Here is a 144,179-nt window from a genome sequence, read left to right as displayed (position 1 = left end):
TGGTGTATTTAGTTTTTTAACTCCTTCTTGAATTTACCTTGGCAAATAATGTTTTTCTAGGAAAATAATTTTACTGAGATTTTCAAACTTACCTGTGTGTTGTTCACTTTTTTTAATTTAAAATGTCTCTTCCAAGCTGTGGTTTTATTTCCCATTTCATTCCTGACTTAATACATATGCCTAATTTAGTGTAGAATGCTTTTTGTTTCAAGTGACAGAGAACCCAACTCAAATTCGCTTAAGCAAAAGTGGCAATTCATTGCTTTGCATTGCTAAAAATTCAGTTAGATCTCACTTCAGGCATGACTGAATACAGGGACTCAAAATATGTTACCCAAAAAATCAGTTTTTGCTTTTTCATATCCTCTGCCTCTGTTTTGACTAGTCACAAAAAGGTTCTTTCTTTATGTCACAATATGGCAGCCAGTATCTCCCAAGAAGAGATATTTCCAGCTTCAGATAAAGCAAGAGCTTTTGCTCCAGCGAATATCCTGAGTGGTTCTCTTGAGACTAGCGTCCGCCATGAGGCCATATAGTATCCAGTTACTAGAGGCAATGCTGACTGGCTTAGGGCTAAGTTGCCTGCTCTTTTTCGAGGGTTGGGTAGCAGCTCTCGAACTGATGTGGGGGTGGGGGGCAGGTAGCTCATTAAGAGAAAATCAGGACTAGTGCCAGGAGGAGATGTGAAGGAGGTAAATTACAAACAGCCAACATAGCATAGTCCCTCTGTGTGTTTTTCTTTATTTCTGATAAAACTGGATTGACAGTTTGTCTATATTATTAGTTTTTTCAAAGAATAAGTGCTTGGATTTACTTGAAAAACTTACATTTTTCAAAAACATGGATTTCTACCTTTACCCTAATAATCTCTTTTATCTGCTTTCTTTAGTTTTAATTTGTTGGTGTCTTACTAACTTCTTGACTTGAATGCCATAAGTTTCTTACTTGTTTACAGCGGGTTTTTTTTCTTTTTGAGGAAGATTAGCCCCGAGCTAACATCTGCTACCAATCTTCCTCCTTTTGCTGAGGAAGATTGGCCCTGAGCTAACATCTGTGCCCATCTTCCTCTATTTTATATGTGGGACGCCTGCCACAGCACGGCTTGATAAGCCGTGCTGTGTCCACACCAGAGATCCAAACCAGTGAACCCCAGGCCACCAAAGAGGAGTATGTGAACTTAACTGCCATGCCATCAGGCTGCCCCTATGTATTAATTTTAAGTTAAGGGAAAACCAATTGGGCAAAAACATGAAAATTGGTTTAGTGTACCTTTACAGAATGGATTCAGTTCTACATAAATCCGAGCATCTTATTTACTTTAACTCAGCTTCTTGCTGAACAATTTCTAATTATCATGTGACACAACAATACCAATGGAGTGAGATTTCATCATATTCAAGTAGAAGGATATCAGTTTCCCATGAAAGATACATAAGAAAGTGGCATCCTAAGGGAGTCATTTTGGAACCACTTTTAAGGTGATATTTGCAATCATGAATTGAGGGTCCTTTTGGCACAGCATGAGATAGGTTACAAAGTGAGACTAATTAGTGTAATAAACATATATAAAGTTTATTCCTTGAAATAAAGACAGACCACAATTAGTCTAATGCAAATTATTTATGTAGACATACATTAAGCTCTTTAATGCCCAATTTATAAACTAGCATTCTATACCACTATATCTCCCCCGTCTCTGTGATGGCACTGGTTTAACTTACATGTGCTAACCGCTCCCTTGCTACTCCTAAGAAAATAATAAATTGCTTAACATTAAGAGTAGCCACTCTTGGCTAGGATGAGACACAATGGAGTGAAGCAGTTCATATTTCTCTTACTTAGGCATTTAATTTAAGTAACAACAATGATGCCCTTTGTATCCAAGACAACATATTTTTTCATGGAAATCACAGCACAAAAGGCCTTATCGACATATGCTTTCTAAATAATCCTGACATATTTTTCACTGAATATTTTTGAGCATTTTCTTTAAATTACACTGCCAGACACCACCAGATCCTGTTGTATTTCTGTACCCCACAAACTGATATAAACGCATTTCAATCTCCTGAATAAAATGAAAGGAGTCTTACAGCAGTGTTTGTTAGATTATAGTCAAGAAGTAAGCCACTTGGGGCACAGCTGGCATTGCCTGTGAGTAAACAAGGAAGAGGCAAGATGAAAAACCTTTTCCTTCCCAACGCAGTCTGACTAGAGCACAACCAAGGTTAATTTACAAAACAGCGTGAGAGTTGACCCTGAGGATGCTCCAACGCATTAATCTGGTGTGTAAGTGGCAGACTGTGGAAGACCTCGCTCCGCGCCTCTTATAAAGCACTCTGCATAAACCAAACACGGGGGGAAATTTATAAATTATATTCAAATGCGACTTTCTGTGGAGCATATTGTTATGAACACAGCTGGTAGAGCCAGATTTCCTGGATTCAAATCCTGGGTCTGCCCGAAGTGGCTCTGTGACCTGGGGTGGTTGTTTCATCTCTCTATGCCTCAGTTTCCACGTTTGTAAGACTAAAATAACAATAGAACCTACTTCATAAGTTTATTAAGAAGATTGAACGAGTTAGTATATCTAAAGTCCTTGGAACAGGGTCTGCTTTAGAGTAAGTGCTACTGTTTTGCCTTTTATTTCTTTTTTTTAGTGAGGCTGCACACACGTGTCTTCCACCTTTGTCTAATGTTTTGGGACCCTGTACAGTTATAATATATAATGCCTGGATCTTTTAAGCATTGAAGCCTATGAACTTGGAAGGACATTCACATGCTGAATCAAAAAAACAGACAGATGTTAGGGTTTCTGTGACTTGGGCCACTCCCCAGCCTGTGGAGGAAAGTGACAGAGAGGAGAGCATCAGGGATTTGGTGGCTGAGGCCCCCAGTGGTTCAGATCTGCTCGGCCTTCTCTAGCCAGGAAAGCTGACCCCAAAAACACAGTAGTCGAAAGCACTGAGAATGCAGTAAGTCCTGAGGCACTTCTTGTTCCAAGTCAGAAGGCTCCAGTCGCTCTGCGGGACTCTCAGAACAATTACTATGAAACGCGGTCCTCTCCTGATTTCTCAGACCTCAGATCTCAGAACTCTGCTCCCTGATCCTCTCAGTACCTGTCCCTAACCCTGCTCTCTGGCTTCAGGGTAGCAGAACCAATCAGCCTAAGCCCGCTGTTTTCTTGCCCATAAAGTTTGACAATGTTTAGACCGGGCAACCCTCATAAGGCATGCAGCATAATCACAGACATGGAATTCTTCAGGCGAAATCCTGAGAGCAGGGAGGCTGTTAGTCTTCCGAAAACATACAGACAGAATGCATCAGAGAATGCACCTGCTCTCTCTAGACACTATTTCTCTGCCAAAAGCGATTGGCTATAAACAGCCTTTTAAAAATCATAGTTCAGGCTTAGCTTTCAGATTAGAGAGAGGCAAAGCAGAGGCCGAAGGGTTAAGATCTTAGCACAGTGCCCAACAAGTGACAAGTCTTCTATAAATGCTAGTTGTATTACTTGCTAGTTTGTCATCATTAAATGTTAGTTTATTGTCATCATTATTATTACTATGTCTGAAGAGATACAGTAGCCATTTATAAGGACAGAAAAACCTAACCAGAGAGAATTTTTCAAAAGCATCAGAGAAATCAAATCTCTTTAAGACTAGTATCAAAAAAAAAAGTTGGTACTTAAAGTGAATGGGACAACTACAGCAAGGTTGGACCACTTTGGATAAAAAGTAAAAATGTTCACTGCCCAGGCATTTCCTTAGACTCTCAGATGCGTCTCCACTTTCAGCCTCAATAATCGGCTTGCTCCTTGACTTGTGGGATTCATCCAGATGGCAGTCAACTCATGGTTCCAGACTCACTTGGCTTGGAATCTTGGCTCACACTTCCTGTCTTATTCCATTTGGACTTGTTAACAAGGATCCAGATTGTGTACTTCATGAATAGCTTTAAAGCACAAGACATCCTACCACTAGGAATTGTCCCCATCATTGCTTGTCTCAGCCCTAAGTGGGGTCCTTAGAATTCCCACCTTAAGAGATCAGACAAAGACGGCCCCAGGAAAAAAAGTGGCATCTTGGTACTGCTAGTGCCAGCAACCAACCAAGGATTACCAATATCTGGACAACTTATAAGGTTGAAAAATCTATATTTTCTCAACCAGAGACTGTGCTTTAGGAACAAAGGACTCGGTTTTCATTAATCCTCAGTAAAGAAGAATTAGATACTTGGATTAGAACCCCATTGTACAGTACCTACAATTGTTTATTTTGAGTTCAATCATCCTAAACCAATCTTTTTGTTTCTTTCAAAGGGTCCAAAAGAGTGAAGTCCATCAAACATGGATGCATAAGGTAGAGGAAAAGAGTGACACAGAATCCGTTACATGATGCTGCTGAGCAAGAATTTTCAGTTGATGAGAATTACATATTAAATATGAAGCCCTTCAGGAATCTGTTTCTTTCTATCAGTGCGGTCTACCTTGTTGATTTTTTTAACAAAATTGAGACCAGGATCATCTAAAAAGTAAAAATCATGACTTCTGACTATTCTCTTTACTGCAGTACTCATCCCCACCCCAATTTTTTTTTCTCATAATATCAATTATTTTCTTCATAGTTTTTAGGGTAGTTTGCAATTATTTTGTTTATTTGTTCTTAGTCATTGTTTCTTATACTTGGTAAAGTTGATTAGAGCAGAGAATTTGTTTTTCTTGTTCAGTGCTAAATTTTAGCTGCAAATACAGAGCCAAACACATAGGCGCTATGTTAATATTACTTAAATAAATTAACATGGCCCAATTTCTTCATGTTGCATTTACAGATGAGGAAATGAGATTTAGTGGAATTATGTGATATGTTGGAGGTCTTTTGTTCAATGGAAAAATCCAGAAGTGAGTCTGAGTCTGCTCACTCTTAGAAGGTGTTATTTTTCCTTTTACAAGTTTCCTCTTTTAGTATGCTAAAAAAAAAAAAATGGATTTTCAGCCTGAAGTGCAGGTTCGAATCACCTGGGGAGCTTTATAAAATCCCAATGCCTGGACCACGCTCCTCATCAATTACTCAGAATCAGTATGTTTGAAGGTCTCTAGGAGATTTCGAAGCACCCTAAGGTTGAGAACTTGTGTGTGTGTGTGTGCACGCGCGCGTGTGTACGCTCATGACCATTCTGTGTATGAGCACATGTGTGCACATGCAAGAATGCAAGCGCAAGCCCATAGTTTAAATTTCATTCAGGAGCCAATAAAGAAGCAAAGCCACATTTCGAGAAGGCTGATCTGGCAGCTGTATAGAATAGTTTGGGATAGTAGTCAGAAGACAGCAGAGTGACCTATTATTAATGCAGTTCTCTAGACAAGAGTAAAGAAAGACGTGAACTCAGGTGGTAACAGTGGGAATGTAACAGAGGCAATAGGGAATGTATATGAGACACGTTGCGGAAATAGCTCTACAGGATTTGGCAACTGATGAAACGTGAGTGCTACAGGGGAGAAAAACTTCAAAGAGCCTTGACAATTGTGCCTAGCCTGATTCCAGAAGTAATTTGTTACCCACATGTGGTAAATTAATACTTTGAGTGACAGTGTACCAATTTGCAAATTACTTCTTTCAGGGCATTAATGACTGAAGAACATAATCACCATGGCATTATTTTTATTGGCATTAGCATTAATAAATATTTCATGAGCAACCAAAAATTACAGTGCCTATACTTTAAAGAATAGGTATTACTCCAAAATATGAAATACAAACCTCAGGCTATCACCAGTGCCAAAAATTCTGTAAATATTTATAAATAAAATAATAATTCATTTGAGTAGAAGATTAATTGAGATGAGTTGCAATTATGCTTAATGTTAAGTAGTTTTGTTTATGTCGTTATAAATTGGAGGGCTTGAAGAAGTGAGCAGCGTGAATTCCCGCAACAATTTAACTGTAACATTGGGAGAATTTCATAACCTCTCTAGATCTCAGTTGCCTTATCTGTAAACTGAAGAAAATATTACTTTATCCACCTGACAGCAACAGTCTGAACCAGACTTTTTTCCCCTTACTATAGGTCTTCAAGTTTAAAAAAATATGGAAGATTATAGAGTATGGAAAGAGCACTGGAGGAGGAGTCCAATGTTTTGTGATCTAGTATTTTTATTTAAGATGATGCAAGAATTAGACAATCTCTAATTTTCTTTTGAGCTATAAAGTTCAAAATTCGATATCGTGGAATTTGATACGTTCAGGAGGATGAGTGTAGCACGATATCAAGGAAAACTAGCATACGGGATTTCTAGAAAGATGAGAAGACTGTGGCCTGGATCTGAGAAGAAAAGAGGAGTCACAGAATTGTTCTTGAGCCTTTCTTCACCCACTGATTGTGTGAAAGTGCCTGAGACAGATGATGACAATACTAGGCTTGCTATAATATTTAGTAAAAAATTTTTGATAGAAGTTATTTTGCTGCCATTTTCAAATTTAGAAAGACAGCCTTTTGTTTTACAGGAAAACTTAAGAGAATTTGCTAGAGAAGTCTTCTGCCCTATACAAATGCCAGGGATGCAATAAAGAAGGCACTTTATTTTGTGGCATTTTTGCAGATTCTTTTTCACCATGCCTATTTAGCCACGTAAGTAAAATAAATTAATGATTTAGTAGGATCAAGTTGATGAAGTGCAGCAATAAAGGCTGCCAGGTATAGGAATAATTCAGTCTTTTATTTTAAGCCACTCGAAAGCTATAACACCAGAGGGAAATAGTCACACCATCAGTAAGCCCACAGAAAATGCTTTCACACCATTGGGAAAGGCTCTGCCAGATTTCTCAAGAAATTATGAAGTGAACCAGAGAAAATAAGCCAAGCCATCAAATATCAACAAGACAGGTGTGAAGGGCTGATAAGCACCATTTCCCCGACACGTGACATTTAGACAAGAGGGCCAGAGGATTATATAAAATGCAAATATAAAATGATAAAATCTAGCATCCAGGACCACTGCTCTAATCAAGTTACTCTGAAGAAACAAAAAGTTAAAAATAGAATTCTTGAGATCATGATGATGAGTTCTGGTAAAAATTGCCAAAGTTACTTAACAGGAAAAGTAGAAAGAAGTGAAGTTACTCAGTTTGGAGGAAAGAAATAATTTAACAAATATTTACTGAACACCTACTATGTGTCAGACTTTGGGCTTGGGCATTTCAGCTACCTGGGGCTTACATTCTGGAAAAAGAAAAACAGACAGTTTAAAAATGTAGTAAGTTAGATGGTATGTTAGATGGGATATGAAATGGATAAAAAGAAGAAATAGATAAAGGTCTGAAGTTTTGGTTTTACTTAAAGGGGATGTAGACAGAATAGTCATTGTAAGAGTCACCGAGAAAGTAAAATACAAGCAAAGACTTAAAATCTGAGAGCATTAGCCAAGTGATAAGGAGGGAGATGCCTTCCAGGAGGAAGGAACAGCTAGAGCCAAAATCCTGAGATGTGAGCATGCGTGGCATATTGAGGAACAGCAAGGAACCTAGTGTGGCTATAGAAGCAAAAATAAGTGGGGAAGTTGTAGGCAACCAACAAGGTGAGAGAGCCAGTGGGTGTGAGTAGACCATGGAGTCAAGTGCAGCCTGGGGGACATCTTGGAAAGAACTTTGGCCTTTATTCAGGGTTTTAGGCAGAGAAGTGGCATTATTGGCACAGAGGAGTTAGAACTTCTGTGTTGAGAATAGACTGGGCATGTGGCAAGGTAGCCTATTAAGAGGCTATGGCAGTACAGAAAAAAGAACAGTATAGTGTTCATGAAGGTGAGCTCTGAGCTGATTACCTATAAAGGGAAAGAAAGAACTGTGTGGTATGTTACTACCTGCTTCCCCAGGTTGATTCATTAATTGTCTAAGTACAAAGAAAACATGGGTTTTGGAAGGGAGGAAAAGAATTCCCCAACCCTTGAGATTTTGCTCATTTCTCTTTAAATATCTCCCTCAGAAAGTCCATCCATTTTCTTAGTTTAAGTACATTTTTCTCCTCTGAATCCAAAGCCATATTGCTGGTTTCTTCCTCTGGCCTGAGCTCTAATCGCTTGCCTCCAGCCCTTCTGGTTCCCACTTGGTCATGTGCCCATTTCTCCAAATCAGTGTTTCCAAAAATTTATTTTGTCACAACCCAATTTAATTGTCTTAATCACAAGTCCATAAGTCTGTCTGTCGTTCTGAATTGAAACCAGAAGCCTCTCTGATTCACAGCTCTTTATCCTATAGGTTTAGGAAGTCTTTGAAAGATGTTCAAGATTCCTTCAAAATAAGTGTGTTCAAGATTCCTTCAAAATATCTCTTGTATAAATTGTTGCTTCTCTGTCCTACATCCATCACCTAAAACAAGTACACCTCATCCCTGAATTACTGTAATAGTTTCCCAAGAGTTACCGCATCCATCCTGTTTGACCCTACCTAAGATTCTCATAAGCACTACTTTAATTGATATGCAGAACACTTCACAGGTCTGCAACATATAGAAGAATCATTATATGTACAGATATTGCTAGAAAGAGCAAAAGAAAAAGTCAATAGTTCTGTATGAAAATTATTATTATGGTATATCAAAAATACAGTGACTGGAAAGACACACCAGGAAAAGTTAAGTTTTTTAAAATGAGATTTCATGTTGCCATAATCAAGTTGCAAAAGTTGTTTTCAGTGATATTAGTTGTCAATAGGGTGTTGGTAGGAGGACAAATGGGTACAACCTTTCTGTAAAACACCCTGAAAATATCTATTAAGAGCTTTTAAAAACTACCATTGGCAATATAATTAAAGTTCTATTCATTTTCTTAAAAAAGGGGAATTTAAAAAAAGGTTTATAAATATATTTTCAAAGAATTAGTTACAAAAACAAAGACGTCTTTCTTATATATCCCACCTTCTCTATCTTTATTGATCCTATTTCATAGAGGCCTTTGTCAAGACTCCTAAAATGTTCTTATAACTGGACTCTAGTCTTTTTCCCTTCTAATGCTTTCTCTGTGCTTGCCACTAAAATGAGCTTTCTAAAACATTGTTCTCGACGGTACTCTCTGCAATGATGGGAGGGTCTTATATCTGGACCATCCAATACAGTAGCAACTAGACACATGTGACTATGGGGCAGGTAAAATGTGACTGGTGCAACAGGAAATGAATTTTTAATCATATTTAATTTTTAATTGTTATGAGGTAGACATATCACCCATTTTATAGAGGAAGAAATTTAGGCTTAATTTAAGTAATTTACCCATTATTGTGTAACCGATAATTAGTGTGATGGCAAGAAGCATATGCAGGAGCAATGGATGAGATATGTATAAGGCAGCATGGATGGATACAAAAAACTTGATCTGAGTGGAAAAAAAGGATAATCCAATGTGGAATATCATTTACTAAAATTGAAAGCTATATGCAAAAAACCACTCGATGAGACACATTTAACAGAATATATGAACACACAAACACTACATTATGTATCTGTATATACATTGGTATTTATACATATATATTAAGAAGGTTGGGGCATGTGGAAGTGGGGAATGTAGCTGAAAGAAACTGAATGAATGAATGAACAAATCTAAAGAAGGCTCTTGTTTAAGCCAATTATAATATACCAGGACGCAGAGATAGGGATAGAAATAAAAACAGAGAAGAAAAAGAGAGAGAGGGACACAGAGAGAGAATAAAATGTGTTAGCTACGGCAAAAGTTTCCCTTTATATGGAGAAGCGCTGGAATTGGAATATGTTGATAAGAGCAATTGTGAATTGCCCTTTGAAGTTTTGAAATATAAATCTATCACACTTTGTACATTATTGAATGAAAACACTAGGTGCCAAAAGTTGAGATTTTAGCAACATCCCTATTATTACTCACAAATGCACTTATGATTTGCTAGGGAACTGAGAGACCATTAATTTTGTCGGTTTATGGCTTGCTCACTGTTTATTTCCCAGTTGTCTTAGTTGTCCACTACATGTTTACTTTTAAGCATTGCTTCTCTTACAGTGAACGTTTCTGAAAAGAAGAGTTGTTTAATTTGCTTGATGTATTCCTTCAACAAAATTATATCTACATCTATATCTATCTCCTACCATGTGCCAGAAACTATGCTAAGTTCTGTAATAAATGTAAAATACTCCTGATGATTATGAAGTACTCCCAAAGCCTGATTTTTTTTTACCATCAAAGCTTATCATGATCAGTATTAAATTTTGTCCTAATGTCTAGAACAATCAAATTTATGCTAGCACACGCAGATTGTTTTAATTATATAATCCCAGCCAATCATTCCAGGAAATAATATCAAAGAAAGATTAAACTGCAGCCCTGAATAGCAGAAAATGATTCTAGAAAGATCCTATGTGCAAGAAATTTGATCCCTATTAAATTATTCTTCAAGATGTTTGTCAGCATTTTACCTTTGTGTTCATCTGTGTATATCTTTCTCGGCAAAATGGCTAGCATAAGGAAAATATTTAAAAAGCGATATCTAGTCCAAAAGAACTCTACATTCTTTTTCTTTGTTGTTGTTGTTGACTGACTAAATATGGTTCTAATACTGAGTGGAATTTCCAAACATGACCCTGGGGCAAGACAGAAAGCAAAAGTCAACATATTTCCCAAGGTATTAAAACTATCAGAAGAAAGTTCTAGTATTTCCTTAAACACACACAATGCAAAATGAATCAAGATATGATGTCATGCTTTATTGAAGTATTTATTTTCATTACAATTTGCACAGTTCTTCAAGGTCAAAATGACATTGGTCTTGCTAGAAAATATGGGATTTGAGTTGCATAAATCATTCTCTACTGTTTAGAAAACAAACCATGAATTTTCATGAATTTGGGACACAACTCTAGGAACTAGATGGTATCAAAATTCAAAGATAAGTGACAGTATTTCTTTTTGAAAGCCTTCATTGGAAAAAAGTTTAACTTTTGTGGTTATGTTGGAAAAAAAATGCAAAGACCCGTACAGCCTATCCTTTCTTCTTTTAGAAGTTGTAGAGGCCTTTTTTTCAGCGGTGTGATTCCCTGACATCCCCCTACTCTGCCATTCTACTAAATTTCCTCTCACATCTTCTGTACAGCCCCCTCCCACATACACAGGACAGAAGTGGAACAAGTGGAGAAGAAAATGATGAGAGTAATGCCGAGGGAAGACAGCAGTGTGTTTAACATCACAAGATCAGAGAGAGCCCAGAAGCAGAACCTAGAAAAATCCTTTCACAGCATGCAATATAGAACAAAAATCCCCAGAAAACTCAAATACTACTATTATCATGTTTCAAAACAAGAAAGCTAAGAAAGGTGACAAAAGGACCCAAGAAAGGATAACACATACTTTCAGCCACCTATGTGTCAGGTGGAAAGTTTTCATCAGAACCCTTTAATTCTTCCCTTTGATGTATAAGCCCAATCAAGACAATATTATGTCCTTGAACCAAAATGAATTCTCTCCGATAGACTCTCACTCTGGGGGATAAACAAGGCTGTTACAGACATAAACTAGCTCCCTAGGTGGCCTTCTCTCACTCCAAGAAAGCTTTTGATTAAAATAAAAATGTATGTAGGAGCAAAGTTGAATAAAGGCATACAAAAAGTTTTATTCCATTTGGGAGAAATAAACATGAAAATGAGACCTCTTCAATACCTCTACAAGGGTAGACAGATGAATCAAACCAGACAGTAAGATAAAAACAGAAAGAACAACTTCCCTTCAACTGCCTCAAGATTTTTACTTTTAGGAGAAGAAACCATCAAGGGTTGAACTACCTCTATAATAATTCTTTTCTACAGTGTTGTCTAATTTGCTCAACAACAAGTATAAACATCTGCTCAATAGGCTTCGCTTAAAAAACTAAAAAGCAAACTAAAGTTAAAGGAAGCTTGTGACTTCTGACCTTATGGCTATCTATCTTGAGGCCACCTTAACAGAAGGAGAGATGAAGACTGATAGAAACAAGTGAAAGAAACCAAAAAGCAAGTGAGAAATGGAAGAACAATGGGGGGAAAAAGGGAGGAAGTTAAGACTGGATTTCAGCATTAAGGGAAAAGTTCTAATGGAGAGGAATTTCTTCTGGCTCATAAGCATGGAAAGCTACAATAAAAGTGGAATCTCTTCTGCCTAGCACAAATGGAAATATGGAAGCTCTAGTTATTGGGTAACACAAGAAAAAGCAATTATAATTATTGTAAATTTAATCACCTAAGAGAGTATTCTGTTGGATGTCGAACATAACAAAACTTTCTAAAGACAACACTCACAAGGTGGTTTCATAGGCACAACCACTAGAAGCACAACTCTTTCTCAGTCTTTGGAGCAGGTAAGAGAAATTTAGAATTGAGATTATTACTAGTGAACTCTCCGATTTATTTTCTCAAAGAGTTCGAGTATCTAAAGATGTCAGAGAATAGTGCCACGTCGTTAACTTCAAGTTCTCCACAAGCATATTTCTTTAAACACTCACAAACTCTTCAGGGATGAGAGAGGGTGAATCTGGTTAAGTTTGGCTGAATTTGGGTAGTTATTGTTTTCCTAGGAGAAAGAAAAGAAATGAAAACTGTACATGAACAAACATTTTTAAGCTACTACACAGAAGTTCCACCGGCAGATTTGATGCTTTGTAGAGCAAAAATCTTGTGATCTGACTTCACTGCAGAGAAGACATACAATAGGATGTTTGATTTTTTTCATTTTTAACTTATATTTCAAAATTTTCATTGCTAAAAATTATGACAATGTTGAAATGCTAAAATATAAATGAGGAAATTTTAAAATTAATTCATCTTTATCATCTTGTACTAAAATAAAAGTGAATATCAAGAAAACACAACAAACTGAACTCAAATTCTTCTACATTTGAAATTATTGGGCCAATTCCTCAAATCATGTCTAATCAGTTAGTATGAATTCTTAACTTGTCTTAATAATAGGGGACTGGTAAGACAAGAACAATTTACATCAATATTCATTATCCAAACTTGTTGAAACCAATGTGTTTCATTTTTCTTTTATCAAATATACTTATTTTTAAATCAGAACTGGTAATGATTAAAGACATTTATAAATTCACTAACAATTGGACTCTGTGTTTTTAAAAGTTATATATAACATATTTCATTGTTAAGAAAGTACAGAATATTTGAAGGAAGCATCAAAAACATGTATAATTATTGTGTTCATAAGTAAAGTATGTCTTAATGCATTTAAGCAATCTGAATGGTTTTAATCATATAATCTTAAAGATTCAGAATGAATGATTTGGGTTTTACATAGTAAAGAATATCAACATAAATGAATCAGCAGTTTAAACACAATTTTTAAAACATCTGCCCTTTAAACATTGTTAACATTTTTTTCTGGCATAATAAGTAGAGATTTTGGGAAATACAGATTACAAAAAGAACAAAATCATTAAAAATATCCTAACCACCCCAATTAGAAACAACAACTGTTAGTACCAGTATATTTTCCTGAGAGGGAGAGAGAAAATGAGAGTGAGTGAGAGAGAGAGAATAGCATTTTATAAAATTGAGGATTGGCTGTAAAATTTTTAAAAAGTATTATTCTATGGAAGATATTAAAACTTTCGCAGTTAGGCATTTAGTCTCGTAGTTATGTTTTTGTGTTTTTTGAGTCACTGTCATTTAATTTTTTGTGAATTCACATCAGTTACTCTTTTTCTTACTGATTTCTTCCGTTGCTTTTAAACCTAAAGCCACTAAAGATTTATATAAAAGATCTGACCTAATGAGCACCGTGCTTTGGAGCAACAATTCTGAAACATTTAGTTTCAGGATCACTTTTCTCTCTTAAAAATTACTGAGAACTCCAAAGAGCTTTTATTTATGTTGGTTATCTCTGTCAATAGTTCCTATATTAGAAATTAAAACCATGAAATTTCTAAAATCTATATTCATTCAAAAATAACAATAATAAACTCATCATATTCACACAAATAGCATGCTCTTGTGAAAAAGTACAATGTTTTCCAAGACAAAAATATTCAGGGAGAAAAGTTTCATCCCTTTATAGTTTTGCAAATCTCTTTCATGTCTGGTTTCATAGAGGAGAACTAGAGTCTAATATCCGTGTCTATGTTCAATTTGTTGCAATATGGTGCTTTGGATGAAATACAGGAAGAAAATCTAGCCTCACGTGGCTATGTTGATGGAAAAAGAAAGAATATTATAATAGCCTTTTCAAGTAATTATAGATATTCTTTTTTGATGACACAAAAAAATACAAGTAGTAGTTTCTTAAAGGTTAGTTGCAATGAGAAATCTGAAACATATAAATAAACTTTTTGTACTGTTACATTAAAATCCATTGGCCTACCTTGCACTTCGAATGGTCTTTTACTCATATATGGTTTTTTAACATCATTCATTGGTATTTGAAAAACTTGGTTCCCTGAGCTATACAGGTCTTCCCAATGTTGACACATTTCGTTATAAAATATTTTTAAAACCACATTCATTGCTATCTTGGCTGATTTCATAAAAAAAAAAAGATTTTGAATATTGGATACAAGTTTTCAAAAACTCTAATTTTTACTTGAAATCTCACTCTTATTGGCAACAAATATTGACAGTTGTATTCCTTGAAGTGACGCATGTACTTCATCCATTTTCAAGATAATGTCTGCCAGATACTCCAGTCTGGATAACCCTTGTTTGTCTATTAGTAATTCCTTCATGTAACAAACCGTGTACTGTGGAAGAACGTGGCCTGTTCAGCTCACAACTCAATCATACACAAGTGTTTTTCCTCAAGACAATCATTTTATGGCAGCATGCAGACGTGTTCTTCCAATTTTGTCAAACAGCATATTTAAAAGTCTTGTGCTTAATTGTTTAGATTAAACACTATTATTACTGCTTCATCCAAGATATTCTCGAGTGGCAACCTCACCTACTTTTCATTTATATGGGGGTTCATTCCAGACAAGCGCACTGCAGGCGGTGTCACCTCCTTGTTTACAGCATCAGCCTCCCAACTGTCTCCTTGCATCTACTCTGTTCTCAAAATGTAATCAGAATGATCCTTTTAAAATGTAAGTCATTCTTCCAAAGCATAGAGTATGGAAAAGGAGAAATAGTAAGTTTAAGTGGGGAAATGTGGCACATACTACCATAACCAGTGATCAAGGTTAATACCATCAATGAGGTCATGTGGACATCATATACCCTCTGATGTGACATGTCAGGATGGGAACTTGACCTCTGTGGTATTCTTTCCAAAAACCCATAACTTCAGTTGAAGTCGTGAACAAAACATCAGACAAACCCAGAATGGGGGACATCGTACAGGCTAACCTGGCTATTACTCCCCAAGACCATCAAGGTCATGAAAAATAAGGAAGGATGGAGAAACTGTCATAGACCAGGAGAGACTGGGGAGCCATGCCAACTCAAAGCAACGTGGTACGTTGGACTGGATCATAGACCAGACCAAGGATATTAATGGAGAAACTCATGAAATCCAAGTAAGTCTGGAATGTGGTTAACAGTAATAAACCAGTGCTAGTTATTCACTTTTGGACAAAGATTCCATGTAAGATGTTAACAATAGGGGAACCTGGGTGAGAAGTAAATGGGAATTCTCATTACTATCTCTGCAAACTTTTCAGGAAATCTAAAATTATTCCAAAATAAGAAGTTTGTTGGGGGGAAAAAACTTATGGCAGATCATTTTATTCATCTGATTAAAATTCTCCATTTACTACCCATCTCACTCAGAGTTAAAGCCAAAGTGCTTAACAGTCACTACATAATCTAACCACCCATGAACTTTCTAATGTCTTTTTCTGAATAGTTTTTCCCTAGCTTGCTTTGCTTCAGCCATGCAGGACTCTATGCTGTTTTTCTAATACATTAATCATGTGTCTGCCTCAGGGCCTTTGCACTGGCTTTTCCCTCTGCCAGGAACAGAATTCTCCCAAATAGCAGCAAGATTTATCCTCTGACTTCCTTCAGGTTTCTGCACAAATTTCACCCTAGTAAAGAGGTCATCTTTGACCATTCCATGTAAAATAATAACCACTTGTCCCACTCTGGTGCTCCTGATTTCATTTACTCTGCTTTATTTTTCTCCACATGCTATAACAGCACCAGCTGATATATATTTGTCAATGTGTTTCTTATATCTTCACCTGGAATATCATCTTTTTGAAAGTAGGGACTTTGTTTTGTTCACTGCTGTTCCTTAGTGTTTAGAACAGAACCCAGTACATAATCAGGTCTCAATAAATATTTTTGAATAATAAGTCAACAATGAAATGTTGATTGCCCTACTTCAAAACAAAAAATGTGATAATATATGTTTTTGTTTTGCCATATAGCTGCCAACAATTCTTTCTTGGGAAACTCTGTAACTTATTCTGACATTATGTCTTTGATTAATTTTATGTGTTAAAAGTCTTTTGGTGATATTAACCAGCAGAGTTTTTTCAAATGTCTTTTTTTAGCAAAACGAAATAGTCAAAAATCTTACGTTTGTTTTCAAAACTGTTTCTGGAAATTTTACTGGTCTAAGAAATCCAAAATAATTTTTAGACTTCTATAGACTACAAGGTTCTAGAGATTCAGGAAAAAATATACTAAATATCAGTGTGGGACTACATTTCCATGGACATCATCATTAGTTTAAATATTGCTAGCGTGAAATAGCAAAAAGAATTTTATATCTTATAATTCTCTCAAGAATGGTAAAAAAAAAACTGTCAATAAATCTTATCTTCTCAAGGGCATTATTTTTATCTATCTGTAGAACAGAAAAACAGGCTGAGAATAGATTCTAGGTCTTATTTCTAAAATTAAGATTCAGTTAAAGGATGTACTTTTGATGTTTAGCTCATTTTTTCCTCATATGAATATGTAGGTCTGCTGTTTTTAAATATATATTCTTTATTTTAATTCACATTGTCACTAGATAAGTGACAATCTAAGTAGAAAGTATACAATATTAGGGAAAAAAATGTCCTTCAAGTTCTGATTGCATTCTCCTTCACTAATTGTGCCTAACAATTTATTCAAACTTTGAAACCTTTTTTGAAAAATTATGTTTTATACCATTTATAAATAACAATAGAAAATTAAAGGCTATGATACTGTATTTTGAGTTACCGTATTTCTTAAAAGACAAATTATATTCTTTATATGTTTTTCAGAATTTTAAATGATAAAGAGCTTTCACTGGATTCTGGGGTGTATTCAAATATTATTACTTATTTTTTCACTTTTATTTGAGATCCACAGATGCTTATGATTGACATGAAAAAAAATAATGCTCAATTTTTGATATTGATAGAACTGAAACACTTAAAAACTAAGCATACTGACTCCCTTTCCCTCCTGCCCCCACTGTCCCCATCTCCCAGAAGGTTGGGTCTAGATTCTGGGTAATTGTGACTTGGTAGACCTGACAGTAATATTTTATACATGTCAAGTATGTAAGTGTTTAAAGTCATCAAATTATTAGGACACAGAAGAAAGTTCTGAGGTTGGAAATACAATTAAGAGAAGTTCTCCTCATAGAAGTGAAGAACTCCGTTGATTTAAACCTAGCTCAAAACTAATCCTAGACTTTAGGTTTTAATGTATAACCTTGTGAAAGACTTACATCATATGCATTTCCACAGTTCTGTGTAAATTAGTTTTTTTTTTAAAGATTGGCACCTGAGCTAACAACTGTTGCCAATCTTCTTTCTTTCTTTTTTTTTTTCTTTCTGCTTTTTCTCCCCCAATCCCCCCAGTACATAGTCATACATTTTAGTTGTGGGTCCTTCTAGTTGTCGCATGTGGGACGCCGCCTCAACGTGGCCTGATGAGCGGTGCCACGTCCACGCCCAGCGAAACCCTGGGCCGCTGCAGCAGAGCGCGCGAACTTAACCACTCGGCCATGGGGCCTGCCTCTAGCTTTTTTTTTAAATTGCAAGTTTGTACCATTTGACCACCTTCATCTATTTCGCCCACCCCCACTCCCTGCCTCTGGCAACCACCAATCTGTTCTCTGTATCTACGTGTTCAGGGTTTTGTTTTTGTTTCAGATTCCACATATAAATGATATCCTACAGTATTTATCTTTTTCTGTCTGACTTCTTTCACTTAGCATAATGCTCTCAAGGTCTATCTAGTTTGTTGCAAATGGCAGGATTTCTTTATTATGGCTGAATAACATTCCCCTGTGTGTGTATATATATATATATATATATATATATCCCACATTTTCTTTATCTGTTCATCTGTCAACAGACACTTTGGTTGTTTCCATGTCTTGGCTATGGTGAGTAGTGCTACAGTGAACATGGGGGTGAAGATAATCATTTCAAATTAGAATTTGCGTTTCCTTTGGATAAATACTCAGAAGTGGAACTGTTGGATCATATGGTAGTTCTAATTTTAATTTTCTAAGGAACCTCCACACTGTTTTCCATAGTGGCTGCACCAATTTACATTCCCACTAACACTTCACAAGGGTTCCCTTTTCTCCAAATCCTTGCCAACTCTTATAGCTTATCTTTTTGTTGAGAGCCATTTTAACAGATGTGAGGTGATATCTCATTGTGGTTTTGATTTGCGTTCCCCTGATGATTTGTGATGTTGAGCAATTTTCATGTACCTGTTGGCCATTTGTATGAACTCACTGGGAAAAGGTCTATTCAGATCCTCTGCCATTTTTTAATTGAATTATTTATTTTTTGCTATTGAGTTGTATAAATTAGCTTTTATTATGTTATGTTAACTTCCTGTCAAGGTAGCATGTTCAGTTCATCTTTTGAGGTCCTCCTTTGCTCCACATCACTATGTGTTTGGAGCAAAGACCTGATTGGACCTAAGACCTGATTCTGACAACGTGGGCCTAGGGGAGCCAGATGGAACAACTGAAAAATTCCTACACAGTAGAGAGGGAGGCCTGGGATTCAGAGAGAGAGAGGAAAAAGATGCATTCAAGAGGAAGATGCAGAATAAGCATTTAAAACACATCAGAAAAAATAGCATTAAGAAAGACAACCAACAAAATCAAAATTTAGAAAATGAATTCAACACCAAATAAAATAAAAATAATTGAACAACTTGACAATGACTTTAAAAGTTTGGTTCATTCCATAAATGACCCTGGGGAAATAATTAATTATTTGAAAAGGACTTTGTTCTACCTTAACTGTTAGTGATCGTTAATGGGAGAATGGTTAAATAATGTCAATACCTTGAAATTGTATGAACTCGTTTGTTGGGAGACAATCTTCCATGGCTCCTCTCACCTTTCTGGATGTCTTACAAGAACTTCTAATGAAAATCTTGGAAAATAGAGATAATATCTCTTTCTGGAGCACAGGCTATGTTTGTTTACTCTCTAGTATAACAAACATAATATCTTCCTCCAGGGGGAAAGTAAAGCAGTTTTGCTTAGTGCCAATTGAAAAAGATTTGGGTTCTCTAAGCTTGGGTCACCCAACTTTCTGCATATGCAGGCATTGCCTCTCCTTCTTTGTGTTACTCTATGGAAATTAGAGCTCAGGGAATTGGTATAATGCTGACACTGTGAATATTGCTATTGCTGTTAGTAAAACAGTTCTAACCCAGGAGTCTTATGTCTTTTGACAGCATTCACGACATTGTAGCAGTCTAGTGCTTTTAACTTGCAAAGAGAGTGAAATCTCAGACCCTTCACAGTTGTTGACCTTGTTAAAAGGTTGAAGTCAGTTCCTATGAAATGATGTGGAAAGATCTTGAGACATACTGCTAAGAAAAAAAAAACAAAACCAAGTCTCAAAACTATGTATGTCTGTGTGAATCTATGCATATGATTATATATGCACCCATATGTATATATGAATAAACACATACAATATACATAGGAAAAACTCATTTTTGAACCCAACATATAAGAATAAGTATGTAAATGTTTAAGGAAAGTTCTCTAAAGATGTAGAACACATAATAAAAAATGATTATTTATCTCATGGAAGAGAAGTGTGTTTGGGCATTTGGGTTGTAGGTGGGTGGGACAATGAATAGGGCACTGTAGAGGAAAGAGTTAAAAGACTTGGCTCCTGATCATTCAATCTCCTTAGGGGTGGGGAGCACCCCAGGGTGAAAGAAAATAAGGACAAGTGAATTGATCTAATCTCCTTGTCAACTGGACTTCCATGTAAATAGACTAATAATATTTGCTAGGAGAAAGAGACCTTAATCAACGAATTCTCTAAACAGGATGTCCCTGACCAAAGGATTACTATAGGAAATAAATCTAGGACCTATGGATTTATAAAGCATGACTCCTTGGAGAATGACTCATAAATTATAGAACTCTCCTGAGTAGAAAATGGAGATGTTTCGTAACTTAAGAGCTCCTGACTGTCAAGCAACTCTGTCAAACCTTATGCGAAGGCCTCATATATTATTCTGGGCCAGAGATAGCATGTCCAAAGTAGGAGGAAGGGCCTGGAGAGCTGTGTGGAAGTCCCAGACCTCTTTGTTTCCTCTGTGCCTCTTGACTGAGGATACACTTAAAATTATTTGCAAAGCTTGATGCTGGGTGAGGCATCTGATTTGTATGAATCTGCTTTGACAATCCAATACTTTCTTCCTCAACCTACTACTCCCCTGACCTTCTCGTTCCAACCATTGTGCTTTCATTTTTCTTGACGAAACCATCAAAAATTCAATGAACTCTTTTAAATATCCTTGTATATGTTTGCCTAATGAAAACTATCATTTGCTTCTTTTTGTAATTTCTTGTTGGATTCTACTACAAGTTTCTTCCTGGCATTTTCTACTTTTCTGGTAACTCATCATTTAATGAGCATTTATTTTTTTGTAGGTACTTTGCATGCATTTCCTATTTAATATTCACAACACCCCTGTGATCTAAGTGTTATTATCTCTACTTTATTTTATAGAGGAGTATCATGAGGCTCAAAGAATGCAATAGTCTGCTCAAATTCAAATAGAGCCTCAATCAAACTCTAAGAATTTGGAATTATGATTCCAAAGATTGGACACTTAACACCTCTTTCCCCATCTTCTCCTCTCTGACCCTTAAATGTTGTTTTCCAAAATTTCTTTTCTTACTCTCGCGTTCTTGCTCCAAATTTGAGTTTCTTAAACGTTTCTGGATCAAGAAGGACTTTGGGAGTTTGATGAAAGCTTTGAGCTTATTTCTCAAAGAAGTACACTTAGAAATAAATACAAGTATATTTCATACTTTCAATGGGTTTACTCTGAAATCTGGCCATGTCAAGAGGTAGCCTGTCTACATGTTTACTCTAGTGATCTCATCAAGTTGAGTAGCTTCAACTAGCACCTATTTGTGGTTACCTTGTATAGCAAACACATCTGGTGCCCTGACTCACATCCTCTAAGTTCCACCCCTCTTTTCAGCTGCAAATGGGGTGGATAGTTCCATGTGGCCTTCTACCTATTTCATGCTGACAAAATCTGGCATCAAGCTTTCTGCACCAGGGTTTCCAGCTCAGACCCTGTGGGAGCTCGGTTGGCCAGAGCAAGTACAGCTTGGAAGGGTGGGGTGTTAGCACCCTTGGGGCAATGTCAGCCAATGGAGTAAGAGTTTATAGATTAATGTCTCTTCCTCTTGTCCTTCAGGTGTTCGTTTCTGGGAAGCATTCTGTGCCCTTCTCAGCTGGTGCTGGCAGAATTGAGCCCCACTGCCCACAGTGACAACCTTAATGACACTTTTAAATTGGCTTTTCCTCCTCGCCTGTCTCCCTCTCCCTGATCCCTCAATCCTGCTCTCTGGATCACCTCCCAAATAAACTAAATACAAGCTCTTGCTTCAAACTGTGCTTTCAGGGCAACCCTATCCAAAGTAAAACAACTCTCAAATTTACTTTTCTAGTCCTGACCTCTTTTTTGAGATCCCATCCTGCAAGTCAAGCTGCCTGAGTATTTTAAATTCCACGTGTATGAGGCCCTCATTCTTGGCACATTCTCATGTCTTTTATCTTGGTTAGTGACATTATCATAAGGCAGTTCCTCAAGACAAAATCTTTGGTGTCATCCTGACTCTCCTTTTCTTAATTCTCATATCCTAAGTCTGCTTGTTCAACCATCAGTCTATCTCCTGGATGTCTCATTCCTCATTCTCTTAAGCCTCCCTGCCAACGCCTTGGTAGTCTTAGGTCCTAGAGAACCATTGGCCTCTCTATAACAACAGCTTCATATCTGCCTCACTTTCTCTCTACTCTCTCCCTCATTTCCGATTTCTCCACTCTATTTGCCTAAAAGACCTCTCTAAAACACAACCCTGAAATGTCCTTTTCTGCTTTCAATTACTGCACATGGAATAAAATCTGAATTACTTGGTATGGTGTAAAAAACCAATTCAGCCACAGCTCATATTCTCAGTCTCATTTTCCACCTTGTCCCTCCTGTACAAGTCACTTTTCAACTACGTTGAACATTCTCTGGTCTTGGGACACACACAGCTTCTTATATTCATAGATGCTATTCCTTCTGCTGGAACTGTCCTCCTGCCTCTCCCTAGTCTGCCTGGAAAACCTGAAATCATCTTTCAAGAACTGGCTTAAGTGATTTTTCCATCATAATTCTTGTTCCTCCCAAGCCTCAGTCTTTTGCGATCCCATACAATTTTCACATTGCTCTAAGTCTTCTCATGATGCATTTTCATAATTTGTGCATGTCGTTATTTCCATCAGTCTACCTAGTGCTCCAGAGATGCAGGAGCCAACTCTGATTTACCCTGTCTTCCCAGTGCCTAGAAGAAAGTGGCTACTTAAAATTGTGTGCCAAACTTAACTAAATGGTACTAAATGTCAAGAGCAAATTAGATATTGAAGAAAAGCACAGGGAAAAAGAGGATGGTGGACTTAGGAGAGGATATTTATAAACAGGCAATCTGGGAGAAGAAGTGAAGAGTGAGGCATGAAAACAGAGCTCAAATATAAAAGGAAATCCGGAAGTCATAAAAAGAAGAATGTCTGCAGATAGAATGCAAAGAGAAGAGAGATACAGATGTTACTGACAGATGTTTAGGTTCAGAGATATTGCTGTAGTTAAAAAAAAATCTTATAGGTTATTAGTACTAAATTTCTTAAGTATGCTGCTATTTATACAAACTGCTATATTCTCAGGATTAATTTAGTTTGATGTTTCAAATTATTCTTTAAATATTATTGTGCACATAAAGGCAACATGTACACAATAGTGTTAAGTGATTTCGATGATAATTTCTATTTTGAAAATTTTTTACAATTGGAATTTCCCTATTAAGAATCTTGATGCTCCAGTCTTGTATCTCAGAAAGAATGTTGAGCATCAGTTTCTGAGCATCTCATATTTTACCTGATCTAAAAGCCAGAGATGGAGCCCCATGAGCAGTGGTATCAGGCTGCCAAGAAGTCTCTGAAACTTTCGCAAATAAAAAAACTCGACATGCTTCATCATACAAGTAACTTCAGAGGAAATAGATTTGATTTATGGTATTAATTCTCCTTGCTAGACTAGAGCAGGCAAGTAGAAAAGATTTGAAAGGGTTTTTTTGTTTTAATATAGAAGATATGTTGGAGAGATACCAGACCTGTTGTGATGTCCGAACTTTCTGAATTCATATGAAAAAGGATTCCCTGTAGTTCTAATAAAAAGAATTTTTCCCTATGAGTGCAATGTTCTTTTTCGCTGTCCTGCAGTGAGATGAGAGTCTATTGTGCCACAACGTGATGTGCTATGACTCCTCTTTTTGATACGCTGCCAATGGTCTCTGTTAATATTTTCTTAGTACAGTATAAGTGTATTTATCTGTTCTCTCCCTATGCATGTCTTCTGTTTATCTGGGCTGTTTTGCCATGGGTTTCTCCTCTTAGAAGGAGACAACTAGGATTCTCATGCCTAGATTTGAGTCAGTTTTTGCTAGAGAAGTGTCAGTAAACCTTCTTCAAATCAGTTATTCTGAATAATCTTCCAGGATATATAGGTGGTTATATCAAATAAAGCTGGGTATGTGTGTATATATCTGTATATGAATACACCATAAAAAGTTCATTGTTTTCTGGGGTCTTCATATATTTAGATTTTATCTTTTTATACTTAGCTTACCTGAATATAATAGAAACTTGTATTTCTAGCTGAGTTGGAAGAAACCAGAAGATACAAAAGGGAAATTGGAAAATGATATCAACACAGTTTCTAGACTATGTGAATACCATTGATATGTTGCAAATATAAACTTAGAAAGAGTTTGTACGATTTTTATTATTCTCCCTTGATGAAGTTCAACATAGGTTATTAATATTTCTTCTGTCAGATTTTTTTATATATATATACCAGTTTCTCCCATTACCTTGTAAGAGTTCCTCGACCATAAACCATCCCTGCGAATTGATTCCACACTCCCTCAAATATGACTTTTCATAAGCCAAGTCCTTTAAAAATACAACATTTCATATATTTCTCAGACTACATGTCAAATCAGTATCATGCAAACATAATACTTTTACTACTTTCCTAGAGCACGGTGTTGAGAGGAAAAAATTTAATATATCTGTGCTATATCTACATAATGCAATGGTGCAAGATTGAAACTGCTTTTATCTGCCACCTTTCTCAAATGAAAGCGGCAGCTAAATTTTATGGTCGTTAAACTGTGAACCTTGCACACAATCTTGCGTGTGTGGATGTGGCCCTTTGGTGTTATTAAGGCAGTCGTCTTTATTCCGCATCTTAGACTTTAAAAGTTGCTATGGATATGAGAAGCCTATCATGTGGTCATGTCTACACCGTAAAATCTTTCCAAAGAGTGCAGCAAATTCTCGATAGAATTCATAGGCCTTTCAAGAAATCGGAGTAAAATTTTGCCTGGCATTTCCAAAGCAGGCTGTAGAGGAGGCTATGCTCTACCTTGGCTCCCAAAGACACTGGACGTGAGCTTGTCAATAGACCTTGAGAGGTTTTGGAACGATCTGCCAATTATTTGCATCTCCTACTGTCTACCTTGTAATAATCTTGTACTTCACACACGAGGAAAGTTAAATTCCACTATTTGAACCAACAATGGCTACAATTAGGTATTTTGAGGCAAATATGGCTTCTATTAGTTGAGTTTAGTTAAGTCTTTCAGAAAAGTTTACCATGAAGCAGGAAAAAGGGCTGCAGATAAACAATTTCCCATGCGAATCTGGTGAAATGGCTTAGAAAGAGATTATGTTTTAAATTTCCTTATGCTTGTATGTAAATTGAGTGTGCTGGAATCCTTGCTGTGATGCTGATAAACTTCTTGTGTCACTCACAGTCAACAATATCTTTTCGTTAGCTGTCCTGATTAAATGAGTGACATTGCCTATTGGCAAATCCCCCACAGAGTAACCTGAGCTCACATGTGCCTAGCCACAATACCAGTAATGACATGATTCTGAGGGGATTTGAAACCCTACCTCAACAAATTTATTTCTGTTTTTCAGCATATATTCAAAGCAATACTTTGGCATTGTAATGCGATTCTTGACAGGGCTAAGGTAAATTCATCATGCTAAACTGAAATGTTTCTGGCAGATGTCTACTCCGTAACAATCAAATTGTGTGTACTGTAATATATGACAACCACAGTGCTACTTCTAGTTGTAAAACTTACAAGCGTAATACTTTATTAATGCAAACTCAGAATGTAATTATGCAATGTATTATCCCACCATGTTTTTTCATTTAGAAAAGCTTTCTGAAGACCATCTGCCAACTTCCAAATAATGGGAATTTTTTAGTGACTATAGAAAGAACATAACTTTTTCACCACAAAGATATGCAGGCATTTTGATATTTTTCAAAATCATGTACTTGTTGAAATTTAAGAAAGCACAAAAGTAGCATGTTTTCTCTTATTAAATATTAACTTTGCTCCCCATGGAAATAGTCATTTGTCCCAGGCGGATGCTCTTCTTTAAGGAAGAAATGGTTAAAATGCCAACACTACGCATTGGAATAGTTGAAAAATAGATCTATTTGGGAGCTAGCCTCTGCCTAACTATCTGTACTGCCTATATACCTCAGTACAATTGATCATATTTGAGGTCAAAGAACCTAAAAAAATGTTTTGTTTAAAAGAAAATGTAATCCAAATGAATGGAAACCTGTTGACTTCATAATACGTGAAAAGCCTCAGTACGTGACTCCTTTTATTTGATGACATGCTCACTGAAAACACACTCAAGGAATCAGAAGATACAAACTTTTAAGAACCTGGCAAATTTAAGTTTACATATCATGGTTTGGATTCCTATTGGCTTGTTCCCCACACTTTCAACAATTAATATTTCCATGAACAGATAAGCAAAGCCTTCAGCTCATATTTCATGATTCGGTTGTCAGAGGCAAAGTGAACTTCTGCCTGAGGAGCTGCACTGTGACTCCTTCAGGGTACCAGGCTCTACCACTAGGGTTGAAGAGAACCCAAGTGGCTTCCTTTTGCCCCAGGGGCTCCTCTCCTCCCTTATTATTCTCACTAAGCCCTTATATTTTAAAGACCTCCTTAAAATTTCAATAGTATTTGCCATGTGAATTTAAATATTTACATTTTAACGTAATTATTTTTTAAGAAAACAGAATTTAATTCCATAATCCTTTTGCAATTTTTTGTGAAGAATAAAATAGTTCAAGCAGGTTTGAGGCATTTTATTAGAACTAAGGAAACATAATATGTGATGCACAGAACTTAAGACAAATTAGGCAACCTCTTGGGGCCAGTAAACACCCTTCCAGACTAACACAAAACTTGGAACATGCCCAATTGAAAATTTGAATCAGGTTGCGCAGAAAGACAAAGGCTGGCAAGAATATAACTTTGGAAGATTTATCCACCAATTTTAGAGCTGCTGGAGGCCAACCAGAGAGATTTGGGTTATATACAACTGAAGACTTATGATGGAACTGGACTTGCTCATTAAGCCAGTTAAAGAACGATTCATTTAACCAATCCGTTAGTAACCAGTAACCGGTTAGTGATCTGTCAATTTAGGTAGAAATGATCAAACCATTGTGTGTATAACCCAGTGGAAATTTCTCCTCTCTCTCAGTTATTACGCTCATAATTGACAACTGCTGTGTTCCTTAGTACTACATATCCAATTCTGCATATTGTTATTCATGCTAGATATACATATGCATATATACTCATTCATTCATTCATGTATTAATCCAACAAATATATAAATGAGCACCTCTTATATGCCATGCGCCCTGGAGAGTGGAGATCTTTTATCCGTGTCTCTCTGCTGCTGTCTTCCTCTCACTTCTTCCCCCACTCCCTGGCTTACATACATTAGCATCCTAGGGGACTGGAAGATTTCACTCCGGCATTTGTCTTAATAGTTCACCCACCTGGACACCATGTTTACCCCATTCCCATGATGGGATCCCTAAATGGAATTCTGATGAAGTTTCCTAATATTAGTGAAACTGCTTACAAGTACTTCCAGATTCATTATCTCACTTAATGAAAAGATGACAGTTGTGACCTGAAACATGAATGTACTTTAAAACTTCTATGAACTTGACTTTTATTTAACATTCATACAGTTGGTTTTGCATGCGAACACTGGGCACATTTAACATGTCCATTCACCTGGAACAGTCTTTCAATTCTCCTCTAGAAACGTGTTTAATTCAATTTCCCCTCCTCTATCTGTTGCTACAGCCAATGCCTTCGTTAAGGCCCTCAGCATCTTTTGTGTAAATGAATACATAATCTTTTAACTGACTACTCAAGTTTATTCTTAAGGCCCTCTAGTCCATCATTCACACTGCTGCACTAATAAAGTCATATCAAAATATAAATTTGATCTCACCATTTCCTTGATTAAATCCTCAGAAGGCTTCACATTGCCTCCAGGGCAGAGTTCAGAAGCCTTCAGCAAGGCATTCAAAATGTTGCCTTGTTGGACTCAGTTCTGCTTCTTCCCATCACCTGCTACCCTCTATCCTTTCCAACATTACTACACCTTCAGAATGCACAAATAAATATGTATTCTTTCTCCAAATCCCAGTTTGAATGTTACCTCTTCTGGGGAACCTTCCCGACTCTCCCAGGGAGCCTTAGACACTCTCACCTCTCTACTCACATAGCAATTATACCTGTCTCTATTTTAACTCTTTAATTCTGTCCAATTAATGTGCATTCTCACTCTTTCTCTAAACTGAGAACTCTCAATGGACACCTTTCTGTCGCTACTTCCAGCACAGTGCCTGGCACAAACAGTAAATGCTCCTTGACTAACTGGGTGAATATTTGAGGCATCAATTAAAATGTTGTCAGTTTACTAACTTAGGATTGAACTGGATGTCTAAAGCTTCATGGATCTACTTTAGCTTGGAACTATCTGGCTCTGAAGGCATATAGATGTCATATTTAAATCGTTTTATTATTATTGGTTACATTCATATGGAGTCTGCAGATACACCATTTCTAGAGGGATTAATTTCCAGGCTAACATTTCTATTGTTGGTCTGCTTATGTTGATAATGATGTTGAGTCATTTCAGGTTGTGGAGAACAAAGGAAAAGTTCATTGTCTCTAGGGATCCTAAAGCTTTGTGAACTCAATTGTAAACTTTGGATCACTCACAGTAGTGATAACCTCTTTCCTCCCCTCTCACACCCCTAGCTTTGTTATAGTGTCAAATGTTAGCATGGGAATGTGTGATCATTGAACCCCACATTAAGTAAATTCATAGAGTGCCTAGTGTAATTCTTGTGACATTAGATTTGATTAGCTGTCTCTGTTAAAGAGACAAACATCTAAGAGACCACTAGAATTTACATTATTTTGATAAATCTTAGGGACACACGATAACAAGACTGGTTTCAGACAACATGTGCATTTGCACACACACGAATTCACTCTTCCTCACTATCTCATTAGTCAGAGTCCTGGCGGGAAACAGATGGCTCACTGAAAGGGCTTAACTGAAGAACATTTAATAAAAGGGACTGTTTACAGAGAAACGATCAGTTGTAAGGTAACCAAAAAGGGAGTTTGAAGTGCCAGGAACTAGGAACAGTGGGAAATTACTTCCCCATGCCTGAAGCAGCAAGAGGAGGGAGCCATAGCTATGGGAGAGGGATCCCTGCATATGTAAGGAACACCTCATATGGAGGAACAGAGTTGTTAAAAATCACTGCCTGGCAGCAAGGGGGCCAGTGAGTCGGATAGGAATTAATACTTTGACCTCTCTTTTCTCCCACCTTTTGACTTCCCAGCAGTGCTTGCCGTCAGTCAAAGCCAACTGGAAATCAGAAAACAAGGGAGGCTGGCACAGAGTAGGCAGAGACAGAGAACAGATCTGGAGGGACAAATGGAGAATGACTAGCAAACAACCTTATGAAAAACATCTAACTCCTGACTCCTCATCCATCTAGGAAAAAAAGCCCCATTATTGATAAACAGGCACAGGACAGTGAGATATTGTGGGCTGATTGACTTTTGAGCCAATGAGTGGAATGAGGGATAAGTAGCACAGTAGCTATGATTTTCAGCCTCCCTTGGAGCCCACACCAGGATACCAACTCAAGGTCGGAAAGACGCAAGACAAGAAACAAGGCAGGCAAGAATTCAGATCCCCATGTCCTCACTCCACCTTCAAGCAGAGCAGCTGTGACTGAATCTACTTATTATATTGACTTATATGTAAGATTTCTTAAGAAATATACCATTCTAATGGAAAGATCCATGAACATAAATCAGGCTTCCTAGGTCTATTAGGAAGTGTGTTATTTTAGGAAGTCAATGTAAGCAATCTGTCCCAGTTTTTTCATCTGTAAAATGGAAGTAAAAATGTACATCCTAGATGAATCATAGCATTTTGAAGATCAAATGAGAAAATGGATATGCTTTCCTTTTGAAAAGTTACACAAGCTCTACAAATGTCAGGCCTTATCACTTTTGGATACTATCTTATAAAGCTGGTCCCTGAGTATATGCTTGCCAATCATCACATCCTTTCTTTTTGGCTATCTTTCCTCTACACATGGAGCACTTCACTCAACTCCAACTTAAACATCACACACAAAGAAGAGATAAGCAGTAAGAAAGTCCAAATGTATTGGCAATACCACTGCATGTTAAAAAGAAAGAACTAGATTCACATTCAACTTCGTTTTCGTGGTGCATAACTCCCCTTTCCATAGGTCCTATTAACTTCAAAGGGAGCTCCGTGCATGTAAATGATTATATTTATTGGATGCGCCAACTCCTTCTTATCCTCCGGGCACAATTAGAAATATCATAGAAAAATGAATGTCAGAGACTTGGATCCATATTTGATATTCTATGGGAAATTTCCCATAGTTACAGATGTTAAAAATCCTGCCTGATGGTCCAGTTATGAATTTGTAGTATTTCTTCTATCATCCTTGGAATTATTTTTTCTCTTAATTTTAGAATATTCTTTTTTGCATTAAAAGAAAAATACTCTCTTCAGGTCCAGATAACCTAGTGATAAAATCTTGGCTTGTTGTACAACTTGGTAGGGTAATAAAAATTTAGACTTCATAGCTCTCTGTTTCAAGAAACTGTTAGTGCTTCCCAGAGATTATATCATTAATACTTACAGCAATCTTGTTCCTACTTCAAGTTCACTCTGGGAACTGCTGGTAGAGTCAATGTCTAGGAACTAAATTCTTGGATGCCCAGTTTAATATTATAGCCACTAAACCACGCTGTAATTTCAGTGTGCATTCTTCAGGCCATTATCAATATTCTTGTTACAGTTGCTATAAACTCAGGTTTTTTCCAGTTATTCACCATAATCAATGAAAACAGATGGTAGGTGTATGGAGAGCTGCACTTTTCACACTGATTTATTGTTTGTTCTCTTTAAATTCAGTTGTCTCATGGTTCTTGGACAAAGTGTCTCTGGAACTAATTCTGACAAACAACTTAATGTCCTCACCCCGTCTTATCAGTGACTATAAGGACCTTGCATGTGTTAGACATGGCTCCTCAGCAATATCATATATATTATACGTCCAAGAGGGCAGGTTAACTCTTTAACTGTACATGTTTTTAAAGTCACAAAAAAGGAGAAAAATGGAAGAAGCCCCTCAAATTAAATATTTAGAACTATGATGAAAGAGAAAATGTATACTATTAAATGATGAAAATCTTTAGAGGAAATGTATTCACATGTGATGGGTGGTTTGAAAGATACAAAGATTATTTAAATAATATTTTGATAAGCAATATGACTTACAAAAGATTTCTTCTAACTATAACTAGTCTTATAGACAAACAAATAAAACCATATTCACAAAGTCATTTGGATCCACTTCAAATTATCTGTAAGAAATAAGTAAGCAAAGACAGTCTAATTTTAGTAAATATTTACAGCACAAAACAATGCAAAGTATATATAACAATCAAATTTCTAGTGAAAATGTGTGTAAGTGGGTTTATTTTGAAAGGAAAAGTCCTACTCCCAGTGTCATAACCAATTAAATTCTCCAGGTAATGACCTAATTTGCATAGTGAGCGGAACCCACAAGTGGGAATTTTAATGGGCACACCACCTGAGTACGGTAATTGAGAGTGACACAACTTGAACTAGTTTTGTGCTTACCCCACTGAAAATTCTACTCATATTATTTTTAATGTCAAGCTACAAGTCAAATTTCAAGATGATGGATTTGTTCTTTTTTAAGCACCGAGTTTGAATAAAAGAAATGCTTTAATTCTGTTATGCATTGCATATCTTTGCTTTAACTAATCTGTAGTTCTGATTCTCATCATTGCTTCATTTTCTTCAGTGATTGGAATTTAATTTTATTCATTAATTTGTGAATAATTAGATAAAAAAAATAATGTCCTCAGCAGCCAAATTGCTTTTGGATTGCTATTTAATGTACTTTTACCAGAATATGTAATAGTTAAGCTGGCATAATAGTTTACTAAAAGGTAATTGTGTAAATATGCCCAATTATTCTTTCTGATGATCTAACAAAATCTAATATAAAATATATTCATGGGTATTTCCCTCCTCCTTCTCCTCAATACCAATAAAACGCAGTTCCTGCAGAGCTGATCAGAGATGCCTTGTCATCTGAAGGTGTTACTTTTAAAAGATATCCTCCTTATCTCCCAGGCACTATTCATGTCCTTGAAAGAATTGTGCATTCTGATTGAGGGGTCATATGACGTCCACGTTAAATTATATAATAAAGGTGCTTTAAGACTCTAAGAGTCAGACGCACATGACGAACCGTGCTTTCTACGTTTTGAGATGACATTTTAAAACTTCTTTTGTTTCACCCTAAGATTGCTTGAGATCCTAACTATTTGTAGGTGTTTGACACCACTCCGCCACGTCTGTAATTGGCATAGCATCCAGCAGACAGGCTCTGTACATCTTTACACTGCAACCTACCAAGTTAAGAAATGTATTGGTTCAATATAAAACAGCAGGCTGTTTTTAGACATAGTTACTAGTGCACAAGCTTTAATATGGCTTGGCTTCATCCTATAATGAGATCTTTTGGTTCCCTGCTCAACAGGCTTTTATTCCTTTGCAAAAGGCTATGAACTATGTCAAGTGGATCAGCTGCTTTTGTACACCCTCTTTCTTGGCTTTGGAACGTAATTCCTTTGCTTCTACCGCTTTATGCATCAGACGGAATTTAAGAACCTTTTCAATTTTTCAAGCTAAACTTAGAATTTGTTTGAATTTGCTTTTTACTATTTTCCTAATAATTACATTCGCAACTGAACCTCACACAAAGGCTTGCCTGGAAGGGAACACTTAATTGCAGGGCTCTGCTTTGTCTTTAACACATCTAGCTATACCCCATGTTGGTAATGTGTCAAAGGATGGTTCTCTGAAGTGATTTCTTCACGGTCACCTCACAACTAAATTCAAGATTCTCGGTTAGCGAGCACGAAGGTGAGGGATCGAGGACATAAATAACGAACAAACAAACAATGGGACTCAAACTAGTAGCCCCAGTTCAGATGGAAGGCAGGAAACTACTCATGTTGACGTTTGGCAGCTTAGGAGCTGTAGTTTGTAGCCTCACTGGAAAATGTCACCCTATTGTCCCAGTTTGGTGAAGAATGGGGTGGAGCAGATTTCTGCTTGCCTAGAGATCTTACTTCCAGGTAGGGCCTGGCTGTGGTTTTGCTTATAATCTTTTGCTTATAATCCTTTTCACCTCCAGATTGCCTATTGACTTCATTAAAATTTGGTCATTTATATTGATAGGATATTTTCATTCACAGTCCTTTACAGCAGAGGGAGCAGCCATTGTTCTCTGGGAATTTTGCAATGTGAAAATATATGGTGGCTATAGTCACCACTGAGAGTTTTTGCAAAAATCATGTGGGGGATACATTAGGGCTGAATTATAATGTTTCTACAACCCCTTCCACTTTAACTAAAATCTCTAAAAGTAATCTTAAATAAGCAAGTAAATATTAGTAGCCTCACTGCTGGAACTAACAGTTTTCTCATGGGAGGTGCCAAACTTCTTCCCTAGGTTGAATTACCTGAGGCTTGTAGGACTCCCTTGATGGGCCTAGAGAAAACCAATCGCTGTAAATTGATTGGTTATAAGGGGACATGGAGATGAGGGGTTAAAGGGACTCCCTTGTGGTATAAATTCTTGATTAAAAAATATAAATTAGCCCATTTAAGACAAACATGGTATGCTTTACTACATGAGTATAAAGGAAAAACAAAAATGGATATTGTAGCATTTCATGAAATTTTATCTTGCCCGTCAGATTAGATGTACTAAACCTACAGGCCTACAAATCACAAGGAATTGGGAAGGGCAGAAAGGTCTTGAATAATTTGAAAAATCATCTTATTAATAAACTTATTCATTAGGTGGTTGGGTCAATCTAAGCATTTAAACTGGAATTCAAGAATGCAAGCCACAGAGACTCTGGACTTGAGTCTTATTTATGTTAGGCAGTGACTTTGACGTTTATAACATTAGAATCTATGGCACTGGTAGACTAGGTATGGATGAAGAATGGAAAGTTATTACATAAGGTTGCCTTGGTTACTCCTTGAACTGTTCAGAGAAGCACTGACTACGTCAGGTGAGGAAAATGGATATAGTCGATAGACTGTAAGAGTACAAAAGTAAAATTATTATATTCCTAAATAAAAACCCTTCTCTTAAATCAAGTGATTTTTTTGTTATTGTTAAATACCAATTGTAAAACATCTCCTACTACTTAAAAACTGTGCCACTAAGAAGCTTAGACGAAAATACTTCTGATTTATTTTTGGGTGAACTTCATTAAATCTAATATCATAGGTCTTTAGTGTTTAATCTCAACATATATACTAAAAAAATTACCTTAGTTTTCACAAGTTGAGAGATAATTGCGAAGTAAATAAATAGAAACAACTTACTAAAAAAGAAGTACAAAGCTTGCATTTTGACCTATTGTGAATTTTTTAAAGAACACTATGTTTTGAAATCATATATCGCCTATGATTTGCAGTATAAACTGATGTGAATCTTACATAGTTCACCTCTAGCCATGAGTGATTTAAATAAAGCAACTACGAAATCTTCAGAAGGGGATGTAACAAGACAAAGAAAAGCCTTAGTTTTAAATTATAGTTGAATTTGTTCAAATGACAACTAATATATCAATTAGATAGAAAATATGCTAAAGCACAACAGAGAAGTCATTTTTTTATTTCAAAATAATGTATTCAGGATAATACAGGTCCAGTTTAAAAATATTTAAGATTAAGTTTCCACATTTAAAAAGAGACCAAATCTCTAACTGTAAACTATAGCAGTCGTGATGGCCATATAATTGAACAAAACATTTTACCTATAGAAATCCTAAAATACACTAAACTATTTTCACATTTACCTACTTTTGTTTTTTTCGTTTACTTTTTAAATCATACAAGGTACTTTATGGAATGACTGTGGCGTAGACAATACAGAAAAAGTACTATGACTATAAATATGAAAACAAAGTTCTGCTATCGAATAATGTTCTCTGTTACAGAGCAACATTATTTTGAATGTGCTAATATTTTCATCGCAAATAGTAGCGGAATATATTTAAATATTAGACCAGCCATTTGGTTGAAAAATTTTTCAGGATAAAACATGACATATTTTAATGATTCCAGGTCATTAGAAGGCTTTATATGTCAATACACAGATGACACTCTTACATCCTAATATATACGCATAAGTTAACTTAGGGTATATGTAAATATTCAGATTCTGGTTACTATGAAATACTACAAAGATGTTCTTATATTTGATGTAACAAATGAAAGACACTCTTTAGACAAGGAAGAGAAAGACAGTTGTTTACTAGAATTCTATTTAACCCCGACAATTTAAAGGTGTGTGTGTGTGTGTGTGTGTGTGTATATAAATAGCACTAAACGGGGAGTCAAGAATTTGCTAACTTCTTTTTAAAGCCCTTTAACTAATGACATAAGTAGAAACCAGGTTTCATCTTAAAGGAAAAATCATAGGTGACATTCCCATGCTTTAAGTTTAAAACCTCTTGAAAGGCTGGGTTTGCTAAAAGCTTTCTAAAAATATGCATTTGTTTTTACTATCAATTTGATATTCAACCGAAGAACTGAAAATAACTTTTAATCCAAAAGTATACTTTCAAAATTTCTACAAGGAGTTACATTAAATCAGACCAAAGTACAATTCTGGGGAGATCAAACTTAGTAGGAGAGGACATAGAAAATTTATTCCTCCTTTCATCTGTGCCACACAGTGTCGAGGTGTCAACAACTATGTACACAGTCTTCTAATTGACTTGTTTCTTTACACTTAAGGATCTTTATAACCTCCCATATTGACTTAATTTAACGTAAAATTGCAATAGTAAAATTTGGTCACAGCAGTGGATGTCAAGATGCCCACTACTTTGGAGAGAATAATTTGCATCTAAGATTAACTGTGCTTATAAAATATAACATTGGTTAAGAAACAAACCAAAACAAACAACATCTTCTCCCCCCCCCCCGCCCCCCGAAAAAGACTTAAAGCTCTCAAAAAACCAGAGAAAGCATATGAATAAATCAAAATCAGAATACTGGGATTTTAACATAAAAATCTTCTAATTTAAATGCAATTTGTCAAAAGTATTCCACATTCTTTACAAAATATAGCTATTTTAATGAGGCATTATGTTTTTATCAAAGACTTTATTAGCATTTAAATTATGTGTAAGAAAATGCATACTTTTATAGTTAAAAAAAGCTGTATTCCTGCAACTAAAGAAAATACATACTTAAGGCGTTTTTCTTTTAATTGCTTAAGGGCACACACAGTTCAGGCGGTCCACCTAAAACTTGGTCCTTAATCTAATTCACTCAAGCAGCAATGAATCACTCATCCTAAGAGGACTCTTCAAATACACATTCTCCTTGAAGCCTTCTGAATATTCCAGTAGACATTAGCTATTCTTTTCTGTGCATTCCTATAGCCTTTTGAGTTTCTCGTTCTTGAACAAGTGGACACAGTGGAGAAGGGAGCATGGAGACCAACACTGGTGCCCAACTGCTGTGTGAGTTTGTTTCTCAAAGTTTACTTCAGAGTGAAGAATGCTTACTTTGAACCATTAATAGATAAACATCAAACATAAATTGTCTGGTTTAAATACCCACTGAGAAATAATATATTTTGAGCAAGGGGCTCTTGAGAATGGTTAAAAGAAACAGAAATACATATGAAAGGGAGGAGACATTTAGCATTGTTTTTTTTGGTCAAAATGTCCCTCAGTCATTGTAACCTATTAAGAAGTTTAAAAGTAGTTAAAATTTCACATATTAAACCATGTAGATTTGGTTAGAGGAAAAAAAGCTTTCAGGGATTACTTAAAAGAATGAGTTGACAGTGCAAATACTAGGTTACTTCAGGAGAATCTTACCATGTGCTTTTCTTCCCCCTTAAAAGAAAAAGTTTTAAACACTCTCCAGTTTTAACACAAAAGATAAATATTTATGAAGGAAAACAAATTCCACAGCATTCCATACAGATTTCCAAACAGTCTGATGATTCACAACAGGCATCCATGATGCCACAGTCCATGTCACAAGGGCAGTTACAGTCATCCCCCATTTCATCTCCGCAGCAACAGCAGCAGGCTTCTGAGGTGCAGATGCCACAGGAAGCTTGTCCCAGGACAATATTGCAGAGGGTCAGGAATTCACAGAACAAGCAGGCCAGGATGCAGTGGACACAGCAGTCTTCATTTTCAGTTGGGAAGAGACCGCAGAGTGAGAAGAAGGAGGAACAGAAAATATATAAATCATCAATAGACTAATAAGAATTGATCAAAATAATTAAGTAACCCAGAACCCAATGACATGTAGTCCTAAAAGTCTTTTGTGCGCTGGAAGCTTAAAAAGAAACTTAAGTCAAATTCTACATGAGTGATCTTCAGAAGTAGATACTGCATTTGGAAAAAAAAAAGATTGCAGTTGTGTATTCATGTGTGTGTGCATGTGGGTTAGATTATTACTCTCATACACTGTGTAATGGTCCCTGGTCCTAGGTTCCACTTTTCTATGCCTCTTATCCATCTTCCCTATATCCTATTTTTCTCTATTACATAGGCTAAAATAATTCCATGACATTAAAGTCCTTCAAAAACAGAAATTTGCTTCAACTGTTCCACCAACCTGTTCTAAAATTGGGGAAAAAAAATTAAATCTGATATATTCAGTATATTATTGAATAACTGATTCAATAGTTAAATTGGAATCAACATGTTTACTTTCCAATAAAATTGACTCAGTTTCATGGTCTCAGATTTTTTTTTGATTTCACAGAATTAAAGAAAAGCAATGAGACTCTCTGGCTGGATCGAACCATTGTTTCTGGAATAGTTCTTCTGCCTATTTTTAACAGGAGATTTGTACCTTAGCAAATATGAATAATGACACAGTAATGTTGCTTTCCCACTGCCTGTGTGGCAAAGTACTTTACTTTTCTATTATTTTCTGACACATCTTTAATGATGCTTCTCTAAAAAACAATGTTCACCAAACTTCATGAACTGACATAAAACCATGAGAGATCAGACAGATTACAATCTAATAAATTTAGTAAGCCATATTCTAACCTTCTTTCCTTTAGAATTTTGGGGCAAGTGAGAGGAACAATTGAAGAAAATTTCTATTTCTGGAGGACTTTAACACGTGTAATAAAATATTTAAGACCAATGTTATACCTGTCCAATTTCAGAAATATTTGTGGGTTTTCACCAGGATTATTTCTGGGTTGTTTTTTGTTTGTTTTGTATTTTGTACAATGCAGGTTTTAATGCGGGGTTCTACTTCCAATAACAGCAACAATATAGAACGATCCCCACCACCATCCCACTGTCACATGCCCTTTGTGTTTCTGTATTTCGCTTTAAAACTGAGTGCCTTTGATGGAGTTTCAGCAGACTGTGTGACTATCCCATCATAAACTCCCCAACTCCTTGAACATCCTCCTGTTTTTTGGTAGTCTCTAAATTTGTAGACAGTCTCTAACTTGGTAAAAGGGGAAAATGTGGAAATACAAGGTTGTACTCTACATGCCAGATGGCAAAAAGGAGGGAGGGTCAGAAAAGAACTCAAAAGGGAAACTCCAGAGTTGCTTGTAGAATTATAGACTAAAAGAACACACCAATCGTTCCCTCCATTCTTCTCAGCGCCAAGCCCACTCTCACATACAATGGTCTTTGGAGCAAATGGAAAAACATCATGGAGTTATAAGAGTCTGCAGGTTTCTCTCCATCTTCCCCTAACGTTTTTAGTAGTATCTAACCATATTAGGAGAACACTGAAATCAACTACATGAATCCAAGTCTATAGCCATCGAAAGTTCTGGGTTTCTAGAGAGTGTCTGTCTCTCTTCTACACTCTTTCTATAAATGTTTAGCCTACTATCTCTCTTATATGTCTCTGTTCAGTTGAGCTTTTCTAGCATTATATTATCATCAGGATTTGTAAAATATTTCAAATGATATAAAGAATTAGCTTTATTATTATTAAGAAAATAGTGATTTATTGGCAGAAAGCCAGTTCTATTCAATATGCCTCCAAACACAAAGTCATATTAACTGATTCTAACACTTCTGACTCTAACTTCTGCTGTGGAATGCTTACATTTCAAGACCGAGAGGGGGAATCTACAAAAATTCACTTGACACTGAAGAAACTTTAACTGGATATTCTTAAAAGCCTAAGAATAGTTATTGAGCATTAGGTTCTTTATGTACTAATCATAAGATACATCATACATAGAACTATATGTAATGGATCTATCAATTTTAAAGGGGAAAGGATGGTTGTCCCACCCAGCCTTAGAAATAGAGGGTTATAATATCTTTGAAGTCTCCTATGGTTCCTTCCTAAGTACATCTTCCTCTCCCAAGATATAATTACTGTCTTGAATGTTGAGTGGATCTTTCCCTTGCTTGTACCTTTTACAACAGTGAATGTGTAAACATTCCTACATAATCTCTCAAAAAGGAAACAAAACCACATGAATTCCTGTGAGCAGCATTTTTTGCTCAACAGTATGTGTTTCGGATTTACCATTGGTGATTCATGTAGCTATGGTTCACTTATTTTCCAGGTGTATAGTATTCCATTGATTGGATAGATATATAATTTATTTATCTATCCTATTTATGAATATTTTGGTCATTTGCAGCATTTCTGATATTCCAAACATTACTGTCTGAAACAGTTTTGTGCAGGTCTTCTACAGCACACATGTTAAATAACTAGCAGTAGAATTGTTGAGCCATAGGACATGCATGTTTAATCTTATTAGGTAATACCAAATTTGTTTCCAAAGTGACTGCTTCAAAATTTAATCCACTGAGTATGAGAATGCTCATTGCTCCACTCCTCACCAAGCTTTGAAACTGTCATGCTTTCATGTATGCTAAGTAGTTGAGTGTGAAATGGCATCTCATGGTATTTTCACTTTGCATTTACTTGTTTACTAATAAGTTTAGACATCTTTTAAAGTTTGCTGGCCATTCACGTTTCCTCTTCTTTGAAACAGATGTTTAGGGTGTTCAGGCTTTTCCCTCACTTTTCTATTGAGTTACCTCTTTTACTCTTATTGATTTGTAGAAGTTCTTCATATATTCAAGATACCAGTCCTTCATTAAATATGATTGTCTTCTTTCAGTATGTGGCTTTTCTTAGTTAAAGTGATGAGAGAGAGATGAGTTCATTTTTAGACCTCAAGAGTTTGGAGTGATGAAGACACCTCCAAATCAAGTCTTGTAGTTAGCTGGAGATAGGGGAGTACGTGGCTGAGCAAGTGCAGAGGCAGACAGACAAGTGTGGCAAATCAGTCAGTGAAACGAAGAAGAGGAGGCATTAACAAGATTTGGTAGCAGAATGAAATAAAAAGTCTTGCATTCAAAACAAGGGAGTCTGGCCATGCGCACATATAGAAAAGAAGAAGAAACTAGCAAGTAATCAGGAGGGGGAGACTGAACGTGATTGATGTGAAATCAACAGCCTTCAGGACGAAGAGGGACACGAGTGGCATTCTAAACTAAACAACTCATTTCTGCTCATAGGATATATTCATTTGAGAATGAAAATCTCTTCCAGATCTTAGACAATAGCGACAGTTGTCCTACAGAAATTAGAAGCCCTGGGCCAGCACAGTGGCGTGGTGATTAAGTTTGCACACTCCACTTCGGTGACCTGGGGTTCACTGGTTCAGATCCCAGGCACAGACCTACGCACTGCTTATCAAGCCACACTGTGGCAGGCATCCCACATAAAAAGTAAAGGAAGATGAGCACAGATGTTAGCTCAGAGCCAATCTTCCTCAGCAAAAAGAGAAGGATAGGTGGCGGATGTTAGCTCAGGATGTTAGCTAATCTTCCCCCCACCAAAAAAAAAAAAAGAAAGAAACTAGAAGCCCTAAGCCAGGAATAGAATCTCTCCAAACTCCTGCTTTTAGCCAACAAGATCAACAAATTAATTTGTCGTATTTTCAGTAAACAAAGAAAAAGAAAATAAAAAAAGATTCTTAGCTCTACATAGATCAAACACTCCTTTTCTATCCTGTCTTCTATAATATAACTGATTTCTATAATAGGTGTGAATGGTTGTTTTACATAGAATGGGAAGCCTAGTGTTAACACAGGAAAAATATTTATTTGCTGTTTTCAGAATTAAGAAATGTATTATCTTAGGAGAGGAGATGTTTGTATCATTCTTCTATTTTTTAAAAAACTATTTATTTGAAAAACTAATGTTGCACTAACTTCTGTTTTATGCTTTTTACAAATATTAATTCATTTAATTCTGATTATATTCCTAAGAAGTACCAGTATTATCCTCATTTTACCAATACAGAGACAGACAGAGAAAATTTAGGAAATTTGCCCAAAGTCATGGAGGCAGTAAGTAGTTGGCCTGGGGTCAGAACCCATGTGCACCCCTCCACAGTCCATGCTCTAATCCACATGCTATGCTGCCACTGCAGGAGTGGGCCACTTCTAACACTTGGTTCATCTGCCTTGGGGGAAGATCATTTATAAATCCACAGCTTTCTGCTGATTTGTCCTGCTGATCTGTTTTTAGCCTTGATTCACTTTCTTTTTCCTTTCAAAAGATGATTCTGAATTTCAGTTTTAATGAAGAGTTGATAGTAAATGTTAACCTTCAACAAGTAAGAGCAAAGTTTATGAGTTGGGGAACTGATAAACTACCAGTCACACTGTTGAAATAGACATAAGAGGGTAGGCAACCAAGAGAGTGACGATGTCTCAATCAAAGAAACAAATCTGTAAATTTACAGCATAAAAGGTAAAGTCCATAGTCACACGAAGAAGAGCAATGTAGAGATGACATGGGAACTCCAGTGGTAAAATGTACGGTAATGACAGAGGTCTCAAAAGAATAAGCTCTTTATGTAAATATTAAAACTTACAAAAAACAGACATCCTCTTAAAACATAGGTCCTACATAATTTACTACAAAAGCACTTTTGGCTACTGTGAAAAAAAAAATTTATTAACAGGCACCTGAAGAAGCCATAAACCAAAATGCATTTTAGAGATTAAAGTGATATTAAACAAGATGTATTTACAGAGACATCTATCAGAAACACATTCATTTTCTATACTTTGTAAGTAGAGAAATACTCAGATATGACAACAACAAAAAAGAAACAAAAAAATGGATTTCTAAATTCTATCAAATCAACTTAATAATCTGATTTTTTTTTGGTAAGGAAGATTCACTCTGAGCTAACATCTGTTGCCAATCTTCCTCTTTTTTTTTTCCTTGAGGAAAATCAGCTCTAAGCTAACATCTGTGCCAATCTTCCTCTATTTTGCATGTGGGTCACCGCCACAACATGGCTTGACAAGTGGTGTAGGTCTGCACCCAAGATCTGAACCTGGGAACCCAGGCTGCCAAAGCAGAGTGCTTTGGACTTAACCACTACACCATGAGGCCAGCCCCCAATAATCTGATTTTTATTTCTTGCCATAAACATTTTTCTTTAAGTTGTGTTCGAGAAAGAGTAGTTTCTTTGTGAGTTGCGGTAATGCAAAGGTTAAACTAAGAAGAAATAGCTGTTATAGTTTCTACCACTGCCACTCCCACCACTCCTAGGGGAATCAAGAATCATAAAAGGCAGGAATGTGTTGGTTTTATTTGAAGCAAAGAGAGGATTATAAGAATTATCAAACTAAGAGGACTTACAAGAGAAAGAAACTTTAAAAAGGAGGAGTCCTCTGCATCCATGTAGTTCACTGCCAGAAATAATTCTTTTTCCCCCTGTTCTTGAGGTTTTCAGTTTTTACGGTTTTATTCAGTCATATTTGCAGTTATTGCCAAAAGCGTTTAACCTTTGAGAAGCCAACTAGGTTCTGGGAAGGATGCCTGTCCCAAACTGGGCCAAGCAAGAATTGCACAATTCGGTATACTACTGAGAGCAGAACTCAGCACTAGACTGACAGCTACTGCAAATTTCGGAAAACAAAGGAACACACCAGCAGCCAAGTAGCTAAAAAGGCATAAAAAGAAATTTTTAGCACAATGTTTGATTTAAAAAAAAAAAGTTATGAATTACTGCGGACACAAACCCAAACAAAATCTCCGAGTCCTATAAAGGTCATCAGTGTTGAACCCCTGCAGCTGGCAGACCTGGCAAGTGTCTAGCTTCCCAATACCATGAAGGTAACAAGTGACACCTACTTCAACTGCATCTTAGATGACTGGGCAAAATATATCTGTGACTGATCAAAGGGGCTTCATTCTGTTTAAGATGAGACAAGGTTCACTTTTATAAGAACGCATTAGTTTAATAATGAAACTATCCCATATTGACGTGCCCAATCAGATGGCCAAAAACACGAGGAAAATATGAGGAAAGCAGTTTGTTAGTAAAAGAGCCATCAGAAAACTATTTGCAGAGTAAACTCAGCTCTCTTCTAAATAAGTCTCATTTTTCTTTAGCTTCCTCTTTTAAAATGTGGTATGACAGGTGCTCTGAATTTCTTGGAACAAAGACACCAAACAGCGGAGTACAGAGAAGGGCAAAGAGCGGTGAATTCTGAGAATAACCCACAACCCATTTTTGAACGAATGCGGATTTATCTGTGTTTTATCTTGACTAATCTCTAATAACATTTCCCATGACTTAAAATGCTTGAAAATACTTTCTTAATCAGGTCCCCATCACATAAACTGTATACTGTGAAACAGAGGTTCATTATTTTTAACAGGCCAACAGCATGCCAAAAAGCAACTGCAGATTAGCAGGTGAGCAGTCAGTTATATGTAATTAGTAATTTAGGAAATTGCATTGAGATCAAACGTGACTCTATAACTTTGCAACCAAACCTACAGAGAACCCACAGGTGTCCCCAGGTGTTTAGCTGCTAAGGCATACATCTGCCCGGCAGGGGTGCAATGAACCCCTCACGCAGAGCAAGCCTCATTGGGTGGAGGCATTCCTCTTCCCAGATATTGCTTTCCTGTGACTGTTGTTTCTCAATACTAAATCAAAAGGCAGGCTAGAAGAAGTGGGTTTTGGTAATCCTGAATTGCAGCCAGAATGGCTAAGTTACTGTCTGGCCTCTGTGAAAAAGCCAGCTGTGAGGGACGAGACACAGACATCTCCAGGGAGCTGTGCTCCTCAAGTGTTTGTGGGGGCAGGAAATATCTACTAATACAGCACGGTAGCTCAGCTCCAAGTAGTTCCATGTCTCCAAGCCAGAGGACGCACAGCATTCTGGCCTACAGCCCTAGAATGACCTGCTGCCTGCATAAATTGGCCTGAAGTGCGCCTCCTACACAGAACTCTCTGGCACACTGCTGTCCCCGCGAGGCCATGCCTCTTAGCCAGAACATAGTCAACATTTTCCTAGTGGGGAAGAAAGCGAGTTAGGTCAGGAGGTAAGAGAAAGTGAAGAGCTGCATTTTCCACTGCAGCACAGAGACCACACTTACAGAAACTGAACAATAATCTTCACTATTATCGTTCCTCTCAACCAACCCCAAAGAACCCTGGAAAAAAACAGCACCGTTCTCTGACACCCCACGAAGGGACTCCTCAGTAATTTTCCCACCACGTGTCCAAATTCTGGAATCCATCCTCCTTCTATGGGAGGTACATTCAGTAAGCAGATAGCATAGATTTTTGCTTCTCTTATTCATTTATCCTGCTGCCTCATCTGTGGTTGATTCATTAAATATTCCAAACTCTCAGAGAGATTTGATCCAGTAATTGTTGGTCATTACTTAACTGGAGCACTGATCCAAGCAGTTCTTTCTAAAGAGTTGCATTTTACAGAGTCTAGGAAGATAACATATGTACCAGGACAGCTTTTGTTTCCCAGGAGCTTTACACAGGAACCTTAAGAGGAGTAAAAGCTCAGTTAGTAGAGGTGTTTATTTAAAACACTTTACATGTAAAGTTAGTATGTGGGCAGACAGGAGGTGAAAGAAAAGCTAAAAAGTACTGATGGTGTAAATATTTACATTAGTTTATGGAATCTCTACAACATATTAAGATCACAAATTTGGTCGCTGGTAATAACAGTAGTGTCTTCACAGGCTTATGGTGAAGATTAATAAAGACAATGCATACAAAGTGCTCAATAAAGGATTTATCAGCTAAGTACTTACTAAATATTATTATTGTGATAGCAACAAAGTTGATAAGCAATATTCATTCTAGAGAGGCTCACCTCTCTACCTACGGATCTTCAATTTACTCTGATCACCACAACAAAATAGGGCCATTCTATTTTAACCTAAGGAAATTTATAAAAGCCTCTGTTCATAGTTTAAATACTTGAAAAAAAGAGAACCAAGGAGGCAATTCTGAGAGACAGAGACTGCAAAAGAATGGCACATAAATCTGTCTGGAAAGAATTAGTAAATCTTGTGTTTGGCTACAGCAGAAGATTTAGAAATAATATTTTTCCATATTTAAATTATTATCCATCTATTTTCTCAGGAAGCTAGAAAGCAAAAACAGTAAAACTATACTTAATTTACATGTATTTAATGCTGACTTTATTCAGTTGACCAGTTGAAATATCTCTAATCCAAAAAGTTTAATTAACAAAGTTGAACATAACTTTTGGATAACAAAATCTACTTTAGATCTTAGAAGCATTTTCCTAGAAAGAATCAATGACTAACAACCTGCTAAAGTTGGTCACAATACCATCTACGGCTAGGACAAAATATAAGACAGTAAATCCTCTAGTTTTAATGAAAACATTAAATATATAAACATATTTATTTATATATGTTTATATATGTTATATATAATATAAACATATTTATATATGTTTAACATTTTTAACAACTGTATTTATTTCACAATTCATAATTCAGCTTCACCTCTTCTTATCTGGGCTTGTTTAAATATTGTACAGGGTATATTATGAAAAGAAATCAGTTTTTTTAAAAGACATATAGTACCCAGGTATTGGGGTGATCCTGCCGAGTGTGATGATGATGATGGTAAAATGACACCCTTGACATAGCAGATGTTTTTTATTTATTGATATTTATTGAGGTGTAATTGACATTTAACATTATATTAGTTTCAGGTGTACAACATAATGATTTGATATTTGTACATACTTGAAAGGATCACCACAATATGTCTAGTTAATATCTGTCGCCATATCTAGTTAGAAAATCTTTTTCTTATGATGAGAACTTTCAAGATCTGTTCCCTTAGAAATTTTCAAATATGTAATACAGTATTATTAACTATGGTCATCATGCTGTACATTACATCCCCATGCCTTATTTATTTTATACCTGGAAATCTGTACTTTTTGACCAATCTTGCCCCCCCCACCCCCTGCTTCTGACCACCAGCAATCTATGAGCTCATAGTTTTGTCTTTTGTTTTAGATGCTACATGTAAGTGAGATCATACAGAATTTGTCTGTCTTTGTCTGACTTATTTCACTTAGCACAATGCCCTCAAGGTACATCCGTGTTGTTACAAATGGCAAATTTCTTCCTTTTTATGGCTAAATAATATTCAATTGTATGTATGTATGTATGTATACATGTATGTGTGTGTATATATACACCTATATATTTCACATCTTCTTTATCCATTCATCCATTGATGGACACTTAGGTTATTTCCATATCTTGGCTATTTAAATCATGCTGCAATGAACGTGAGGATGCATATCTTTCCAAGTTAATGTTTTTGTTTCCTTCAGATAAATACCAAGAAGTGGAATTGCTGGATCTTATGGCAGTTCTATTTTTAATTTTTTGAAGAACCTCTAAACTGTTTTCCATAGTGGCTATACCAATTTACATTCCCACCAACACTGCACAAGGGTTCTCTTTTCTCCACCTCGTCAACACTTGTTATTTCTTGTCTTTTTGATAACAGTCATTCTACTAGGTGTGAGGTGATATCTCACTGTGGTTTTGATTCACATTTCTCTGATGACTAGTGATTTTGAGAACCTTTTCATGGACCTGTTGGTAATCCATGTCTTCTTTGGAAAAATATCTACTCAGATTCTCTGCCCAATTTTTAACTGGATTATTTGGTTTTTTGCTACCGAGTTGTATGAGTTCTTTATATATGTTGGATTTTAATACCCTATCAGATACATGATTTACAAATATTTTCTCCCATTCAGTAGGTCATCTTTTGATTTTTATCTATGGTTTCCTTTGCTATGCAGAAGCTTTTTAGTTTGATGTAGGTCAGCTTGTTTATTTTTGCTTTTGTTGCCTTTGAATTTGGTGTCAAATCAAAAAAGTCATCACCAAGACAGATGACAAAGAGCTTACCCCCTATACTTTCTTGTAGGCGGTTTATGGTTTTAGGTCTTACACCCAATTCCTTAATCCACTTTGAGTTAATTTTTGTGTATGGTGTAAGATACAGATCTGGTTTCATTCTTTTGCATGTAGCTGTCCAGTTTTCCTAATACCATTTATTGAAGAGACTCTCTTTTCTCAGTTGTATATTCTTGGTTCCTTTGAAGTAAATTAATTGGCCATATATAGGTGGGTTTATTTCTGGGCACAGAATTCTGTCCATTGATCAATGTGTTTTTCTGCCAGTACCATACGGTTTTGATTACTATAGCTTTGTAATGTAGTTTGAAATCAGAGTGTGTGATGCCTCCAGCTTTGTTCTTCCTTCTCACAATTACTTTGGCTATTCAGAGTCTTTTGTGGTTCCATACAAATTTTAGGATTGTATGCTCTATTTCTGTGAAAAATGCCAGTGGAATTTTCAAAGGGAGTGCATTGAATCTGTAGATTGCTTTGGGTACTGTGGAAATTTTAACAAGACTTTTCTAATCCATGAGCACAGAACATCTTCCCATTCATTTGTACCATTTTAAATTTCTTTCATCAATGACATAGTTTTCAGTGTACAGGTCTCTCACCTCCTTGGTTCAATTTATTCCTAGATCTTTTCGATGCAACTGTAAATGGGATTGTTTTCTTAATTTCTCTTTCTGATAGTTTGTTATCAGTGCATAGAAATGCAACAGATTTTTTAATATTGATTTTGGATCCTGCAACTTTACTGACTTTGTTAATTAGATCTAACAGGTTTTTGGAGGAGACTTTAGAATTTCCTATACATAATATCATGTCATCTGCAAATAGTGACAGTTTTATTTCTTCTTTTCAAATTGGATGCTTTATATTTCTTTTTCTTGCCTAACTGCTCTGACTAGGACTTCCAATACTATGTTGAATAAAAGTGGCAAGAGCAGGCATCCTTGTTTTGTTCTTGATCTTAGAGGAAAAGCTTTCAACTTTTTACCATTGAGTATGATGTTAGCTGTGGATTTGTCATATACGGCCTTTATTTTGTTGAGGTATATTCCCTCTCCACACATGTTCCTGGGAGTTTTTTCATAAATGGATGTTGAATTTTGTCAAATGCTTTTTCTGCATCTATCTATTGAGATGATCATATGATTTTTATCCTTCACTTTCTTGATGTGATGTATCACATTAATTAATTTGTGGTGGTTGAATCATCCTTGCATCCCTAGAATAAATCCCACTTGATCATGGAGTATGATCCTTTAAATGTATTGTCGAATTCGATTTGCTAATATTTTGTTAAGAATTTTTGAATCTATGTTCATCAGGGATATTGGCCTGTAAATTTCTTTTCTTGTGGCACTCTTGCTGGTTTTTGATATCACAGTAACACTGACCTCATAAAATGAGTTAGGAAGTGTTCCCTCCTCCTTGATATTTTGGAAAAGTTTGAGAAGCACTGGTGTTAATTCTTTATTAAAATTTGGTAGAATTCATCAGCAAAGCCATCTAATCTTGCCTTTTGTTTGTTGGGAGGTTTTTGGTTACTGATTCAATCTCCTTACCACTAATTTGTCTCTTCAAATTTTCCATTTCTTCCTGATTCAATCTTGGTAGGTTGTATGTTTCCAGGACTTTATCCATTTCTTCTAGGCTTTCAAACTTGTTGGCGTATAATTGTCCATAGTACTCTCTTATGATCCTTTTGTATTTCTGTGATATCAGCTGTAGTGTCTCCTCTTTCATTTCTGATTTTGAGTCCTCTTCTCTTTTTTGGGTGAGTCTAGCTAAAGGTTTGTCAATTTTATTTATCTTTTCAAAGAACCAGCTCTTAGTTTCATTGATCTTTCTATTGTCTTTTAATCTCTATTTCATTCATTTCTGCTTAATCTTTGTTATTTCTTTCCTTCTATTATCTTCGGGCTACATTTATTCTCTTTCTAGTTCCTTGAGGTATAAAGTTAGGTTGTTTATTTGAGGGTTTTTCTTTCTTGATGTAGGCATTTATTGCCATGAACTTCCTTCAGAGAACTACTTTTGGTGTATCCCATGTTTTATCATGTTGTATTTCCATTTTCATTTGTCTCAAGGTGATTTTTGATTTCTTCTTTGCCCCATAGGCCGTTGAGTAGCATGTTGTTTAATCTTCAGATATTTGTGAATTTTCCAGTTTTCTTCTTGTAATTGATTTCTAGTTTCATACCATTGTGGTTGGAAAAGATGCTTGATAAGATTTCAATTTTCTTAAATTTATTAAGACTTGTTTTGTAGACTAACATATGATCTATCATGGAGAATGTTCTGCGTACACTTGAGAAGAATGTGTCTTTTGCTGCTTTAGGATGGAATGTTCTGTGTATATCTGTTAAGTCCATCTGTCTAACATGTTGCTTCAGGTTCATATCTCCTTCTTGATTTTCTATCTGGATGATCTAGCCATTGATAAAAGTGGGGTATTAAAGTCTCCTGCTATTATTGTATTGTTATTTATTTCTCCCTTTAGGTCTGTTAATATTTTACTTTATATATTTAGGTGCCTCTATGTTGAGTAAATAAATAATTACAAATGTTACACCCTCTTGTTGGATTGACCCCTCTATCATTATGTATTCACTTTCTTTGTCTCTTCTCACAGTCTTTGTTCTAAACTCTATTTTGTCTGATATAAGTATAGGTACTCCAACTTTCTTTTGTTTTCTATTTGCATGGGATATCTTTTTCCATCCCTTCAGTCTGGGTGTCTCTTTACATCTGAACTCTGTTGTAGGCAGCACATAGATGGGTCTTATTTTTTTAATCCATTCAAGTACTTTATGTCTTTTAATTGGAGAATTTAGTCCATTTACATTTAAAGTAATTATTAATAGGTATGTACTTATTGCTGCTTTGTTAACTGTTTTCTGGCTATTTTCTAGTTCCTCTGTTCCTTTCTTCTTCTCTTGTTCTCTTCCTTTGTGACTTGATGATTTTCAGTAATGGTATGCTTAGATTCCTCTCTCTTTAGCTTTTGTGTATTGACTATAGGTTTTTCTTTGTGGTTAGCCTGAGGCTTACTAACAACTCATTCATCATAGTCTATTTTAAGTTGATAACAACCTGAGTGGGAACTTTTTATGTTTTTGATGTCATGTCACATCTTTTTATCTTGTGTATCCCTTAACTACTTATTGTAGTTATGGTTATTTTTACTACTTTTATCTTTTAACCTCCATAACAGCTTTATAAGTGATTAATCCACCATGTTCACATTAGATCATTATGAATTTTACTGTATATTTACCTTTACCAGTGAGACTCATACTTTTCTATGTTTTCCTGTTACTAATTAGCACGCTTTTGTTTCAGCTTAAAGAAGTCCTTTAATTTTTTTGTAAGGCTGGCTTAGTGGTAATAAACTCCTTTAGCTTTTGCTTGTCTAGAAAACTCTTTCTCTCTCCTGCAAATCTGAATGACAGCTTTGCCAGATAGAGTATTCTTGATTGGACGTGTTTTTCTTTCAGCACTTTGAATATATCATGCCACTCCCTTCTAGCCTGCAAAGTTTCTGCTGAAAAATCTGCTGATAATCTTACAGCAGTTCCCTTGTACATAACAAATTGTTTTTCTCTTGCTGCTTTTAAGATTCTCTCGTCTTTATAATTAAAATGTCAAAAGTAATGTGTCTTGGTCTGGGTATCTTTCGGGTCATCTTCTTTGGAATTCTCTGGGCTTCCTGCATCTAGATATCCATTTCTTTTCCCAGGTTAGGGAAGTTTTCAACCATTATTTCTTCAAATATGTTTTCTGTCCCTTTCTCTCTCTTCTTCTTCTGCAACTCTTAATTGTGACTGTTGGTCCACTTGACGTCCCATAAGTTCCTCAAGCTATATTCACTTTTTTTTTCATTCTTTTTTCTTTCTGCTGCTCTGATTGGGTGAGTTCCACTACCTTGTCTTTAAGCTCACTGATCCTTTCTTTTACTTCATGTAGTCTGCTGGTAAATCCCTGTATGGTCATGCATTGCTTAACAACAGGGATATGTTCTGAGAAATGTGTTTTTAGATGAATTCATCATTGTGCAAACATCATAGAGTGCACTTACACAAACCTAGATGGTATAGCTTACTACACACCTAGGCTATATGGTACTAATCTCATGGGACCACCGTTGCATATGTGATCCATCATTGACTAAAATATCATTATGTGGCACATGACTGTAGTGTATTTTAAATTTCAGTTTTATTTTCTTCAGCTCTGTGACTTCAATTTGGTGCTTTCTTATATTTCTATCACTTTGTTGAAGTTCTCACTGTGTTCATCCATTCTTCTCCCAAGTTCAGTTTTTGACCATCTTTATGACCATGATTTTGAACTCTTTATCAGGTAAATCATTCATCTCTGTTTAATTAAACATTTTATCTTAGGTTTTACTTTCCTCTTTCTTTCGGAACTATTCCTGTTTCTTCATTTTCCTTGACTCTCTGTGTTGGTTTCTATGTATTAGATAAAATATCCATCTCTCCCAGTCTTGAAGGAGTGGCCTAGTGTAGGAAATGAACCTTCTTGTTCAACCCTGCCCTTACTCTTGGTTGTCTCTCAAACCACTGATTGTTCAAGCAGCCTAATTCATTTTTAGTGGCTCCCAATAGTTGAGGGTGTGCCAAGACCTGTCACCGTCCCAAAGGAGAGGATCTCAGACAGCACGTAGATTCAGACTGATTAAAATTTGCCTCTTTCACATAAAGTCTGGGTGCCTCTTAACTGGCTACCTTTGCGTTGGCCCTTGTAGTGGGTGAGTCCAAGAGAATGACTCCTTTAGGAGTCATTTCTTGGTTTGCTATAACCTGTGGGTCCTGTGGATACAAGCTCCATTGGTTTTCAAAACTAGATGTTTTGGGAGCTCATCTCTCAGATTCAGGTCCAAAATACTGTGGTGCCAGATGTGGGTTTCAAACCCTTTGCTCCTCAGGGAGAAGCCCCAGGTTTTGAGTTCCCTTCTGATTGTGGATCATCAGGCCAGGGGTGGAGTTTATAGCAAGACTGTGTCTCAGCCTCTCCTACCCACTTTGACATGGGTTTCTTCTCAATTGCCTGATATGCAGGATTTGCTCAGCTAGTTTTTACGTTTTTTTCAGAAGAAATTGTTCCATATATAGCTGAAGATTCAGTGTGTCCATGGGAGGAAGTGAGTTCAGGATCCTCCAACATCGCCTTCTTGCACCAAAACTCCCCACATCAGATGCTTTTAGCCACTGATATTTGCCTATTATAGAACCCCACAGGGTTGGCCAGGATACCTGAGACATGAGGTCCTCATGATAGTGTGGGAGTAAACAAACACACTAAGAGGGAGTTGACAGTATTCACAGGGCTGGGATCAGACACAACTCTCCAGGCACTTGAGTGTTCTTTAGCAAGAGTCCAAAGGGCACCTCTGCACTTCACAGGGCTGAGAGGCTCCAGCAGTGACTGTTCCTGGAGGCCCCTGTAGAGGCAGGGGCAGCATCCCCAGCAGGAGGTACAGGCCTCACACAGGCAGGATAAGCTTTGCCTTGAGAAAGCCCGGGAAGCAGTCTTTAGCCATGACAGAAGAGCCAGGCCCCAACCAAAGAGGCACAGTAGTCCGACAGACACTCCAGGCAGGATGAAGAAGTACAAGCCCAGTGAAACATTACAGCAAAAGGAGACACCAAAGCACATTCCAAAACCGCACACAGGAGGTAAATCCTGTTATTTATGGAATTAATTTGTGAATCAGCGACCGCATTGTTACTCTTTCCACATCCCTCCCTCTCCACCCATGTTATCTATTAATACCATTGATTTTTTTTAAGCCTTAGATGAAAAGGACAGCATGACATTGAAATTATAAGGTAGAAGTACCTCCACTGTAATTTAGTGTACAAACAATTCCAGAGCCAAGAAAATCTAGGAACATATTGTTTGCAAGTATTCCAAAACTGACAAAAGCAGAAAAACCTGGTTTTCTCATCCAATAAACATTTTGTAGTCTCACTCTATTACTTTAAATTGTGGGAAAGAAGATAAAAATAAAAGCCCTCTTTCTTAGCTGCCTCCCAAGCCGCTGCCCTTCCTCAGGCCACCCCCCAACTGAGGTTTTCCTGAGTCACAGCTCATTCCCTACTATGGCAACTCAGGCAGGCAATAGCCAGAACTACCCAAAGAAATGCCTTCAATGTCTGTGTCGTTGGTGCTGGTTGCTATTTATGTTTGGTTTCAGTGGGGCTTCTAGCAAGAGGGAAATAAGATTCCTGGGGGCAAAAAAACCAAAATAATTTATCATCACCCTGCCATCTTCATGAATGGCACAGAATCCAAGTATTATCCTATTTATTAGGATGTGGAAAACTAAAAGCTAATTAGCTAAGTGACCTTGAACAAATCATTTCACTCAGGGTCCATATGCATATATAATGACGGAGAAAATGATCTCCAAATCCTTTTCAAGCACTAAGTTTCTATGATGATATAATCTACTGTTATCTACAAACAGCAGATTTTGAAGTCTAGCTCATGGTCTTTTCTTGGTCTTCAACAGAGTCAGTACTTGGTTTAACACAATATTCTAACCACAATGGAAAGTTAGTTAACGCTGAATACAAGTTGACTCCAAGGGGGCTAAGCCTCAGGAGCAGATGTGTCACATGGTATGTGTTAGGTGAAGAGAAAGCATAGGTGGTTTCAGGCAGTAGAGAGGCTATACAAAGGGACAGGGGTAATAATACAATAGTTTTAGAGATGCAAGTGGCTCAATATTGTTGGGGCAGGGAAAACCATGTGGAAAGCCCTTAATTGTTCATTTCCGATATGAAGAGGCAGGGACAGCATCAGTGATAATAATATGCTATCAGTGGGATCAGGCAGGATGACACTGAGGAACTTAAAGAAGGTAGGATTAGCAGGAGTTGATAAGACACTCGATGAGGCAGTGACAGGAAGAGAAGAGTCAAGTGTGACTCCCTGGTTTCTTTCTGGAGCCATTTACCAAGGAAGAAATACAGGAAGAGAAATAGTGTGGTTTAAAATATTTTGAATATAAGACATGGTAAGCCTGAGGGAACCCAAATGGAGATGTCCAAGAGATGGCTAAAGACACTGGTCTGGAGCTTAAGGGAGATTTAGATCCTGGCTACGGCGTTAGAGGTAGCTGAAACTCTTCGAGTGACTAAAATTATCAAGTTGCCCAGGGAGAACGTACTGAGCAAAAAGAGAAGAGATGGAGGGGGACAACAGCATCTAAGGAAACGACTGAGGAAGAGGGGTCAGCAGAGGAAGCTGAGGACTTAACAAGGGAGTAGAAACCTCCAGGAAAGGGAGGCGCCGTGGAAGCAAGAGAGAAAAATATTTCAAGGAGATTGTGTCAAACACTCTATTTAGCCAGAGAAATTTCAGTGATGTGATAGGGATGGAAATGAGTAGCAGTGAGATGAGAAGTGTTTGAAGGATGAAGAAGTAGAGAGGGCAAACGCAGATATCCTTTCAAGAAATCTGCGAAGGGCAAGAGAAACCGGAGGAAAAACCACAACATGATGCAAAATTGAGGAAGAGATATGTACAAACACACACACACAACAGAAACACTGTCAGATAGGAAAGACTTGCATATGTTTACTGTTCTCTGGAAGAAGTCAAAACAGAATATGGAAAGCGCTACGCAGTGGAGTGAGTGGATGCTAGGATCTGTAGTAACAGGACGCTGCTGCAACAGGAAGGGAGACATCTTTTCCTTTGAAAGGGGAGGTGAAAACAGGTTCAGAATTAGGTAAGTTTGTAGGAGGGGCCTGACGGGGAGAGACCCTGAGGAAATGCTGGGTGGCATCTTCTCCCTACAGAGAACGAGGGAAAGTTTTGGAGAGCTTCGTTTCAAAAGAGTAGCAACAAGATGAGATAGCCACTGGAAAATGGGAGAGGGCAGGTCTGCTTGTCTGCGCAGTTCACTGCTGTATCCTGGTACCCAAGAATGCCTGCCACAAGGCAAGCTCGATAATGATTTGTTGAATGGATTAGAGACACACAGAAGACTTCCTGAGGGATTCTGAGAATACACTTGAGAATCGTGACCTCAAATGGGTAGTGATAGCAATTTTTATGGACATCAAGGTTTCCTGAGTAGTGCTCAGCCCCTTGGTGTAGACAGAAGTTGAAAGGACAGACAATCTAGATTTTTGATTCTCAAAGGTAGGTATGCCAGAATTGAAGGAGATTCATCAAAAGATCCAAATCTGGATAAGGAAGAAAATGCATGGGAGGACAGATATAGATACATAAATTTATATCTATATTGTCAGATATCATGATCAATTGGTGTTCAAGAGGCAACATGTTCACACTGTATATTTTTTAAAAGTAACAGAAAAATAATCAAAGGCATTAAATTAAAAAATAAGATGGGACTGATCTACAGAAACTGGTACACAGGCCTGGGCACATGGCAGACCCTTAATAAATATTCGCTGACTTATGAAATTCATTTTGTACAGCCTGAGGCAAAGATTACTTTTGGTTTTAAATTTTTCTGTCACTCCATAGTACACATTTTCTAGGAGATACCTACCATAGATGTTGAAAAGTTTTTTCTAAAATAACTACTCTTCTATCATTCCAAGATACAATTTCTGCATTCCTCCCTGAGTATAATTATTATTAGGAAAAAAATAAACTTCAACTTCTAGTGTCAACTTTAAATTATGTTATGTTATGGCAATATTATTCCCCATGAGGTCCAGTTCCTCCAGTTTGATTTCCCAAGAGAAGTCAGAGTAGAAAGTTAAGCAGATTTAATATGTCTTTGGAAAACTAGTATATTAATCCATTTTGCTCTTTTCTTTCAATTATCTTTACACTTCCCCCAAACTCCTGGATTTCTCAATCTTCTAAGAGACAACTGCTATTTATTTGTATGAATATTTTTCCCCTTCAAAATAGGGAATATGATTAATCTCCCTGAGCAAACTGTTTTTATAATTATTCAGTTTTATTCTTCTAATTGCCTCCCACATCTACTTGGGAGGATGTCTCCCATCATCTATTTTCCCTTCGGTTAAGTGTACAAGAAATAGGGAAGCCAGCACAGATTATCAGGGCCTTGTGCTGGGACCAGGGCCTGAGGCCACACTATGTTGCATATCAATTAAAATCCCTTTCAAAGCTTTGCCTGAGAGCCCTGAAACAAATTTTTCACCAGGTTGTTGACGCTGATTGTTTCCTCCCATACTTATTTACAGAGAGTTAAATTAAGATTACCCAAATTGTGGCATGTAAAACCACGAAGTTAATTTTCTCCGGGCCTCTGTGTCCTGTTACTGCTGAAGATGCCTTGGTAAAAGTATGTCATTAAAATGCAAACCTGAAAACAACAGTCACTTAGAAATTTACTATTTAATATAGTTCTTCTAAGGTAGAAATTTGGATGCGTCCTTTATTCTTATTTCAATTTAATATGTGCTTAAAAAAGCTATTTAAAAAAACTTGTGTTCTCTGCATTGTGAAAACTGCACACAGAAATGTAAGTTTAAAAACAAGTATGTTACTAAAGAAATTCTTGTTACTACAGAGAATGCCAAGGATGCAAAGAGGGCTGGAGCAGGGATTCTTGTTTTTTTGTGTGGCGTGGACATAATATTTTTAAATGTGTAAAATAAAGCACAAATGATTTCGAAGTAAATCAATTATGTTGAAACAGTCATAATATTAAAAGTTGAGGTAGAATAAATACGTGCTTCTTCAACACATTAATAATAAGATGTAGTGGTGATCAGATAACTACTATAATTTTAAAGTTGTGATTTTAAAGTTTATAATCTTAAAGTTTAATTTCACTTAAAGTTTAAAAGGTAGTGAAACTAAATTGATTTTTTTTTTTGTCGAAGTCATGGGCCCCTCCCAAAGCTGAAAGCTCTGGAGCTAGAGACTCATAAGTGAATCTTTCAAATAGGTTTCTGTGTATTCAATTTAATATTCTATATAAAAAAATTTTCACCTTGCAAGAGTTTTTCAGAAACATGGCAACTTTATAGCATGAGCTCCCCTCTATCCTATTTTATATTGTACTAGTTGAGAGTTATACAAATTAATTATAAAAGGCTCTCAAAACTATAATAGTTTAACACTGCATGTAAGAATTAAAATTTGCAAAAAAAGTTCTAAGAAAGCTAGTATTTCTACATTACTTCAACTAGGTTTAGGAGTCAGGCAGGGTCATTTGAGAATATAATTTTTAAAAAACCAAATAGGAAGAAACTATGTATTCTGAAAGAAAAGAAATCAAGTCAAATACCAAGAGAATCTAATTTAATCAAGAAAAAAAATCATTGTTAAAAAAAGTCTTAGGTCTTAGAGAATTTGGGAGCTATTTCTTTTAAGCTATGTACTCATACTCATAAATATACAAGCTAAGAAAAAACCACCTGAAAAGAGTACTAAACCATTATTATTGAAAATGTCATGAATCACTGCCATTTTCGTTCCTCTAAATTTCAATAAATTGTTACATGAAATCATGCAAAATTTCTAACTGAAATGAGTCTTGAAATGAGGAGGGAGAGAAAGTAAGAAAAAAGAGAGAAATGAGAGGAGAGAGGAAAGAGATGAGGGAGAGAGGGGGAGAGAGAGGGAGACAGACAGATGGACAGAGATCCAGATGGGGTACTTTGGAGTAATAACCAAAATGAGACAACCAAAACTCTGGGCTTGGCAGGCCAAATCTTCAAAGACGGAAGCTTCTCTGACTACTGCAAAAACAGACATAGTCCCAGACATGAAGGGCATCCTTTTGTCCCAGTTCTTTCAGAATCTTCTTTTTTAAAAACTCCATATTCAAAGTTAATTCCTACCCTCCAATATTAAAATTCTCTATTCTCAAACATCTTAGTGTCAGTTTAGCCAGCAAAACAACAGATCTTTTGCGTATATAGTGATAGTCATAGAAGCACACAAAGGAAGGAATTGAAATAATGTAGTGATAAAACTGGGGAAAAACAGGACATTTATGAAGTTACCAAAAAAACAATAAAAAATACAAAATATAGCATTATCAAAATGGTTTTGACAAAGACTAACGAACATGAATATAATCCAGTTAGTCTTAAAATTTTGAATTTTCTCTTTCCTCCAGATTGTCAGTGGGCAGAGCACATGGCATTTGGACTTGAATTAATGTATGGATTACACATCAATATTTTCTTCAGTTTATCAACTGATTTAAATATTTTTATTCTTCTAACAAAATGGAACTAATTTTTTAAAAGGTAAAACCCTTTAGCTAAAATGGTAACATTTAGGCAAAAGTGAAATATAAAATCTAAAGAAAATGTTTTTATTTATTGTGAGCATGTGAGAAAGTTTTACTGTAAATGGTCTCTCAAATATTTGAAGAAAAAATTATATTTAATGAACAATACTGATACTGTTTTCCTTGTGTATACACTCCATAAACTACAAGAGACTCATGAGTCATCAGCCAGTTTTTGTTAGAAGATTCAAAACATCCTGCATCTCTTCCCAAAAACTTCCTCCTTTGAGAATTGGAGTATTATGTAGTGTCTAGTGCTATTACTGTAACTCTGAAATAATTTTTTGAAATCCTTCTAAAATGAGTGGAAACTTTTAGCATATTTAACATCATTTCAAATGATAAAATATTTTCTTAAAGGAAAGGTTTCCAAAACTACCAATCTACTATATAAATCTACTATGCCAAATCTTACGAGTCATTTGAAGATCTTCAGTTAAAAGTATAGAAAGTGCCCCATATGTGTAAGGCACTGTACTAAAGCAGGCACTATAAAAGATAATCTCAAAGTGTGGATGCTTTCTTCTTATGATGTAAAATCTGAGAGGGATGAGAAGATACAGACACAGATATCAATAACTATAACATAGGGCACTTTGTAATGGATCTCCTCCTCTCTTGCCTACTCAAGGACATCCTTCTCTTGCATCATCAATGTCTCCCCTCCACTAGCTCATTACCAATGACACTCGACCAATATATCCCATTTCTAAAAACATTCTCCTTTAGCTCTTTTATTATTCTCCTTTAGGAAAACTCCTTGAACAGAGCAGCCAAAACCTGCAATCTTCAGTTTTTCTCTTTTTGTTCTGTCTAGAACCCACTTCACTCAGACTTTTTTCCCCATCAGAATTCTGAATGTATGAAGGTCACCAATGACCTTTACAGGACAATGCCAATGGTCTCCTCTTTTTCATCTTATGGGACTACTCAGTTGCATTTGACACATGATCACTCCCTCCATCTTGAAAAACCTTTTTCATTTGGTTTCCAAGCTGCCCCTCTTTATTGGTTCTTTCTTCATCTCTGGTCATTCATCGTCATTTTTTTCAGGGTTCCTTTTCATTTTCTGACCTCTACATATTGGAGTGGTCCAAGGCTCAATTCTTGGAACATTTAAATTTACCTGCTTCCTGGGCAGTAGTTCTTAACCCTACATGCATAGAATCATGTGGGGAGCTTCTAAAGGATGCTGATGGCTTAGACCCACTCCATTCCAAATGAATTAGAATCTCTAGGGGCAAAGCCCAGAGTGGTAATTTACTTTCTACTCCCTTTGCTCAGATGCTCTTACTCCAAATACCCTGGTGCCAGTGTTGAGAACTCAAGTCCTAGGTGATCCCATCCACTGAACATTCTGTACCTTGATGACTCACAAACTGTTATCATCTCAGGCTTCAGACCTTTCCTCTGAACTCCAGACTCCTCTATCCAAGCACCTATCTCACATTACCACTTGGATAGATAATGGGCATGTCGAATCCAACATATCTAAAATCGAACTCTTGATCGTCCCCCAAGAACCAAATGCTGTTCTTCCCACAGTCTTCCCATCTCCATTAATGGCAACTTCATACTTTCAACTGTTCAGGCCAAAAACTTTACAGTCATCCTTAATCCCTACCTTTCTCTCACACTGAAATCTCATCCTTCAGTAAATCTTACTCTGCCTTCAAAATACATCCATATGCAATATGTCACCACTGCCACCCTGATCCAACCCAGTCATCTCCCATCTGAATTACTCCAAGAGTTGAACAGTAGGCCTCCCTTCTTTGGCCCTGTGTACCTATAGTCTACCCTCAGCACAAAAGGCAGGTGATCCTTAAAAACGGTAAGTCAGATCATGTCAGTCATCTGCTCAAAACCTATCACTGGCTTCCCAGCTCACTCAGATCAAAATAAAAGCCCTTACAAAGGCTCTTCAGACTCCCTATCGTCTGCTACCTGCTTCACTGTTCAGTTCTTAGAGACATTTGATTTTAGAATAAAACATCTGAAGGTATCCAATCTCTTTGGTTACTTCCAGGAATAACACAAGAGGTAACAGGATTTTGTTATCATCTTTCTGAAACACTTGAGGAAAATAATCATAAGTTTTATTAAATCTCAAAGAAGACTATGAACCAAAAATGATCAGAATCATTGTGTAAGAGACTATCACAATCAAAATTCCAATTTATTATAGGTTAAGTTTTAACCTTTTCAAGCCTTTGCTTGTGATAGTAACTCAGTGAAGAGTAAGCCACATTAAATTTACTCTAAATACATTTTAAAATTAACCTATTGTCTTCTAATATTCTGGATTATGCAGTGGATTATTATTATTATTATGGATTATGAGTATTATTCCTTACTCAAATTTCCTGTACTTTTCTTCTAACTCTTTAAAACTGCTTGTTTACTTGATTTGTTTTATTTTCTTGCTTACCCTATACTATGTGTAAAAGCTATGATTAAATTCAATTAGGGGCCTTATTAATCTAAAGTATAAGAAGCTATCAACCATCATCAACTTGCAGTCCAAAACACAAAAGTCAGATATTTGGAACTCAGAATCAGAAACACCCAGCCTATCAATGCCTTCCATTCAAATGCAATTAATGCTCCTGGAATGAGGCAGGACTGGGGACTTGAGATAGGCTTTTAAATCATTTTAAAGGTTACATTTCCTCATAACAAGTCATTCCACAGAAGTTACTCCGAAGGCTTCTAAGATTAATCAACCATACAACCCATATAGAGTGGAGCCATCTAGGTTAACAATTCAGTAAATGTTTCTCTGGTTACTCAGTTCTCTTGCTTTGATAATGAATATGCACTCACATAATTCACTGTATTGAACTCCCTATCTAAATTCTAAAGAAACTATATGAAGGTATCATTATTACCTCCTTAGGTGTTTAATCTTTCCCTCCCTCCTGGATCCTTTCCATTCAAATGTAAACACACTCAAATCTTTCCCATCTTAAAGCAAAACAACACAAAACAAACGAAACAATCTCCCTGGACCCACACTTCCACCAGGATTTTGGTCTTTCTAGAACTATTGTCATTAATGTTTTTCCTCACATTCCACAATCCACATCATTCTGGCTTCTCCACGGAAAGGGTTCTTAATTAAGTCACCAAATGACATCCACATTGTCAAATCCAACAGAACTATGTCAGCACTCATCCTACTGAAGCCGTCAACAATAGCTGGTGCAACCCTGGTGCAGTCCCTGTCCTCTTTGTAAAACATTCTTTCCCTGGCCTCTACAACACCACCCTCTCCAGTTTGTTTCTTCTTTCACCTTTCTGTTTCCTCTCAGCCAAATAACCTTCCTCTTCTCTTTGTCCTCTGACCTCTCCTGTATGCTATCTTATCAGTGCCATGGCCTCACTCTGACTTACTCTATCTGACATCACCTCTGGAGAAAAGTCTGAACTTTTCATGGCATTGTCTCTCAAGTGCGCAAGCTAAACCCACACTCCCATCCCACCAAAATGGCTGGTTTCCAATGATCCCTGAGTCACTCAATTCTCAGCCATTTGAGCTTTTCTTCTAAATCGCTACTTAAAACTCATCCAGATTCATGGTTTCAAATATCCCCTCTAAGAGAACAAATATAAATTATTATGCTTGGTTCTAACTTCTTCTCTCAAGCTCCAGTTGCGTATTTCCAAATGCTCTTGGATTGTGTATCATCATTTGAAATTGATCAGATCTAAAACTCAACTCATGATCAGCCTCAAACTACACTCAGCTATTCGTCATGATTTCCTAGTTGCTATGCATTTTCCCAACTAATTGAACTAGAAAATTAATGACAGTCTTGCTTAGGATCCATGTCTCACTGCTGTTCCAGTTCTATTCAGCTTTAGCCCTGGGCCAAGACCCCGCACTCAATCCTGAAACCATAAAGAAAACCTTCAGATTCTCCACTGCCCAACCTGGGCACAACTCTTGGGATGGAAAACAAATTTTCATCCTAGAGGGGCCTGGCTGCTGTAACTCCCTTTTGCTGTTTGAGCTAATAAAAAAAACCGCCTAAACTTTTTATCATTATATAAAGAAAAAATTAAAACCTTGGTGTATTAATAGGTCATGAGATTTATTCAATTCTTTCCATTTAGCCTATGATTCTGAGGCTGGATTTCTAAATGGTCTCTTCACTCCAACACCTCACACCCCAAAGCTTTCTGGCCAATCTATCTGTATCTCCATTGTTTTATTTCCTCCCCACCCAACTCCTGAGTGAGAATTTAAATTCTTAGAGCAATGGCCTAAGACAGCTTGTCTACAAAACAAAAAAACCAAAGGTGGAGTCCATACATAGCTGATAGCATCTATCTCTTCTTTAACATAGCCTGCCAAGCTGTCGGCTGTTATAAAAGAAGCGCTCTGAGATTTGAGGCATATTTTGAGGTGTCTCTATGGTTCAAATGTTAAATTATACATATTTCAGAACCTTGTAAAATCTTTTCTTTGCTCCTCATCAAATGGATGGGTATGAGAATAATTTACTATAGATCATAAATTATATAGATAACCTATTTTCCTAAACTCTGTAGGAAGTGTATTTAAATATTTACTTTTGGCTCTAAAGTAATACTTACCACTTATAAATACTTCAGATAGATAATCGTTTTAATTTTTTAAGAACAGCTAATTAAATATTTCAAGTAAATAAAAAGCAATGATTTATATGTGCAGAATGATTTATACTTTGACACAGTCAGTTTGATCTTGCCTGCTCTCCTCTGCACACACATCCACACACACTCCTCTTTGTATTACTGCTGTTCCATTTAGTTTTTTGGCTGAGCAGTAAAATTTATTAAAATCCTGTTTTCCAATGGACTGGCAAATATGGCATTGGAAAGCAGAATTCTAAACCTCTCTCCCACACAATTATTCTGACATGGAATGAAAGGCACTCTGCCTGAGAAAACAGAACAAAACAAAACAAAACATTATCCAAGCAAATTAAGCATTTTGAGGAATGCAGTGACATATCTTGCCAAAGTCACAGAAAATTTGTTTCTGGAAGCTCAGATTACAGCACTGTGGTCATATCATAAAATATTATTATTACCCTTCTATTAAAATACTAATACTTCTACGATTGCAGGCAAAACTGAGGAGTTTCTCATGGTGAAAAAGTGAATAAGGTTGTACAATACTACTAAAACTAAGAATGAACTATTCAATTTCAATTTTACCTTTCTAATTTTTTTTCTGGTTTTAGGATTTCGGAATGTGTAGTTGACTGAAAACCATACGGAATAATGAGAAAACTCGATGGGGTTGGGAGGCAGGAGTTCCGAGTTCCAATTCTGCCTCAGCTAAGTTTCTTTTTGCCTTTCTCTCAGCTCAAATATTTGCACTCCCTTCTATCTCTCCACATTCTCTCCCTTGAGGATTTCAACCATTCCTGAGGTTTCAACCACAACGTTCACAAATGTGAAAGAATAAGCATCTACATTCTACAGTTCATATTCCTTACTTGCTTCAACATTCACTGAACACTTCATATGGGCTGGCACTGGGCTGTGTGCTGGAAATTAAAAGATGAATAAGACAGTCTTTGCCTTCAATGAGATTACATTTTGGTGCAGGAAGACAGACAAAATGACACAGAAACTTCAGTATCATTTTGTATGCGGAGGCTACTGTGGGGACCCAAAAGAGGGGCAATTAGCCCAAAATTGGGGCATCAGGAGATGATGCCTCAGTTAAGTTCTAAAAAAAAAAATGTGCAGAGGTCAAAGAGGCGAAGAAAGTTATAGGAACATTCCAGGCTGAGGGGAGAGCAGAAGCAAAGGCATTCAGCTGTGTCACTTAACCACGTATTCAGGGACCTCTAAGCATTGCAGTGACGCAGTTTCAAGTGCAGAGTTAGGTGGGGGTTTGCAGATGATGAGGTGAGAAGGGAAGCGGTGAGGTCAAGAAAAGATATTTTTGCCGTTTTACAAGTGATTCTTGAGGAAGGAGGGGGCGGGACATATCCAAATCACCTAGTGGGCTTTTCAAAGTGTCCTGTTCAATTGCACTACATGCCCTTTAAGGCTGTGTGCCCCACCCAGACTGTCTCCCACGGGGTCATGGCTGTACTTCTCCTACCAATGGTATGATGCCCCGCCTCTACGGTATGTTGTGAAAAACTGCTACACTGAGAAGGCAAGGGGAAGTACACTGAAAAGGGGAGGAAGAGGAGTCTAAAAAGGGTCAGGAATGTTGACTTCCTGGAGCAGGCAGTGTGTGGATGGAGACCTGAAAGATAAGGTGAGGTTACAAAGTTGAGAGTGGAGGGAGGCATTCAAGGGGCCTTATGAATTAATCTGTTCTGTTCAGAGAACCACCAACGGTTGTTGTGCTCCTTAATAATGATGATGATAATAGTAGCTGACACTTAGCAAATGCTTCATCTGGGCAGGCTGTGCTCTAACTCAACTAAATGCAGTATCAACTCAACTGTTCTTCACAACAATCCTATGAAGTAGGTACTAATAATATCTCCATTTTATAGATAAGACACTGAGGCACAAAGAGGTTAAGTAACCTACGCCAAAGACACATCAACGATCGGTGGTAAAGCCCATATTTGCACCCAAGCAAACTAGTTTCAGAGTCTGTGTTCTAACCACTAGGGTATACTGCCTCTGTGTGATTAAAAATGAATGATCTGGGGCTGGCCCAGTGGCATAGTGGTTAAGTTCACGCACTCCACTTCAGTGGCCCGGGGTTCACTGGTTCAGAGCCCAGGCGCAGACACAGCACCGCTTATCAAGCCATGCTGTGGCTGGCATCCCACATATAAAATAGAGGAAGATGACCACAGATGTTAGGTCAGGGCCAATCTTCCTCAGCAAAAAGAGGAGGATTGGCAGTGGATGTTAGCTCAGGGCTAACCTTCCTCAAAAAAAAAAAAATAATGAGACTGATCCTAGGTACTCTACATACACAATGCTCCTGACTCTCTTGATCAGCATTTATGTTCAATGAGCTGCTGGCACTGGATATGCATTTCTCTATAAATACAAAATCTATAATATCAATATGAAGTACAAATTAACCATCAAATATTCCTAAAAAGTATAGAATGTCTTCTAAAAATATCTTTGTTGAAACAATTTTTACAAAAATATAAAGTAGCAACTGGCACACCTAAAATGTGTTAGAATTTACCATTCCTATGATAAGTGTCTCAGAGTCTAATGAAAACCCTTGGCAATTTGAATATTATATGATACTAAATTATACTATAATTATTTCAAAGGTCAAGAATCTTAAACATTTAGTCTTAAAACTCTCCACCAGGGTAATGCAATCAGAAAATTAAAGTATGTATGAAAATATTTAATTATACAAAACAAGTAGAAATCTACTAATTTAATGCCTTTAAATAAAATGTACAATATTTTCCCACATGGGTATTTTTTTTCCTCTGATATATAAAAGGAACTTTTTAAAAGGACATTTTTTAAATGAATATGAGCACACATTTTATTTTCCAGTGCCAGCTTCAAGGAAGAGTAGGGTAAAGTAGTTTGGAATAAAACGTTTTATCACTTATTAACTCATGGGAAACTCTATGAAGCTATTGTACTAGGCAATGCTGTAAATTAAAAAAGGAAAAAAAATTAACTCAGACCCAGCCCAGACTCTACAGTAATTTATAGTCTAGTAGGGAAGGAAAACGAACACAGGGCATAGGCGTGAAAATTGTTTTTAAAATTTTAGTATCAAGGGCTGCAAGAAGGCAAATACATACTAATAAAAAGATCCCTGCCTGACCTACAGCTGTAACACCATCAACATCCAATGTGATGCTGGAATGGCCGGTAAATTATCTTTTTCTCAGAGGACTTTGATAAGGCAAAATATTATAGTGGTTAGGAGCATAGACTGTGGAGCCAGAATGTCTGGATTTGAATCTCAGTTCTATCATGTACCAACTGACTTTGGTGGGTTCATGCAACCTCTCTGTGCCTCAGTTTCCTCATTTATTATTAGATAAGTACATACAGTTCATAGAATTACAGAGCTGTTGGGAGGATTACATGAGTTCATGTGAGTAAAGCATGTGGAGACAGGACCTGGTACATAGAATGAATTCACGTAACTAACTACACGAATGAAAACAGCTTAAAAAGAGAATCGGAGGGAGTACGTGTATTTGTACTCAGGCCTTACATACCCCACAGTTAAAAACATATTAAAAGATGTCACCAAACCACTGACTCAATTATGTGGATGGGTCAATCCTTACCTCTGTACAAGCAATGGGCCCACATCTTAGCAGTATTTTCCAAACTTGGACAGCAAAGAAGCTCTTAGTGCTCTTAAGGAAACACGACGAAACAGTTAAATATTTAATTCCATCATGTGAACCAGAAAACTGCCCCTCTAGTTGTCATATTATTTATGCAGAATACGAAAATCATAACCATAAGCACCATCTATCCAGAAAAGACAAACATTGTCCCACTGGGTCTGGTTAGCTGTTTTTGAAGTGAAAGTTTCAGTGAATATTATTTTACTACTCATTTGCTCATTTTGCTGCAAGAAGAATAAGGATAGATAATGAAGACTTAAGAAAAATGTGAAACAAAAAGAAAAACATATAACTGAGAAAAGTCTAGCTATTAAATGCCCCCATTGTTATTGCTTTTTAAAAATAATTTCTATCCATTTTTATTAGTGTCACAAACCAAGCCTGTTCAAGACCTACTGCTCTGAAATATAGGCCTTCTGAAGTCCAGCCGCTAATCCTGTTCATCCAAACCATTTCTGCTTTTGCCCCATTCTACTCAGCAGGTTTCAGATTTCTCCTCAACCAAGGATCCTATGTTCCGTAGGACAAGAGACCTGTCCTGAGAGTGAAGCAGCTTTGCTGTAAAAAAATCATCACAGAATCTTGGAACAGAACCTAACTGTGAAAATTTCTAATCCAAACCATTTTATAGAAAAAGCAGCCCCAGAGAAACCCAAGTCCCCCAGCTAGCTAGTGGCAGAGCCGAGAAGCTTCCCCTTTTAATTTGCCATCGACCAGTTCTCTGTTTGTTTGTTTCTTTAACTACAGCACATTGACAGAGAATAAATCTAACTTCAAAATTCAAAGTCAGCAGAAATAACAAAATTTTAGGGCACAACCTTAAATAGCAGCAAAAAGCATGAAGACATCTAACCTTGAGACTACCTGAACTAGGACAATGGAACTTTCATCCAGATTCAACTAATCGCAGTAAAATGAACCTACGATTAGCTAAATTCTACAGCCTAACAGCAAAGTCATGGAGAGGACATTGGACAATATATTTAGTCATCTTCATTTGTGTTTCATACTCCTCATGCTCCCAACCCAAACTGGAACCGATTTTCTGATAAGATCAGGTTTACAGGGGACTTCCCTTATCCAGACCTTTGTGGTGGGCCATAAGTGTGAGTGTGTATGCGAGAGGGGGAGATGAAGAAGAAAGGGAAAAGGGAGGAGGAGGGGTAGAGAAAGAGGGAGAATAGAACGATATTTCATTTATACACTATTGATTTTCCTTTTTCTTCATATGTTACTCATGAAGCTGTACTCTTGCATTAGAAATAAATTTAGACATGATATTAAAAATAGGCAAATAATAAAAATTTTACAAAAATTCCATAAGCTATTTCAAGTTGGATTGATATACAAATGTTACCATTCTTTAAAATAAGTAAATATCAAACAGAAAATAAGAGGTTAGGGGCATAATAAGTAAATTCAAATGTATAAAACAAGTAGATTTCAATTGCACTCAATTATTTCACCCAATCACCTAGAAGTGAAGATCCTCTAAAGAAAATTGCATTGCCTTCCCAACTCCTTGGAGAGCCAGTTTAGTTAACAGCCTACCTATGCTTCAGAGATGACCATGCAGCTTACATGTCAAACTCATTTTAAAGTGTCAATCATGTCCCTTTCAATCTAATTAGTTTGGAAAGTAGTGTCACTGACCTGGAACTATGTAGACCATTTATTATCATATCATTTGATCAACCTAACACTCTACCTCAGTTGAGTTGGAGACACCTGTAGCCAAAATGTAATATCCTTGCTCCCACTCATTACTGGTAACTCTCAATACAATTTCCTATTTACAACTCAATTTATCACTATGAATAAGCATGGCCAACTTCACAGAGGCGCCCACAGAATTTCCCTTATTTAAGATTTCATGGCAATTAAAATAGAAAAGTAAAGGGAATAGGAGAAAAAATATATATCGGATAGACTATTTGAGGTTTTTGATGCACTAGAACTGCTAAAGGGGGAAGGAGGAAAAGCAGAGGAATGTAGGAATGCTGGAAGAATTCTGAGGCCTTAAATATAGGGGCAGACTATTCGTTTTTTAACATAACACAGCAAACCATTTTTATAAAAGGAGTCTGTAGGTTATAAACCACTGTCATCACATGGGTTTGTAATAGAGAAAAACTTCCTCAGGTTCATAGTATTAAACCTGACTTTAACCTAGTCAAGGGCAGGACGAGCCCGAATTGAAGAGGTAATAACCCATTCCTGAGAGGAGGTAAAGGCCAGACTACAGTGAGCTTGCAGCGGGCCGGGGTGGGAGAGGGGCAAGGTGGTGGCAGCAGTGGTGTCTGGAAGATGCCGATCAGTTAATCAACAACCATCTGACCCACTCCCTGGCAAGAGCATGAGAATTACCAAATCTTTCTCTGGTTTTAGTTTTGCATATTTAAGAACTAATTTGCAAGACAAAAGTACAAGCAGGTAATCTTATCACTGAATCACAGAATAACATATTGAATCAGGGACAGAAAAAACACTCAAATTCATAAGCCACTACAATGTTGTATTCATATTTTTAAATGTGGTATTAAAAAAAGTATAGGCCAGCCATGATGGCCTAGTGGTGAAAGTTCAGCATGTTCCACTTCAGTAGCCCCAGTGTGGTTCCCGGGCACAGAAGCACACTACTCGTCTGTCAGTAGCCATGCTGTGGCAGCAGCTCATATAAAAAAGAAAAAAAGAGGAAGACTCGCAATAGATGTTAGCTCAGGGTGAATCTTCCCCAGCAAAAAACAAAAGGAGTATAGCAGCTATATTTAAAATAATGACTATTCACTCTAGAAGACAATAATCTAAGAGCAGAATGTCTGCTGCCAATGCTTCTTTTCCTAGCCGGTCCTTTTCTTTGGGGAAGTTAAGTTGCATGTTACTAAAATTACTGTTTGTCTGAAGGATAAGCAAGATTCTTCATTTATTTTTGCTTGATCAAATAATTATTTGTGAATCTGATTATACATCTCGTCAAGTAAAACATATGTATATCTCGAACTTACCTTCAGGTGAAGAGCCTGTCTTTTGGGAAAAGACAGCATTTACTTTACTCTTTTTACTGATATCGCTGTTTACAGACAAGCTGGACTGAATTTTTCTATGCATTTTTTGAGAAACAGGCGCTGAAAGTCTTCGATTATCTGCAGACCCGTGTTTGGCCCCGTGGTGAATTCCATTTCCATTGCTCAGACTTGTGTGGCCGTTCTTTATCTTGCCTATTTCCTCCTCACCCAGTTCCTGTGCTGAAGTTTGAAGCTGAGGCAAGCGCTGAGGTTGGGCTAAGCATAAAAACAGGAAAAGTTTATCTGGTTAAAAAGATTAATATTTGAAAATAATCAAAATTCATTCAGTAACAGACTTTACCCAAGATCCTAAAAATGAAGAGGAAAAAAAGGGAAAATATTAATAAACATGGACATAACAATAAACATAATATACAACATAACAAACCGTCAATAACAAACAAACATAGAGAAAGCATAATTACTACAAGGGAAAGTGGGAGTGGGGTTATCAAGGGTGACTTTACACGACATATAAAAAGACCAGAAAAAAGTATTTTGTTTTAAAAAAAATTTAAGTTGGAAATCTGAGAAAGTAATTCAACAGTCACTCAACAGCAAATATTGTTTTCTGTGTATCAGGTCCTCTTTTGGACTCTAAAGACACAGCAGTATTATCTCAACATCCCTGATAATGATAGACTACTCAATTATCTTTTGAGATACAAGAAGAACAATGAATTCAGGTATCAAAGCCAGACAATAGAAATACAGTTGTTTTTCTTTTTAATTCTATCTTAAATCTTGGAGAAGAAAATCTTTTCAATATTTATACTTTAATTTGATTTTAAAGTAAACCATTCATGGAAAGAGGAATAGAAGAGAATTTCCTTAATCTAATAAAACACATCTACCAAAATGTAGTGTCAACACTTTAGAAGTGTTCCCATTTAGGTCAGGACCAAGAAAAGAAGGCCCACCTTTACCCCTCTTATGCAACATTATGCTGGAGGTCCTGGTGAAAGCAATAAACACAAAAAGGAAATAACAACTCTGAGTCCTGAGAAGGAAGAAACAAAATTTTTGAGCTGTGAACATAATTTGAATGTTCTAGGGGAAATCTAAGAGACTATAAATTCTGAAAAACTAAGAATTTAGCAACATTGATACAGAATCTACCATATTAAAATCAACAAAGTTATATATGCTAACAGTAGCCAATTAGCAAATATACAAGAAAAACTCTCTCTTCACAATAAGAAAAAAAGAAAAACAAGCCAACAGACAAAAACCCTATAAGTATCTAGGAATTAAGCTAGGAAAAAATGGGCAGATTTTACAGCAAAAATTACAAAATGTTACTGAAGGACACAAAAGAAAACCCTAATAAATGGAAAGAAAATATGTTAATTTTTCCCCAATTTCTTTAATATAATTCCCATGAAATTTCCAACAGGCTTGTTTATGGAACTTGATAAGCTGATCCAAAAATTTTTAAAGAAGAGTAATCAAGAATCACTAAGTAAATTTCAAGGACTTGATTTACTAGACGTATAAAGTCTTATTAAAAAACTGCAGTAACTAAGGCAGTATGCTGTTGGTCCAGGTAGAGACATATAAACCAACGGAACAACAGAGAGTGTTCCAAATATGCATGTGTATACACAGCTAAGTGCATGTATATCTCACACAAATAAACTCCAGATGTATTAAATGTCTATATATAAAAAGCAAAACTTTTTAGCTTAAAGAAAAATACACGACTGTTTTAAGAGCACAACACTAAGGAAGGCCAAACTAATTTGATTTTTTGGACAACGAATCGAAACACAAGCAGAGTGACTAGTCACCATCTATGCTGCCCAGCATTTCTGATCACCCTCACAGATTCTGGGAAGTTTCTCTAGCCCATCCCTAGACTCCTCTGCGGCCAGGGGGCAAGTATGTGACCTAAGTTCTACCAAGCAGAAGTGACCAACACACGACCGCAGCCACACCAGGGTGGCGGAGCCTCTCAGCATAGACAGTGGAGAGGCATCTGTTGGTCTTGGCAGTGGGGTGCAGTGTCTGTTGTCCGCTTCCTAGCAGACCAGCGGCCAACGGTGCAGCAGTGGGACTTTCATTAGAGAAGCCCATTTCAACGAACGGGCATGATTCTTGGCCGTGTAACTCTTGGGAGAGTCTATGTGCTGCTCATAAATTTATTTCTATTTAAACTAGCCAAAATAGATTCTAATTTTTGCAGCTAAAGACTCTGACCTCCTCCAAAAAGTTATGTTTATACTGGTTAAGTAACAAGATTATCATTAAAATCACCATTTACCTTGATTGTGCAGCTCCTAAGCAAAACTATCAATCATAGCATTTCAGCAAAAACAGCAGCAACAACAAAAATCATTCATTGTCAAAATTTTACTATTTTATAATTTCCTGGTATTTCAAAATGTAAAGCTGTTATAACTAGTCTTTTCCATTTATGAACATGAACACTTATGAAATGTAAATTAAATCTAAGGACTAAGAACTCTTCAACTTAGAAAAAGTATTGCCTGCAAAGCAGTAACAGTTATCCCTGGCACTGATGACGTGTAGAAGGGGCTGATTACTTGTGATCCAGCTATGACTTGGTATATATTTTTGACAAAGATGACAGTTTATATTAAAGTCTTTAGCACACATTGTTTACTTCCGTTCTTGTTCATATATCCTACGTCTCTTGAAGAAAAACATCTTAATATATCAAAATATTCTACTCATGAATGCGACATTTCAAGAAAAAAAGACAGATTCATTTTTTTACTTAACAAACAAAAGCATTCTTTCACACCAAGTCTATTAACATTCACACCTGATTTATGAAACTAATGTACGAACTCCTCCTATAGTTTTTCAGTTCTTTAGTAATAAACAAAGGAGAATAATTGTCTAAAAATTAAATATTTGGGAATACCACAAAGTAATGATTGTAAAATGTATCAAAATATTTTTTCTTCTAACTTTTGATGAAAAGAAAAAAAGAACAAAAGGTTACTTCTCTATGTAGCAGCTACATGTGCCCTTCTCATTACTAAAATCGACAATCAGGCATCTGCAAAGGAGATCTATTTCTTATGAGTGCAATCATTTGATCTAGAGATTAATTTGCTGCTCCTGAAACTTCTTCTATCAACTAGAATGACATCCTAATGACTGCTATTGAATATAAAGCTAGTTATGCATATGTATTTAAAGGGATGCCAAAGAAGACATTTAACCTAATTTTGTGTTCTTTTCAGAGCACTTTCCAGTAATCTCACCAAATAAATGGAATGTTTTAGGCCACTTTTTCTCTGAAAAGAATAATTCAAGCAATCTGAGAGCTTGGTTAAGCCAAAATGTGACTGACCAATGCTGGAGTGACTTCTTATCAATCAAAATGTGCTGTCATATTCAATAATCCAAAAGAAATTTAAAATTACTATGTAATAGCCAAACATTCTCAATAAATAAAAATAAAGGTGGTAAAAGACAACTGTGTCTTGCCACCAGATTTTAAAACTGACAGATCTGACCTTTTTCTACCATCAAAATTGACTATTTGCAAATTACTGGGTATGGCTGGAGTGATATTCAAACATATCCTTAATGATTTATCTACATTTCAATCTGCACAATAATATCTATTTCTGTTGGCAGATAAATGATAGTACATTCATTTTTGTTTCACTGTCACCTACTTATTTTTATTATAGTTTGTATTATAGTCAGTAACCAAGTATTAGTTCTTCAGTCCAGTTTTATTAACATTAAAAGTATTTCTTAGTTTTATGATTTTATCAGATGCATGCAGTATATAAGTCAAATCAAACTTGATAAACTCTAAATATATTAGTTATCTCAATAGACATTTATTTTAACTTTATCAATAATTTTTCATGGGTGTGACTTGAATCTTTCATTGTAAAATTGCAACTAAAAACAAGCTGCAACCATGACTTTTCTCAAATAAAGAACAAAAAGTCTAACCGATTAAACCATAACTACTTGGCTTTAAACAGATTTATTTTTATTTTCCTTATTGTGTAAAAGTTGTATACGGCTTTAAAAAAAAAAACAAAAACGCTACTATGAGAACGACACAATGCTTCTTAAAACACAAGTGATGTCTAGGGACCCTCGCTCTCTCTTTAATGATCCACTGCTCTCATTCAGCTGTCTTTCTTTTTTCAAATCTTTACATATGTGACAGCTCTCAAAAGTAGACCATAGACCATCTGGCATTTTCAGAGGTGTAACTTGTGCAAATTCAGCTCTATTGGGAGCACACTGCTATCTTCTGCCTGCGTTATAAAGGGACAATAGAATGTAGAACTTATGAGTTGTTTTGAATTATTCATTTTTTTGCCTGTATATTCAAGAAATTTTACAAACTCTGCATTTTGTACTACATAATCACATGCGTTAAAGGTACAAAGAAACTTTTTGACACCTCTTTTCTACAGAAAGCTGGCATTTTGTTTGATATGTGAACATTCAGCATCTGTTATATCATTCTAAACAGGATGGGTGCTTTTACAAAAGACCCCATTTTAAACTTACTCTATATGAGCAAAAAAATGTATTCTTGATATTCAGTAACGAATGCAATGCACATCAAAATTTCAAATACCAGTTACATGAACGTTCAGCATCTTCAATCCTGGATAGCATTGGTCACCGCTTACCATATGTGTAAAGAATTTTTTTTAAATCATTGCTCACACAAAGCAGCATGATTGTAATTTTAATATCCATGATGAATAGTTACAAATGTCTTAAGAAATACTGTGCTTTCTAGGTTCAAATGTTTTCAATCAGGAAGGAAACCGATAGAATTAGATCTAGTGATTTTCAATAAGAATAATAAATATGGGAGTAATGAGTCAATAGAATGAACTTCTTTTGATAAATTTTTTTTAAAAAGCTGGGTGATATCGTAGCTAGTAATAACTACACTTCAAACTGCAGCTGCTGGAGTAGCAACATAAAGCAACATTTTGCTATAGCATATAATCTATTAGCATGTGCAAATCATCTTCAGTCCCTGGTCTCTTTACACAAGTCAGATTTAATAAAATTACAAAAGAATTCTCATGCCATTTAGTCAGTTTGTATGGTTGTATGGTTGCTGTACACAGACAAAAAATCAAATTTAAATGCTTAGGATTTAAAATTGTCAGTAACAAAATGATCGAAATAGGATACGGAAGGGGTAAAATGACTTGATGTGAATAAAACAAAATTCCTCTTTCCAGGGGTAGTTACAAAGCTTTTACTGGGCGCGCTGTGGTATGTTACTCCATGGTTACTATGAGACAAAAACACACACAAACAAAATAGATTTTATTTACATATACATATATATATAACAAAATAGTGTCTTATTATATACACATAAAACGCATCTATATACAATAACAGCTTTAAAAGTTACTTCAATCTGTACTAATATGATAAAACTATATTGCTTTATTGTTATAATGTAAATTTAGGCTAAAATCAACTAAAATAAATGTGCTAATGGCCAACTCTGTTCATCAGTTTGATGCAAACCTTTCTGAGTGTGCAGACCCTGGACAGACCATGAATCCTAACACTTACACAGTCTGGAAGCTCCTAGCATTTTCTACTTGTTTCCTTACTTCTCCTCCAAGCGTCTTCTGAAATTTTCTATTTACCTCTTGAGCTTCTGACTTCTTTCATCATATATTGTATTTTCCATCTTCATTTTATTTAATGTACATATTAACATAGTGAAATATATTTTGGAATTTTCTGGAACATTGGTCAATCTGAGAATCCTAATCAAATTCTGTGACTACATGACCAGAAACTCACAGGATGGAGGAGACTGTCTGATGATGATATCATACCTAATAGCATTTTTAACAGCAATTAAGTTTTAATTATTGTACACAAATCACCATGAGGCAGGGGTGGGAGGTACTTCTTCCCAAAACAAAAGGTTACAACTTTAGAAGTTGTTTGGAGAACCAATCATTTTTTGCATTTCATAAAGAACATTAGAAAGTATTTAAACATATTTAAGTAGAGCCTGGAAGAGGGAGACTGCTGGCTTTTTCCCAAATCCATTCTCTCCATTATCTGTGTGCTTGGCTAACCCATTTCCCAGCTTTCCTTGCAGTTTGGTTCAGCCATGTATCCATGTTTGCTATGAAGAAATGAGAGCAGAAACTGTTTCTGCCACTTCTAGGCCTAGGCTTTAAGACTTGGTTGTGTCCTCTCTACACATTCTTTCTTGCATTGGCAGCCACTCAGCTTTGACCACAGCTAAGGGAATATCTTAAGGGATGCTAGAGAAACCAAACAGAAGGAATCTGCATGGTAGCAGGGAGGAGAGCCTCTCATTGCTCTGGAATGCTCATCTCATACTGTTACATAGAAATAAACTTTTTTAATTTAGCCATGGGATTAATGCTGGGACTCGTTATAAAACATTAATAGCTTCGATCAAGGCATATTAACAACTATGTATGGTATATATACACATAATACACAGTAAACCGCCCCAACCCAAATGACCCAAAAGATACCACATTTCACTAGAAAAAAAGAAACAATATATTTGCAGCAGTAGAAAGACCACTGCCAAATCCACAGCCCGTGGTGGATCTTAGAAAGCAGCAGCCCAGCTTTACAATGTAGGAGCTGATTATTACTGAGGGATAATATTGCATCATGCAGTTTTGTAGGAAAAGTATCCCAGCCTGACTGTGCCATTTGAAGACAGTTACATAACTCCATCACATTTCGATCCTGACTGTGGCTAGGAGGAAATCAGGGTGATCAACCATCCCGGTTTGCTCAGGACTGAGGGCTGTGCTTGGACACAGAACTTTTAGTTTTAAAACCATGACAGTCCCAGACAAAGTGGGATGAGTTGGTCACCTTCTATTAGCAGCTACTTGTGCATAACTGCTTTGCTTTCCTCAAACAAGATACTGGAAACCGCAGACGGTGGGAAGCTCATAGGCTTGGAACAAGACTGACTAGGGTTTGAATTCCAGAGTCAGTATTTCCCGGTTCTATGAGCTTGAGAAAGTTGCATCATCTCCCTGGGCATTTGGACCTTCACTGGCAAAATGAGAGAAAATGACAGATCCTCAGGGGTATAGGGAGGTTTAACGTCCCAGTTCCATACCATTGTTCTTCCCTTTTCTTACTCTCCCCTACCTAATTTTCCTCCATTTCTTTCTGATTTACTATTTGGCCTTGATTTTTCATTCTGTGTTAGTGGGGGTTTTTCTATAAGTCAATCCAAAACCTTTTTGTAAGTAAACAGGTTTTAAATAAACATGCAAATATTAGTTTTTGTTTTTCAGAAAAATTATGACTTGCTAGAAAAATAAATTCAAAACTAAGGATTATTGAGGAAAGCAACTGGCATTTTCTTTTAAGATTTGCATGTATTACTGAGTGCCCTCAGACAGTAAACCAGCGAATGACAAAAATCTTTATTCTAGCCCCTCCAAGTGTAGCTTTTCTCTAATGCTTGCTTTTATCCTCAAAGGAATGACAAATTTGGCCTTTCTTTACGCCAGTATTATACATCATAGTTTCTAGTTAACTTATCGGGATAATATGAGCTCACCACTCATTCATTTGAGAACAGAATGTTTTCGGTTTAAGTGAGCAGGTTTCACTATGGATTGCTGTCTACAAGCTTTATTTCTATATTAAAAGATTGTATTGTCCTCCATATCATCCCATAGCGAAGATGGGATCTTTTTTTGCTGTGGTTTCCCTTTGTTCTCTGACTCAGTAGGCATTTCCCTCATTTGATTTAACTGATAAAGTGACCTCTGCTTATAATTATTTATAACTGTATAACAAGTACATCTAAATGAATGTATATGTACTTAAATTTTACAGAAAATAAATAGCCTAGACAATCTTTTTTGTATGATAGAAAACATATTAATTCAATAAAAAGCAGGAAGGTACAATCTTCTGAAAACCTATTTTACATACGGAAATTTTTAGAATATGGTAACTTTACAGGGAATAACGGCTTCATGTTCTTTTGAAGAATCACTCCTGAGTTTTCTACTGGACAATAACAGGCATATTCAGGACAAATACATCTGAGTTTTTTTAAAGATATAAAAGGCATTTCTCTTATTTTTTGAAGAATCAATTAGTGGGCAGGCAAATGTTTAAAAAGTCGTACTGTTATGGCATTACGTTTCAACAAATAGAAACTCTCCTCAGAATTCTCAAAACAATAGCAAGGCAGGAAGTCCCAGGGAGCTACTACTCATACGTCAATCTTCATACCATCAGTTAAACATTGCCTTGACCCTGCTGGTGTTTCATCATAAGATTTACAGAAAAAGATGAAAAATAATCATGTTTTTGTTTTATAAGTAATCATTTAAGGACCTGATTGTCTATCACAACAGGATAGGACATATTCAAGTATTATTTTTTTAAATAACACATCAGAAATACTTTACTTAACCAAGTTCGGCATCTACAGACGTTAAGCAACATATACCACAGTAAAATTAGGGTGGGTAACAGCTAAGAAAAGCATACACCGAAAACATCTGAAACTTCAGAATTCACCCAGAAACTTCACACACTCATTACAACTTTCAAGGACCACAAAGCAAATCAGAAGACCTCCCATTGAGAAGCAGGCTGTACTCTTAGGTTTCAACTTAATATACACGTTGACACACTTGGATAGATGCAGAACTGCCGTCTGATATAGGTCCCTGACCAGCCCCACCTTTCAGTCCCTTTAGCCCTCCTCCAGGTGGGGAGGGCTCTCTGGTAAGACAAAGATATGAGTCAAAAAACTTGAAACCAAGAACTCTGATCTAATATGAAAACCTGCATCAGGAGTAGGCTGTTGAAATGTGAAACTAGCCAAGCAAATGCAAGAATGGGGAAATGAGGATCACTCCATCCTAGGCTAGAAAATACAGTCAATATGAAACCGTAACGAAGTAGTTAGTTAAAATAAGCAGTCATCGGTTGATGAGAAGCAGACCGTGTGCACACTAAGGCTGCAGCTTTAGGATACTCTGCAGAAAACGACTCATATACTGGTATATTAGATTTCTTATGGCTTTCAGTAGCTGCTACAATAAAACAACAAACTCCATTCTGACTGGCCAAGGTAAAAGCAAACTGGAAAAAACAGGCAGCGTTATTAAAGAAAAGTGTTTTAACCTGCAAGCAACACAGCCATGGCAACAACATGCAGATAAATTTGCTATTGTGTAAGTCTGAAAAGGTGTTCCTCTCTGTACAGACAAATCTCAAAAACCTTCCTTGCTTGAGTGCAAGTCCTGGTGAGCACAGCAAGGGCTCAATTTCAACCCCCTCGGGCTTTTGTGCGATTCACAACCAGAAGCAACAGCCCTGGTAGTCAACGTTGTGGGACCACTAAATTTCAGATAGTCGTAGATGTTGGCTGAATTTCAGCAGCCAGATTATTTGTTACTGTCTAAATTTAGTGTGCTGATTAGGTAAATGTGGAATGCTACTAAACGGAATAGCAGATAGTAGGGAGGAGCAAGGACTGTGGAAGCCCAAAACTCCAGGCTCTCTCAAGTGCCTCTCCCACTCAGTACCCATCAGTAGTTCATTTAACTCATTCATAAGGGAGACAGCCAGGGGAAGGAGCAGCCCCAGGTCAGGATTCACCACCCACAGAAGTAGAGCTAGGACAGGAAGCCATTAAATGGGAGACTGAAGGAGACAGGGAGCCAGACCTCAAAAACGTAAGAGGCAAGGCAAGGGTCGAGTCAAAGATTATTATTTGACACAACTTTTGGTGCCAGTTACCAGAAAATGAAGTCCTCCATCACTACCTCCAAAAGATGTTGATAAGCAACTAACAAAGATGTTGAAGAAAGTATGTTACTTGAAAAGTCCCTAGCCTAGCAAATAAAGGTTTGTGACTATTTCACCCTAAGGCAATCTCTGAATCTAAATCCTTGTTATCAACTGCAAAGGCTCCAGCAAGAGAACCCCCCCAACCCCCAAAGCTCTTCTCAGAGATGGCCTTGAAGGACACTCAACAAGGGAAAACTTCTCAGCAGATGATCCTAGGGTAAGCACATCCACTGGCCACAGGACCCAGGCCAAGGTCAGGGAGGAAACTCAATAAAGAGATGCTTATGATAGTCCCTGGCCACATCATCTTCTGTACTAACCCTAACCAGGGAGACATGGAAAATCCCTAGACCAGTACCGCACTTGAGAGTCTCATTGCAGGTACCCTACACTTCCTTCGCCATTATAGAATCAGATATGTTTTAAGCCATAAGTTGCAAGATCATCAGGAGCTATATCCAAATTTGATCAAGATCAGATTTCTGAATCATTTCAGAGGGGGAACAAACATCTTCCCAAGGTCTGTGGAACAACGACCACATGACAATGGCTCTAGATGCATCATCTGGATGTGATTTTGATTTGTCATTAAGGAGAGGCGCAGTACATATATGTTTGTTCAAAGGATAATTGGGTCTCACTAGGTAGGGAGATTTGAAATTATACGTATGGGAAAAAAGTATGTGTGTGTACACACATAGATAAATGTATGCTAGTCAGCCAAAGACTGAACCATAGCAGATACCTACTCTTGGTGCCTCCAATATCACTCCCTTTCTTCTGGTGTCAGTATAGATATTAATAAGAGGAGAACCTCAACTTACTAATGAGAACCCTTCAAAAAATAAAGTACTTTTAGTTACATACATTTTGTACACAAAGCTTAATGACATTGGGCACTTGACTTGCCTTCGATTATATAGCAAATGCCTTAAGGACAAGATTCCATCGTTGTCTTAGAGTTCCATCAACCTTATCAGGCACATACCTGCTGACAAAGAGCCTTGTACAATGTTCAGCACCCAGTGGACACCCAGTGAAAATTAACTGGTGGTGATGAATTATACTAGCTTTTAAGCTGTCACTTGATCCCAGTACATAACAACCTTCCTGAATAAATCAAGCAACAGTTTGGTATTCAATACCACTATAAACTTCATCCTTCACCTTCATGAGTCTAGGGAATTGCTGTAAAAGCATAATATGAGGATGGTGGAGTTATAGCAAGGATTCAAGAAATTCTCTCTGTTATAACAAGGGAATTAAAGATTCAGTTATAGATATCATACCAAGTGTAGGGAAATGCATCAAAAATACTAGTTAAGTGACCTTTTTGAAAATAGCATAAGAAAAGTCAGTACCAAATTATCTATCTAAAAGTTTTTTTCCTCCTCCCTGTAATAAACATAAATTCAACTTAATGTACAAAACTGGTATCTCCTTGAGGTTAGAGCAGCGGAAATGCAAATGAAGTTAGAAGATTTGGAATTAGATAAAGGAAACTATGAATTGCTAACTGAACATTTAAAAAGTAAATTTATTTCCACTAGCTTATACAAGGTAAATCAGAAGAAAAGTAAATTTTGTTACTATGAATTCCCCAGAGCTTTAATATAGCTCATTACCTTCAAAGTTCATTTGTAAGTATTTATTATTAGGATAGCTTTTCATTATTCAATAAATTCCTAAGATATGGCCCAAGACCAAGAAACCTTTGTGCTTTAGTTCTAATAAGAGTTCCCATTATAGACAATGCTCTCTGACATAATTTGAAAATTCAAGACTTCAAGCAAAGCTCTCAGAAATGACTCTAAGACTGGGATGGTGTGAACGATCATGTCCGACTCCTATCGGAGATCCTGGAGCGTTTCCTCCATGAGAGCTAATGAACAAGCTGCTTCTGCCACATAACTAACAATAAAACTCAGAAAAATGGTGCGATAAAGTTTTCCAAACCTGTAGAGGTAAAGTCAGATACACGAATTTTAAGTTCCTTTTCATACATAAACAATAGATTTTAGCTTAAATATAATAAAAAGATTTCAAAATGTAAAAGAATAAGCAAAAAATAACCCTATTTTCTCATTATTCTCATCTTGTCTTCTCCTAAGATGAAATCTCTCCCTCTGCCCCGGGGCCGCTTCAAACTTTTGGAAGCTGATTTGGGGAATGTGAATTTTAGATTCTTGTCTTCATCAATGTATCAAGACGATTTTAACCTCTGTGGGAATAAAATGTTACCCAAACATAAGCACCAGGAAATGGCTAGACAGAGAAAACAAACTCATTAACCACATTTAAAGATTAACAAGAGTGAGACCATTTATACCAACATTTCTTCCTCTAAATTTTGTCATTAAAACCCACTAAATCCATCAAGGTACCTTTGGCTGCAAACTAACTTAAACAAGTTATTATAAAATATTTGTTGAGTATATACCAGTATAGTGCCAGCCACTGTTCTAGGCATAAGGAATATTACAGTGAACAAAATTTACAAACACCTTGCTCCCACAGATGTTTACAGATATTTATTATCATGCATAACAAGAAATCCAAAGATAGGGCAGCTGTAGTATTAATAATATCACAGGTTCTATATTTTCACTGCCATCCTCAGCATGTCAACCTTCCCATCTGACTGTTCCCCTCATAGTTATAAGACCTTCCAATACTGCTCTAGACAGTACATCCACAGATGATGACACTGCTTGAAAAGTGAGGGTGCTCTTTCTGTCTCTTTAAGAATATTAAAAAGCCCTCTCCCAGAAACCGTCCAGGAGACATCCTGCACATCTCATTGATCAGCACTGGGTCACATGCTGACCCCAAAGCTCCCTTCTCTCTGTCCCCAGAGCAAAATTTGTTTAAAGGTCTGCCCTCTCCATTAACCTATATGCTTCTCTATGGCAAGAAACACGTCATTCATTCACGCATACAGTCACTCTACGAGCATTCACTAAGTGCTGCACTCAAGTGCCCAGCACCTCTGACAACCTGCTCCAGCACCTAGAACAGTGGTTGCTTAGAAATATGAATGAGGACACAATAATTTTCACTCTACAGTCCCCAATTTCAATCATTTAAATAAAACCTTGAAAAGTACATATTGCTTACCTAGAAAAGGAGAAAAGGAAAATCAGCACAACTGCCTCCTCCTGAACCTCCTGAGCAAATCTGGTTCCCTCCCTTGGCCCAGATGATCTCTGGAGCCTGTGGCAAGTATCTTCATCCTCCAAACCCCCACAACTATCCCCCAAACACCATGTTATTTATAAGGCCACTTCCTGTTTGTAATTCAAATGAATTGGAAAAAATGAGAATGTCAAGTTTATCACCACCATAGGCCTCATATTAAATTCATCAACATTTACAAAAATGTTGCTGTTTTCCAACAGTAGACAAAACCCATAAATAATAACTGAAGCTAGTAAAACAAAAAATGAGTTTATAACAGATCTTAGCACTTGAAGACAGAGTGGGAAGAAGAGCCCATTGTGAATAAAATCATGTTTTCGTTATGTGATATGCATTCTTTTAGAAATATTTATTGAACATCTACTACGTATCAGACACACTGCTAAGACTAGTTAAATAGAAATGAATAAAAAGACATTAAGTATGTAAATAAATGAGCAGAACATACAATTTGAAATTATGGGAAATGCTTAAAGGAAAAGTACTACTATCAGACAGAATAACAAGGGAAACTGTTTGAGTTTGGATAGCTATGATGGCATTTCAACAGAGACCTGAAGGGGAAGGGGCCTCACAAAGAGAAGGAGTAACAGGGGTCCAGGCCAGGCTAACAACACAGGCCGGGCCCTGAAGCAGAACAAATGTGCTGAACTAATGGAGGGCAGCGTAGCTAGAAAATACTCACACAGTCCTTTGGACCATAAAGGTATTGCCTAATTCAAATTATAAGTATTAACATATATATTTAAAAAAACACAGAATCTGCTTCCATAAACAATTCCTGGCAATATTCTTCCAGATATTGTGCTTCATGACTATATAAGCCATTACTATAATAAGTTATTCACTTATAAGACCACCCTGTGTAACTGAGCAGAAGCTGGCTTAAATACTTGCTATGAATCCAAGACACTCCCAGTAAAAGTGTTCTTAGGAAGTTACATAAAGCGGCCATCAACTGTATATAAATATAAAATACAACCACAATTGGAATATTAGGAAACATTTATAGAAATTTTATCCTTTAATTACTTCTAAGGATAAACATATATCCATTTCTCTGAAATGTAAAAATCTATTTATACTGAAATTGGGTGAAAATTGTTCTGAGGCTAGAGAACAGCATGAATTATTTGATATTCTTTCATGGTAAAACGAATGGTTGTGAGAGAATCTTTATACCATTCTTAGGAATCTGCTCAGATTTTAGAAATGAGACTATCACTCTGATTTGTATTTATCTTCATATTTTCTTGCAATTTCCTAAATCAGATTCCTTCCCTCAACTAAAACACAATTCTCTAGCAGTAGCTCTCAACCTTTTTCCAACTCCACAGGGTTTATTTAAGCAACACACACCTTTTAGTAATATTTTGTGTTGTTTCAAAAAACATATTCCTTGGGTTCAGTCTGGTGGCACAGCGGTTAAGTTTGCACATTTTGCTTTGGCGGCCGAGGGTTTGCTGGTTCAGATCCCAGGAGTGGACCTATGCACGCCTTAGATGGCCATGCTGTGGCAGGCATCCCACACATAAAATAGAGGAAGATGGGCATGCATGTTAGCTCAGGGCCAATCTTCCTCAGCAAAAAGAGGAGGATTGGCGTCAGATGTTAGTGCAGGGGTAATCCTCCTCCCCCACCCAAAAAATACTCCTTCTGGGGTTCTTATTTCTCTTGCCTTGTGCACTCCACTGGAGAATCATAATTCTAATACTGGAACCACAGCTGGGTAGAATGCTCACCAAGAGCAATTTGTATCATGAAGGCAGACTCTTCGGGGAGAATAAAACGGGCAATTCAACAGTGAATTGAATAAGTTTACGTACCCGGGGTCTTAAAAACTCCTATTCATTTCTAGTAGTTATTTCCTATTAATATAGCCTTTCAAATCCCACATTGTGGGTTACAAATTGCAAGTGTTAACGATATATTCTTGTCGATAAAGACCATTTCCAAAAATGATAGCCCTGCTTCTGCCACTAACTACCTGGGTATCCTTGGACAAACTGTTTACCTCTTTCTGCTTCAGTTTGCAAACTGAAAAAACACACAGAGGTTGAACACACTGATCTCTAAGGCATCCTCCCTAGCTCTAATATTACAAGAGGATAGGTCCTTGATTCATTGTCAACATGTAGAAAAACAGTGTATATATGACATAATATCTAGAAAACAATCTGGAAAGAATCAATGTAAGGACCCACTTCGTTTGGGCTTTCTAATTTAGAATCTAAGCCATCTAGATAATATCTATTAACATAATTATTAAAATTTCCTTCTTTTTCTAAAGAAAGAAGTATGAGAAGGTGGAAGGTGTGACACCTTAAATAGAACATTCACTGGGAGCAAGATTAACCTGAAGGAGCGACAGTAGTGACTGAGCGTTTTTGTGTCCACCTACAGCCAACAATGATTAATTTAACAAGGTTCACAGACCCTCTGCTCTTAGCCAGGTGTCAGATGCTCACGGCTGCTACTAGTGACAATGGCAAGCAACAGGAGACAAGATTAAATCTCTTCCACTTTTTTTTCAAAATTGGAAAACTAGTGAACAAAAGGCAATAGGAAAATAAATATTTTCTCTATCTGGTTTGTGATATTTGGCTCATGCCCATCAGTGCTTAAGGGGAAAGGAGGTAGGAACTGCATCTGTGTCTCGTCACAGTCAATTTTCACCGAGCACCCTGTAGTCGGCATGCCACTAGCTCCTGTGCTTCGCTATGCCTGGTGCCCAGAGTCTGACGCTTCTCTGGTTTCCATTCTCCAGAGCATCATTCTCCTGTGTCTTGAGGGTCGGAGCGGGAGAAACAGGGCTGCTCAATTTCAAGGGATGGAGGAGACCGAATGGTCTCAGTCTTCCGTCCTCAGACTTTCAACCTGCATTCTTCTTCTCCAGTCCTGGGGTCATGCCAGCTTCCAAAAGCCCTGGTGCCTCCAAATCTTGAGCCTTTTGGGGCAGTACCATAATGTGTCCTGTTCACTCAGGTTCTGGCTTGTCAGTGCTGCAAAGTCAGTTATCATTTCTCCACCTACTTTCCATCTTTCAGAAAATTCTTAACATCTCTGATTCAATGTTGTTTCCGTGTCTGTTCTCTCTCTCCTTAAATTTATGTCTTTTAAAAATTATTACTAATTTACTATCACTTAAGTAGAATTTCCAAAAAGAATGGAATATAAAAGTTCAATTTGCCATGCAAAAAAAAAGGTCTGATTTTTTTTACAAACAAACAAAAACTTGAGAAAATGTGGCAAAATGTTAACACTTGTTAAATCTGAGTGGTTGGTACATTAGTGTTTGTAATATTCTTTTGTATATTTTTCTATCTGAAATATTTCATTATATTTAAAATTAATTTTAAAATAAAGAAGAGTCTAGTTAGTACAGTGGCTCATTTCCTCACATTTTTGTAGGAAACTCTGTTGATGTGTTCTGAGGGTTTTTTTAGGATCATATAAAAGGCCATGACATGTGTACTTGACTCCTCCCTGTAAATCCCGGATAACCAGGGAGGGAATCCAGAGGTTCACACTCCACTTTTCTCTCTCAGTTCTCTGCACAGTGTCTCCTGATCAGCTTGAATATACGATTAAGGAAGAGGTTCCAGTCTTTCCAAAGCCTGAGTCAAATTGGTCTTGTACTTCTTCCTTTAACCCAGGTCCCAGTTATTCTCAGCATTATGTATAACTAATATCCATCTAATATCCAATAATTAACAAGATTATTTCCATTTAGATTTTCATGTTTGACCCTTCACCAACCTCGTGAGGGAGTGAGGGAAGGGATTACTTCCATCTGTATGCTAAAGTTGCAGAAGTTGAAGCTGAAAGACAAAAGTTTCTTGCCCAGTGCCCCACAGCTAATGAGCTGTAGGCAGATTAGAATCCAAATCATAGGACTTCACACCTTACCTTCTCTGCATACACGTAGCCTTTCTCTAAGCGCCGGTGTTACATGCTGACCCATTCCTATGTCTGACCAGGAGCCTCGCTCCTGTCAAAAATGGAGCTGGCAGACAAGTCAGTCAAGCTTTTGGCCATTATTCCATTTTCATTTTTCTTCCAAGTGCTTTATTTTTTTAATCTATTTAGAATATGAGAGTCAAGCTAATTGGCTTGCCACATATGTACCTTTCCTTGCTTTAAAAAAGCACCATGCTATGTGTGTACCTGTCGTCAGTGACATCTCCAGTTCTTCCAAAGTCTTCATACATAATCATTAAGAGTATGCAAGATTTCAGCAGTCAGTTCACAAGGCATACTAGGGCGGATTGGCTCCGGCCCGACTGACTGGGAACTCTCTAAGTTGAAGCAGCCCTTACGAAGACTTATAAAAATTAAGTTATCTGAATGAAGAAACTTCTTTATGACATTTTCCAAGGGACTGAGTTTTAATATTGTATGCCACAAAAACATCATGCGGAGACCTTGAGGGTGGACACACACATACTAATGAGCCTCTCTTACAAATAGACCATCCACAAATATTTTCACATTTGTATTAATATACAAAGAAGTGAAAACAACACTGTACCTGCAATTAAAAAGGAAAAGAAGAAAAGCATCCCAAAATGATTTAACGTCATCCTTGCCCCCCAAGAAAAGCTATTCCAGGACTATAAACTACTCATTTTTTTCAATTCCTTGTAATTTAGTGTTTCATACACTAAAATGGACACTAAAATCTGTCATTATTACTGACCAGGCTGTAATCGCACCTACTCAGCCTGCCAGAGCTGCAGATTCTGACTCTGCGAGCCTAGCTATCCAATTTTGTTGTTTGGGTCCAAGAAGTAGTGGTTAGTCTTTTGTTTGTTTGTTTTTAGTAGGAAAAAAAAATTTAAATGCAGAAAATGAGCACTCCCACACATTTGTGCTTTTTACACATTAAATATGTACTCTGAACTGTACCATTAAATATTTTTACTTTAACATTGTCGATGTCATCAGGAAAACAAACTAAATTGAAGACTTCTTCCCAGTGAGTGTTATAATAAACCCCTTATTTTACGTAGGTTTAATGGGAACAAGGAACTGATCACGAACCCAACGTTTCTCAAAATAAGCAAACATGAGAAAGATGATGAGCAAGGAGCGATGAATCCTTGGCAAAGGAGTGGGCCTCATTTCTCAGGACGAAAACTTGAACATATTTAAGATAACCGTGATAACCTGCACCAATTTCAGCATAGAAACTTCAAAGAGCTGTGCAAAAGATGAGAAAATGTAATATTTTGTTTGTGTGTCTCAAAAACTCAGGAGTAGTTGGGGACCTGTGCTTGCCTAGGGTCTTACACTGCATATACTGTGTATATTGTGGCCTAATTAGCTTCCATGATAAAACTGAAAGCTTTGAAAGAACTCTGTAAAGCTGAGAATGATTACAGACATTCTACTGTGCAAGGAACAGTTTAGTTTGGAATATTTATTCCTGGTAGCAGAACCGTTCCTTCCATAGAGGCAGTTTCTTCACTTTTACTTAATAAAATCAATTTATTCCAAACTCTGTTCCTCCCTTCCTCCCTCAGAATATATTTATTTCACAATTCTAAGTCTTCTTACTCTGCGAGCGCCGATTTTTCTGGAGTAAGTCCATTATTCAGTGTTTCGTAAAAGAGTAACTCTTAATAACTAAATGACCAAGCCCTTTTAAATGGTTGGATATTGTGACACTGATTATTCTTATACAAGAAAATGATCACTATTGGTTTATTGGCTACAAACAATGGTGCCAGAAGTTGTATAGAACTAATGTTTTCCAAACAGGCCTATAAATATTTGCTATTATTCTTCTTTTTAGCAGCTAGTCCTAAATGAGCAAACTACTGTTACACAATAAGAATGGTTTAAAACTGCCCCTAATAAATCTTCTCAGTCTTATGCTATACTTCCATACCATTGAAAGAAATAGCTGATATTGCACAAAGTTTTGAAATACACTGTTCTCCAAAGTATATGCTTCATCAGCAATTTATTTTAACATCCACATCTCCCACTCAAAGGGAATTGAAACTAATTATGTACTGTCCCAAATGCCTAGATACCACTGATACCATATGAATTCATATATTATTCAAAAAGCTGATCTTTTTTTTTTTCACTTATTAATATGACTCTTAGGTAAACTGTATCTCTATTATAAGAGACTTTGCTTTACTCCAAGAACAAACTCTAGCTATAATAGTTAGGGAGATATTCTTTCTAATATATCTACAAACACTTGATTGGAAGGCTGCTTATTCCAGAAATTTTTAACTGAAAAAGACAGCTTACTTCAATTTGGGACAGAATGTCAAAAGAAGATGAAAGAAGCAAGCATTTGTAATTCTTCAGAAAAACAGGCGAAAGGGTTTTCATCCTAAAATTTGACTCATATATAACATAAATTTTGATTTTTGATTTAATAAATCAAGATTCCTAAGATAATTGAATAATTTCGTATAGCTACATCGTCTTATATTTTAAAACTTTTTATTGTGCAATCCAACTTCATTGTGCCATTTAACGAGGCTACGAGAACAAATTATAATAGTTCTTTTCCAATATTATAAAATTTAGATTAAAGCGCTGCCCAGTGAAACTAAAAGTAAGAAACATTTTGAATAATGTAAACATCTCTCGAGAAAACAGCTTCTCGAAAAGGCTAAGGGATAAAACAAGAAGCCAGCACGCAGGCTCTCCCAAACAGGGAGTTGCATCTGTCTGTTCCTATAGTTCAACAATCACAACTAAAGAAACTACTTTTCAAAAAAAAGGGTCTTTAAATATTTGAATAAAAAACTAGTTTTCAGCTTATTTGTTCTAGTGAAATATATTCGATTGAAAACTGTATTGGTTCCAAGTCTGAGCTGTACCTCAGAATTAACTAGGGAGCTTTTAATAATTAAGCTTGCCTAGACCCCGCCCCCAAATGATTCTGAGTTCACTGATCTAGGGTGGGGCTGGACATCTGTATGTTTTTAAGCTAATGTGAAGAGTTGAGAACCCCATTGCTTTGCACAAAGGGATACGACTATACAATGATATTCCTTCCCCCGTATCTTCAGCTTCAGTTATTAAGATTTCTTCTTGCTGAAGAAAGAAAATGTATATCTTCACACCACAAAAAGAACAGCAGATGCCAAGATTCTCTGCCTATCTCTTGGAATGAGACCAAGTTCTCATGGAGGCAATGAGTGATAGTTCTGAAAACTAAAGAAGCCTTTTTTCTATGATGTCAAGTATCTATTAAGACCAGGAATTGTCTCGAATTTATCACAACAAAGATGAAATTCTAAAGGTGTATAGTTTATTGCAATTTTCCCACCTCTTTTAGGCCCAACACAAAGGCAATATGCAGTCATATCATTAATAGGGTAGAACAGCAATAATTTTCAACTAGGGTAATGGTTTAGAATTTTGGGCTTGGAATAAGGATATAATTTGGGAAACTGCCACCTCCTCTGTGATTTTAATGCAATCTCTAGGGGACCATAAACACCACCAAGTCTCTACTCTTCCCTCTAGTCCACTCCTCATTTGAGAATAACTGCTAGATAGCCAATCATGAGATCAGTTGTGTAGCCCTAGGCAAGCCACTTGACTTTTCTGAGTTCAGTCTCATCTATAGATAAGAATACTTATCCCACCTGCCTGATAAAGTTGCAGATAGGCCAAGTTAGATCAATATGAAAAATTTCATTAACTGTAAAAAGCTCTAAGTAATAACATTGTTAATATTACTAATAAAAAGCATCCTTTGATATGCATGAACTGTAGACTGAGAAAATTAGCTCCTTAGGAGAAGCAAAGATAGTCAATCCACATTTTAAGACAAATTACTACAGCTTAACCAATTCAAAGCTGTCAGTCTCCTACAGAGAAGCTAAATGTAGTCAAAAGGTACAGATTTTCATTTATTCAACAATTAACATATAAGTATTGGGAACAAACTCTGCACATGGCCCTGGGCTATATGCTGTGAGAGGTACAAAGCTGCATGAGATGTCAATCCTGCCTTTAAGGAGCCTTCAGTTCGGTGATGGGGAAGAGGGCCATCAACACACACAATACAATTTTGAAATTAATAAGTCCTTTAGGAGAGAGGAATATACACACTGAGTCCAGATGAGGGGGAAATCACAGAAGGCTTTGCTTGTACGGCTGGAGATGTGGGGAGACAGGTAACATGAGTGAAGCTTGGGAGAAGGAAAATACTGGACATGTAGAGGGAAGATAAGGAATATATTTTGGTTATGGCAAAAGTTCACGAAAAAAAGTTGTGGAAAAAGAGCCAAATGTATTTTATTCCACAGTCAATCATCCAAAATAGTTACTGAAAGTTTACTGAGGTCCTGGAATGATGCTAATTGCTAGGGATGCAACTTAAAGCCAGCAGACATTAGACATGTGATAGCAAAAATAAATTACAAATTGTGACAATGGCTAGAAAGGAAAGGGTGCTGTGAGAACCAGAGAAACCCATTTTAGATTGAGAGCTCTGGGAACACTTCTCAGGAAGTCACAATCAAGCCTGGAGGAAGGCCTGGTATGCAAACGCACAGAAACAGAAAGGAACTCAGGGCATCTGAGAGACTGAAGGGAAGCTGAGTAGCTACAGAGGCAGAAAGAAGGGGGAGAGTGGCAGAAGAGGGAGGGGATTTCAAGCAGGATACATGTCCTTTCAAATGCTACAGAAAGAATGAGCGCTGAGAAGAGGCCACTGGACTAATTGGGAAAAGTGACATATCAGTATCAAAAGATCACACGCTTCCAGAACATAGATCAGGAAGAGCTCAGGTATCGGCCATGTAGACCACAATTAGGTCTGAATACCAGGAGCTGGTGCTTAAATATAACCTAAAATGTGTCAGTAATGAAGGAACTAGAATATAATCTGAGTCCTGATAAAACAATGTGTCATAAAATCAAAAGGCAAGAATGAACCAAAAGTGGAAATCAACCAGAAGTTAAAGTACAGCTGAGTTGCAGAGACGTCTCAGTTAAGATTAGATAGCACCCACTGATACTAAAGCTAATCCTGCTGCTGCATAACATTTTTCGTCTATGATCCACAGCCCTTGGAACCTGAAGCAAGAAGACTGATGGTGAGGTCTGTTACCTTAGTTTCAGCATAAGCTCGGGAGATATGGCGTAAGGTTGCAGAATTTAGGAAGCTAGCGAAAGACAATTTGCAGGTCCCAGATGGCCATGAAAAAAAAGCAGGTGAAGTTAAGAAGATACGGTGGAGAAAAGAAACATAGTTAGCAGATTAGGCATAATTACTATTAAAGAGAAAGAAGAAATGAGAAAGCAAATTCCTGATTTCGAAATCTCAGAATGCAGCAGATTTCGGTGATAACAAGGTCCAAGGTGGGTCCATATTTGTAAGGTGGCTAAAGCGAAACAGGTGTAAGGTCTTTAGAGTCAAAGAAGGCAAGAATCGACGTGATTTCAAAGAAACTAAAAGAAGCTCTACATCAGTCAAACACTGGGAAGCCTTGACTTAGAGGACAGGCAAATTAAATAATAGTTAAGGATCAACTAGTTACGCTAGAAGGTGGAGCAGAAAGCATAAATAAACAGCCACAGCAATGTAACACTCAACACCAGTTCACGCAATGACACTGACCGGAGTCCTGCCACTTGATTTTCAGTGACACCAGGAAATAAGCATACCACCAACATCCCCTCAGATCAACTCACCAGGTACCAGATTGGCAACTAGGCTCAAATTTAATGTTGAAATAACAAGAAGATCTTGTAGCCTCAAATTGTTCACGCTGCCTTGAATTAATCTAAATAAAATTGGACTTCATAGCAAAAGTCAGTATTATTCAATTCTTTATAAAAAAGACTTTTATTATATATATAATATATACATTATATATTTTTCATTGGAGTATAGTCTTTGAAATTTAATGAATTAAAAAGAAATCGTTTTATTTAAAAATTAAAAGGCAAGTTATATATATTTAAATGGAAAATATTGAAATGCTTTTGTTCTGTTTCTTTCAAAATGTAAAGTCAGGCCAAAAATCGACCACCTGAATTTGGCTAAAATGAAAAATACTGAAAACCTAAATATGCGAGAATAGAGATTTAATTTTACATTTCTAGTAATAAATATTCATATTCAGGCTTATCTGATAAGACTTTTAAAAAGTGGACATGGGAAAAGAGCAATAAGAAGAACCTAACTCAAATGAATGGTAGGCAAATGACAACATTACACACGATCACACCATTCGTTGGGTGCGTTGTCAAATTATCACTCACCTGCATGATTACGACAGCACCTTTGTAATGCTGAAGGACTATGGAGAAGATAACCTGCAGAGACAGGCCCCTATATAGATGATACATTAACATCTTTTTCATAAAGAAAAGGAATGATGGGCAGCATCCAAAGATGAGACATACGGTCTTATGATCACATGGCCATGAATCAATTATTTGTGACAACTTGAGACTCTGGGAATCTTGTTTTTTCTTAAATTTCCCAATGCAAGTTCTCAAGTACCATGGAAAATGTATTTAATTAAATAATGTTCCAAAGCAGAACTAATTTCTCCACCCACTCACTTCTCTGGTTCACTTAATGCAATTTCACCCTCTAATACCAGCATCTGAAGGTTTTAAAAGAGATTTCCCGGATTCTTGTCATCTGCTGCAGAACTCAGGGACTTGGGAAGAATCCAGCTCCCAGTGAAGAAGTGTGGAGCACGGATTTACCACGAAGTCCTGAAGGACTCCTTGAAAGAAACACAGGACAAATCACATCATTGACTCTCAGCTGCGCTAAAGCGAACGGAGAGTGGAGCTCCTGAAACGAATGGAGAGAGAATTCCACCAAGACTCCTCAATCTGATACACTCTCACACCCTCTGTACTGAGCCTTGATAAAGCTGCAAGCAGGTCTCACCCCGTCCGTGGCTGGATAAAAGCTGGGAACCACAGCCTTCAACAGTTTGCCACATGGCAGTTGTTCCATATTGCTATACAAGCTACTCTTGCTTGTGACTAACATATCAACTGATTTGCCAAGCCCAGAAAAAACTCCTTCTTTCTTGAATTTCAGAAATTTACCGGGGCCAGCCCCGTGGCCGAGTGGTTAAGTTTGCGCGCTCCGCTTTGGCAGCCCAGGGTTTCGCTGGTTCGAATCCTGGGCACGGACACGGCACCACTCATCAAGCCATGCTGAGGTGGCATCCTGCATGCCACCACTAGAAGGACCCACAACTAAAAATACACAACTATGTACCGGGGGACTTTGGGGAGAAAAAGGAAAAAGAAAAAAAAGAAACTTACTGAAAAAAACATATAAAATGGGTGCAAGGTATTCTTTTTTGCTTATCTGAACTGAATCCCCACTTCTTCAATGCCTCCAGCCAGGCCCAGCTTCATGGGCATGCAACCCACGCAGCAGCACAGAGCCCCATGCTCAGAAGGGCCCTGCGTTTGGTTTAATGCTCTGCTGTTGCTGTCTTGAAATTCATAATTTTTTAACAAGGGGCCCTGCATTCTCATTTTGCACTGCTCTCCACCTCTCAAATTACGTAGCTGGTCTTATCTTCTGCAGAACCCGAAGGGAGACGAATCTCGGGGCCTACCTGCGACCGGAAGCATTTCCTACAGGTGAGTGGGCTCTAATGCAGCTTTGGGAAGTTAGAGCCTCACCTGGATACTTTTTCTATACTGGAGAATTTTCTTTTTAAAGTATTGTTGTTTTTCATATCATAAAATAACTCATCCCACTGAGGGGGAAGAAAACGATACAAAAGAAAATATAGGGGATATTAAGTAGAAGTCTTCTTCACCAACATGTTCCCACTTAATTTCACATAACTCTCTACAAGCAACTATTGTGAAGAAATATCTTCCATTAAGAAAAAATAAATACAGGGCTGGCCCCGTGGCCGAGTGTTTAAGTTCGCGCACTCCGCTTCAGTGGCCCAGGGTTTCTCCAGTTTGGATCCTGGGCACGGACATGGCACTGCTCATAAGGTGCCACCGTCCACATACCACAACTAGAAGGACACACAACTAAGATACACAGCTATGTACTTGGGGGATTTGGGGAGAAAAAGCAGAAAAACAAAAGAAGATTGGCAACGGATGTTAGCTCAGGTGCCAATCTTTAAAAAAAAAAAAGAAAAGAAAAAATAAATACACACACACATATCAATATATGTCTTTTTTAAAAATCCTAATTTTGGGGGCCAGCACCAAGGTATAGTGGTTAAGTTCAGCACACTGTGCTTCAGTGACCTGGGGTCGTGGGTTCAGATCCTGGGTGCAAACTTACACCACTCATCAGTCATGCTGTGGCGGCTACCCACATATAAAGTGGAGGAAGACTGCACAGAGGTTAGCTCAGGGCTAAACTTCCTCAGAGAAAAAAAAAAGTCCCAATTTTGTATGCCACTGAGACTACATAAAGAAGATCCTTTAGAATCTTACAATAAAGGAAACCAGCAGCTTTAAAGAAGGTGTATTATTTTTCATTCATTTCAGGGTCCTCAGCTTAGAGAATATCAAACTACTATCCCATTCATCTACAGCAGGTGACTAATCTTAAGGCAAAGCAGCAAAGAACCAGAGATAACCAACTGGTTGACTTCTCCTAAACCATTAAAGTTCAATGAGGAATTCACGAGTTTGAGACTCCAAAAAAAAAACAGATAACGCCCCAGCTTTGCCTCTTAATTGGCCAAGTTGATTTGAGGAAACATCTGGATTTCTGTTTGCCCACCTGCTAAACACGGCTATTTTTACGAAGCCTTTAAACCTCTTCCAAACCCAGCACTCCGGCTTTATTTTAGTCACCCATCCTCATGACCACACCATGGGCCTTGCTCTCACCTGGGATTGTTCCACCTCAGAAATCTTAAATTCATATTTTCCATTCTCATAATCCATCTTTTCTTTCCACTTGTTCCATTTACTTATTGTATCTATACCTGTTTTGCTTTGTATCTTAAAAAATAGAAACTTTTAGGAATTGTTAGCCTCTCTGGTTGTTTGCTTCTTTGCAACACCCTTCATGTCTTTACTTCCTTCTCTATCCATCTGACATTCATAGCCCATCACTTCAAACTCTCCTTTAATCCTTTGCCCCGCTGGCTTTGCGTCACAACTATCATTTGTCCAAACTAAAAACCTTGGCCTCCTTCCCAGCAACTGCCAGTCCCCTACCCCATATATCTTGCTAGTTGTACCCCATAAAAAATTGAATCCATCCACTTCTTGCAATCCTACCTGCCATTACACCAGTCCAAGACACCTTTCTTTCTCAGCTGGACTAACACAACAGTCTTTGAGTTAGTCTCTTAATGCCTTCAGTCTTTCTCATTCTTATTTATTTCCTAACTATTGCAAGAGTAATCATTGCAATCATGCTAAAATACAGCCAAACTAAAATACAAATTTGATTAGGTTACTACTCCGTTCAATACTTTCCATTTTCTCTTAACCCTTTGTTAACAAATTCTTTCCCTCTCATCTCTCTCCACTCCTCAAACTTTTTTTTTTTTTGAGGAAGATTAGCCCTGAGCTAACTACTGCCAATCCTCCTCTTTTTGCTGAGGAAGACTGGCCCTGAGCTAACATCCATGCCCATCTTCCTCTACTTTGTAAGTGAGACACCTACCACAGCATGGCATGCCAAGCAGTGCCATGTCCGCACCCGGGATCCGAACCAGCAAACCCTGGGCTGCGGAGAAGCGGAACGTGCGAACTTAACTGCTGCACCACCAGGCTGGCCCCCGCATCTAACATTTTACATCCCCGCTTATCCAAAACTTCTCCACCCCTCCTCAAGCCGGTCATGTTTTCTCTTACCCCTATACCAGTAGGTGCTGTTCTTTAGGCTTGGAACACTTTGGCTCCACCCCTTCCCATGCTCTGTTTGAGTTGGCCAACTCCTTTCCTCTGGAAAGCCCTCTCTAACCCCTCCTCCATATGAGGATTTGTGCTTCTCAAATGTGAACATATAGCAGCCTGCGCTTCCCAATCATAGCACTCATAACACACAATATCATTTCTAGATGAACTGTCTGTCCCTTCCACCAGACTGTAAATTCTCGATGCAGAGACCATACCTGTATTGTTCATCACCGCATCCCCAACATAACACAGTGCCAGCATACTGCAAGCACTCCATCTTAATGTAATTGATTTTTTATTCAGTTTTTATTTATATTTTGATTCCTAATCCTGAAAGTTCAATATAACAACATGTTCTACAAAAAATAATTTGTGTAAATTCACAGAATGTTCAGATCTAAAAAGTCTGAGATTTGAGAACTAAAATTATCTCGACCACAGCATTTCTGGTCTTGCTCATTAAATGTTATTTATTTATGTGGTGGTTAGCATTTTCAGGGGGATCTCTAAGCTGGTTCCAAGGCCTCGGCTCCTCTGTGAAGCTTGAAGAACTCCCAAATGGGAAAGAATAGGCTTATCAGTTAACAGCAGTCAAACTTAGGACTTAACTGCTTTAATATCATTAGAGTCATCTACAAATATGTGGAACTTGACATGAATGAACCACGTGTGGCTTGGGAGTAAGAAGGAGGTTAGAAAGAGTAAAAGAAAAAATGTACTGATTTAGAACCTTCATCATAGGATGGGATCGGAAACAACAGAAACAACATGGGTAGAGCATCTCTTCCCTCCCTTCATTAATTCACTATACTTAAGTCATCAAGTATTTTTCAAGCATAAACCATGTGGCAGCCAATGTGCTGACTTCTTGTGGGCATAAATATCAAGGGTCTCAGAAAGACCTAGTCTATGTACCCAGCATGTCTGGACATGCAACCCAGCAGAACCATGGAGAAAAACAAAAACAACAAAAAACCTTAAAACTGTGTATTCGGGCTCAAGGATGATAATAATGAAAACCGATAAATTCATTGAGTGTTTAACTCACTTAGCTCTGTGCTAATTAAGCATACAATATACATTTTCTTGTATAATCCTCAAAATAACACAACAGGGCATAGAGTATTAGTATGCCTATTTTAAAAACGAGAAATGTGATCTCAGAAAATTTAGGCAACTTCCTCAAAACCAATAGTAATGATGTATCCAGGGTCTGAACCCTGGCAGTTGGCTTCCATTGGCCTCCAGGACCCTGAATTTAAGGTGATCAAAACAAAAGATGGGCAATGATTCTCTCTAGCTACTTGGGCAGAACCCAGATGAGCACAGAATAACGTACCCTGAGAAAGCAGTGCGTCAGGGAATTTGAGCTTCGTTCTAGAACACAGCCTAATAGCTGTCATTCACCAATGAGATAAATACAGGTAGCCATAAAAAATGGCTTATGATTATCCACTCAACCCTGAAACCTAACCATAAGTTGCATTTTTGATAATTGATGGTTAAAGATTCCTCTCTATAGCAATAATCAAAGCATCTGAACTGCCACCACATAATCATTTGGTCATCATGTGGAAAAACAGAATTTTTCTGAGAGACAGATGGAAGACAAGACACTAAGCAAGATAAAAGTCACACTCACTAACTCCCAATATGGACTCCCAAAAATGAAGGAGCATGAACTATTAGGGAAAGAATCCTAGATTACCTAAGAAAGTAACATGAAAGCTTTATATCCCAGCCTTGCTGGGTAGTACTTATCTGGGGCACTTCTTTATGGCCTTTTATATAAAGTGAATTCTAAAAAAAACAATTAGTAGTTAAGTGTAACATGCATTCAAACATGAGAACCACTGAAGAAATTTAAATCCAAACTTCTCAGTGCTCTTTCCTTACCATCAAAGTAAGAAATGTTCTAAGTATATAAATAGTACACCTAAGTATCTGCCTTTCTTTCAGTATTGTACACAGAGGAGGCATTCCCTAACGTGATGAAATGGTATTCATTAAGGGGTGATCAGCGGTGAGTTGGCAAAGGCTAGAAAAAGAAATAATAGAGTTTCTAATAACAGAGCCTGTTAATGTTGAGAGGAAACTCAGAGGAGGCCAAGAGGAAGGTTTCAGGCAGTAGGGTAAGGGAAAAAGGACGATGCATCAGCTCCATAAAGAAGAGGCAAGCGTAAATTAGAGAAAGATGGCTTGCATTCTACTACCAAGTAAGGGCTTACTATTATGAGAGCTAAAAACTCTTCAAAGTGAATAAATGGGTTAAACAGAATGGGGATTACCATTTAAGTAGAGCATTCTAACTTTGCTTCAGATCATGGGAATTCTACAAAATCACAAAGGAGAAAATTAGCTGAACAAAACAGTTTAATTTAAAGGGAAATTTATTTCAGAAGAGAAGCTAAGAAAAATTTCTGGAGTTAAGTAATGACATTTAGAATTAGGAGACGTTTATGTAAAAGCAACATCCAAGGATAAAGTTAAGTAATAAGAATTTTCAGAAAAACCTAGAAAAATCTGAGCTAGAGACCTGAGGCACTTTAGAAAAAGAACAAAGAAACGTAAGCTCTCTCTCTATAGGAAATAATTAGGATAGTAGAATTTGACCTAAATTAAAGGAAAATATTACACAACACCTAGGAGTATAAGCACAGGAATGCACACACACAAACACACACACATAGACTCACTCCTTCCTACCTTATAAATCCCCCCAAAGACTGAGATCAAAATGTTACTTCTGTTCCTCTTCTAGTCTAATTAAAACATGAAATGTTGCCTCTTTCCTGTTATCAGTTTATGCACATTATGGGTTAAATAGAAAAGTTAATATTAATTGAGTGTGTCACTTCACTGCAACATTTATTTAACTAAGTCAGAGAAATAGCGATTATTAAAACAAGGCACAGTTCCAAATTATACACTGTACCGTATATGCTAATCTGAGGGGAAAAGACAGTCTTAAACAGTGTTCCCATAAAAAGATGCTCTTATAAACTCTAAAATTTAAGCCCCATTCCAGAAATTAAATTATACACCAAAATATTTTCTCAGAATATAAAAGCCTTTTAAACTGTAAAAAGGATAAAAATTCATTAAGTGAAAAAATAAAATTTTCCAATTATAAAATTTCCTCACAAACCTCTATTATGTTTTAATTCTTCACTGATTTAATTTGGATTTTTTTTTTATCTTGAGTGGTTGGAATCATCTTTTTAATTTAAATTTCCTAAGAAAGAGCATCACAATGCACATTCCCTGACCAGATTGTGTGTGGCCTATTTATTCAAAATGTTTGATTCCATATGGATTTCTTCTCTCTTATTTATAACTTCCAGAAAAGATTCTCTCTAATAAGTTAGCAACTCAAGGGCAACCAATTTGAAATCTAGACCCTGGGAGCACAGTATCTTAGGTCTGCCACCTGCAATGTTTTCTACAAGGACCAGCGAAGGCACACAAAGCCCAAACTTCCGTGTGCAACATAAACCAAGTGTGAGCCACAAGTGGGTGGTCCACTGAGGTCAGGGTTAAAGTTCACAGAATAATTTGGAAATTATTCTCAGCTTGGATCTCATTTATGAGCCTGAGAATACACCCTTTAATTAGAATACAATTTCCAAAGCAGCCACTCCCTTGACTTTCCAGAGCTCAGTTATTCTCAGAAAAGAAAAGTAAAAACAGCCTCATCACACTGACAGCTAACAGGCCCCTATAAATTATGCCTTAAATGTCCAACAAAGGCAGCAGCAGGCATCCGGGACAATGGAGACATTAGCTGCCAGAGCTCACGAACCACTCTCAAGAACAGACAGAGAAAAAGAAGTCATATTAAATAGAGCAACTCTCCTTCACTTCTTGCTTATGCAGCTAAGCTGTCCCATGGAAGCTTGGAAAAAAGAGTGGGTTGTGCGTTTGAAAATGTTCCCACACCCCAGCCAGCCTCATTTTTCTGATGATCCCTCCATCCAGCCAACTTCACACTACAGTGGGAACACTAAAATCAGTTCCATGAGAGCCAGCTGTCCACTTCTTCCACGGTGCTCAGGGAGCCACACAGGACTTCTGGAAAGGGAGCCAGCCCAGCCCTGACTCACTGCAGATGCTCCCCTCCTCCCCCATGCAGCTCTGAGCCAGAGCCTTCTTTCCAGGGCCTATTGTTATTACGAAAGATTTACTGGGCCCCAAAAATGTGCTGGATGCTGAAGTAAAAGGAAAACATGCATCTCCTTAACTGTGGGGTTAAGAGAGACAGACATTAAATTATGCGGAGATGGTCAATGACGCTATGTCGAGCAAGCAGCTTTGCAGAGTTTAGACTCTGGGAGTTGGAAAAGCAGCAGCTATCACAATATCAAACTTTCAAATGCTATCCAGACATGAGTCGGGTTTAAGATGACATAAGATGTTCCATTTCGGCAAATCCAGAGATCAAATTTTCTGTAGACCCAACAAAGTCGTCTTGTCTAGAAAAGTGACCAGGAAAATAACAAAAATATAGTTTTTGAAATTTGTAATCATAATTCAGAGTCTAATGTCACCCACAAACATTTGGAAATTCTAGCCAGCTTATTTTCAGGCAGGAGCGGCATTACCATCTTTTGCCATTATCTTTTGTATATCCCTTCATCTGTCAGTTTTCCAAGCAGCCCTCTTAGAGGGGGCCATAAATCTCTCTCTCTCTGCATTCTTTTAGTGCACATTAGTAGGAAACTAGACAGTTGTTCCCCAATGCTCCAGTGTCCCATGGTACAGGCTACATCATTATCTCAATAAAGAAACTATTTCATGAAATTTACAGTATTTGTATCACTGTCTACTTAAACATTATAGACAACAGAGTAGTTAATTTTAAATCCATTCCCTTTAATAGTATGAATTCTGTGACTAAAATGAGCTTCACCAAACAGCACAAAAAAATTTTTAACACATTAACATGACTCTCCATAGCCTTCCACAACAGTACTTGTATTTTGGGTTTTATTCTATGAGTTCTTAATCACATTCTCCTAGTGTGGACTTTGAGAAGAAAGATTAGGGAAATAAATCAGTTAAATGAAATACACACACTTAAAATTCAGTGACTATGAAAAAAAAAATAAGACAACAATCATGTTCCCCAAAAGGTAGAGGTAAAATTGTCTCTAAGACCTCTTCTAGCTCTCACTAACTCTCTGATTGTCAGAAAATCACAAATCAAATATGCCATTATCTCACAAAACCCTAAGTTTCACAACAGCAGAGTCGATATTTAGATAGAAGACAACCAACGTTTACTTGAAATAATGTTTATTTGATTCTTTGGGAAAAGCTATATAAATCTTGCTCCTCAGTAATTTCTGGGTCTCATTTCCTTCCTATTCCCTTCTTGATGACAAAAGTATAAAAAACCAAATGGTTCTAAAATTAAACTAAAACACACTCACTCTTAGAGCTTTTGTTTGATAACTTGAAATTTCCTTCAGTGGTGTGTTTATTGTTATTTGGTTTTTTTTCTACTAAGCTGGTTTCATCTTCCTTTTTTTTTTTCTGCTAAGCTGGTTTCTTCTTCCTTTTTTTTCTGCTTTATTCTGTGTGGTTTTCAGTTAGGGACAGATACTGGGCATTCTAGAGAGGAAAGGAAATGTTCCAAGATTCAAAGTGTAACATGTTAACACAAGAAAGGGTCTATATTATGAAGTTGTCTAAATGAAAGAACTGAATTAAAAAAATAAAATAAAACACCACTTGATAACCAGAAAGGAATTCTTCTCCTCTATCCACTCTGGACAACTGAAAATGAGACATTTCGTGGTTACCACGAACGAGAATTTCAAAAGATTTATTCCTGTGCTCTTCCAGGTGTGGCATGGCAGTGATCTTTATACTTACACGTTAACTACAGAGAATAATTCATTATATGCCAAATTCATCTTGATCCCACCTGGGGGGACTCAGGGTTCAGAAAGTAAGCTCCAGGTCTAGAGGAGAACCTGACACGGAATAGACATTCTGAATAGCACCCAAAAGATTCTGGTATTTCTAGACACTCCCAGAGCAAAATAAAGTAAAAATATACCAAACGCTTTTGTATATATTCTACAGAGCAATTTCAGGAAGAGGAAGAGAATTAAAAAAACCAAGCAGTGATAAAAATGTTAATTGTAAAAAACGTTTGGAATCACATGGCTAGAAGAACAGGAATCACATTGGCATTACCAAAGTATGACTCACCGTCCTTTAGTGCTGTCTTTGTCTTTTTACATCTACCTTCCACGTATACTCAGAGTTGTCTCACTTCCACTTAGTTGCTCCTCAAGAAGGAATTAAGTTTTGTCTAAATCTCTCTGAAAATCAAGTCTAAAATGTACAGCTCATTTCTCCCTTTCCAAAGAAAGGATGAAAGCTGACAGCATTATTTATATCCTAGTTTTAGCCCTATATTTTCAAATACTCATAAAAACACTGTTGATTTATAGATTTCCAGCATAATTATACGGGACAATTAACTAAGAACATATTAACTAGGAGCATATTATCATAGTCATATCCCCAAATCATTCCAACTTTCTCTAAAAATACTTACTTCTGATGAGTTCGTCATCTGAACAATTTCCCCAAATGGACTGGTCTTGCATTTCTCCATGTGTGAGGCGGCTATTGGTAGCTTGAGTTATATCTCTTTCAGTATTTTCTTTGTCAGATTTTTCTGAATAAGAAAAATTATACATTTATTATCATTAAATGTTATATATTTTTCTCTATTTTTTTCATTTTATAGATTTTCTTCTAAATGCTTCTTCGTCTACCATAATTTAAGAAAATGGGAACGGTACCCCTATTGACTGTTGCATATGCTATTGATTCGATAACAGATATTTATTGAGCACCTATGTGCCCAGTATCAAAGAAACAGATGTTTACAGTAAAAATAACCTGTTAAGATTATTGTAAACAAATCATCATAACACAGCAAGTGATCTGCCATGATAGAAAAATGTGGAGAGGTTACATCAAGGATGAAAGTGAGTCCATACATATAGAGAGTGGGCTGACACAAAAAAGCATCAAAGGAGAAGAAATCCCAATGAGTGGTGGACATGAGAGTCAGGCTGTAATTGAATGAGGAATGATTCAGAAGTGAGAAGGTATAGAAAGCAAGTATAGGGTTCGCTCAGTAGAAACTTAGGAAAGAGTCAAGGATTGTTTTAGGCATTCTCAAAGAGGGAGGGAGTTTAGGATGAGATTTATACATGGGTTTATGGGTTCTGAGGGGGAAGGACAGTAAGTAAGGAAAAGTAACATCTTACTGGGAACATAACTCAAGCAAAAAGCAAATTCTAACACAAGATAAAATGCATGCTGTGAGAGGTCCAGAGCACTAAAGAGGTTCAAAGGAAGAAAAAGAAACTCATCAGGAAAGGCACTATAGGAAAATGTGTATGTTGGATGGTCTTTAAAAGATTAGCAGGAGATCTAAAAGTAGAGATGGAAGGAAGCCCATTTGAGGTAGAAGAACAGCATAGGCAAACTCCAAAGGCAGACACTCCAAAGGTTTCAACTCTCTGGACTACGAAGTATTGTACGGGGGGCATTAGGAGATGAAACTGTAAAGGTTTGATTAGGATGGATATTTGAATGCCAAGGTGAGAAGTCTGGACCTAATTTAAAAGCAAGATAAATAAGTCAAGGTAGCCATTGAAGCTTTATGAATTGCCTAATTAGAGCCATGCATTAGGAAGATTAATAAATTTGTGGACAACAGTGGGTCTCAATCCTGACTGCACTTTAACTCACTTGGGAGGCTTTTTCAAAAACAAATTCCAATGGGGCCTAAGTTTGCACATTCTGCTTCGGTGGCCCGGGGTTCGCCAGTTTGGATCCCACGTGCAGACCTATGCACTGCTTGTCAAGCCATGCTGTGGCAGGCGTCCCACATATAAAGTAGAAGAAGATGGGCACGGATGTTAGCTTACGGCCAGTCTTCCTCAGCAAAAAGAGGATTGGTGGCAGATGTTAGCTCAGGGCTAATCTTCCTCAAAAAAAAATAAATAAATAAAACTAAATAAAAAACATATTCCTGGGTCCCACCACCAAAGATTCTATTTCAATTTGGGAGAGCGGCACTTAGGTGATTCTACTGCACTTCAATCCTGAGAACCAGTGGAGTATGGATCCATCTAAGAGGGAGGACAGAGTAAGAGAAACTAAAAGGGAGGCTTAGTGTGGTCCAGGCGGAAATTGATGACAGTTTAATCAACTGGATACAAGATGAGAAAGGGGGAAAATGGGAGAAAATAACTAGAGGTTTGCACAGATAATCAGGGAAGATGGGATTGAAGATGACTGATTTCTCTTCATTTGCATTTGACTAAGAAAACCTGGAGACAGGGAGAATAATTTATTAATCTAAAAAAATATCTATTTGTACATAGTAGATATTTAGGCATTGTGCTAGGCAGTGGAGATACAATGAATTATGAGATGCAGCCCAGGCTTTCATGGAGTTTACAGACTGGTGGATTAGTCTAGTCTTGGACATTTAAATTTGCAAGTCACAGAGTTATAGCCAGAAACAGTCATCTTCCTAAATTTGACTGCTGACGCCAAAGGAATGAGTATATTAAAAGAAGAGTGCCAAGAGCGTTCTGTACAATTAGAAAGGAGTCAGACAAGGAAGAGAAGCTGGATGATGTCAAGCCATGGAAGCAAGGAAAGGAAAGAGATTCAAACAGAAGTTGTTAGTCAACTGTGTTAACATTTCCAGTGGAAGGGAAAAGTTTCTGCACATGCAAAAATTTCTCATGTACCATCAGGATTTCACAACAACTGAAAAGTTCTGCCATAAAACGCATTTCAACACATGAAAATTGATGGACACCACTTAGGGCTAAGTCCAGAGGCTAAGATCTCTGAAAAAAATAGTCTTCAACACTAAGTATTTTTAATATCAAAACCAGATTCAGATAGCAGTAAAATATAAACTACAAGCAGGCTAAATCAACATCTTCTAGATTTATGTAACACTTATTCAGCATTATCATAGAGAAAATGTAATCTTCCCGAGATGTGTTAGTTTCAATTAAAAATCTGTACTTTTTTAAACAACTCCAGAAATCTTTCCACTGCTACAGTCAACTCAAGGCCTTTCTGAGATCATCGACAGAAGAGATTTTTATACAAACTCACCGGTACACATGAACTCTGTCAGCAGCAGTCCTACATACTTGCTGCTACTGTTATGTAGCTGACTGCCGCCAGGTGTCATGCTAGTAGGCTTGATTCAATTAGTAACTTTAATTGAAGCTGAATGAAATTAATTATATAATTTTGAGCTGTTCAAGTTTAATTCCATTAAAATTAATTCATGAAACCAGGGCATTATGAAGCATTGCTGACTAAAAGAAAATAGGTATGAATAAAGCCTCTAGACACACTTGACTCACATTTGAATCATGTCCAATATTCGAGTGCTAAACACAGACCCTCTCAACTCTCCATTGAATAAATGAAAATGTCACGTGGTCCATACGCACAGGAATTTAGAAGTGACCCACTAGTAAGAGGAAAATAAAGTTCTTTCTGCTCTAAATATTTATTAAGGGACAGTTTATTATTTTTTTCTTTAAGTTTCCTTATCTATGGAATTCTAGAATTAGATGATTCCCCAGCGTCCTTCTGAAGTTACAGAAGAATAGAAAAACATCATTCTCTGTCTAAATATATTCAAGAAATAATAAATACTATGTAATTACTATTAAGCCACAATCATCAGACTAGCCAAATTTGCCTCTTTTGAAAACTAAATGTCTTGGCTCACAAGCTAGTCTCTGGCTTTTGCTACAATACATAGCACCCAGCCCAAAGTGAGGCTCAGAAAAGGTTCCAAGTATAAAAGTTAAATCGACTTTTGCCAATTCTCCACTTCTAAAAACAAAACTTCTGTGACCACTTGACTGTTCTATGACTTTCTAATGCATGTACATTATTTTATTAACATCTCTTTAATATTTAAGGGAATACCTAAATGGCAGCCTCATAAATGGTGCCCAGTTACATCTAACACTGAAGAAAGGCACTGAGAGTGTGTGAGATTTAATCAATAGACAATTGTAAGATGGGCACCATAATGTCCAGCCACAGAACCAACCTCACTACAACTTTCAATAGATGGGGTCAGCCACTACTCATTAAAATGACAAAATAGCAGATTTCTGTTATCAATGTAGGTTTGCTGTGTCACTTCTGAATTACAGAAGCAGAAACCACAGTCCTGGTTTAATCAATTCCTTTCTAGGTTTATGAAGGTTTGCAGTTGCAATTCAACTATTACATGGGCCTGAAAGACATATCCTATACGCAATCAAGTAATTTCAATGATGTATCAAATCAGTTTATATACATTTCTCCAAGATTTCTATATGTACATCCAACAAGCACTCCTCCCCAACTTAGCAATTTTCTCTTAAAAGGGGCCCTTCATCATCTCAATGATGCTGTTCTTCTAAGCCAATGGTTCTCTACTGCAGAGCTCTTTAAATGTAAAGATGCACCGGTCCCAACCTTAGAGGGCTCAATTCAGGTAGTATGTGTGGGACGGTATTTGTCATCAGCATATACGGCTAGGTTTGAGGGGCAGTGTTCTAAGTAAGCTCTTCTGTACTACACAATTTAGAAAAAACCTAGAAGAGTCTATCAAATATTGAGATACAGACCTTGCTTCTCATCACCTTGTCACAGTATTCCAATAATCAGAAAATATAATTTTATCTAACTGCTAATTAATATAGAGGTATTTAGTTCTGTCTCCATGTCAGAACAACTATGAGAACACAAAACCTGAATTATATATAATACTAAGTGGTTCTACTAATAGATGAATATATAAGAAATATTAGAGATTAAAATAAAAATTGAAGACACTTTAAAAATAGCACTAGACCAAAGTCATATACCACTAGCATCTGCTTTCAAAAGGCTAGCTCCCAAGTATTCCAGTGTGCCTACCCGGAGCATAGAAGTGCAGAAGAATCTTTGGACGAGTAAGAAAAAAGCTCAGTCTCTGACAACAAGTCCTCCAGCTGGAGAGACCAAACATACACACGAAACAATGAACTACAAAGCAGAAGGCAATGACAACTGCCCTGGGTCATAATTCTGCCTCAAAGACTGACCAGCTGTGTGACTGGGGCTGGGCCTCATTCTCTAGATCAGGAAATAAGAGCCTTGAGCTGGATGGTTGCAGAGACTTTTCTGGCTCTAAAATTCTGTAAATCTGACTCTGTACAAGGGCTAAACAATAAAGCCAAAACTTCATATACACACTGAGGGGTGTTTAGAGTGGAGTAGAGGAAATCATAGAAAAGCTTTTGTAAGGCATCAGATTTGAGTTCATTCTCAAAGAAAGTGATGAGCATGAATTAAGCAAAAGAATCAAAGGGAAAAAATAAGAGTTCTAAGTGATCAATCTAAATACATTATATTCTCTTCAGAAATGACCATCTACCTTACAGGATCAATACTCTTTATTTTTCAAATATTTTTCTAAAGAAGGGAATGAACGGTGAGAAGCAAATTCTCTCCAATCTCAATTATTCCTGCTGAAGGAGAATGAGAAAGATTCAGGTCAACAGAATTTCCATTTAATTTAAAATTCTATAATATTTTACTTAGTTATCCAAATTTAAAATTTAAAATTTTATCCAAATTTAAACCTTTGAGAGTTTTACTTGTTTCAGAGAGATGGGGAATAAAATAATTGAATGGTGATCAAGAGAAAAATCTAAGAGTATTAAAAACAAGTAAATTGGGTAATAATATATGTAAAGTATTATATATTCCATTTAACAGCCACTCAGCTGGGATGTGGTTGTTAAATAAGTAAAAATAAAAAATTAAATACTTCCTTTTGTTGAAATAATTAATGAATTTTTGAAATTACAGTATTAGCAATTTTCAAAGGACTTCAATATATGATATTTATTTCATCTTCAGAACTATCAACAATTTAGTAAGGAAGAAAATGTTAGCTCAATTTTACTGATGGGAATACAGAGTGAGTCTGAGACACAGATATTCAGTTGGAAATAGGATGTTCAAATTCAAAGTTGGAAAGGATCTTGCAGCTCAGTTAACTTCATATTCCACCCTGTGTAGAAAACCCCACTGCAATACTCAGACCTTCCCCAAAATTCCAAGGAATGGTACATCTCATAAAGAAATTCTATGCTTGATTCATTAGTAAGTTATTCAGTCTGATTCATTAGTAAGTTATTCTTTATTTTGAACATAAATCTTCCGTCAGGTAATCTGTAACCAGTCCTAGGTCTTGCCATTGTAGGTAGAAATAATAAGCTTAAATTTTTCTATAAGACAAGAGTTCAAACTATTAAAGAGGATATTCCTTCCATCAGTTGTAGTCAAGCAAATATATTCTCTCAATAGCTAAATGCTTTAGCAAATAATAACAGAAGAATCTAATGATGTTGCATGAGGATGAAATGAGTTTGTCAAAGTTACCAATGAACTTCTAAACGTATAAAGTTCTCTACATGCCACTGTTTTCCAAGAAATAGGGACAATATTGTCATCTAAAAGTACAGATATCTGACTCCTTCCTGATGAATAAAAAGACTCTCAATAGGTTCTCGGGGACAGAAATACTATCCCTACATTGCGCTTTGCACTAGAGAAATGACTAAGAGAACAGGATCTGAAATCAGAGTGCCTGGGTCCATTAAAAATGTGAATCCTGGGCAAGTTAATTAATCTTTGTCAGATTCTTCATCTTTAAAATGAGAATAGCAACAGTACCTACCTCATAAAGGAGATGTGGAAATAAACGGAATCATGCCTAGAATTAGGTTCCATGCCTAAAAACCTGCTATAAACTTATCATAGGGAGGCTGTTATGGGCAGTGTCTATTCAGTAATCCCTATGTGAAAGACCATGCAAGAAAGCTGTTTCTAGACTGAGTATAAGGAAAGCTATTGCTTTTTCTGTGAAGATGTACGTTATTTTTTTCTTATGGACAATGAAAATCATATTAAAGAAAATGTTTTCTTTTTGACTCAAATTTACAGACAAAACTGAAAAGTGGGTTTGACCCTACAGTCTTTATCTGCACATTTTGACTTCCCCCCCAGGTCTGGAACGCCTAGACTACCTATATTTTCCATTATTCTGTTTTAATCATTTTTAAAAATATACTCTTATAAGCTACCTCAAATATTCTGCTGCACTAGGCAGAAGAATGTGTAAATGCCCAAACTAACCACCAAATACATTTTCTACTCATCCATATTTTATTTGCTTACTTCATGAAAGACTAATATAAATAATGGTACTTAGCAGATTATCTTATAAAATCTCATAAAACTTAATCAGTGTAAAATATACCTATTTCTTACAGAAAGGAGTATAAGTAGATTTCTTTGTGCTCAGTTTTGGGACTTTTGCTTGTTAGATCTCATCTACTTCAATTAAATATTTGATGATGGTTTTTCTGGCAGATCATTTATAATCTACATAGCATGTATGTTCTTACCACTATGCAATCTATATTCATACCTCCTTTATCTGTAAACAAAACAGATTTAAGCAATTTCATTCTTACTCTTCCACTTTAAATACCAGCATTATTTCAGATGATCTAAGTATATGCTGGTTTATGAAATCTCAAGTAATCTGAGACTAAAATCTCCGGGAAAAGCAAAAAAACTTTCGGTCTGTATTTCCCAGAGGCTCAGAACAATGTGGAAATCTACAAATGCTTCCCAAATGTAACCTTTAAAAATCCAAAGATAAGGCAGCTTTCAGGAAGACCGGAGGCTCTGGAATTTTACTCCTTCACTGATCCAAAAAAAAAAAATTTCTCAAGCCTAATGACCTTTAAGAAACATTGCAAAACTTACCTGCCTTGCCTAACATTCTAAAACGGATTAACATCTCATTGTTCAAAAAAGCATGTTAAGATAATCAAAGCATTTTTAACAGATGAATGAACATATGCATAAAATTTCATAATTTTATAAATACAAGAAAGTTATTATATAATCACAGATATACTATAAATGTTTGCTGAATAAATTAAATGCTTAAATCAATTTAAACAACCAATTGTTACTACCAATATTTGGAAAAATAATAAGACTTCTGAGCAAAATCTAAAATGCATTCCTTCAAAGGGCTTCTTGTGTATTTAGAAGCTTATGGTGTGTTTAGATTCAAAGGAATGAAAAAAAAATGACTGACAACTAGTGTACAAGTCGGGAGTGAGTAGAGAAGAGTGAGTTATACACACAGCAACTTGGAAAATAATTGAAATGCAATTGAATATGGATATGCAAATGAATAGGTACAAAATGCAGCAATAGTTCAAATAATATCTCAAATCAGGGCTCTAAATAAGTGAGGAGAAAGTAGAAATTAGGCACATTTCACTTCACTTCAAAACATGTAGTAGATGACAGCAAGCTGATATGGGTATCAGGACACATTATCTCAGTCATCTCAATCTCCTGTACTTTTCCATCTAAAGTTCTTTATCCTAAAAATATATTTTCAGGATGACTGACCCTAAGACATAGCAAACTCCTGCCTCCTCAAATTCTACAGGTTCAACTGTATTCTTTCTACCAACAAGCCGAACATTCCTTGGCTCATAGAGGTCCCTTAGGCCAACCTGATAACATGAATTCAGATGAAAACATTCACCACCCAACATCTCAAGAATACGCCAAGGAGAGCAGGCATGAATACCTTCAGGGACAGGGAAACAGCCTCAGAAGACAGTTTACTCCAGTTTGGGACTGCTTAATTATTCAAAGACTTCCATCACAACTCTCTGAAACCTACTTCCCTTTAGTTTTCACTAATTCATCATATTTCGCTCTTTGCAATCAACAAAGTCTGATCTTCCCTCCATGTGACAGTCTCGTATTAGAAAATATCTCATGTTCTTCTGTCTTTATCATCTCTGTGCTAACGCCCTCACTTCATTTAGTGGTTTTTCAGAGCCTTCACATTCTATTCCCTCGTAGTGCACAAGAGACTTCTTGCTCTTTTCTAGAAAGCTATCATGAAAGAGCTTGTCTGACTGATTGCTGAAATCCAGAGACGCCGTATCTATAGCAGTTCTCTTACTTAGCAGTTGATTAGCTCTATTACAAAAGGAATTGAGGACTCCACCATCTTCTCCTCTTTTAAAATGGCAATATACACCATTTGTAATCTTTTAGCATGATCACTGTTATAAGTGCCACAGTTTTAAAAACTTTCCTGTTATCTCTGTTATATCAAGTGACTTCATTAAGAACACTCTTTCCCAAGCTCTCTGGTTAAGGAATAAACCCATATTGGGCACTATTACAAGAATGCAGGTCAATGGAAATGAAAAGTGAACCAAAGGGGATTCTTTAACCTATAAAGTCATTTCAAAGCTGTGATTTGAGTCTGACCTTGAAGTAAATAAGTGAGAGAGGATGGAGAAGAGCATTTCAAATAGTAGTGAGGCCACAAATAAGATAGTGATATGAGAATGAGAAGTATATTGAAATTGATTTCTTGGACTTCAGAATGATTAGAAGTTAGGGGATGTGTCCTCTCTGATAATTCTCCTGAAGGCTAAAACCAGGAGCCTCTCATCTAATTAACTAACCCAGCCTCTTGCCTTCTGGACCATCTCTTTGGGAGACTGCTTTCTTTGGATTCTCATTTAAGACCATCAAACCATTCTGGCTCTACAATCGTTGCAATCGCATTAAGTTTCACAGTTTGAGACATCACCCGGAGAAAAATGTGTAAATCCATTACCCTACCTTTGACCCCTGTCCTGACCTATAGATTTGAAGTTTCAACTCTAAATAGATCTTAGCAACTCAAACTCAACATTTCCTAAAATTCATCACCATTTTGCATCTATCTCCACCTGTTTTTCAACTGTGGTCCATATCTTGGTGAATGGTACTTACAGAAACATTTTTCAACTCTCTATTTTCCCGTTATTTCCTCTGCTTGAACATAATCAATTACCAGAAACTGTTAGTTACAACTTCCCAATTTCTCTCAAATCTACATTTTCTTTTCCACGCCCACTACCAGTGCCTCCAATCTTTTTCTTCTCTAACCAGACACACTTTCCTAACACAAAGACTAAGTTTCGCCTTAGCTCAAGTAAGAATTAAATTCACTTTGCATATTGATGAAAAACGGATATAGTTATTTTAACATTGTGCCTATTTTAATGTTGTAAACTCCTACACCTTTCCCACTCTCCCTAAGTTCATCTCGTAACTCAGTGAGAAATGAAGAGTAAAACCTCTCAGAAAAATCTTACTAAAGATCCTGTGTGTTTCTTGGGTGATGGAAGAAATAAGAGTAGAGTAGGTCTACATTCATAGAGATCCAAAGGATCAAGGGCTGATGTGCCATGAAAAATAGTAGAAGGACTACACTTTGGAGTAGAAAAAGAGAGGAGAGGAACCTGGTTCCTTTGTACTCTGCCACCTGCTTTCAGAGGGCCTGTCACCTGCTCAACCACAAGTTGCCTTATTTTTAGTGCTCAACTCTGCATAATCCAAACCAAAAAGATCTACAAGCTGTGTATTCTTCAGCTGGGGTCACTAGCAGCCGAATCCAGACAAACTCAACTTCTTCTTGCCATCCTGAGATTCTCCCTCAACCTCTAAATTTGTATGCCCCAGAACTTACCACTCAGCTGGCAACGGGCCATGAACTAATCTGTCACATGGTTCTTGCTGTAATCTTGAATTCACATTTAAACAAGGGATTACAATTTAATTTGGCACACATTTATATCTCATCCTCTCTCTCACTCAGTTTACAAATTCCTTGTGGGCAAAACTACGTATTATACATTTTTAATCTTCACACGACTTTGTACATAGTAGGCACACAACAAGTATTTGTTGGCAGGTTTCCTCTTCCAATGTGTCAATAACAAAATATATGTGCTAGTATGAAAATTAATTTCAGACTTTATTCCTGAAACTACAAAAAAATCACGAATAAAAGCACATGTATATGAATCATCTTCAGATCATGTGGGTGTGAATCTGAAAACAGAAGTAGACTGCAAGTAGAAACCACAAACGAAATTAATGTTAAAATAACTCCTATCATAGTTCCTTCTTAGTGAACCCTAAATGCTTAGAATTACAATCTATAAAATATAGCTCGATTTCAAAAATTTATGGTTAAAAACTTTCCTCCTTCAGGATATGTACAGTAATGTAAAAAGAAGATATGAAAAGTTAAGTAACTTCAGTAAAGTGTTAATGGCAAGTGGGGGAAGATGGGGAAGAAAGAGAGAGATGAAGAAAGAGACAGGGAAAGAAAGAGAAGGAAACAGAGAGAGAAGGAAGCATCCAAAATACTGGTGCACAAACACACGACTGATTAACATAGAGGAAGGGCTGCAGCATCTTTAACCTGCTCCAATGAACCACCAAAGTTAAACTATCCAAACATCCAGAATCTAGCCAGTGCAGAATCAGTCTTTCCTTAAAAAAAAAAACTGAACAAAGACTTTTAGAAATAGAAACATAAAAATCACATCCCCTGCCTCTAACAGGAGAATAATTACATTATCTCGGAAAGACAATTTGGTTGGATTGTTTCCCTCTTTTGTTTGCTGTTGTTCTTCTAACTAATTTTCCATTTGCAAATGGAATAATTTCAGATTGTGTCAATTTATGTTTATTTTCCTAAAATCTTTTATTACAAAAATATAATGCTGGTAAAATAAATTGCACACTGTTATTAGACCTTTCCATGAAGTCACCTCAACAAGATCCAGGAAATAAAGTTCAAAGAAACAGGAAAGGCCCTTCCACACCCAAAAATTCCACAGCTTCTCCAGTAGCACAGTTAAGGTCACTCAAATATATATTCAGCCGTGTGCCACATAACGTTTCAGTCAAAGACAGTGGTCCCATAAGGTTAGCACCATATAGCCCAGGTGTGTGGTGGGCTACACCATCTAGGGTGGTGTAAGTACACTCTAAGACATTCACACAATTATGGAATCGCCTAATGATGCATTCCTCAGAACGCATCCCCATCATTAAGTGATGCACTACTGTATTAAAAATCCTTGTATGTGAACTGACCAAACAAAGCCAACAGGCATGATTCTTGCTGGCGAGAAATCTTAGCCTGCCAATTGCACTTCTGGTCTCTCTGGCTCCCCACACAGCCTGGAACACAAGATCAGTTAGTACAAACACACTCTTCCCACACATGGGTGATCCTCCTCCCTCATGCCCCCAACTGCTTCCACCCTGCCAACCTCCAACCCTATGCTAATTCCAAAAGTCCATTCGATCTGCTTCTGTTCCCAAGCTCCCATATGCTCCTTGCTGAGAAAGGCAATCAACCAGGCTGACCGTGTCCACTAAAACTTCATGCCATTCATTCTTTGTTAAGCCCTCAGTGTTACGTGCAGCCCTTTTGTTTGCCCCAGATTGACTCCCTCTTGAATTCTTCATTCTTCCAAATCTTTTCCACACTTCTCAAATTTCTTGACTCATTCTAACCTGCCTTGCTCCCAGCAGATGCTACCATCTACTTTGCTGAGAATATCTAGGCCTTCAATAATCTCTTTTTCACATCAAATTTTCTCTAGATTATCACTCATCCTTTTCTCCCGTTCTCATCTCAAAGGGGAACATTCCCAACTTTCCTAAGACTGGTCTCTTCATCCCATTCCTTCCCAGAATTTCACTCTTTCAAACATCCAGTGTACCACTGCTCCACCCCATGCCCTGTCATCTTCCATCTCTCTCTACCCCCTCCCTGCTTTCTTTCATTGTGTGCGGTGAGCATGCTCAAAACCCACCCATCAAAAAGAAGCTCTCTACGTGTTTTGTTTCTCCCTTAACAAACCACGACTCTTCTCATCTTCCATGACCACTAAGCATCTAACACTTCTGTGACCAATGCTTATGGACTCTTTTTCTGTATTCTTTTCCTTCTCCTCCCTAATGTGTGGTCATTCCCCCAATCTGGTCCTCAGTCTTCTCTCTCTCTCTCATGCCCATCCATCATCTTCCTCAGTCTGTGAGCCTGACTCTCACCACTGACCTACTTACAAATTCTCTTTTTCAGTGGCTGACTGGCTATCATGGCTGGGGATAAGTTCCACAGAACCAGCAGGATCAAAAGAAGACTCAACAGCTCCTCCTGTGTTTCTACTTAGGCTAAAAAGCAAACCCATGGATGACCTTAAATTTCTACCTTTCCATCATCTCCCATATTAAATATTTTACCCAACCATATCAATTCAATTCAACAAAATCTGGACACTGTCCTTGGTTTTAAGAGATTCAAAGATGAATAAGTAAAAATCGATGCCTTCAATGGGCTCTTACAGCTAGGCAAAGCTCTATCTGACTTGTACTATTGTTCTTAAATCTATTTTCTCAATTCTACTCCCACCAGTGCTATCCAATCTTTAGTCAGGCTATTGTAATAGACTCCTGGATAATCACTTACCCCTCCCTCCAAAATCATCCTCTGAACTACCAGCAGATTTATTTTCCTAAAAATGCCAATCTGGCCCTGTTCTTCCTCTTCTCAAGAACTTTCAATAGCTTACCACTGGCTACAGAAAGGATATACAAACTCCTCAGCAGGAGAATCAGGGCCATCCTCAAAATAACTTTCTCTGCTCCCTCATACAGCCCATACAACCGTCTTAGTGAGGCACTCAACATTCTGTAATAATCTCCTTCAAGCCTTGCTTTCCACCACCCATCTCCACTGAGATGAGTTCTATCACCATGCTTCTTGGTCCAACTCCAATCAAAAGTTTTCCTTGAGGTTTTCCCAAATGCCCCGGCTGGAGATGCTTTCTCTCTCCCATGTTCTGCCATCACACTTTCTTTGTGCCTCTATTATAGCACCTGTCAGCCTACCTTGCATTATAGGTAAGTATAAATGTATGTGTTTCCCCCAACATCCTACAAGCCCCAGATTTCATTCATCAGTCTACTTCTCTCTGTACTTGTAAAATAACAAGGCTCAATATATATATATGCATGATTGAACTTTTATAGAGCATCCAAGCAAGGGAGGAACAATGTGAAGAGAAACAAAAAGCTATAGCAGAGATGAAAATCAACAATAAAATTAAACCTCTATACCAGTGCCCTGAATTACAAACACAGACATATAAATGCTTTCCCTATTCCCATCCTCCATCCTGACCCCAAAACTCTTCCTTTTCATCACCATTTGCTGCCCTCACACTTGTTCTGGATAGTAATCAAGCCCTTCATGTACCAAATTGCTTATTCCAAATATGTATTAGGGCTACTTCAAGGTCGGCAGTGCTGCCCACCTAACTCAAGATTTTGTCCCATCATCCATTTCCTTAACATGCCCACTGCCAGCTCAGCTCCTACCACGCTAGCCCTTAGAAGGTCTTCACAGTTCCCAGCTCAAACAGTTCAACCTCTCCAAGTGCTGTCTTAAATTTATAGATGTATCTTTAACCACTACCTTCCTCCCTCATTCTTAGTTTTTCCCAGTTACATCCTTCTCTTACTCCTTTGATTTTTTTTCTTAGCAAAAGGAAATAAATGTGCCTAGTTGATAAGCCCTGCACTTCTATAGCTAAACTTATAAAATGAAGAATTGAGAATCTAAGTTCTAAGTTGCTTGACAATGCCCCCAAATCCTCTTCCAAGGCTAGACAAGTCTCCTTCTAGTTTCCTCATGAAGGCTGTCCTTTCTCAAACACCTGTATTCAAAAGTGTTTCAAACCAGTTTCGATTCAACTTAATTTTGTTCTTGGTTATTTATTTTTGGCTGCCAGAATTATAATAGCACGTTCTCTATGATTTATCCTTGTAAATATATGAAATTTAATAAAGTTTAATTCCAACAATCTTCTAAGACTTATTATAGAACTAAATATAATTTGTCACTCTGTTCCTATGAGAAAGGATAATCCAAGTTCCAAAAACCCAACTTACAAATGAACAAAACTCATGTGCAAATTTGGGGCTTTTTTCCTTATTATTCCACAATGCTGGGATCTCCAAAGAACAGTGTGGGGCAGTAGGACCAGAATATCTACTGAGGTGGTGGAAGAAAGTTACTTACTTTTATCTCATCCTTTGAAATTTTTATTTATGCATTTCTTGTCTAAGGTTCACAATGTATTTGTATTACAGTACATAAAATTTTGAAAAGAAATTTTTTGAGAATGAATATTCAGGTCTATTTTTATGAAATGAGGTATACGATAAAAATTTTGGAGAGCACCTTTAAGACAGTATGCATGGAGTGATATGATTTAAAGTTTGGCACTCGAAAAAGGGACTTTTTTAAAGCTTCCTACTAAAACAAAAGAAAGTATTTTTAAAAATCTATCAATGTAACATGTCTTTCTACAGATAAAAGCCTCTAAAACAATGATTCTCAACTAGAGATAAAGAGCACCTGGAGCTTGTTAAAAATGCAGATTCTTGAGTCTTATACCCGGAGATTCTGATTCTTCCGGTCTGGAGAGGAGCCAAAATGCCAGTTGCCTGGAGAGATTAGGATAGGTCTCAACAGTACTGACATTCTGGGCCAGAGAATCCTTCGTTGTGAGGGGCTGTCCTGTCCTGGGCATTGTAAGATGTTTAGCATTACCCTGGTGGCTGGCCTCTACCCACTAGATGCCAGGAGCACCCAGCCCACTCCCTGTTATGACCACCAAACCTGTCTCCACATGTTGCCAAGTGTCTCCTGGAGGGCGCAATCATCCCCGATTGAGAACCAGAGATAGCAGCCGTCCAAAGATGACAAACTTTGAGAAATGGCATCCTTAATCAAAAGGATAAAACAATATGCTAAAAGTAAAAGAACATGGATATTACAAGCATACATTATATAAATTGAAATAAACAGGCTTCCCATATAGGAAATCTGATTAGTCACTATAAACTCCTGACAACTCAGCTAAGCTTCTAAGTCAAAGCTCTTCTTATGTAATTTCAACTTGGAGATTTTCTCCCTCGTTTCTATTTTAAATTATTTTTAATTAACTTCACTGGCATTTTGCATCCTGCTATGAAAAGTCCGCCTAATAGTCTCAGAGGACTCTCCCCAGAGAGAAGAGTGCATTAAATCACACATTATCACATTAAAGTATATTCTAGCACTTAACAGTCCAACAGTCTAAGTCTTGGCAAATACAATGGCGGCTGGGGGTGGGGTGGGGGGAGGAGAGGCAGGGACACAGGCTCAAGTGATTCACAGTATCCAAAGCCTATTATCTTCAATTATCCATCCGTAGGAAAAAGTTGTACTGATTCTCTGCTTCAATCACATTTATCACAATGACATGTATTTTACAATTTGTGCTTTCACCCTGATTTCTACTGACTGTGTATGAGACCTTGGGCAAGTCACTTAAATTCTTTGGATGTCCTTTCTAAAAACTAAGCCAGTTGGACTAAATTTTCTAAAGATCCTTTTAGTTACAAGTTGCAAATTTATAAATGAAGCATTTAGCTAAAAGGCTCTTTCAACTATATGGATTCTCGTAACTGCTGCACAAAAAAGCAAATACCTACATTTGCAGTGTTGACAACACAATGAATTTTAAGATGCTTAATCCAAAAAACTGAAAAATGACAATTAGATGAACCATGTATACAACCATTCTCTCTCAAAAGCAAACTAAGTTTGGCTCAAATTGTCCTTCACCTGTTAAGACACAAACAGGTACTTTGCATGAGAAGATAAATCAAATCAATCTTTCAGAAGTTAGTCATAAATCGGGGAACTGTTTTAAATTGCATGTTTACTTTCTATTTTCAATAACAGAGATCACAAATCAGCTGCTTAGAGGCCATTTCCAGCCTGCAGGTGTGGTTGTTTTGTTTGGCCTGGACAAGAATTATATTTAATTAGTTGCCAACTTTTAAAAGGGGAGAGATGATACATAAAAATACATATTTCCAGTATCTCTTGAAATACTGGAAGATATTAGCCCAAATGGCAACAATGAGCTGGAACTGAGCAGGGCTGCCTTCCGGCCCATGAGCTCTCCAGCAGCCCACCACCCCCACTGCTCTTCATCTTCTGATATCCATCCTGGTTCCCTCTTACAGCCTGGAGCACAAGAACTTATGTCCTTGCTCTGTAACAACTTTCAAAATACATAGAGAAGATTTTTAATGCTTTTAAAGGAATAGAATTTTGCTGGCAGAATCACAGCAAAAGGGTAGAAGTTTTAAAGAAACAGAGCTATGCACTCAATAAGGAAAACCTTTGTAACTGAATGCTGATAAGCAGAATGCGCTACACTGGAGGTTTCTAACTAATCACCTAAAAGAATGTAGAAAGGAATTCTAGAGTTGATGGGGAGTTCAGACTCGAGACCCCCTACAATGACTTTCAACTTGAATGTTCTATGCCTTTGGTTAGCAGTATAGATAGCTCATTACAATGTATAGGGTACATCATACGTCTTCATGGACATGCATATATATACACACACACATACATATTTAACTTTGTTTGCAGAGGAAGACTTGACCTTCTCCTTCCTCTTCATAAAAAGGTATTTTCTGTTAACTTTCATAAAATATTCCATTTTTCTCACTGATTTTAATATATAAAATTTTTAAATTGTTTCAGTTAACTAGGCAGTCACATCTTACCAGAGAACTATTCTGAAAAGATGACAAAGAATCCAAGGACAGAAGGAAAAGGATAAAAGAACTCAAGGAAGAAGCTTAAGAGTAAAGCAAAGCTTCTTCACTAATGTCTTTACCAAGAAAACCAACCCAACCATGAGCAGCTACCTCTTGAAGCCTTTCCCCCACCCACTCACTCCAAAAGTTGTTTTCTTTCAATAAACCTTATGAAATCTGCCTGTTTGAGACATAGTATTTTAACAAGATTCAATGGATTTTCTTTTTTTAAAAACCAACTTTATATTACACTTACAATTAAATTGATGCCTAGTTAAAGGATGTTGTGAGTCAAAGTTAAACTAATAAAAATGCAATATGTAACTATGTTGCTAAGGCTAAGCCAATTTTCAGGTAAAACAGAACCCAAGAGTTTACACACTATTAACAGGTGTGTTGTATGCAGTCAACATTCCACTTCAGACCATTCTGGATGCCGCTTCTTAAAGTCAGATCATGTGATACCCTACAGCACCCCATCTGCACAGGTGCATTAAGTAGCACTGTAAGTTCTTCTAGTTGACTTTAAAAATGCATATTATTAAAGTTGGAAATTGTAGACATCAACTATTTCCAAATCAATCGTTTTTCTAGTGCGTTTGATGTTGATTTTTGACATAAGCATTGTTTAACAATAGTGATTAGCTCAAGTGCGAACATAAAGAGCCCATCGATGAGCGATATGATTACTGAGGGCAGGCCTAACTACAGGAAAATGATTGTGTTGCCAATCCAGTGTGCAGAACAGGGGCAGCTTCTGGGAAAACATATGTTTTACATTCTAGCTCTGATTTTCTGATTTTCTCTGTTTAGAAAAAAATGACTCACTGTTTAGGAGCAAAACACAATGATAAACATAATTCAATTTAACAGCCCTGAATGCCAGAACATTTTAATTTAGCCATGGATGTTTTCTGCTTTTACCTATTGTGGGTTCAACATTGACTATTTCTTTTGCACTTCCTGCTGCCTTAAAAAAAAAAAAAAGAATCCCAAGATACTCACTACAGTATTGTTAAAGGGGAAAAAAGGCTATCAGATATGCTTAAAATCAAGAGTATAAAGTAGGTTTTTGAGCCCAGGGAAATTATTTCGTTTATATCAATGTGAGAACTCTAAATCAGAATGGCCCCTAGAGGAAAAGGCATCAGAAGAGGAAGGCCCTTGCTCTCTGTCACCAGTGAAAACCTGAAGTAGGTGACCTTCAAGAGAAGAAAGATACGATCTGTTGTTTATAGCTTGTTATGGAAGTTTCTCAGAAACAAGAGTATTTTCTTTACAGGCTGTATGTGTTTACACTTTGGAAGAATACAAAGGAGCTAATTCATTCTTGGAAAGTGTTTCTTTTAAAGCATGTTTATTTCAAAACAAAACAGTTATTGTAAACGAATGAATCAGCCATTCCAAAGCAACTGGTCATAGAAACCTGGATTATCAACCAAGTTAGCTGCAGAGTAGCCCACGACAAACAGAAAGATGAACCGAGAGCGCACGCTTGTTCAGAGAGCAGCGGCAGTCCTGGAGCTGGTGAAGACACAAGAACTAAAGAGACGTCGGGGAGAAGGGCTTTAGATCCCGCACCTTGGAGTCTTAGGCCCCGAAATGCACAGACTTAAGAAAAGCAATCCTGTCATCCTGTTTCTCGGCAGCCAAAGGAAGGGGGAGTGGAGGGACCAGCGGATCCCGCCCTCTTATCCGGTTGTTGATCTAGGGCAGGAATCCTGGAGAACTTGCTCGAGTAAAGCTAACTATGCAGAAGTTCACTACTACAAGGTAGGAATCTGTTCTCACGACACCAGATTCCCCAACGCCACCCCAATCAGTAAATGTGTGAACAAATTCTACAATGCAACAATGACAAAGAAGCTTGCAACTTGCAAGCGCGCACTCACCCTGGCCCGGGCTGCCCCGCCGGCCGCCGCCCGCCTCGGCCGCGCGCTGCGGCCCCGCGGGCCCGGGAGCCAGGGCTTCGCCGGCGCCGGACATGGGCCGCTCCACCGCGCTGCCGCCTAGCTCGCCGCCCTGCGGGGCGGACGCAGGAAGGGCTGTGAGGTGTTGGGTGCAGGGAACTGACTGCTTCTGGCGGAAAAAAAAAAGTGTTTTCAGAGAAGAGCACACCACCCCTGCGGGACATTCCCTCCCCCTCCGCTTCCCTCCCCCAAACCCCACCCCGGGGAAGTTTTGATTTGAAACCAGAGAGGAAAACTGTTACCCAGCAAGTTGACAGCAGCACAGTCCCGGGGTCGGAGAGGGGCACTGAAGAGGGAGGAGGCGGGGAAGGGAGATAGGATTTGGGAGAAGCTCGGGGGTGGGGATAAGACCCCTCCTCTTCCCAGCCGGGGAGACCACCACCTACCTCGGCATCCCCCCAACTCGCTCAAAGCCCCTTCCTCCTCCTCTTCCGCCCCGGAAAGTTAGCGAGCCTCCGGCAGCAGTCGGATCGCGCCCCGGTGGCCTGACGGCGGCGGCCGCCCCTGGGCGTCCCTGCCCGCCTCCCTCGGCGACACCGCAGTGGCCGCAATTGCGGCAGCCGCTCCGCCGGCTGCGCGCTCTCCGCCCCCTCTTTCCAGCCGGCTCAGTCCGGCCAGCTCTCCTCCAAGGGGGACTTTTCCTCCTCTGCCTCTCTTGCCCCCTCCGCCACTCCTACACTCCTGAAACACTTCTCCCTCTGTTGCTTCTTTTCATCACATCCGGATCAGGAGGCCTCGAACTCTTGGCGGGCGGCCCGAGGCTGGGGGCGGCGACCCGGCTCCACCGCGAGCTCCCTCACGCCCCGAGCTGTCTGGGTCAGGAGGCCAAAGCCCAACGGGGCTGGCGCAGGCCGGAGGGGGGCCTCCCGGGGCTGGCACAGAGGAGAGAGGTGGCTGGCCCTTGGCTGGCCGACAGTGCCCCCGACCAGAGAGTCACTGCATCCCCTCTCCCAACTCCTCTTCCCGGTGCTGCCCCAGACCAACTGAAATTCTGGGAATGCCCAGAGAAAAGTAGAAACCTCTAGGGTGGACAACGCAAAAGAAAAAATTACAAAAATAGCAAGCTTTCCTGGTGGGATAGAGAATGGGTGGTTTTGAAACCTTGACCCCTAGCTGAGGGTTTAATCTCTGAAATTAAAATTACCTTTATTCTGTTTTTCAGTTCTTCGTTTATTTTGGTCAGACAGGATCCTGGTTCTGGTAAAACCAGTTGCAGTTGCATCAAACCACTAGAGGCATCCAGGCAGGCAAGTCTGACACCCTTGAGGATGGCCTGGCCCAGGGCACCAAGCCCCGCCTAGCCCAGCCTATGGCAGGCTGAATGCCTGGAACTATGGCTTCTGTGGTGAGATGAACTTGTGGCCAGAAGTAGAAAGCTGATCACCTCTCCATTTATAAAGGAGACATTCTGATGGTAGCTTAATCTGATGAGCCAAGAATAACAAGTATAAGGTAATTTGCAGATATAAAGTACTTTAGTAATACATTCGGATCACTTTTGCTCTCTGTTTCATCATGAGCGGAACGCAGAATTCATTTGTAGAAAGCTAGAACAAACTCATTCTTTGAATCTTTAGGACAAGACAGGAATCACAGCAATGTTATAAAAATTGAAGACAATGTACGCTGGATACATCTTTCTGGGTGTATCATTGATAATATCCCAGGAATTTCATTTCTTCAAAAACCGATTAGAATTGATTCCAATTGACTGAGAAGATCCATTTCTTACTTTTAATAAGTCAGTGCCACGAAACTTGCTTTCAGTTAAACCTGAAAAACACAGCCTTTGAAGTTTCTGATGACCGTTATTCAGACCATACTCCCCAAAAGACAAATGACATTTTGCCCAGTGACCTGTGACTAACAAATGCTTTTTTTTTAAATTTAGAGATTTCAGAAATTGTGTGTATGAAGGTGCCTTAACTCCTAAAACCTTGTCTATGGACCTGGACCATTTGGAATCTGCCTGATGGAAGCAGATTGATTCTGATGGTAACTGAATTACTATTAGAGAATAAACAGTTAAGAAGCGTTGCTGTCTACTACAGCATAATCTGCAAAGGAGTGGCATAGAAAGTGGCTGTTCTGGAAGATTCTGTTTTATCTTTTTCTTATATGTTTCCTTGCCTCGTTTTATTTTTCCTTTTTTATCCCCTCACTGAGATGTTAAAGTCCATGAATATCAAGAAATTGCAACACTCTTCTAGAAAGTTACGGTCGGTGATAAATATCTGTTAATTTAATTTCACACAGTACTTAATGTTGTACACATGGGAGGTGATTCAGTAAACACTCCTTGAATTAAATTTAAACATCTTATTCTTTAATGGGGAAGAAATAAAGTTGAAATAAAAATATTAGGAACAAATGAAAGATTGTGTGGTAGAATCATCGAGATGCTCAGAAGCTATATCTTGTTCAGCTGTGTGACTTTGGGCAAGTTCATCAACCTCTCTCTGAGCCTCGGTTGCCTCATAAAGTGAGAATAAGAGAAACTATTCATAGGGTCTCATGAGGATTAAATAAGATAATTCTATAGTATTTGGTAGAATGTCATCTATGAGGGAAAGTGCTCAAAAATATTAACTGTTATTATTATTATAGAGCAGAAGTATTTTGATGGGTAACGCTGAGCATGGCATGACTGTATCACAAGGGTCATGTCACAACACCATGTAAACTATGCCATGAACTTTATACAAATTATCTCAATCAATTCTTACATCAGCCCTATCAGTAACTTGCGAGGATTACACCCCTGGATTTAGAACTCAAGTCTGTCTGACTGCAAGTCTATCCTGCTTCTGTAAGTAAACTCAGGTCTTCCCTCTGGGAGGACCCAGAAGTCCACAGGATACCAGCCCATAAGACACCAATGCATAAGATACACCATTTTAAATAGGATGGGCTCTTAAGTGTTCCCCAAGCTGCCCATTTACCCCATGCCTTGCTGTATTTGTTCGGTCTGTCTGACTAATCCCTTAGGCTTGGCTCCTGATGAGCACTCCAGTGCACTCATCCTCTCATTCTTTTCTTCAACAAATATGTATGAAGGTGGAGGACACTGTCATGGGTGCTGAGGACGCAGTAGTGAAGATTATAAATGTGGCCATTGCCCTTATGGAGCTCACAGTCTAGAAGGAAATATGGACATACAACTACTTACAAGAGTCACTGAGTGGGATGGCAAGGGAAGTTGTGGAATGCTATGATACTACCTAGCAGGGAGATGTAATCTGGTCTAGGAATCAGGGAAAAGTTTCTGGAAAAAGTTGTCTCTGCTGAGACCAGAAGGAGAAAATAAAAGAGAAGAAAAAATTGCTCCAGCCAGAAGTAGCAGTGTGGGTGGAAGCCCAGAGGTTTGAGGGCAGCCTAGCATCTTTGAAGAACTGAAAGAAGTTCAATATATGAGGACAACCAAATGTAAGGGGAGAGTGATGAGGGATGAAGCTGGAGAAGAGCAGGGATCCTATCAACTTTGAACAAAGAGGATGTATTTTCCAAATTTCTATTTATAAAAGCTACTCTGGTATAACATGTAAAATGATTTAGAGGCCCTGACTGGAGCTAGGAGGTCCAATTAGGAGGTAAGGGATGCAGGAATGGAGCCAAGCAGACAGAGGTAAAGAATGAGGGAGCTAGAGGAATCAAGGGCGACATCCAGGTTTCTGCATCTAGGTGGATGGTGGTAATACCACCTACAGAGATGGAAACCTTCAGGAGAAGCAGGTGTGGGGAAAGCTGCTGAGTTAATCACCTAGATGATGTAGTGTCTGAGGGACCTGTGAGACAGCTAATTGGAACCATCCACTAGGCTGCTGGATAGGTGTCTGGAATACAAGCACATGGATGGTGCTTTACTGGCCAGGAGGTTATGAGTGCCCAGGGTGAGGGTGTAGTGTAAGAGCAGAAACGCTAGACGTGGCTATGCCCTGAAAGTCAATTCAAACATGTCTTTTCTGGCCCCTTTCCCTTTCTCCACATCCTTCCCAATGTCGTATACTGTTGTCTGCCTGTCTTTGAGAATTACCATTATTTAGTTACTACTACTGCTGGTGCCCCTTCCGCCATCCCAGATGCCCCTCGGTATCACCTTATGGTGTCTATTAGGCCAGATTTTGCCATGTTTCATACTCCAGTAATCTGGATGGGTGGAAACCTTCCCTGGGGACCAGCCTTCCAATTGGAATTAAATGCCCTAGCCCTGGCTCAAAGTCCTCTGCCACTGAAATCCCAACATGCGTTACAACCATTCTTGCCTAGTGATGTACGCACTAATGGTGATATAATAATGTGTGAACACATTGTGAAAGAGATCTGACATGAGCTAAGCAAATAAAATGAACGCATTAAAACAATTTATAAAGCATCCTTATGGACTAAATCTCCATTATTCATTCATTTAACATTCATCAAACATTTATTGTGCACCAACTACATGTTAGGCCACACGTTAGGTTCTGGAGATAAAAAAAAAATTTGATTTGATATCTTAAAAAGCAGCTAAATTAGTTTTCACTTGGACAGAGGCTTATCTGCCTAGCTAAAGTCAAAGTCAATATTCTTACGTAGTATCTAAACCAGAGGTGTGTAAGTGGGGTGTGTTATTGTGCGTGCATACCAGGGAGTGCACAAGACAATTCTCTGGAATGTGGGAAGAAAATATTAGAATGAGCATTGATATTTGTTTTTATGTTGTTTATAATTTCTATTTGAGTATTTTTAACATATATAACATATTAATACAAAAGTACATGTATATAATTTATAAGTAAACATACATTAAGGGTTCATGCTCAAAAATATTTTATTGTTTCCTTTGTATAAAAAAGAATTTAAATGCTTTAAATGATTTAAGGTATATTCATTCATTCATTCCCAGATTGTACCAAGGTTAGTTTTTCTGGAAAACATATTTACGGAGAAGCCTGACTTTAGCAAGCCCAAAGCAAAGGACATAGAAACTAGGAAATAACCCTAAACATTTAAATACCTAAAATAACCTTCATGACCTTCACATAGTGCCAACACAATGGCCATCAACTTTCTCAAATCCTAATCATTTTTTGTGTGTGTGTGAACATATACTTCTAAACAAACTTTATTTTTTATTGTTTTAGCTCACAGAAAATTTAGGGCACAGGGGCTTTGAGGAAAAGAGATTAGCTCAGGGAGCTATTAGGTCAGAAAAAATGACAGCAAAAGAAATGGCAGCTGACAGACAGGGGAGATACAGGGAAATAAACACGTCATAACAACACCTCTGTGAATTCAGCTCAGTGAAACAGTGAACGTTCCTAATGAGGGCCTGAGTCATTAAGGAAAGGTTCAGTTGCATTAGTGCTGCATTCTGGTTTTTAGGGAGGCAGGTCAGTATTTTTACATGATAGGAAAAATTCTACCAAAAAACGTTCACATAAAAAAAAATGTTGCTACTTGAAAAAATAACTTTCTCAGAATTACATTTTTATAGCTGCAAGGAAAGTGAGCAATCGTGATTCTAGGCCAATTTGTTTTAACTGTATTTCACCACCTCCTAGTGTTCTGTTCCAAGAGGAGAGGTCAAGGGGACAGGTTTCTAGAATCCCATTCTGACTTCAAATAGAGCACTTTCTTCTTTTTCTCCATAATGTATTGGTCCTTCCCTTAAATTTTTAACTGAGAAAACTGGCTCTTCCACATTTAAACATTTGTAAACCTCCAATCTTGCTCAACTTCTTCATTTCACATACAAAGAAATATAAAGACGTAAAGTTCATTCGTTAGATTCAACAAACATACATTGAGTATTTAATAGATGTCAAACCATATGCTGGGCACTAGGATTTTAAAAATAGAAGAAATATTGGGAGCTCATAGTGTGTAAGGCTTGGGGTAGGGGAGGGGGCAGAGTGAGAGAGGGACATTCACGTAAATAATAACTGTACTACAGGAGCACAAAGGAAGCAGCACCTAACTGCTCAAGTAGGGTGTAGGTGCGGAGAGTCAGGGGATGTTTCTGAAAAAGGATGATACCAAGCTAAGTATTGCTGATGAGTAAAAGTTTGCCTGTCACTGAGTTAGGGAATTCCAGATAGAAGATGTAACGCCTGCGAAGGCACAGAAGTGAGAAAGCCCCGGAGAAGTTAAATGACTTGGCAAACGTTGTTCACTGGGTTCATTACAGAGCTGGTACTAAGAGCCTAAGTTTCTTGACATCCAGGCTTCTTGCTCCACTTATCTGGATAAGTCATGTAAATGAATCCATCATTTCTAACTGATGGAAAGCAAGGGCGTACCTGATCTGATATTTAGGAGTTCCAAAGATTTTCTGTGTAAATATGTCACCAAAGAACTGGGCACAAAATCTCCTGTTACTGAATTAGCTTGACTTGTCCTTGCCCTCCAAGCTCTCAGTTAGTGTCCCTTTCTGTTGGCTGCCTCCTATGGCCTGGGGCACTGGCCTTCAGGGTATTTCCTTGCTGTCACTGTACTTTCCTGCTTGCGTTTTGAAGGGCAGGAGGGCGATGTGAAGGCATGCAGTGGCACGTGTCGGATATGCACAACAGCAGGGAAGACAGAAATGAAAACGGGCGTATCACACGCAGTAGACAATAAGCAGACTTTCTCCTGGTACATCGAAAGTGAACCTAGATACATCAGGAGAATAAGAATTGTGGAAAAGCGATAAACATAAGAGGCTCCTGAGAATGATGACTGATCTGCTGAAACTGCAGTTGGAAACAATCTTAGCATGCCCGTCATGACAAAAACATTTAGAACAGTGTAGAAGATGAGGACTCTTTTGTCACTGTGGCCCCTAAACTCATTTAAATTCTTAGGTAAAGAGGGTAACTTTCAACTCTGACATTTAAACCAATGCCTAAAACTCTCCAAATTTTCTATTAAGAAATAGACACTAAATAAAAAATGCAGATTGTAGCTAAACTATATGGTTCATTCAATCCCAAGACCAACTTTAGGAAAAAGGCAAAGCTTTCTTGAAATCCTCCCACTCCCATTATGCTCCTCTCTCTACTTTGCACAGCCCCTGGCCCCCAGGCACTTGGAGCCCTATACTATTCTCTTGCTACCCCAATTTCCCAACCTTAGACTTCTGTGCAAATATGTGCCCAAGTTATTAGGAACAAGTTTGGTTTAATATATTAAACACAAAGATATAAATAACTCATAGTCTTCCTAACTCTAGCAACAACAATCCTGTTTCTATGTTCATAGTCTCCAAAAAATGTATCCAGACCCATAACTGGACATAGACAGATGACTTATTGCCACATTATTTTGGTGGCAGGGAGTCAGAGTCATCCCGGGCAGCCATCCCTGGGAGAGCAGGAGGTTATTGGGGTGGATGCAGTGTATGGCGTGTTGTGTAGCTATTAGAAGGAGTAGATTATATATACATGGTGACAACAGTGTGGATCTTTAAAACATTGTATTTGGTGAAAAGAGTAAGAAGTAGAATGTAATTTTAATGCAGCACCAATTAATAATTTAAAATATGTGCACATAAAAGAACACAGTTTATGAGAACACATACAAGCAAAAGGACTTACATAAACATCTTATGGGGTAATCTATGAGGGGAAGGAAAAGAAAGTGGAGAATGGGAATCATAGAGAACATATAAATATATGCAGACAAGCAAATGTACAAGAAAGGGGACTTGCACAGATCAGTGATGATAATGTGCCATGTACCAAGGCGCTGATTAACTCAGTTATTTGCTCTAGAGGTGCAAAACAATAACAACTACTACTGCCAATAATAACAATAATAACGATAAAAATAAAAGACTTGCCTAAATTTGTATTTGGTAGATTATAAAGCAATGCAATAAAAAGACCAGAAGAAATGAAGTTGTTGTACGATATACATTGGGGGAGGGCTACTGTCCAGATATCCCTAAAATCACTACAGAAATGATGAAATGATTACCTACTTGATCTGTGTGAACGGTCAGCAACACCAGAACACCTTAGTCACCATACAGCCAGTCTATACGAAGGCATGTTTTCTTTACTCACTCTTACATAGACTGTTGTAGTCAGCTGAATGGTGGCCCCTAAAAAGATATGTTTCCATTCTAATCCCCAGGACCTGTGAATGTTACATTGTTTAGTTAAAGGGCCTTTGTAGACATAATTAAGTATTTTGAAATGAAGAGATAATTCTGGATTATACAGGTAGGCCTTCATTTCAATAGCAAGTGAAGTGGTTAATTTTATATGTCAATGTGACTGGGCCATGGGATGCCCATATAGCTGGTTAAACATTATTTCTGGGTGTGTCTGTGAGGGTGTTTCTGGAAGAGAGTAGCATTTGAAATGCAAGACTGAGTAAAGCAGATGACCCTCCCCAGTGTGGCTGGGCATCATCCAATCTGTTGAAGGCCTGAATAGAACAAAAAGGCAGAGGAAGGTTGAATTCGCTTTCTGCCTAGTTGCTTGAACCAGAACATTGATCTTCTGTGTTTGGCACTCCTGATTCTCAAGCTTTCAGATTAGAACTGGAATCTATGCCATTGGGTCTTAGGCCTTCAAACTACACCACAGGCTTTCTTGGGCCTCCAGCTTGAAGATAGCAGATCCTGGGAATTCTCAACCTCCATTCAATACTTTATAATAAATCTCTTTATATATATCCTATTGGTTCTGTTTATCTGGAGAATCCTAACTAATACAACAAGTGTCCTTATAACAGACACACAAAGAAGACAGATATAGAGGAAAAGGCCCTGTCAAGATGGATGCACACAGAGATGGGAGTTTACTGGCCACAAGCCAAGGAAGCTGGCAATTATTAGCAACCCAAAGAAGCATGGCACAGCTTCTCTCCCGGAGCGTCCAGAAGAAGTGCAGCCCTGTCAACATCCTGATTTTGGACTTCTGGCCTCTAAAGCTGTGAGAATAAATTTTTGTTGTTTAAGCCACCAAATTTGGGATAATTTTTTACAGCAACCACAGGAAACTAATACAACTGTCTTTAGGAAAAGTGAAATTGAAGCTATTTAGGCACAGTGTGCTACTGTTAATTATTATTTGATTTTTGATATGCTGTCACTATCAAAGGGCAAAGCAGTTTACTCTGAATCCCTGAAGAGACCCAACCCTTTCAACAAAAGCCTTTCCAGGGTGACATATGTCCATCCTAATACCTCCACGGGTATAGCCCATCTCTGAGCACTAATTATAATAACTATCATATGCAAAGTCTTTTAGAATTTACACATTCTTTGCTATCCATCCTCAATTTTATCCTAGGGATAACTCTGTGTTATATGTACAAAATGTATTATAATTCCCACTCTATAAATAAGGAAATAAAGTTTGAGAGAGGTTAAATGAAGAACATATAAGTAGTAAGTTGAAAAGCTCAGGCTCTAACTAAAATGTACATCTAATTATTCATCAGATATTTACTGAGCACTAACTCTACACCAGGCCTCCAGTTAGGTCCTGGCAGTACAGAATTCTTTTGTTCAATTACAAGATGTCAGGTACTCTGAACACTAAACACTGGAATAAAATGGAAAGTCAAGCAGATGTGTCCTGGCCTTCATAAAATTTGAGAGTTAGACATTAATAGAATAATCACACATATAAATATGTAAGTACAAACAGTAGTTAGTGGAGAAAAATGATGGAGTGCTGGGAGAGTATGTGAGGGGGGCAGAGAATTAGAGATGAAGTCTCTGCTCTGAAAGAACTTGACAGTAGAATAGGTGAAAGGATCAAGTAAGCGAAGGTTAAAATATAGTGTGATTCATACTATGAAGTAGGAATTGTGTCCTGTGACAGGACAAAAGAGGTGCCACCAAACTCAATCTGAAGAGGGAGGAACTTGAAGAATGAAATGGGTTTGGAGAAGACCCTGGATGAGAAGGACTTAACAATAGGAAGAGGAAGCGGAAGGAGAAAGGGAAGTGCAAGCGCAAAGACATGGGAGAAGGAGAAGTGGGCATTCAGAGAACCCTAAAGCTAATTATACCTGCTCTATTAGATTCCTTATGATAGGTATGCCTATATCAAAATAGGACCTCATTTATACTTTCCAGAAGCTTTTAATTCATCTCAGAATTCTATCAGAGGGATTTCTAGACGAGGTTTTTACTCTTTAACTATGACACTGTTCGTTCAATTCCCTCCAGGTGATCAGACAAAAACCCATTTGAAGTATACGCAAGATGCTATTGGCTAGCTGGTGCTGGAAAAAATCCATCTGATAGCAGCCAAAAAAAGGAGAGTATTCTTAGAAGGGTCACTTGTATTTACACCCTAAACTGCACCACCAATACCACCAATAGTAGAAAAATGTTGTCCCATAGTCTTGCTGTGGTACAACATTAGCTAGAATCCCTTGGTGTCATCTGTCTCTTTTTATCCCACAGTCTTTGCTTTTTAGAACATCAGAGCAGAGAATCTCTCCTGGCTTTCGCTGTAATCAAGAAGGTGGTATTTGGAAAGCTCACTAATGAGTCAAAGACAATTTTTTAAATAAAAGAGAGGGAACAGTGCTTATAAAGATATGATTATAAAATTATTTCAAAATAAAAGGAAATCTCTAAATCATATAAAACATAATCATTAATGCCAAAGATGATAAGAAAGATAAGGCTAAAACAAACCATTACAAAATGAAATCTTGACATTCAAAATTGCTAGAATCACTTTGGACTATCCATTTGGTCTGCACTGAGACCCAGGGTGCGCTTTTCGTAGATACCAGCTGATGGACATTGTCTGTGATCATTCAACATTATAAACACTGAACCTCCTTCATACAAGGATGTGAATACCTTCACAATCAGAAGGAAGCAACTTCTTAGGACCATCTAAATTTTTTTTCCTGATACATCAGTCTTTGGAGAGGGTGTGGGATTTTCTTAGCATCACTTGTTTTAAAGCCATTTTAAAAATTGAGCGTAATTCCCAAAGTAAGCATAACTATTTTAAAAGCAAGGCTATGGAAGATTCTTAAATAACTCGAAGTATGATTCTGATGTTTGGTTTAGCATAGAGAACGAAGGTCATTCCCCTTTTTTAGCTCTTCTAAAGTCATGCTTTCAAGACACCATGGTTCTTAAGTCAAGGAGCCACATCTGTCCCCAGCCCCTTGCCCCAGTCAGCCCCTTGCCCTAGACAATAGGGGAAAGGGGAAAGAGAAGACTTGATTATAGAATCTGAAACTTTAATCCAAGAGAAAGATGAAAACTGTAGTAAAAGTCAGCAGTTTGAAACATGTGCCTAGTGGCCTTTGACCCAGGGCAACAGAAACATTAAAAAATTCAGATTTTAAGCAAGATGAAATGAAAGAAATCCATTTTTTTGGTCTCTGATGAGCTTAACATCCTTCTTTTAGTTAAAATTCCTCCTTAACTTGTAAAAATCTTGCTTCCAGGATTATGGTTGATACAGAAGCTTGGCTTATAAATATATCAATAAAAATGTTTACTTGTCTATGTGCATATAGTTTAGTGTATTCAGTAGAAACCCAATGGTATTCAAAATATTGAATGAAAGATATAGTTTATTCCTTATTAGAAATATTTTCAAACCATTTTGTTTCCTTAGCTGTATTAAGTGCATAATAACAGTAGTGTACTTAATAAGTTTTTAAAAATAAACAATTTAGAAAATCAACTTTAAAGTTAAATAATTATTTTCGGTAGTTTGGGATGAATTCTGTCATTGAAATATCAAACCAATAAGTAATCAAGTGTTCAAACAATCAAAGTTATATCTATATTACAAAACTGTTATAATATAAACATGTGCCAATTTATATTCCAAAAATGATCCAGTTGACTAAGAAAACTGAATTAAAACAATTATTTAAACCATATCCCCTTTAGTACTTAACTTTACAAATTGTAATTAAAATTTAATAATTTATAACTTTGGAAGATTACTTTGTTCCCCTGTCAATTAATGGTTATATTATGTACTACAACTATATACTATGAAGATATATTTAAAGATTGTTATATTTTCTCTTTAGCATAATGTAAATTTCTCATTATTAGATAAAATAACTCACGCACACTGAAGGTCAGAAAATGTAACTTTCTATAAAACAGTTCCTTACACTTAGTATCTCCTATGTTAGACACGCTGGTAAGTATCTTAGCAGGCAGCATTCTAAGACAACCTTCAATGATCCTCACTTGCTGTGAAGTCTTTTTCCTTGAGTGTGGGTTGGACCTAGTGCCTTGTTTGCAATGAGCAGAATAAGGCAAAAGTGATAGTGCATATCTTCCATAGGTTACAAAAGCCTGAAAATTCTATCTTGCCAGCACTCTGCCTCTCTCTCTGCCTTATGACAAGTAACTGAAGGTGGCCTTCAGCCAACAGCACTTGAAGAACTGAATCCTGCCCAAAACCACATGAGTGAGCTTGGAAGCAGATCCTTTCCGACTTGATCCTTTAGATGAGACCACACAGCCTGAGCTGACACCTTAATTTCAGCCTGAGAGAGACCCCGAAGCAGAGAACACAGCTAAGCCTTGCCTAGATTCATTACCCACACAAACCATGAGATAATAAATGGGTTCTGTTTTAAGCCACCAAGTTTTGGGGTAATTTGTAATGCAGCAAAAGATAACGAATACAATCATTTAACAAGTTTTTTTCTTTCTAAATGCACAGAGTACAACAGAACACCATTCAGAAGAATAAAGAGAGATCTTAAGCCTTGGCAACTACTTTGGTGCCCAGCACTTAGGCTGATGTTACAGGAGCAGAGGATCATTGATCCTTTGCTTCTCAACCAAGATAAACACAGGGGTTGTCCTTCAGCCAAAGGGTAAATGTGTGCCTACTCTGTTAGTGTCTGAATTTTTTCCATCATACCACGGATAAATAAGCGAATTCCTCTGTCTTCCTAAACCACCAGACACTCTGATATTTTTAAAAATTGAGACAAGATTAATATATAATAAAATGCACAGATTATAAATGTTTAGTTTGCTAAGTTTTGACAATTGTATATATCTATATAACCATCACCCAAAATAAGTTATTTCCATCACCCTGGAAATTTTCTTCCTGCCATTTTTCTATGAGTATTCCTCCTCACTGATTGCCCTCCCCCACCAACTAATTTCTATCAACATGGATTAGTTTTGCCTTAATCTGAATTTCATAATAACGGATTTAAACACTGTGTATTCTATTGCGTCTGGGTTATGAACCCATGAAGCCAGGCCACCGAAACAGAGTGTGTGGAACTTTAACTAGTCAGCCACCGGGCCAGCCCCTCAGTACTTTTTTTTTTAATTTTAGCCATCATAGTAGGTAAAAGTGATATCTCATTGTGGTATTAATTTGAATTTCTCTGACAGTTAATTAGGTGGTGCATTTTTTTATTTATTAACCATTCATACAGCTTGCCTATTTTTATATTGTTTCTTGAATTTTTATTGTATTTTGCGTGTGTATATATAATATATATAATATATGTGTATATATACATACACATAAATAATATGTATATTCAATATAAGTTCCTTATTAGATATGTGCTGTGTATGTTTTTTCTAAGACAGTGGCTTATCTATTCATATTCTTAATAGAGTCTTTTGATGAGCCAAAATGTTAAATTTTGATAATGTCAGAACATATAAATGTGCAATTTATATATTTTTTTAAGTGCTATGGTTTGTGTTTTTTGTGGCCTGTCCAAGAAAGCTTTGCCTACTTTGTGGTTACAAAGATAGTCTTCTATATTTTCTTTGAGAACCTATAAGTTCTAATTTTTAAATTTAAGACTATGGTTTATCTCAAATTGTTCTGTGTATGGAGTGAGAGAGGGATCTTTGTTCACAGTTTTCATAAGGATATCCAATTGTTCCGGCACAATTTGTTGAAAAGACTTTCCTTTCCACATTCAACTAATTTGCTAGTTTTATCAAAAATCAAACATAAATCTGAGGATCTATTTCTGTTCCATCAATTCATTTTCCCAGCATTACATGCACACCACGCTGTAGCTATAGTGTATCATATCTAGAAATCACAAGGTATAAGTTCTCCAAAAGTGTTCCTTTTAAAAATCAGTTTGACTTTTTAATCCTCTGACTTTCCATATAAATTTTAGAATAATCTTTTTCTCTTCAAAATAGTCTGTTGGAAGTTTATAAAGGATTGCATTTAATCTATATATTAATATAGAAAGAATGGACATCGTAACAATACTGAGTTTCTCAATCAATAATAATGTTATATCTCTTCATTTAGTTGTTTTCTTTAATATCAGTGATGTTTGTAATTTAAATGTAAAGGTCTTGCACATGTTTTGTTAGATTTATTCCTAAGTATTTTCTTCAATAACTATGAAGTTTCTGAAATTTTACCCTACTTACACGCTAACAACTTAGCCTGTCAGTTGCATAGATGCTGGCAGAAGACAGGAGACTTTTGGGCTAGAGACAAAAGATAGTTTGTTATTTCCAGCAATAGCATGAGCCAAAGTATCAGCATTTACACCACTTATCCAAACCCCAATTCCCATGGATGATGAAAAAACAGTCATGCAATAACTGCACAAGCTTAGAGACCTCAACATTTTATAATGAGCAATAAGCAAACATTCCTTTTGCTCTATCAAATGTAGTGCAAAGGAAGTATCTAAAAAAGACGTTATCTCTGTCTTCTAATGTTTTTGCGACACAAGCACTGTTAAAAAGATGGTTCAGAACAAAGACAAGTAATGCCTGCATTGGTAAGAAATGCAGAAATAAGAGAGAAGAATACAGAATTTTCTTCAAACAATCTTATAACTTTTGATGCTATTTTAAATGGAATTTTAAAATTTCAACTTCCCATTGTTTATTGCTAGTATATAGATATGTAATTGATTTATGTCTATTTAAAGAGTAATAAAAAATTACCTTGGGGGCTAGCCTGGTGGCAAAGTGGTTAAAGTTCCATGTGCTCCGCTTCTGTGGCCCAAGGTTCCTGGGTTCGGATCCCAGGTACAAACCTACTCCACTCATCAGTCATGCTGTGGAGGCATCCCACATGCAAGGTAGAAGAGGATTGGCACAGATGTTGGCTCAGAGCTTATCTTCCTCAAGCAAAAAAAGAGGAGGATTGGCAATGGATGTTGGCTCAGGGTGAATCTTCCTCATATAAAATAAAAAGGACCAAAATTATCCAAACTACCTTAAAATTAAGAAACATACTCCTGAAAAGTCATTAGATAAAAGAGGAAATCAAAAGTGAGATTATTAACTCATTAGAATACAAAGAAATAAAGAATATTTTATATCTAAACCTAGAAAAGACAGGAAAAGCTGGACTCAGGGAAATGTGTAGCATTAAATGCCTTTATTATTAAAATTAGAAGAAAGATGAAAATTAAGAAAAAAGTATTCATCTTAAGATACTATAAAAACAACAAATGATATTTTAAACTATCAGATAGATAGACTTAAAGAAATAAAGTTGGAATTAATGGACTGATTTTTTAAAAGATGGACATAATAAATAAATCCAATGATGGACTGTTGAAAGAATCTATAAAATAATAAGTCCAATGTGGTCTTGATTAAGAATAAAATAGAAACAGAAATATATATATATATGATAACGAATTAGAAAGGAGCCAGAAAGACCTGTGGAGGAGATTTAAAAGAATTATAAGACTAGAACTACCATCTGATCCAGCAACCCCATTTCTGGGTATATATCCAGAGGAAATGATAGGTTATCAAAGAGGTATCTGCACTCCCATGTTCTTTGCAGCATTACTCACAACAACAAGATATGGAAACAACACAAGTGTCCATGAACAGATGAATGGATAAAAAAGATATAATACACCAAACGCACACATACATAATAGAATATTACTCAGCTAGGAGAAAGAAGGAAACCCTGCCATTTGTGACAACATGGATGGAACTGAAGGCATTACGCTAAGAGAAACAAGACAGAAAAAGACAAATACTGCATGGTATCACTATATATGGAAACTTAAAAATAAAAAAATGTTGAATGCATAGAAACAGAGAGTAGAAAAGTAGTTGCCAGAGGCTGGGGAATGAGGGAAATAGAGAGAGGTTGGTAAAAGGATACAAACTTTCACCCATAAGACAAATAAGGTCTGAGGATCTAATATAAAACATGGTGACTACAGTTGATAACACTATATTGTGCAATTGAAATTTGCTAGGAGAGTAGAATTTAAATGTTCCCACCAAAATAAACAAACAAGCAAATAAATAAATAAATATTTGAGGTGATGGATATGCTAATTAACTAGATGGGGGAATCCTTTCATGATGTATAAATATATCAAATCACCACGGTGTACTTTAAATATCTTACAATTTTATATGTCAAGTATACCTCAATAAAGCTGAAATTTAAAAAAATAATAAAGAAAAAATGATGCCCAGTCCCACCCCCAACAAAATTTACGAGACTAGGACATACTATGTTAAGCATGCAATTCCTCTAGGTTTTTAAATCTGGAGGAAATGGATGATATTGTAGAAAAATATGAGCTACCAAAATTAACACAAGTGGAAAAACTGATTATACCAGTTAGTATTGAAAATACTGGAAAAGTGATTAAAGATCTACCATTGAAAAAGTCACCAGGATTACATACCTTCATTGCTGACTTCTGTGTAACCTTCAAAGAACAGAAAAATTAAATGCCAAACACACTATTACAGACTAAAGAGAAAGACGTAAAAGCCCTCTATTCCTTGTGTAAAAGCTGAAATAACATGAACTCCGAAACCTGGTGAACAACAAAAACAAATAATGGTACAGATAAATCTTACCTATGATACATTACAATTTGAAATAAAGTACTACCAAAAAGAATCTACCATGCTGCAAAAGAACAATCACGCTGGGGCCGACCAGGTGGCACAGTGGTTAAGTTCTCGCACTTTGCTTTGGTGGCCTGGGGTTCACAGGTTTGGATTCCCAGCTGCAGACCTACACATTGCTCATCAAGCCATGCTGTGGTGGTGTCCCACATACAAAACAGAAGAAGACTGGCACAGATGTTAGCTCAGGGACAATCTTCTTCAAGCAAAAAGAGGAAGATCAGCAACAGATGTTAGCTCAGGCCAATTTTTCTCATCAAACGGAAAAAAAAAAGAAAAATCCATAATAAAATTGTATTTATTCCAGTAATGCAAGGATGATCCTGTATTGAGAAATCTAACTTAATAATTTAATTAATAATTAATAATTATATTAATACCAAATAATACCAAAAAAGCACTTGATAAAATTCAATATCATTACCTGTAAAAGCATTAAGTAAAAGGATTTGAGGAAATTACTTAAATGCAATAACTTCTTTAATAAAATCAAGAGCAAATTTACTCTAAATAGCTTACACTAAACCCAGTTTAATAAAAGGTATTAAATAATGTTATTAATATTGTCCTCAGAGTCTAGCAAATATAGTACAAATAAAAATTAATCAGTATAAACATAGCAGGGATAGTGGGGGTGATGGTAAAACTCTCTTTTTGCTGCAGTTGGATTGTATACCTAGAATTACAAGACTAGTAAAAACAGTAACTACCATAACGGTAACGTGGAGGGATACAAAATAAGTATTTTTTTTAATTCAGCAACTTTTCTCTAAATAGGCAATAATAAACTAGAAATGGAAACAATTATTCCTTGCCCACTAGTGATAAAGATTATGAAATCACTAGAAATAAATTTCACAAGAAAGACACATGATCTGTACGAAGACAAGTATAAAATCTGCTAAAAGACATAAGAAGATCTGAACAAATGGAAAAACAGCTTATGTTCTTAGGTGAGAAATTTTAATATTATAAAATGACATTTCTCTTAAATGTCATTTATATATTTAACATTATTCCAATTAGAATTCTAGTTGTATTTTTTGTTTTCTCTTTATTTTTGGGTAATCTTAAAATTAATATGGAAGAATAAACACCTGAGAAGAGCTGCATGCTCCCACCTCAAAAATATATGATACAGAAGACCACTGAGGGGGACTTACCTGGCCAGTTACTAGAAATTTCTATATAGTCACACTAATCAAATCAATGTGTTATTGACATAGGAATAAACCAAGAGATTACTGGAACAGATTCAGAAATATATATATATATATGACAAAGATTGTATTTCAATTTAATGGGGGAAAGATCATTTATTTAATAAATGCTATTGATGTTATAATTTATCTTCCTGGAAAATAAAGTTATAGCTTTATTTTAAACCATAGGCAAACAATTTCAAATGGATTTAAATGTAAAAAATAAAGCAATATAAATCTTAGCAGGAAACTAGGCAATTACATATATAATCTATAGGTGAAACAATATCTATAGGGGAAACTTCTTACCAAGAAATGGGGTGGTGATAAGGAACAACAGTGTCCATTGTTGCTGGGGACACAAATTACAATGCTAGTGGTAATAGAGAAAAATATTGCTTTTTAAAAAGTAATCTGGCAACTTTAATTAAAATGAAAAATTACATGTACCTTTCTATCCATGACAACTCCCAGGAATCTATCACACAGGAGTACAATTCCCAGGAGGTGAAGATACGTGTACAATGTTGTTTATGGCGACACTGCACTTGGAGAAAAGAACTGGAAATAGTGTAAACATCTATCATTAAAAGAGGCATTGAATACATATGCCACAGTCCACACCACAGACTCGGATAACGTCATTAAGGAGAGAGTTGAAGCTCAGTCAGAACAGTTCCAGTGGGTCCTGTTGAGCTACAAAAGCGAAATGGAAACAAATATGTTTAATATACCATTATATAAAACACAGGCCAAAAGCAAACAAAAAATCCCTTAGGAATAAACATATTATGTAACCTAACTTCTGTTGTTACACAACTCCAGGGGCACCATTCATATAAATGAAGTTGTATAACATGTTGGCCAGGCATTTTTATGTATTTGCTTATAGGTAGAGATACAGATATTGCTATAATATGCACGCGGATATGGACGTAGATGCAGATATAAATGTAGATGAAGATATAAGATATATTTAAATATGACTATATGCATAACAAATGTAGAAGCATGAACTTTAGGTGGGTAGCATAGATTACTGCAGGCAGGGGGAGGATGCAGAAAGTTATTTTATTGAGGGAAGGGAGGAGAAGGAAACAAAAGGAGAAAAAGAAGACAACGATGTGCACACATACACACACTGCCAAGATGCATAATTTTATGTCACTTATACATACATTAACTTATATTTGTGTGCTGTATAGCTTTGAAATAAAAACTAAGACAAAAACTATTTCTTTCTTTCTTTCTTTCTTTTTTTTTTTTTTTTGAGGAAGATTAGCCATGAGCTAACTACTGCCTGTCCTGCTCTTTTTGCTGAGGAAGCCTGGCCCTGAGCTACTATCCATGCCCATCTTCCTCTGCTTTGTATGTGGGATGCCTACCACAGCATGGTGTCCCAAGAGGTGCCATGTCTGCACGCAGGATCCCAACTGGTGAACCCCTGGCCGCCGTGAAGTGGAATGTGCACACTTAACCACTGTGCCACCCGGCTGGCCCCTTTATTTCTAAAATAATAATGATCTCTAACGTTTGTGGAGCTTTTTACTTAGTGCCAGGCACTATACTTAGCACTTTATCAGCATCAGCTCATGAAAGTAATCCTGATTGTCTGCCTATGTAAATTTAATTCATGAACGTATTTCTCAACTCTCCACTCCACTTTGTTAAAATCTGATTTAATATTGCTTTGCTGTTCATTTAGTCACCTGACCCAGCTTGGATGACATTGATTTTTGCTTAGTACAGCAGATGAACAGCGTCTGCTTGCATTTTATCATCACTCAGTGTTAATCTTTACTTTCATATATATTCTTTACCTCACAAACATTCATTCAGGATTGCTAGGGTCAATTAGGAGTCTTTACTAGTGAGAAATGGATAAGAAATACACACATATATATGGAGGGCTACTAGAAAATCATTAGGCAATTAGAATACTTTGGTAGTAAATTCCAAATTAACCATGCTGTTATGTCTTTGGGCAAGTCTCGTAACTTTACTGTGCAAGAGAATAAAAGGAAGTAGCTTCAGCAGGAGATTTTTAACTCCACCATCTCTAAGATTCCCTTCTATTCATGAATTTTCAGAATTGGAAATATATGTTCCTTTCTACTTTTTTCCCCCAATTTTTAACATGTGGTAGGTGTATGCTTATATGTATTAGTTCTCCATTGATGCAAATTACTCCAAAATTTAGTGGATTAAAAACAAGAAGGTTTCTTATTTAATAGTTTCTGTAAGTTTGGAAACTGGGTATGGTTTACCTAGGTCCTCTGGCTCTGGATCTCTCAAAAGGTTGCAGTCATCTCAAGGTTCCACTGGGAAGGACTCATTTCCTAGCTCACTCATGAGATTGTTGAGAGAATGCAGTTCCTTGTGGGTTGTTGGACTAATGTGTCAGTTCCGCATGTGCTATCAGCTAGAGCTGTTAAGCAATTCCTTGCCACTTGGGCATCTTCATAGAATATCTCACAACATAGCACCTAGCTTCACCAGAGCCAGAAAGCAAGAGGGCAAGAGAGAGTGCCAACAAAACAGAGGGTTTAGCAAGATAGAAGAAATGGTTTTTTCTAACCTAATCACAGAAGGGACATCCCAACACCTTTGCCATATTCTATTTGTTAAAAGCAAGTTACTAGGTCCAGGCCACACTAAAGAGGTATGGACCACATGAGGGAGTGAATACCAAGAGATAGAGATCATTGGGAGCCAAGTCAGAAGCTTCCTACCACGCTGTGTTTAAGCAACATAACATTTCTGTGATATTCTCCAGTGTTTTCCTGATGAATATATTTGAAGACTCTAAAGCCCTATGGTTAGAAAACAAATATAATGCCAAGAGTCTACTCCCCAAAACTGAATTTTATTCAACAACTTTATTGAAGTGTAATTGTGTGTGTGTATGTGTGTGTGTCTGTGTCTCCTAAGAAATCTTTGCCTATACTGAGGTTGCAGATTTTCTGTTTCATCTTGTGTCAATTTTGGTAAATTATATTTAAGATAGTTAATTTTTTTGGCCAAAAGTCATTCTTAATATTCTGTTGTTCTCCTTTTAATGTCTGTAGGAGTTGCCATAACAATCCATCACTTATTCTTCGTCTCTTTCTTATTCCCTCCTCCCTCCTCTGTTTTCTTGATCTGCAAGTTAGGAGCTGATCAATTCTGCTGAGTTTTTCAAAGAATCAGCTTTTGGCTTTTAAATTTTCTCTATGTTTGTTTCATTGAATTCTACTCGTATCTTTTGCTTTGTTCTATGCATGTTGGGTTTAATTTGCTCTACTTTTTCTGGATTCTTAAGTGCATCATTGATTTAGAACTTTCCTCATTTTGCATATAAAGATTTAAAGCTATAAATTTCCATCTAAGCATTGCTTTAGCTCTATATCACCAAGTTTGATATATTATATTTTCAATAAGATTCAGTTAACAACATTTTCTAATTGCCCTTGCAATTTCTTTTATGATCCATGGATTATTTAGTAGTATGTTGTTATTTTCCAAATATTTGTAGAATTCTTATTGTTATAAATTTCTAACTTAATTTTGTTCTGGTCAGAGATTTC

General features: G+C 37.2%; 1 protein-coding gene across 3 annotated transcripts; it reads right to left on the bottom strand.

Moving 5' to 3' along the window:
- Positions 1-34,672: 34,672 nt before the first annotated feature.
- Positions 34,673-123,817, bottom strand: MDFIC (MyoD family inhibitor domain containing). Of its 3 annotated transcripts, none has more exons than XM_046669933.1 (5): positions 123,710-123,817; positions 122,488-122,674; positions 103,467-103,589; positions 69,947-70,222; positions 34,673-37,235 (listed from the first exon to the last, which is right to left on the bottom strand). In XM_046669933.1, exons 1-5 carry the CDS (start codon positions 123,785-123,787, stop codon positions 36,988-36,990), a joined length of 912 nt encoding a protein of 303 aa, XP_046525889.1. In that variant the 5' UTR covers positions 123,788-123,817; the 3' UTR covers positions 34,673-36,987. The 3 variants fall into 3 exon arrangements, with proteins under 3 accessions (XP_046525889.1, XP_046525891.1, XP_046525890.1); XM_046669935.1 differs by lacking the exon at positions 123,710-123,817 and adding an exon at positions 122,952-123,266 and having other exon boundaries at positions 122,488-122,671; XM_046669934.1 differs by lacking the exon at positions 123,710-123,817 and adding an exon at positions 122,952-123,265.
- Positions 123,818-144,179: the final 20,362 nt, after the last annotated feature.

This window comes from Equus quagga, chromosome 8 (assembly GCF_021613505.1).
Source record: "Equus quagga isolate Etosha38 chromosome 8, UCLA_HA_Equagga_1.0, whole genome shotgun sequence".
In the NCBI taxonomy this organism is placed as follows: Eukaryota; Metazoa; Chordata; class Mammalia; order Perissodactyla; family Equidae; genus Equus; species Equus quagga.
The sequence above is the reverse complement of the archived record's forward strand: the minus strand, read 5'-3'. Positions and strand labels throughout refer to the sequence as shown.

What these genes read in the sequence shown, in the direction of transcription:
- MDFIC (XM_046669933.1), bottom strand. Translation starts at nt 123,787, where the DNA reads ATGCAACTGCAACTGGTTTTACCAGAACCAGGATCCTGTCTGACCAAA. An exon ending in AGATGACGAACTCATCAGAA is followed by an intron (nt 70,223 to 103,466) that starts GTAAGTATTTTT and finishes TTTTATGCTTAG; the next exon opens with CCCAACCTCAGCGCTTGCCT. An exon ending in GACAGGCTCTTCACCTGAAG is followed by an intron (nt 37,236 to 69,946) that starts GTAAGTTCGAGA and finishes CTGAAAATGAAG; the next exon opens with ACTGCTGTGTCCACTGCATC.